At 35.8% G+C, this 144,179-nt stretch overlaps 1 long non-coding RNA gene across 1 annotated transcript; it reads left to right on the forward strand.

The window, feature by feature from the left end:
- The first annotated feature begins 5,616 nt into the window (after positions 1-5,616).
- On the forward strand, positions 5,617-119,928 carry LOC125124348 (uncharacterized). Its single transcript, XR_007134280.1, has 3 exons — positions 5,617-5,698; positions 81,911-81,979; positions 119,810-119,928. It is a non-coding gene; the product is annotated as an uncharacterized LOC125124348 (long non-coding RNA).
- The last annotated feature ends 24,251 nt before the right edge of the window (positions 119,929-144,179 follow it).

The following is a 144,179-nucleotide window of genomic DNA, read 5'->3' on the forward strand; positions in this document are numbered from 1 at the left end:
GCTTACATTACAGCCATCTCAAAGCAAAACTGAGCCAAGAGGTAGGAAATGATGGACTACTGATCATGTTATTTGAGGCTCTGGGTCCACCTGTGTCTGAAACTAACATTTTCTCTGAAATTTTCAGTTATAGAAAATAGCAAATTAATACCTCTCCCTTTTTTTATTTGCTTTAGTTTTTTTCTTTGACTTTCTTTACATTGCAAGCAAAACATACTGACTGCCACAGAAGTGACTTGTGGGAATATACACATTCCAGTAATTAATTCTTTACTTATCTATTTGTCACAGGTACATAAAATGCAATAAAATTTTCCTCTAGCTCATTCCCTTTCTTATCCACAAACTCCCTAGCACCATGAATACTGATTACATATTTAATAACCATAATATAAATTATACTTGAATAAAAATAATTACTTTCTTCAGATTGAATACTAACAATCATGTCCTCTTAAACCAGTGTAGTTAGCTTATTATCCTAGTTACCTGTAGCCTCTTTATTATTGAAACTGGTATTATTCTTTCATGCTCAGTTTATGGTTCACCTCTTAATTCATGGTGTAACTGTGGCTAGAATATTTTATTCCCTCTTATCTCTCTTTTTTTTAACAACTGAGTTTCTGTTTTTGCTGTGTTTTTTTTTAACTTCCCTTTCCTTTCTCATATATCTGCCATATTCCTCAATAATAACCCTTAACTTACCCCTTTGTCACAGTTGCTCCTTTGCTGATGCCCTTTCTCCTTTTTCTTTTTCCCTGCACTAATTTTAAAGCATCTTCCAGGAGATATGTGTATGGAAGGGGTTTTGTGGACTAGGTATATTTGAATTTCTGAGTATGGTGTATTAGCACATAGTAGACATTCAGAAACTGTTTATTGAAATGATAATAACTTAACCTTATTAAAATAACATTCTAGGGTTCTAAGAAAATTAATGCTCATTCAAAGCTGCTTGATTTATGCCCAGAGAGCAGATTAAACAAGGAGAGAGCAAATTTATTAATCTTACCTTCAACATATAGTTAATTTTGATGATGCCGCCTAATCACTTGCTGCTACTTAGAAGGTAGTCACAGACATGTCTTTTCTTTTTAGTGAGGTTAGATCTTTTTACAAATGCTCTGAGAGCTGAACAGAGAGACTGCAAATGGTGGTAAGGAATTGTCTATCTTTCAGTACAAGTTCCTTTTGTGAAGTATTTGAGACTCTTGGGAGATTATTTAGGAATAAAAAGGCAGCCATACCTTTACATTATAATATTCCTGTTCTCTATTTCAGATCCTCTCCCATGGTCATTGACTGAGTTCTGTCTTACAGAGCCTAAGGAGACCTCTAATGGCCTAGCTTCTTATTTCTTAGTCAATATTCAGTCTACCTGCACTTGAATCCTAAGTTAGGTTAGAATTTTCATCATTCATCTCTATACATTCGTAATACCTAGATTGCTTTGTACCTTAAGTGTATAGTTAGATCTGCTGTGTCTGGTTCAACCTCTGGCCAATATTTCCTTTTGTATGCTCTCAGGGTATTGAATATCTATAGAGGTGTTGATTTGATTTCCTGTGGCCTCTAACTTACTTTTTAAAAACTGAAGTAGAGTTAATTTACAATGTTGTGTTAATTTCAAGTGTAAAGGTGACTTAGTTATACATACATATATAAAAAATTTTTCAGATTCTTTCCCATTATAGCTTATTACAAGATATTGAGTTTAGTTCCCTGTACTATACAGTAGGTCTTTGTTGCCTATCTACTTTATATATAGTACTGTGTGTATGTTAATCCCAAACTCCTAATTTATCCCCATTTCACCCCCCCTTTGGTAACCATAAGTTTGTTTTCTATTTCTTTGGGTCTCTTTCTGATTTGTAAATAAGTTCATCTGTACCATTTTTAAAAGATTTTACATGCAAGTGATATCTTATGGTATTTATCTTCCTCTGTGACTTACTTTACTTAGTATAATAATCTATAGGTCTGTTTTGCTGTAAATGCTGTCATTTCATTCTTTTTTATGGTTGTGTAAGAATTCATTGTATAAATGTACCACATCTTTATCCATTCCTCTGCTGATGGACGTTTAGGTTGCTTCCATGTTTTGGCTGTTGTAAATAGTGCTGCTGTGAACATTGGGGTGCATGTGTCTTTTTGAATTAGAATTTTCTCCAGATGTATGCCTAGAAGTGGGATTAAAGGATCATATGGTAACTCTAGTTTTTTTAAGGAGCCTCCATTCTAATTGCTTTTTAGCTCACTGTGAGTACCAAGACTTGTTATATGTTTCAATTTCATGGTAATAGTTTTTCTCAATTCCTATTGCTTCAATCTTTTAATCTCATTTTTAATTGATTGAATTTTCTCAGATAATCTTACCCTCTCTTTCACAAAAAGGATAGAGGCCACCACTTTAGTCACAGCTTCGCCCATCTACCCTCTTTGCTTTCACAAGTACCATTTGTTGATATTCATCTTTCTTCCTTTCTTTTCCTGTTTGAGAAAAATGTGCTGTGTTTTCTTTTTAGGACTAGTGACAAACCATTTGCTCATTCATTCTCTTCTTGACCTACAGCATCTTCAGTCTTTCCACCTCCAAACTTTTCTTCCCTATGACCACAAATGTACAAATATACAAGGGTCTTGCATCCTTTCACAATTGACAAAGTTTTGGATTTATAATTTACAACCATTGCCTCTTCATAATTATGTATGCTAAGCTATTGTTTATTTAGCTCTGTTATCTTGAGTCTGCTGAAACTCTTTCCTTAATTCATGATAGGATCCTAACTGCCAAATCCAGCAAGTTTTTCTTCACTTTTGCTCTCTGAACATTTGGATTCGTTTGCTTTCTTGTCATTAAAATTCTTTCTCCCTTTGCTACAGCATCCTGAGAAAATCATTTTTTCTTCACACTACACTCTTCCTTCAACTCCCCATTCTCATGCCTACTTTATTTTTACCCTACATTTGCTTGGGGACCTTATATACTGCTGGGAGAGTCATCTTTTAAAATATACTACATTATTATGGCACTGTGATGCTTGAAAACTGGAGTAAGGTCTAAACATTATGATCAAGACTGGCAATCAGTGGTAGCAATCTTGGCCTGGCCTACCTCCCCCACCTACCTTAGCTTACCTAACCCTATCCCAACAGGGATCCTGTGCTCCCGCCAATTAATTTGCTCACTTTGCTCAAATAGTTCCCATGGTTAGAATTCCTTTTAATCACCTAAAATTTCTATAACTGGGGAAAGATGCTCTTAGAAGCTACCACAAAAATTTTATGAAAATTTCCAAGCATCTCTGATGAACAGAAATATTAAATCATTCCTGCTTGTTTTGAAAAATTTCCTTCATTTAAAGGGGGGAAGATAATATTCATTAACTTTCAGATGAGATGTGGCCAGTCTGCGCTATTGAATATTTAAAGTGTGTCAGAACTGAGCTAGGCTTAGGGATTCCTTTAATGAAAAAGCAGTCAGTCTGCTCCAGAGCATCTCACAGTTAGGATAAGCATTAGAGCATCAAGCATCTGAAAGCTTTAACCAATTTGGATAGGTTACTTTAAAAAATAATTAAAATACTCCTACTCATGGGTGCTAAGTAGATATTTTATTAGTATTCTTAAAATTATGGCAAGCTCTTTTTTTTTTTAACCAAAAGCAGTGACACTTTTGGCTAAACATGTGACATGTAATTATTTTCCATGATGTATTGCTTCTTATCCAGTTCTAGAATATGGAAAAATCCAGGTTTGTGAGTTTATAATTACTTTATGACTTACTAGCTTACTAAATCAAAATCATATCCATTCCTATTTGAAGGTTTTTTGATAAGAGAATCATATATGCTATAGAAAAAATATGCTAGGAGATCCCGTCGTGGCACAGTGGTTAAGGAGTCCGACTAGGAACCACGAGGTTGCGGGTTCGGTCCCTGCCCTTGCTCAGTGGGTTAACCATCCGGTGTTGCCCTGAGCTGTAGTGTAGGTTACAGACGCGGCTCGGATCCCGCGTTGCTGTGGCTCTGGCGAAGGTTGGCGGCTACAGCTCTGATTAGACCCCTAGCCTGGGAACCTCCATATGCCACGGGAGTGGCCAAAAAATAGCAAAAAGACAAAAAAAAAAAAGAAAAAATAATGTTAGATATGTATTTATTACCTGATGGAAGTACAAACGTAGGATCCTTCGAATGAAGTATTTTTACCTAATACACAGTTAATCTATTTCTTTAAGTATTAGTTTCAGTTGTTATGGTAGGATAAATATGTAATATTACATCAGGACATCATATCCACAGTGAAACAGGAACTCTCACGGTGTGTGTGCCAGACATTGGGCATTAGTTATAAATGCCAGAGTTTTCATACCTCAGTTTAAAATGTGTATATACTGACATTTATGGGTCTCCATGTATTGTATAGTTTACAACCATCACAAAAATAACTGCAGTGAGTAGCAAGACAAATTTAATTTTTTTATTTTAAAATTCAGTTATACTTCTTTGTGAAGAATCATTATTAATTTATCTGGTGAATTCAAATGATTTAAAATGCTGTTTTGATACAATCATATTTTATATACTGCAAATTAACTGTCCTAAATTTTCTCGCATTCTTTATATGAAAAAATGAAAATATCTATTTTATGTATTATATTTTAAATATATATGTGTTTATAATTTTCTTTCTTTTACATTACTCTTTAACAATTGTCAAGGTTAGTTTTAAATGAACTATGTCTGCCTCCAGAATAGTTTAAAAATCTTGGTGTATTTTATAACACTATTTTGAAACATTTTCCATACTGACTCAGAAATGAACAGTGGTTGAAGGGTTACATTATAGATCCTAAAGAATCTAAAATACAGGTTCTTCTTATTTCATACAATTTTGAGAGTGCTGTGTACCAATGTACAGGTCACAAAGCTTCCTCATGGTTTACCCCTTACCTAGTGAGCATATTTGTGGGGGTAATGAGGGCATATCTACCACAAAAATCTTCCACTAGTATCCATTCTAAGATTGTGAAGAATTATCATTGTGGTTGGATTTGGAACACATGTGAACTTTGTGGCCTTTATCAAAAGTCTAAAGTTTCAGTAGTTATGCATTCTTTATCATTCTGTGGTCCTCTGGGGTGTATATTTGACTTCAAAGATAGTTTGGCACAGGAGCGAGGCAAAGAAAACCTTTATGTACCACAGTAGTGACTCTTTCCCAAGTGGCTCTGACTCACTAGAAATCTGATTGCCTTCCTTGCATCCTATGTAAATGCTTTTTTAAATTTTTAACTGAGAGTCATTCTCCCTCGATACAGAACTGCTTTGGACAACAAGGCCTCTGATCTGAACCCAAATGTCATTTCTTATATGTTTAGGGATCTAATGAGGCATTGATAGTATGTCTGAAAAATCCCTAAAGGAAAATATCTTTGAAATTACTATTTCTCCTGATAGGAACATTATGTAAATGCGTGGTTGAAAAGGCTGGTCCAGTCTTTGAAATGCCTAAATGTATAGTATATGGAGGGGAGATAAGAAAATGGTTTTCAAGAACAATGAATTGTTCATTGTGCACCTAACCAACTCCTACAAATAGCTAACCTTCTCTATTCTATTCACAGAAATGCCATCCTCTGCCTAGGACCAGCTGAACACACAGGGCTAATAGGCTGCTAACCTTCTCTACTTGTCTGGTATGTTTGCACAGCTCTACTATCAATTGGCTACATTCTTACCACAGTGTATTCCCAAACCAGTTATGTCAGTTATTATTATTATTATTTAATTTGCTTGATAATATATGAGTTAATGTAGTGTGAGTGTGAAAAGAGAGTTGTTTCCATGTAACTAATTAGAATTCTCCGGAAAGTCTTGATAAAGGTGATTTGCTAAACATACCATGTTTGCTGTCAAATTAGGTGTGAGCAAGCCAAATATAAACAACTGGAGTAAAATGTAGAGTTTTTTTTGCTGGCATTTAAAAATTCTTACTTAAAAAACAGTAGGAATATTATAATTTAGTTGTATAGCTAGTGAAAAGTAGGAAAATGGGGAATTAAAATCAGATTCTTATTTTAAGACCTTGTTCTACATCAAAAAATTAGATAATTACTGTGTTTTGTTTGTCACAAAAAGTGAAACATTTAAGATAGTATGTATGTTTTCCTTAATTTCCTTTTTCAGTTACCTGACCAATCCTGTTCTAGGTAATTAATGTAAGACTCTCTCTACTGTAAATGCTTTGTTCCAAGTATCTCTTATGCTGCTGCTTTAACCTTGGAATCCTCAAATCTCCACAGTAGATGGATATATATAGATCCTTCTGACTGGAGCTTCTACTACCTTCCCAGCATCATCCCCCATCTTTTCCCCAGATACTGAAGTTATAGCCACATCTCACTTTGGACTACTTACTCATCATGTTGTAGACTTTTTGCTTCTGATCACAATAGGATTCAGTCAGCCTTCCACCCACCTAATCCATCTGTTTTGTCCATTAGCCAAGTATGTCTCCAATATTCCAGATCATATTTTCACCTACTCCGTAAAATCATCCAAGCTGGGAATTCCTTTAGTCTTACTCCTATAAGAGTTAAGTACTTGGTGGATCTCCTGAGGGTTTGATCCCTGGCCCAGCACAGTGGGTTAAGGATCTGGAGTTGTCACAGCTTCAGCTTAGGTCGAGACTGAGGCGTGGATCTGATCCCTGCCTGGGAGCTCCATGCCTCAATTTATGAGGCAGCCAAAAATTGAAAAAAAAAAAAAAAAAGAGTAAGTACTTAGTTTTAGCACTTATCACTCACATTGCAAGATGATTTTTTTTATGCAGCATTTGTCTCAACCGGAGTCTAAGCCCATTAAAGGGGAAAGAAACATTGTATTGATTGTTTCTGTATCCCCAAATCCTAGCAAATGCTAGGTATTTGGTAATGTGTATAGAATGAAGCAGCAAAGAGATCGAATTTGTATCAAATTGAACTAGCAACTAAAATCTTCAGAGAATAAGGCCTCCCTCAGAAGCTAGTGAACTTCTTGGTCTTTCCACCTTTAATTACTTTCTCTCTTTTTTTCCTTTTACTATAAAATTTATCTTCTCAACTTCTATACTTCTCATTAATCTTAAACCTGCTGTATTTCAATTTTGACCCCACAAATTTATGGGAGATTTTTAAGAAGATGGTAAACAACTACTGATAGGGAATTCCAGAAGGAATTAAACTATCAGATGGTAGGTTTGACCAGATTAAATTTAAGGTTTCTTCTTGTTCTGGTATTCTGTGAGTTATCTTTCAGCAGGTATTAGTTCCCTCACAAATTATGGTGCCCTTCACATTCCACCATATGGGCTGTCACTATTCTACTTGGTAAGCATGACTCTCTTATAGAGGCCTGTTTCATCATCTAATTAGTAATAAACAAGAGCAAGAGGGTGAAGTACCACTTAGCATCCTACTACCTCATAACAAATACGCAGCCAATTGGATGGGCTCTGCAGAACTGGAAGTTGGCTGTGCAGATGGCAGGGCGTGTTCATATGTTTGCACATAGTACTTTGTCATCTGAGATTAGCAGAATGATAAAATCAAAATGAGACAGAGAGAGAGAGAGAAAAACAAAATGTAATAGGTTAACCATCTATAAAGTGAAATAAGAATGCCCTAAAAACTTAATAAAAACCCCATTTGAAGGTATGTGGTCCAGAAGCACAGTTATATCTGTTAACCCAACAAAATTACATTTCATTCCAAGTCCTTATCTAACAAAGCTACATATATCAGACACTTAAAATGACTCATGTTATTAGCACCAGCTATTGGATGAAGAAGCCAACCATCTTCCTTAAGCTTAGCCATTAGCTGTGTCTATAATTTGTAGTTAGATATGACTAATTCAATGTCCTTGAATTAGTGAAACATTCTGGTAAATAAAATTAATTGATGAAATTTAGATATATAATTTAATACATCCAAAAATGAGTCACATGGAAGGCAAAAATTAATCCATATTCATACCAAAATTACCCATTGGCTCATTGACATCAGGGAGCAAAATAATTCTGGGATCGAGAGGAATTCAGGTTAGAGACAAGGGAATTTTACTGCTACACAATTACCTTGTGGCCCGAAGAGGCCAGTGTCTTGCCCTAGGCAATCCTGTCACTCTCAAGTATTCCAAAGCCCTAAACAATTCACTCATTTCTCTTCCAAAATTGTATGCATAGATGATAATCCAGGGGAACTGGGGAGCTCCAGATGCCCTATTATTAATATCTGGCATACAATATTTCATTCATAAAGTAATGACTTTGATTCCTTGGACCCTCAGCAAAAACTAAAACAAATGTGACTACACTTTTTAATAAGTGACAAATCTCTCCTTCCTCCCTTTTGGTATTCACTATGATGTCATTAATCAGTGCTGAAATCCTGATAATAAATCTTGATGTTCCCACGAATGCAAAAATGCATTATTCCTCTCTTGTCCAGTATTCTGATGCAACATTCTTTGTTAGAAACAACTGGAAGGGTCTAGGAGAAACATTTATTGTAAATTCAGATATTCAACTTTTCACTTTTGAAACCATTATGATTATCTTGGGATCTCATTAAGAACTATGAAGATTTTGTCTATTGTTCCTGGAAGGAAAATAAAATTCCTTCATTTTGATTTTGAACCTGTAGTCTAGGAATTTTTGATTTTTCAATCTATATATTATGAATATACATATTTGCCAATTCTAGACTCCACTGCAGATGATGGACAGAAAAAGAGAGAAACAATCATGTATATTTGATCTGTCTCCTAAAGAGAACATTATCCATCTGTTCTTAATAAACTGTAATCAGCCCTATTTATTTTTGACTTTTTTTCTAAAAGAAACTGACAAAGATAAAATAAAAGATGCATTTAGGATTTGAGAAAAATAGCTTCCTCATTATGAATCTCTACTAGATCAAATTTCTACCATGTCATAGATCACATAATGAAAGCAGTATCAACAGATTAAAATAATACTTGCACAATCTGCAATCAAAATGGGTACAGTTGGCATTTGATGTCTGACACTCATATTTTGCAAATGTATTTTTTAAAATCAAAGTAATAGTGATATCTACTTGCTAAAAAAATTTAAATGCATTTATAAAATTAAGTTTAGAATGAGTTTTCTCCTGTACCATATCCCAGATCTTGTTTCTGGAGGAACTACATTCAATTCTTTGAGGTGTTTTATTCCTGATATTCACCTCATGTTTCTAAATTAAATGAGTTCATATGCGTATGCTCTTTTTCTTTTAATATTGTCCCAGTAAACTTAAATTGTAATATTTGATTAAGCTAATGTTCAGTCTTTATATAAATGATTATATGAATACTGTATACTAATTTGTCAAGGATCATACTCATACATCTGCTTACCTTTCCATTAATGTAGATTTTTTTGGTTTTCCTGAAGTTGAAAATTGCCTCACTTTTAAAATTTTCTAATTATCAATAATTTCTTACAAGCACTTCCATGAAACTGTGGAAGGTACTCTTGGTACCTCTTTCTACATGGTAAAACATATCACATAATCTTATTGCTTGCTTGCTCCTTCCTTCCTTCCTTCCCAAAAGACATCTTACTTGGAGCCCTCCCAGTCTCACTGTATGTACAAAGTGACTTATGCTGCGCACACCTGGGTGTATGTTTATGCAGACTATGACCACTCCAACTACTCCAACCAGGTTGTATGTTGCAGTAACCCTAAACTCCTTTGTACATCTCATTACTTGTTTCACATCGTTCTTCAGGCCTGATGCACAATTTGTCCTCAGTCTTCTCTTTACCAATATTGTGAATATTCCCTTTATCTCTGTTTGTTTCCTGTTTACTCAATTTTAGGCTTTCCTTATTCTTGGTTATCTACATCATTTTAGTGGATATTTTAGGGAATCATGCAAAGAATGTAAAGCTTGCACATTTAACAGTATTTTCATTCTATTCTTAGACTTGCTTGATAGTTTGATTGGTTATAAAATGATAGTTTGGGATATTTTCCTCGGACTTCTGTAGCACTTCTTCCGGTTGATGCTGAGAATCCCAGTGCTATGATGTATCTTGATTCTTTGCACATATTTGCCTTGCTCAGTGGGTCAAGAATCTGGCATTGCTGTGAGCTGTGGTGTAGGTCGCAGACGTGGCTCGGATCTGCGTTGCTGTGGCTCTGGCGTAGGCCGGGCAGCAACAGCTCTGGTTGGACCCCTAGCCTGGGAACTTCTATGTGCTGAGGGTGTGGCCCAAAAAAGAAAAAAAATCTTTCTGAAGATAGACTCAATCAGGTCTTCTAAACTTTCTGATAAAACTTATATTTTAGCTATTCTGTTTTAACATTTCCATGTGCTTTTTCTTTTTTGTATACTCCATTAAAAAAAATGCACTTTTTTTTTGTTTTGAGGATGAAATAGCTTCTTTTATCTTTCAGATAATGTTTTTTATCTAATTATATTTTCTCTGTTTTTGCCAAGTTCCTTTAATATGCTGTCTCTTTTGCATGTTGAAGGCTCTTTTCAAATCTCTTTTGGTTCTTGGCAACCTTTCAAATTTAGGCATTAACACTAAAAAATTGATGGGAAATGTTAGGGTGTGTGTGTGTGTGTGTGTGTGTGTGTGTGTGTGGGTGTGCTTGTGTGTGTGTGCATGCGTGAGGAGTAGGTGTTATTTATATAAAGTGGGTCTAACAGAGATCCAGAAGATTCATTCTGGGCCCTCCGAATGTCTTGTCAGCCTTTTCTCTGATAATTTTCTCCAGAAATCTATTCACTCTACTGCTAGAGGATCTGGCTGCTGGCATAATGAGAGTGTAAGTGGGGGAAAGGGCTGAAAACCCTCATTATTCAGTAAATAGAAATTGACATTATTCTTCTCAACCCTGCCTCCCCCATGTTTTTAATCTTCTCTGATTAATTTCTTTAAAGACTGAAGCTCTCCATCTCTTCCCAGAGGAGTAGTTGCCTGGTTGTCTAAAGTAGGGGGTCCAGGCCTGAGGACACAGATTGTCTGGGGGGAGGGTTGTTCTGATATATACTTCTGCTTTTAGCCCACCACTCATCAAATTCTCCACTTGGAGAGGCTTTCCTAAGGTCATCCAGAATTCTTCTGCATAAGCTGGATTTATCTAACAGTGTGCCCCACTACATATGCTGACATTTTAGTTTTCTCCAGACTTTTAACTCTGTTACAACTCATTCACTTCCTTTCCATATCCTAACATTTGTTGACATATAAAGCCCACTGTTGTTTCCTCATTTTATATTCCTTGTGGTTTAAAACTCTTTATTATTTTAACATCATTTTTGTAAGGAAGTAAGCATAAATACATGTGTAAAATCTACCATTTTGAACAGGAAATTCTCCACACTTGATCTTAGCCAAAAGGCTGAGAAGCGATAGGAAATTCTCTAATAGAATGTTATGTATCAAAGAAATTGCCCTATTGAAAATATCTGTATGTTTATATACAGAGAATGTTCACTGCCCGAAAAATCCTATGTGCCTCATCTATTCATCCTTCCCCATCCAAACTCCTGGCAACCACTGATCTTTTTACTGTTTCTTTTTCTGTATTATATATTTGGAATCATACAGTTTTGTAACCCTAAAAACTGGATTCTTTCACTTGGTAATATGTATTTGACCCTCCTCAAGTCTTTATGTGGCTTGATAGCTCATTTCTTTTTAGCACTAAGTAGTTATCCATTGTCTGGATGTACACATTTTGTTTATCCATTCACCTAATGAAGGACTCATGGTTGCTTGCATATTTGACAGTTATGAGTAAAGCTGCTATAAACATTTGGTTTCTTTTTTTCATTTAAAATGATTTTTATTTTTTCCATTATAGCTGATTTTCAGTGTTCTGTCAATTTTCTACTGTACAGCAAGGTGACCCAGTTACACATACATGTATAAATTCTTTTTTCCACATTATCATGCTCCATAAGTGACTAGACATTGTTTCTGGTGCTGTACAGCAGAATCTCATTGCTTATCCATTCCAAAGGCAATACTTTACATCTATTAACCCCAAATTCCCAATCCATCCCACATTTGCATTCATGTTTTAGTATGGATGTAAGTTTTCAACTCTTTTGGAGAGATACTAAGGAGTATGACTCCTGGATTAAATAGTAAGTGTGTGATTAGTTTTGTAAGAAATTGCCAAATTGTCTTCCAAAGTGGCTGTGCCATTTTGCATTCTCACTAACAATGTATGAGAGTTTCTCCATATCCTCACCAGCATTTGGTGGTGTCATTATTCCAAAAGGGCACCATTGTATGGGGAAGGAGGTCAGAGAGAGTAAGACAAATGTTGAATTTCATGATAACCTAGCTGAGTGATAGATTTGTAGTCAAAATTAATTTTATGTAGAATGTGAAGAAACTTGATAATCTTTATGCATCTGGTATTATGGACTGTATTAGTGTTCTATTGCTGCTATAACAAATGACCAGAAAATTGGTGGCTAAAATCAATACAAATCTATTATTTACACTCATGAGGGAAGAAGTCCTAACATCAAGGTGTCAGCAGGGTTGCACTCCTCTGGAGGCTCCAGGGGAGAATCTGTTTCCTTGACTTTTTAGCTTCGAACGGTGGCCTGCATTCCTTGCTTCCTAGACCGTTTCTTCATCTTTAGAGCTAGCAGGGTAGTATCATTAAATTTCTCTCCCTTAGTGCCCCCTTCTATTTCTATCCCTTTTTCTCTAATCTTCAATATATTGTCACATCTCCTTTTCTGAGTTTTTTGTTTCTCTCCTTCCCTTATTAAAAACCCTTGTGACTACATTGTGTGCACCTGGATAATGCTGAATAATCTCCCCAACTCAAGATCCTTGACTTGATCGTATTTTGAAAATCCCTTTCATAATGCAAGGTAACATAGTCACAATTTTGGAGGATTAAGATGTGAATATCAATAGGGAAGGCACTATTCTGCCTACCAAATGGACTGAAGATTTTCACACAAATGTAATTTGGATCAGAACAACATAATTTTAAATCTAGGGGGAAAAGGTAAAAAACAAACAAACAACATGAGTTTATAGCTCATAGCTGAAATGTATTATTACTTTTTATTATAAAGTAGTCCCATATTCATTGTGGTCAATCCAATCAGCAGGAAAAAAGTATGTATATAGTAGGAAGTAAAATTTAACTTAAAATACCAAGGCCTGGAGTTCCCGTCATGGCGCAGTGGTTAACGAATCCGACTAGGAACCATGAGGTTGCGGGTTCGGTCCCTGCCCTTGCTCAGTGGGTTAAGGATCCGGCGTTGCCATGAGCTGTGGTGTAGGTTGCAGACGCGGCTCGGATCCTGCGTTGCTGTGGCTCTGGCGTAGGCCGGTGGCTACAGCTCCGATTGGACCCCTAGCCTGGGAACCTCCATGTGCCGCTGGAGCAGCCCAAAGAAATAGCAAAAAAAAAAAAAAAAAAAAAAAAAAAAACAAAAAAACCAAGGCCTGTGACAATCTCTATTAAAACGTAGTGCTTTTAATTCCACATCCTTGTCTTTCAAAGAGGAATGTCAATCTGTGAACACAGTAATGAAGTCTGATGCATGCTTCAGTCATATTGGTAGAACATATATCTTTTTGATAGAGATCTGGATAGGGAAAGATTGACTTTAGGTCAAATTCTGTATGTATGCTATTCTAAATAATTGGTTATTTCTTTTTTATTTACTCATTTTGAATATGATATATTAATCTCAATCCCTCTACTTGTTGCTTATCTTAGTTCAAGGAGAGACTATTATCTAGATCATTTGACTGAATCTTAATTGCTTCTAACATAAGTCTTCTTAGTATTCATATCATGTTATTATTCTGTTGTAAACTTTAGATTTTATTCCACAGAAAAGTCTTTTTGGAATTGGAATTGAAATTGCATTACATTTAATGAGTGATTTGAAGGAAAATTTATTACTTAAACATGTATATATCTAGTATAAATGTAGAGTCTTCTTCTCATTAAATAATTGAGTTTTCAAGATTCAGTAAAACATAAAACAATCAACCAAATGAAAAAATGAGCCAATGCAACTAGAGTGTGTTCTTTGAAAGATTAGTAAAATAACTGTAATTGTGGCAAGACAAAAAACCCTTTTTTTTAATAAAATGTTTTCAATAAATAATAGATATAAGTAAAGATGCAATACAATGAAGCTTTGTATATCAAAAATTAACATGAGCAGTTCCCATCATGGCTCCATGGAAATGACTAGTATCCATAAGGACACAGGTTCTATCCCTGGCCTCGCTCAGTGGGTTGAGGATCTAGCATTGCTGTGTGCTGTGGTGCAAGCCTATAGCTGCAGTTCTGATTCAGTCCCTGGCCTGGGAACCTCCATATCCCCTGGGTGCAGTGCTTAAAAAAAAAAGACAAAGATAAAAACTAACATGAAATGTAAGGTTTTCTAGATATTGATGAATTTATATAACATTATATGAATATGTAGTCAATATAAATATATAATCAATGAATTGGTAGTAGAAATCAAACACCTGAAAAAGATGCGAGCCCAAACATTTTTATAAATAATTTTATTTAGAAGCTCAAAGAACAGTAAATTTCATCTTAAATTATTCCTGCTATTGACATGCAGTTTTATGCAGTTAATACCAGGAGTGCAAGAATTGATCCAGTATATCTTTGTGATTTCCTATACAGAGTACGATATAACAAATGGATAATTTAATCAATGTAGGAAACTATTTGATAAAATACAACATTTGTTCATGATAACAATTTAGCAGATTAGGAATAGAAAGTGTGAATTAAAGACATTTAAAGTACAACAAATTAATTAATAAAAGAAAAAATAAACAGATTCATGGTTATAGGGGACAAACTAGTGGTTACCAGTGAGAGAAGGAAAATGGGGAGGGGCAAAATAAGGCTGGGGGGAAAAAGGAGTTATTGTGGGATTGTTTAAAATCATGGGTATGAAACTTTTGAAAACTGTAAAGCACTGTATAATTTTGTGTCTTTCATTTGATTTTTGAAAAATTAATATAATTAGTGGTAAGTAGTACAGTGTTACTTTGGGGACATGAAGGCAACCCCTTTATTTCTTCCTAGTTTTGAAAAAAAATGGTAAGTTGACACAAGAGGCAGAAGGAATAAAATATAGTAGCTTTATTACTGGCAGAGTTTCTTAGAGAACATATTTGTATATGCAGTCGCATTGGCTTTCTAATTTTTTCCTTCTGTATTAACCTTTCTGCCTAAATGGGGACCATCCTCTCCTTGTCTCAATTTGAGTATCACATAGATGAGCATAGAACCCAGGATTGCAAAATAAAAGTGGTTTCGAGGAAGAGTATTCCAGAGGTAGTTGATTAGAGCAAACTCAGTTCCTTCTAAATTCATCAGTTTGATAAAGTAGTGACAGTAACCACATAGTGTTGTAAACCTGAAATCTATGGAAATGTGAGGGGTGAAAGATAAAGCTATCCCTTTATTAAGCTCAGGGATAAGATAGTCATTACCACATTACACCCGCTATTCAGTACTTTTATTGGAGAACCTGACAGTGCACTAAGTGATCTAAAATAAATGAAATTTAGTTTAAGGAACTGAAAAAAAATGACAAAGGTCTTTTCTTATGTGTGGATAATATAACCATTTAAATGCAAAATCAGGAAAAATATATAAGATGTCAGAAACATTAAGAGAATTCCCCAAAGCTGCTGGGTATAATATCAACATTTGAAAAAAATGCAAGAAAGTTATAAAAAGGCATAAAAAGAAACTTGGAAAATGGAGAAATGTATTATGTTTATTGATTAGATTGTGAATTTTACGAAGGTGACAATTTTCCTTCAAATCACTCTTGTACATTCAGTGCAGTTCCAATTATAATACAAAAATAATTTTTGTAGCAATTTTACCAACTGATTTTAAAATTCATGTGAAAGAGTAATGGTCCAATAGTTCAATAAAAAATAAAATAATATGAAGATTGGTGGATAAAACAGACTAAGAGCTCAGAAGCAAATTCATTCTTCAATGTTAACTTGATGTATTTGATGTACCGTATGGGAGGAACGGCAGATTATTCAATAAATGTTGTTAATGCAGTTGCCTTTCATGTGAAAAAGAAACAGTATAACCCTCTACAAAAATAAATTATGGAAGTTATAGTGTAGGAGAAAATGTCCCAATAAAAATGTAGAAAGGAGAGACCCCGGCCATGATGACTAAGCAAAGTCCAGCCAACTGTCCCAACCACCCCTCCCCCACACATCTGCTTCTGTAAATTTGTTTCCCATCTACTACCTTGCCTGACGTCACTCCGGTCCAACTAGCCAAGCATGGACCCGGAAGACGTAGCCCATAAAAGCCTTGTGAAACCCTTCTTCCAAGCTCAGACTCTGGAGATCGATCTCCTCTGAGCCCGCCGGCGTAATAAACCTGAGTTCTCCAACTCTCTGAGTGCTCGCTTGGTTTCTCGCCGGGTAAAAGAGCTGATCCACTGCAGCCACAGAGCTGCCAGAGCTGGTACACTACAGCCACGGGGCTGTCACCAGAGCTGATACGCTGCAGTGCAGGGCTGCTGGGTATCTGCCGTAACACAAGAACTAATGGAAAACATAAAATTTTAAAGCAATTAGACTGCAGAAGCATATTTTTATACTATTTTGTATGAAAATATTTCTTAAGACATTAAAAACATCAAGCATAAAGGGAAATATTGGTAAATATGTCTATTTCAAAGTGTTAATATTATAAGAATTCTTTTAAACATTTGACAAAATATTATAACCAAAGTTTTATGGATTTCACTGGGCCCCTTGAATCACTTGAAAATTATGCAGAATTGCAACTTTGGGTTTTCAGACATCATGTAGAATTTTGTGTCTGAAAAATAGGTTCATGGCCTCCCAAAATTAATTATAATCTGTGCTAAACTATACACAGACATACTCAGGTGAGCAAGAAAGAGGGCTTTAATCTATTCTCCAAATTCTAACATTTTTGGCACTTGGCTTTTCTGCTGGCTTTTGGCTTTCAAACCGAATGTATTTACCCCACTCTCTTCTTACGCAGAATTGGATTGATTTTTTAAAAACTGTATCTATGTTTTAGTTCACCCAAACTATTCATATCATTTAAAACCATAATTTGAGTCAAGTTTTCTAAAATGTTAAGAATCATAAATCACACTCTCTTTGAGAATGTCTCTCCTCTCACCTTTACCCCTCACATCCTCACAGATACATGCTATTATTACCTACAGGTTTGTTGTCTGACACTCAGATTTTATATTCCAAATACTTTTTAGGTTTGCTTTATGCAGAGAGTCAGGGAACTAATACATGAAACAAAAGCTTATAAAAATCTAGTCAAGGAGTTCTGGCTGTGGCTCAGGTGGTTAAGAACCCGACATAGTATCCTCAAAGGTGGGGCTTCGATCCCTGGCCTCACTCAGTAGGTTAAGGATCTGTCATTGCCACGAGCTGCGGTGTAGGTCTCAGATTGGGCTTGGATCCAGGGTTGCTGTGGCTGTGGCATGAAAAGCTGTTTTGTCAAGGAATGAAGGCAGCCTATTAAAAACTAGAAAAGGAAAGGAAATGATTCTCCCCTAGAGCCTCTTAAAGGAATGCAGCCCTGTCAGTGTCTTGGTTTTAGCTCAGTGAGACCCTTTTTGGACTTCTAACCTTCAGAACTTAAAGATAATAAATTTGTATTGTTTTACAACATTACGCTTCTGGTAAGTTTCTTCAGCAACAATAGGAAACCAATACAGACGTGTACAATTCATGTAACACAAAGGATTTTCAATTATTAGGCTAAAGTTTCCCTCTTCTAAGATTGTGTGTTGGTTTGGTATTTTACTTTTTAGCCACAATTTTGTCGGGGCTTATGGTATGTGAGTACTTTGCTAATAAATGCTTTACATATTTCACTTCTTTTCCCCAGCCAATCAGGTCACTTATTATTATACTCTCCTCATGGATGAAGAAATTGAGCTTCAGTAAGATCGATTAATTTGCCCATCTTTGAAAAGTGAAATATATCTAATTGAATTTAAAAGTTCTGAGTATTGTATTATACTTCATTCTCATTAGTACAAATAGCTTATGTGTGATATGCACATAGTTAAGACAGGTTTTTTAGGGGAAAGGGATGAAATACTCTCAAGGTTAAAGAAGATAAACAGAGAACTCTGCGTTAAAAGTTTGTCTATATCATTTGTAATTATTACCTGGGTAGACATTTTAAAGAGATATTTTACATGTTTCTTGGTGTGCTAGTACTAAAAGAGAGAGATTTTACATGGGTTCAAAGTTGTGACTTTTCTTGCTTCATGGTAATATTGGCATTTTGTTATACATTTAAAAGGAAATTTTGATATTAATTCAAGTTGTGATCTTAACTTGTGTTGGTTCTACTTTTGGTCCTAATAAAAATATGAGTCATGACCATGACCCTGCTACTTTGCTAGAAGAGATTGATGAATGATCTAAGCAATTCACTGTAGTAGCCATCATATTGGCCCAAATGAAGCAAAACATGTTTTTGCCCAACCTTAATTATACTATCAGGGCTTGCAAATGGAACAAAAAAAAAGGTGGGAGAATCTGCTTCACTAGTTAATTATAAAACTCTGATACTATTTTTTCACTTTGTGTTATGCCTATCAAGTTTATTTTAAAACAATCAAGAACCATGAATAGAATGTATTCTGTTTTATTCTTTGCTTTATCTCCTATTTGAGTATAATCCCTTTGAATACCGGTGATATGTCTCATCAACTCTTCATTCCCAAATAGAGAACATAGTAGATCCATAATTTATGATAAATAAGTGTATGAAGTGTTGCCCCAAACAGACTGCCAGATATTTCTCCAGCAAAGATGCATTTATTCAGGATTAGTGGAGAATTTCAATTCAGGGTCTGCAGCCATGGCAGGGGAAGGAGAACTTCAATGAAGCTTTAATGAAGGGGAAAAGGAAGCTGGAAGGGCTTTTCAGTGGCTGACATGTTGCCAGGAAAGGAGAGGAGTCTTTCGTCTTCCATTTGGGCCCTGCTGTTGTTACAAGACATAAGGGCTCCTCCTTTCTGAGTTCCTGACTCTATTTAATTAAATAATCTATATATTAAATTTTTATGGCAGTCATCAGGCAAAGTTTAAGTTACAATTGATATGTCAGAAAATGTTTAGATTCTGAGAGAAAAATAAAAAGAATTGCTCAAAGATAAGAAAGGCAGTTAACTTGCTCAGACATCTATTTGTAATTTTTCTTTCCTCTTTTTAAAATGAATATTATAATATTTTATTTCTTTCTTGTATTAAAAGTGATGTTTTGCATTTGATAGGTGATGTCTCTCGATAGAGTAGATATATCTTTCAGTGGAATAGAGTAGATTACAAGAGCCTTTGTTTTCAAATTGTGTAGCCCAAATGTGTTTTTTTTTTTTTCCTTTAAATAACAGAGAATCTGACCCATTTGGCTTGAAGCAAACTGGCTCAGCTACAAAAAAGTCCTAGTGTACAGCTGAATTTGTACTCAGAAATCATTAGAATTCTAGTTTCTCCCATATCTTAGTTCTGCTTTCTACTTTTGTTGGCTTTTATTCCTCTAAGAGCATCAAATTGATATGATCACCAAGTCAGTTTCAGGGAATAGTTTGCTTTCTAGATTTGAGATCTGCTGCTATAACTGGTTTAATGTGGATCTTGTTCCCTACTCAAACCAACCTATTGGTGAAAATATTTTTTTTTAATAGTGGTTTTTATTTTTTCCATTATAGCTGGTTTACAGTGTTTTGTCAATTTTCTACTGTACAGCAGGGTGACCCTGTCACATGTACATGTAGACATTATTTTTTCTCACATTATCATGCTCCAAAAAAGTAACTAGATATAGTTCCCAGTGCTATACAGCAGGATCTCATTGCTTATCCATTCCAAAGGCAATACTTTGCATCTATTAACCCCAAATTCCCAGTCCATCCTATTCCCCCCTTCCCCCCTAGGAAACCACAAGTATATTCTCCATGTCCGTGATTTTCTTTTCTATGGAAGCATTCATTTGTGCCCTATATTATAGTCCAGATATAAGTGATATCATATGGTATTTGTCTTTCTCTTTCTGACTTACTTCACTCAGCATGAGAGTCTCTAGTTCCATCCATGTTGCTGCAAGTGGCATTACTTTGTTCTTTTGGATGGCTGAGTAGTATTCCATTGTGTATATATACCACATCTTCTTAATCCATTCATCTGTTGATGGACATTTAGGTTGTTTCCATGTCTTGGCTATTGTGAATAGGGCTGCAATGAACATGTGGGTGCATGTGTCTTTTTCAAGGGAAGTTTTGTCCGGATATATGCCCAAGAGTGGGATTGCTGGGTCATATGGTGGTCCTATATATAGTTTTCTGAGGTACCTCCATACTGTTTTCCATAGTGGTTGTACCAATTGACATTCCCACCAACAGTGCAGGAGGATTCCCTTTTCTGTACACCCTCTCTAGCATTTGTTATTTGTGGACTTGTTAATGATGGCCATTCTGACTGGTCTGAGGTGGTACCTCACAGTAGTTTTGGTTTGCATTTCTCTAATCATCGATGATATGGAGCATTTTTTTTATGTGCTTATTGGCCATCTATATGTCTTCTTTGGAGAAATGTCTATTCAGGTCTTTTGCCCATTTTTCCATTGGGTTATTGGCTTTTTTGCTGTTGAGTTGTATAAGTTGTTTGTATATTTTAGAGATTAAGCCCTTGTCAGGTGCATCATTTGAAACTATTTTCCCCCATTCTGTAAGCTGTATTTTTTTTTAATGGCTATTGGTGAAATTTTAAGTGGAAAATTCCTAGTGGAGAATGTTAAGTTTAAGTTGTGCATTTCATTTGTGGGGATAGATTCAGCCTCACTAGATCCATATTGAGTAAGAATGGGGATGTTGTTATCACAGGAAACAGGGGTAAGTGATAGACTGCAGAACCAGCAAATAATTTCAAATTCTCATTTTTCTTGACTTGACTTTATAACCAAAATGTAAGGAAAACAATCATGATTTATTTGGAGAAATGGCACTGGGCACTCTCTTTGTCAGTTTGAGATGAGTTGAGTTTAGTGTTTCATTTGAGGATTATGGAAGTGACTTGACCTTTGTAAGAATAAAAGTAACACTACTGACATCAGCTCAAATGAAACTGGTTCTCTAGAATCAAGTAAAAACTTGCTGAACAGTGCCCATTCCAAAGGCAGCTTACCTTGAAAGATGACACACAGAAGAATTAAAGTAGCTGTTAATTTCAGATTCTTCCTAGTTTTTGTTACAGGAAAGAATTTAATTAACTTCAGTTTAAGTAGATAGCAGAAGAGAACATCTGTTTTCTTTATCTGGAGGGACTTAAAATCAAAGTTTGGAGCCATTAAAATAGAAGGGTTGGGAATTCTGACCGAACTTTATATAGCAGATGAACAAATGCAAGACTATTACTTTTCCAAAGCTACCTAGATGACTAGCTTGAGGTTTTTTGGACTGGCTTAATGGCTGAGTAGGTTTGTTATTAATCAGGTAAAACCGTAAATATGTTCAGATTTATGTATAAGTGCCATGTCATTTGAAACTATGAGTAACCTTCTTAGAGAGAAAAATATATGAGGAAGTCAAATTTAGAAACTTAGGTGACCAAATCTATTTACTCACTGAAGTGGACTTTTTTTTTTTTTTTACCTCACCTGTGACATACTGGAGTTCCTGGGCCAGGGATCAAACCAAGCCACAACTGTAACTTATGCCACAGCTGTGACAAGGCTGGATCCTTAACCTATTGTGCCAGGCCGGGGATTGAACCCACACTTCCACAGAGACAATGCGTGATCCTTAACTCATGGTACCACAGTGGGAACTCCTGAAGTGAACTTTTAATCAGTTTCTGTTAAATGACAGTGTAATTGGAATCCAAGGAGGTAGATCTCATTTACCACTCATCCTACTAATTAAAGTCAAATGAGTAAGACTCATGCACTGCTTTTGGCACTCTGATGTATATAACTCTGTGGTTTGATTTCTAATCCAGAGAACTTGTTGATGTGGCTATATGATGTGCTGAGAGTTCAGTTAGCTAAAAGAAAAATGGTACACAATGTATAAGACACTCCTCTGAAATCCAGTTCAATGAAAGATAGTGTTTAAGGCTTCCTGAATGAATTATAGCCTGGTAAGATACTGCTATAAAAGCGGCAAAACCATTAGCATAGACAGTAGAGATGCTAAGTTGGAATGCTTTTATATGCCAATTTAATGTTTGTGATTATGCTGCACAGATTCAGTCCTTCATGAACCTATTTCTATGGCAACAGGGAGATGTTGAAAGCCCATAGCATATAACTAAGACTTTTGAAAATTCTGACTAGTTTAAAGAATATGTTATCTTCTTTTAATGCACAAATTTTGAGAAATTGAATATTACTGAATAACACATGAAGCAGAAGATCTGACATCATATAGTTAAGCCTGCTGAAAGCCTTATTTGATAGCTTATTAAATGCAGCTGGTATATTTAAAAGTACAACTAGAATGGAAAAAAAAAGAGTTGTGTCTATAAGATGCTTTAGTTCAAGTAAGCCTTTAACACTTTGGTGATAGTAAGGAAATGCAGCCAATCTTCCCGCTGGAATTTACTTTTAGGATTCTCTTACAGTTTTCAAATGGGATATTGTGAGATGCAGCACAGAAATTTTAATAACAAATAAAGGAAAGATAACCCATGGAAACTTTTAATAATGTGATAGCTTTGTAAGTGCTTTCTTCAGAAATTAACTTTGGGAACTTTGACATTTATTTTCTTATAACAAGGGTGAATCGATTATTGAATGGTTGAAAGCGTACAAGGCATATTGATCTGTTCATGCATAGCCACTTTTTCCCAGAAGGCACCTTGCTGCCTGCAACATATTTTAAAATAGAATTACACTTCATTAAATTACAATGACCTGAAACAATGGTCAACAAAAATGAAATTGCCTTGATTCATCATGGTTTGGAACATTTCCATGGACCCTCAGTGGCTCACCTTTCCTGGCGGAAGTCAACCTGAAGAATATACGTGGATGACTTCTTCAGTGTCTAGAATTTAACTGATCAAAACCCCAAATTTTGTACCTATGACTGAAACTTAAATATGACTAAAGTTTTATATCGTAATAGCAAATAGTTTTAAGGAATTTTTATTAAACAATATATAATAATCAAATTGCTGCTATTTTTTGGTAACAATCTCTCATCTACTGCTGCAAGAGATTAGAGTTTAAGGATGCTAGAAAGATGTGCCTAATAAGAGCCAAATATAGTTTCAAATTTAAAGTCATGAGCTTCTGAAGAATATACTTTTTCAATCAAAATTTTTGTTTTGTTTTGGCCATGCCCCAGGCATGTGGAAGTTACCAGGCCAAGGATCGAACTCATGTCACAGCAGCAACCCAAGCCACCACAGTGACAATGCTGGATTCTTAACCTACTGCACCACAAGGAAACTCCTGCCTTCTTTTTTTTTTAATGGTAGAGAAAGTGTATAGATAATCACCTTAAAATGATGTTAATGGAAGTATCTAGATTAGATGATTGTAGGAGAGTAGTAAGAGGTATTATGTAGACATATTAACATTTTCCCAGAAGTTACATATTGTAAGTCATTCTTGACCATTGAAAAGAAAGAATATAAATGCCATGTTACTCTCTTCCCGTCCGTATACTACTATTACATGATTTAACCTATATTTATACTTTGTAATCTATCTCGTAATTTCTACTCTCTTCATCTGTTTTGTGATACATGGACAGTTGGTATATCTAGGGCCAAGGTTATGATGAAAATTTGGGGTGGGTTCAAGGCTTTCATTTAGATGTCTTGTAACTCCAGACTACCAGGCCTCACCATTATACACTTTTAGGCTTGGAGGGTTTGTTATTGATAGAAAGATCATGTAATCTCTTCATTTCTCTGAGAAATTAAGGACAGGTCACAGCAGCTCCTGTGATAAAGTGTTAGGACCATAAAGTCAATCATTAGTTTTGAATTTTCTTTCCTTTTAGGCATCATGAAGTGTCACTGCTGTTTACACTTCCAATACCACATTTAATTGTAGGTCTTTTGACTTTCTAAAGTTCCATTTCTTGCCAAATGTCTTTATTCTGGTGTGACCTGACTCTTTTATATCAAATTGAACTATTGTGACTCTGGAACTTCAGCAACTTACAATTTAGTTAATCTCTTGGGGCTCTGGCTGGATGGCTACCAGCTTTGAGTTCCTTGATGCCATGCTAGTGCCAGTACTATCCAGACATGGTCTCAGTGTTTGTCTCTGTATCCATACTGTTTCTTTACACTCAGAATGATCCTCACTTTCCTCTGGAGTGTCCATAATACTAGCCTGATGGTCATCCTATGTAGATCAGCAACCTCTCTCACCACTGCCTCCAGCGTTCCCTACTGTGTTACTTTGCTTTGATTTCCTCCACAGCACTTCTCACCTAACTTACTATGTACCTAGAGATGTATTTATTTTTGTGCATTTCCTTTTGTGAGTTCCTTTAGAGCAGAGGCTTTGTTTATTGCAGTTTCTTCAGTACTTAGAACATCACTTGATCTAAGTGCTAGGTAAATTTGACTGAATGACTGACTAAATACATAAAGGGTAGAGCTTTGAGGTTTAAGAGCCTTCTTCACAGCCTCGTCTCTACTCCTAGGGATATTTATTGACAATGAAATTGCCCTTGATTATGATTCATGGGTCTTTGAGGCAGATATAAAAATGAAAGACCAAAGTCCATTCTTGTGATTTATAAACATGTTACAGTTATTTTAGCTGAAATGTTTCATGTTTCTGCCTCTTTTCCCCTTATGATAATTTAGCTCTGTCTAAATAGATATTGCCTATTTTCCAAATAAGCAAGAAAAAGTAGAAGATAAAAATGGTTTTTAAGGAGAAAGACATCCTTTTGAAGAGTAATGTTAGGTAACAAAAGTGAGTAGGAGTAATAGGTTTTCTTTATTCCTGATGCTGGGCTAAGCTATTCACTTCCATTGTTCAACAGTACAGCTATTGTTTAGCTGCTAGATATCAGTGGGTTAATACCTTGATAATGGAGTATTTGGAAGACTTAGCAATTTTTTCACTATAAGTCCCAGGGGAAACTAGCTCCTGGTGATGGGTCCCTTTCAGACTTTCTGTTGAGGAAATAAATAATACGACCACTTATTAGAAAGAACTATTGCCGCAAAAGGGAAATCATTGCTCAATCAGGGGGAATTTAAGGATGAGAATTTAAAATGCAACAAGTAATGTCAGCTCTTTAGGAATAATTGGTCAGATGGAACATTTGGGCTCACTTGAATGATTTTTAGATTATGAGATATGATTTCATCTCAAAAAGTTAAATATTGCAAACTCCTGTGAATTTTAAAGTCTAGTAAATAATCAAAAAAAATAAAAAATAAAAAATTAAGAGAGAGAGAGAGGCAGAGAGAGAGCAAAACTTAGCTGGTTAGAGTATAAAGAGATGTTGAAAATGAAAGTTCACTTAGGGATATAAGCAGATGTGGCATTCCAGAAAATATCTGGACTTGATCCTTTCTTCTTCTGTGTTGTTCATCATTTCCTTCCAGAAATTGTGCTGCTTCTCTGCTTGGAATTCTTCCCTCTCTGATTTTCTTATTCAACTCTTACCCATAAGAAAATCCTCAGATTTTCTTCTCCAGGAATCATTCTTTGTCAGAAATATACTGAGAAATTTCTTCTATAAGTAGTAGAAGTAGTTATCTCATTCCTCAACAGGATTTTAAGTAACTAGGGAGTACCATCTCTTCTTCCTTTGTTTTTTCTTCCTTCTCCTTTTTCTTTTTCTTTTTCTTCTTCTTCCTCTATTTCATTTGTCTGCTAACCCAGTGATAGAGTTCCATATGTTTTCTATTTTAAGGTGCTTAATATAGTTTGGGGAACATGTGGTACAGTTGTAAGGTTTGGAGTCAGACAAACTTGGCTTTTCATTAATTTTCTGCCACCTAGTAGTTCTTTGACCTTTGCCTAGTTTCTTCTTTTTATTTTTCAGTGACTGCTTAAAAATGATAAATCTTTTAGTGTCATTGTTAAAGTTGATAACATATACAACCTGTCATATAGAATGTACTCAGCCATGTACTATCTCTTCTTGTCATCTTTATTTTACTCTTGACTTTGTGATAACCTTAAGTATTTGTTTGAGTCTTGTAAACAAGTATGGAGATTATAAATAAGAATTTTCTGTCTGATCAGTGTAGTGCTTTCTAGAGGTATTTGGGAAAGTAGAAAGAAAAAAAGAAACATGCAGTCAAATAAATGGCCAGTTGGCGGATATTAAATATTTTTCTTTCCCATTTCCTAACATTTCTTTTCCCCTCCCTTCTTCCCTTCCTTCTATCTTTCCTTTATTCTTTCCTGCCTTCTTTCAAAAGTATAACACTTATAATCCAGAGCTAAAGCAATTAAAAAGCCTTAATGTAATAGCTTATAAAGTGGGTACGGGTATACAAGTATAATTCTTAGACCAAAATTTGATATCTCAGACCAAAAATTGTATTTCATGACTTCGGTCCTACTTTTATTCTGACAAACAGCAGTCAGTATGCACATAAAACATTAATTTGATTGAGAATTCCCTTGCAGCACATCAGGTTAAGAATCCAGTGTTGTCACTGTAGTGGCTCAGGTCACTGCTATGGCCTGGGTTTGATCCTTGGCCTGGCAACTACCTCAGGCTGTGGGCATGGCCAAAACAAAAGAAAGTATTTCGAGTGAAAACGTATATTCTGCAGAAACTCATGACTGTAAATTTGAAACTATATTTGGCTTTTATTAGACACATCTTTCTAACATCTCAAATTTTTATCTAATTCTACTGGTTCAGCTTGACATTTCTTTCTTACATTTCCCACTGATGATTTACGTTTCTGATAATGTACAATATTAAATTTAATTTTTCTAAACTGAATCTTATTTTATTTCTTGCCCATATTTCTTTTCACTTAGGTCCATTTGTCTAGTGTCTCTGTCCTTACCGGAATTTGTAATACCACCAAATTTATCATGAACTGAAAATTTTATAATATTTCTTCCAAACCATTACTGATAATGTTAAATGAGACAGATTCATTTCCATTCCTTTAATTGCTTCCTAGTGGGTTCTATTTTCATGATTATTTCCTTTTCTTCTGATAGCCCTCGAAATGGTTTTTATTCCATATTATAATATTTTATGGAGGCTGATTTAAATTAATTTTTGAATAAACTTGCATGATACACAAACAAAATGTTACCAGAATTACAATGTACTATGTCTGTGATACTCCCTTACTTTTATTTAAACCAAAATTAAAATATGAAGAAATTGTAGTTTTCCCTTATAATGAACCAGTATTGCTTTGTCATTTTAATTATTTTTTACCCTCTTGCTTTTCATTTGATTATTACAGAATTGAAAAGTTGTGTGCACTAGAAAGTATGGATAGGATTAGCCTGGCTATTTGCCTTATTTCAGTCTTGAGGAATATGTTAAATGCTATGTTTCTCAGGAAAAATTTATTTGGTTGACTTATAATAATTACTTTACTGTAAGAGAGAAAACCCTACTCTTTTTTTTTTTTTTTTTTAAGTCTGCACCCATAGCATATTGAAGTTCCCAGGCCAGGAATTAAATCCAAGACTCAGCTTTAGCAACAGTGGATCCTTTAATCTACTGTACCAGGCTTGAATTGCACCTCTGCAGCCACTCAAGCTGCTGCTGTTAGATTCTTAACCTACTGTACCATGGCAGGAACTCTAGCCCTATATTTTTGGGACCCTAAAATAACCTTGGGTAGTTTACAAACTGTGTTTCTAATTACTGAACTTCTTCTAACTTTAATTATAATACTTATTTCTAAACTTTTCTCATATTCCTGTTAACAGATTTGTCTTTACTACTGATCCCATGACCTAATTTTTCTCTCTGGTTTATTTTCATTAGGAAGAAAATGCATTTCAAAATATCTAATGACAAATAAAATTTTAAAAATATTTCCAGCATTAAAATTTTATTGTACCTGCTTCACCTCTTTTGGGCCAACCATTTGGGATAATTTTACCTAAAGCTAGCTCCTTTTAATGAATTTCTTATTTGGTACTTAAAAATAATAATTCTTAAACTGGCATCCTTCCCTCTGACTTAATGTATATACTTAAGAGTAATTGTAAAATCTCAAATTAAAGTATTTAGGGCGTCTGCTTCCTATATCAACAAGCTAATGGAAAAGAAAATATTTGAAAGGGGCATACCCAAGATTGATTTGAATATAATGATGGTCACCAACCTTAGTCTTACTCTATCATTTTAATTGCTATATGGTGGATTTTAATTATAGTTTTCCCTTGACATTATTGGTTTTTTTTAAATTTGACTTCTTTTGGTACCAATTTAAGTAAATGTTTTCTAAGTAAAGCATTTTCTAAGTAAAGCATTTTTAGGATATTGTGATCTATAATAATATAAACAATTCAATCACAGACTTATTTATAATCAGAGACTACTTTGAATTTCTCACTTCCTTAGTGTAAATGGTTACTTACCTATATTTAATAAAACTTCTATTTCCATTGCGGAGATCTGGTCTTATTCAGAATTTAATTTTTTTTTTCATGTTTTGACTGCCGCTCAGCATATGGAGTTTCCAGGCCAAGGATCAGATTCAGCCGCAGTCACTACCTAAGCTGCAGCTATAGCAACTCCAGATCCTTAACCAACTGTGCTGGCTGGGGATGGAACCAGCAACTCAGTACTCCCAAGATACTCACTGATCTCATTATGCAGCAGTGGGAACTGCAGAATTTAAAAATTAAATGAAGTTTTCTTTAATGCTTCTAGCCTCCATTTAAATCATTCTTTTGAATATTTAACAACTTAGTAACCAGGTACTAGGGGTGTTCATTTCTTGTATCCAGTAAGATCTGGCAGATTCTAGATGGTTTCAAAGTTTTCCTTTCTGTAAGAATAAATCTTTCCTGTACTATCTTCCTTTGGTTACATGAACCTAGCTACAATAGATTTTGTGAAATTGTGTGATCTAATTTATGTTAACATGTAAACTAGCCAGAATATTTTAAGTACTCTCCAAATAATTCTTCCTGTGTCCTACCAATAGGGAGAATTTCAGAAAGCATGACCTAAAGGTAGAAGAGGTAAATTTGGTTATATCGATGTATATAATGTCTCCCACATCATGATACATCTTTTCTGCCTATTTTTCCCACAAGTAAAATGAGTTCTATTGTTGAATTCAGTGTTAGGATCTCATCTGGGTTAACTGAACCTGATCATGTTTATCTCATGAGGTTTTAATTGGTTTAATATAAATATGATGCATTATGCATTCACTCCAAAATTAGTGATAATCTGTGGAGTAAAATATAGTTATTGATTGTATGTATCCCATTGCAACATACTCAAAACTCAATAACTATTTTTAAAAATTTAAAATTTAATATATTTTGAATGGGGAATCACTTACATGGCTCAAACTTTCAAAGACTGTAAAATGAGAGCAGTGAAAATTACCCTTAAACCAGTGTTTCTCAGCCACCTAATTTTTCTCCAAACAGGCAACCAAAGTTATCCCTTTCTTTGTATCCTTGCAGAAATATTACATGCCAATATAGATAAGCACATGAATACACACATCCTTATTTATTTTTTAAAAAGCAAAGGGTAGACTATTATAGTCATATGTATCAGAGATCATTTTTTAATATTAGTACAAAAAGATCTTGGTTTTCCTTTTACTGTGGATGCAGTGTATAAATATATCATGATTTATTTAACTAGTCCCCTATTAATAGATATTTAGTTTTTTTCTGAGACATACTAATGAAAACAATCCTTTGTTAATAATCCTGTATGTAAGTTAGTTTCACTCATCTGAGTTGAAATACGTAGCTGTTGGATCAATATTTGATGTAATAATATTTGTTATCTTGCCTTATTTAATTTAGGTAAGTTCAGTTTTCTACTTACTAAATCAAATTTATAAGCATTTCTAATTTAAAAACTTTTGTTACAAAAAAAATGGAATTTATACTTTTTCTGAACTAACTTTTGAAGAATGAAGTGTTAAATTGTTGATTTAGTTAAATTTACCAATAAGGAAAACCCATTTGATTTTTATTTGATTTTACAAATTAAACTAGTGTAGCATGAAAAAATTAGAAGACAAGAGATTTCCAGGACAGTTTTCTGTAGTAAACCAAAAGAATGAAAAGGAGAAAAAAGCTTTTCTTCTTCTTAGTTCTAAATCTAATAACAGTAAGTATGAATCTGGATATGGCAAAAGTTTTTGGTTTTCTTGCTTCCCAGGCTTGGTGTTAACTATGAGAAAAAAAAAAAAAAGCAGGAACTCATTTGGGGTTGATTTCATTATGGATATATGGACAGAATCACAACATTTCTCTTCCTATAATCACATTTTCACCTCCTCATGTGGTGCACACCTGTGCCTTGTTGGCAGTTGTACTCAATGGGAAGTCACACATCACATAGTTCCAGTAAGGGAGGAAATTAATTTTTTTTTTCTTTTTTTGCAATATGTGTCCTTTCAGATGACACTGGGTGTTTCTTACTGAAGATCTGCAAACTAAATAAATAGAAAGTCAGAAGAGAAACTTTAAAAACCAGAATTCAGTGGAAAAAGTGTCTGTGTGCCATGGTTAATGGAATCATAATGACTTTAGTAAATGCTCATGTCTCAGTTTATTTAAAATTTAATGGCAATTCAAGGAAGAAAGCTTTACAATAAAATTATGTATACCAGCTCCCCACTTTGCATGAATTTTCAGGCTGGCTCAGCTGAACAATAGGATGTTGCAGGGTATTCATTTGCCATATGAGTTCAACATTGTTTCCCCCACCCCACCTCCTGCCTAGTCTACACTGGAAATGTTTTGCAGCTGTATGAGTTTCCCATTGTAAGATTTTTCTGAACTTCTCTAAAGTAAGTTTTATCATGGGTACTTGAAACAGTTACTTTCCCCAGTATTTTTCAGTTTCCTTAAGGGTTTAATATTTTTCTCATTTTGTCTTAACAATGTTTATTAGTTACTTTAAAGCTATCACTCCTATTTATGACCTTCTCTTATATATTTTACTATATTGACTATCATTTGCTTGAAGGTATTCTGCTACCTCTTTAATTCAACTAATATTTGCATATAAGGGGAAATTACTGCATTTATGTATTAATTTGTCAAGTTGGAGTATTTCACAGGCAGATGAGAGATATGCTTATAGCAAAAACAAGAGAAATCATTGAAAATTTTATTTGAAGTCATGGATGTTTCACTATTAAACATAAAAGTGGTCGCAGTTAGGAAAACTTATGTTATTCTTATGCTATGACCTAGTGTTTTTTAATTTTTTAATTTTTTATTTTTTGTCTATTTAGGGCCATACACACAGCATATGGAGGTTCCCAGGCTAGGGGTCGAATTGGAGCTATAACCCCCAGCCTACACCACAGCCACAGCAGCTGGCCAGGGATGGAAGCTGCATCCTCATGGATACTAGTCAGATTCATTTCTGCTGAGCTGTGATGGGAACCCCCTTTTTTTAAAATTAAATTTTATTTTATTTTTGCTTTTTAAGGCTGCACCTGCAGCATATGGAAGTTCCTAGGCTAGGGGTCGAATCAGAGCTGCAGCTGCTGGCCTACACCACAGCTACAGCAACGCAGGTTCCAAGCCACATGTGCAACCTATACCACAGCTCACAGCAATGCCAGATCCTTAATCTACTGAGTGAGGCCAGGGATCGATCCAGATCCTCATGGATACTGGTGGAGTTCATTACCGCTGAGCTGCATGAGAACTCCTGTTTTTATTTAGAATGATATCTGAAGGGGACCATAAAGTTCCTTCTGACTTGTAGGATCTTTTATAATTTTAATCTGTTCTTGCTCCTGCATTTTTCCAACCATTTTTTTTCTCTTCTTCCCAAATTCCTAGATATTATAAAAGAGAAAAGCTATTTTTGCTTTCAGTGTCTGCCTTACCTACTTCCCCTTTTATGGAATGCTGTTGTGTCAAGGCAGCAGAAGGAATCATTGTTCTGAAATCTTGATCTGTTTCATGGATTAGCAAATGATGGTCATGAGCCACATCCAGTTCTCACCTGTTTTTGTTTGGCTTGCCTGCAAAGAGGGGTTTTATACTCTTTTATGATAGAAAAAATTAAAAATGAGTAGGACTTCATGACAAATAAAAATTATATGGAGTTTGGAGACTTCTATTTCCAGGAGGCAGGAGTAGATGTACTTTTTAATGTTCCTCCTGCCCTGAAAAATAGAATGAAAAAGGCAGACCAACTAAGGTCCTTGGTACCCAAGAAATAACACTCCGATGGGTTCCTTCAGTTTTACTTTTGGAGTTCCCATTGTGGCTAAGCAGGTTAAGAACCCAATATAATGTCTGTGAGCATGTGGATTGGATACCTGGCCTGGGTCAGTGGGTTAAGGATCTGGTGTTGCTGCAAGCTGTGGCATAGGTTGCAAATGCAGCTCAGATCCAGTGTTGCTGTGGTTGTGGTATAGGCCGGCAACTGCAGTTCCAATTCAGCCCCTTTTCTGGGAACTTTCCTATGCCACAGTGTGGCTGTAAAAAAGAAAAAAAAATGAAAATAACATCAACAACAAGCCTGACATCTCTAGCCAAAACATCAGGAAAGGGGAGGCCTAGCAAGAAAGAATAGTTTTAGACAATAACTAGTATACTCCAGACAAACATACAGAAAAAAAAATAGTCCAACTTCTAATCTTGCGGGCAAAGACCAAGTAGGGAACTCTCAGAGGCTGTAATAAGGCACCCTAACCTTCCTGCTTGAGTGGTGTCAGAGAAGACTGAGTAGGGAGCCAGGACTTTGATCCCTGCCTGTAAGTGGTGGGTAACCACTTCCATCCCCCTACTATCTGTGGAGACTCTATGGGAATCCTAGACCCCTATTCCATGGTGATAAGGTATCCCTCCTCCCTGCAGGGGTGGTGTCAGAGGAGGCTTAGTGAATATTTGGGACTTTCACCAGTAGCCAGGTGTAACAAGGCCATCCCTCACCAATCCATGGTGTCCCATGCACTCCCACTCCTCTCAGTCAGGGTAGTATTAGTAGAGGCCTAGTGGAGAGCCAGAAATCCCATCCTTGTCAGCAGTATCCAGAAGGCTCTCCAGCCCTTAAGCGGAGTTCTTAAGGACATCAAGTGGAGAACTTGTACTTCTTCTTTCACCTTACGTAATGAGGTGGTATACCCCACTTCATTTGCTAGAGCTGTGTCTAGAAAAAGCCAGCTAAGAATAGAGAGTTAAAATAACATTCAGAATCTCAGAATGTCCTATTGAAATTGTCTAGTTTCCAAAATGTGAATTAAAAAAAAAACCAAAACAATCAATAGATGCCATCTTCCAGATGACAAAATTTTAGAATTATCTGACAAAGATATTAAAGGAGTCATCATAAAGATGCTTTGGGCAATTACAAACAGAGTTGAAACAACTGGAATATAGAAAGTCTCATCATTGAAGCAGAAATTCTCAGCCAAGAAGTGGAAGATATAAAGAAGAACTAAATGGACTAAGTGGACTGTTTTTAGGACTAAGCAGCAGAATAACTGATATAAAAAAAACTTGGTGGGAGGAGTTCTGGTTGTGGCTTAGTAGGTTAAGAATCTAACATAGTGTCCCTGAAGATGTGGGTTGCATAATTGGCCTTGCTCAGTGGGTAGGATCCAGTAATGGCTGTTGTGTAGATTGTAGATGAGGCTTGAATCTGGCACTGGTGTGGCTGTGGTGTAGGCTCCACCTGCTGTTCCAATTGACCCCTAGCCCAGGAACTTCCATATGCCACAGGCATGGCCCTAAAAAGAAAAAACAACAAAAAAAAACTCAATGGGAGAATTCTAACAGCAGAACAGAAGGGTCATTGGAGTTCCTTCAGAAGGAGAGGAGAAAGAGGGTGGGCCTGGAAAAATAGTCAAGCAGATAATGACTAAATGCTTCCTATTTTAAAGATGATAAAAGTCAATCAAGAAGTTTTTTAAGGGAATGCCCATTGTGGCACAGCAGAAACAAATTCCACTTATATCCATGAGGATGTGGGTTTGATCCCTGGCCTCACTCATTGGGTCAAGAATCTGGCTTTGCTGTGAGCTGTGGTGTAGGTTGCAGATGAGACTTGGACCTAGCATTGCTGTGGCTGTGGTTTAGGCTGGCAACTATGGCTCTAATTCAGCCCCTAGCCCAGGAACTTCCATATGCCACAGGTGTGGCCCTTAAAGAAAAAAAAAGTTTTTAAAAACCCCAACCCCTCCAGAATCTATGCTGTCATGCTGTAGTCAAACCTTTGAAAATTAAAGAAAAAAAAAAAAAACTTGAAAGCAGTGAGAAAAAGGCGAATAGGAACAAACAATTCAAATGAAAATGTGTTTCTTATCAGAAACCTTAGGGGCCTGAAGGGTATAGCACACATTTTTCAAAATCTAAAAGAAAAGGGATTTCAATCTAGAATTCATTATCTGAGGGAAAATATTCTTGAGAAAGAAGGGGAAATCACACATTTTTGGATGAAAGAAAATTAGGATAATTTTTCTCAGCAGACCTGCTCCGAAAGACTGGCTAAAACTATATAGAAAACAAATGATAAAAGAAGGAAATCTTGGAAACTCAAAAAGGAATAAACAACATAACAAGAGCAAAATTATGGGTGAATACTGTAAATTTTCCTTCTCCTTTCAAGGTTTCTAAATGATCTTTATGGTTAAAGCTAAGATTATAGCATTGCCTGGTTCAGTTCTATCAGGCAATGCTATAATGTTCAGGTATGAACAAGAAATATTTAAAGCAATTATATTATAAACTAGGGAAAGTAAAGGGATGAAAAGGGAGACAATGTTCCCACATTTTACACAAACTGATAAAATGTTAACACCAGTTGACTGTGATTAGTTATTTATATATAATGTAATACGTGTAACTATTAAAAAAAAACTATAGGAGTTCCTGTTGTGGCTCAGTGGTTAACGAATCTGACTAGGAACCATGAGGTCAGGGGTTCGATCCCTGGCCTCGCTCAGTGGGTTAAGGATCTGGCGTTGCTGTGAGCTGTGGTGTAGGTGGCAGATGTAGCTCCGATCCTGCGTTGCTGTGGCTCTGGCGTAGGCCTGTGGCTACAGCTCCGATTCAACCCCAAGCCTGGGAACCTCCATATGCCATGGGCATGACCCAAGAAATGGCAAAAAGACAAAAAACAAAAACAAAAACAAAAACAAAACAAAACAAAAAACTACAAAGAGCATAGTGAAAAACACTAGAAAAATCAAAGTAGAATTCTAAAAGACTGTTCAAGTTACCCATAGTAATATAGACAAAAGGATGAAAGCAGAAACCAAAAATTAAAATGTCAGACTTAAGCTCTTCCACAGAAATAATTACAATAAATGTGCATGATCTCAATAAACCAATTAAAAGACAGAGACTTGCACAGTAGATTAAAAAAAAATGAGCCTGCTTTTATTTTGTTTATAAAAATTCACTTCAAATATAACAAAAAAGTTTGGTTAATATTTATAGATTATGCATACAATACTATATTAATAGCTGATATATTATAATCCTAAGTGTTTGAACCAAAAACTGAGCTACAAAGTGTGAAACAAAAACTGATTTAACTTAAGGAAGAAATAGACAAATCCATGATTTTAATTGGAGACTTCAGCATCCTTGTATTAGTTTCCCAAAGATTCCATAACAAAATATCACAGGCTTAGTAGCTTAAATCAGTAGAAATTTGTTGTCTTTCAGTTCTGGAATCGAGAAGTCTGAAATCAAATTGTTGGTAGAACTGTTTTCTTCTGGAAGCTCTAAAGAAGAATGTGTTTTCTGGTTTTCATCTAGCTTCCGGTGGTTGCCATAAATTCTTGGCATTCCTAAACTTATAGACACTTCATCCTTTGCTCTTATTTACACATAGCCTTCTGCTCTGTCTCTCAAATCCCTCTGTGCCTTTCTCTAATAAGGACACCTATCATTGAATTTAGGACCCATCCTGAATTCAGGATGATCTCAAGATCCTTAACTTAATTGCATCTTCAAAGACACTTCCTTTGTTTTTAAAAATAAAGTCACATTTTCCACTTCTGGGTGAAGATATCTTTTTTGAGGCCGTGATTTAACATATTACAACTCTTATAATCAGCAACTGTCAGCAGCAACTGACCAATGAAATAAAAAATTATCAAGAATGAAATAACAACAGCATCAACCAATAAGATATAATTAACATTTTTGGAGCATAACATCAAACAACAGCAGAATACACATTCCTTTCAAATATCCGTGGAATATATACCAAGATAGACCATTTTCTGATTATAAAACAAACCTCAACAAATTTAGAAGGATTTAAATTATACAAAATTTATTCTTTTAAACATCTAACACTATTCTTTAAACATTTGGAAACATATACTGTTTTAAACAACATACTTCTAGATAATTTATAGGCCAAGCAAATAGTCTCAAGGGAAATTTAAAAAAACATTGAATTAAATAACTATTAAAAATAACCAACAAATTTGTGAAACACACTTAAAGCAGCTCTGAGAACATTTGTAACACTAAATGCTTAAATTAGATAAGCAGAAAATCTCAAATCAGTAATCTAAGAACTCAGGTCAAGTACCTAGATTAAGAAGACCAATTAAACCCAAAGCATGAAGAAAAAAATAATAAAGAGCAGAAATCAAGAAAACTGAAAACAGAAAAACACTGGAGAATATCAATGAAACAAAGAGCTACCTCTTTTGAATTCTGTGGTGCAGTGCGTTAAAGATCCAGCCTTATCACTGCAGTGACTTGGGTTGCTGCTGTGGTGCAGGTTCAGTTCCTGGCCTGGTAACTTCCACATATCAGAGGTGTGGCCAAACCCTTCCCCCAAAAAAGCTAGCTCTTTGAGAAGATAGATAAAATTGACAGATCTCTAGCAAGACTGACAAAAGAAAAAGAGATTAAGACAAAACATTACCACTATCAGGCATAAAATAGGTGCTGTCACTCTAGACACTCCAGATGTCAAAAAGATAATGAAGGAATACTAAGATTGCGTATGTAAGAATTTGACAGTTTAGATGATTTAAATTCCTCAAAAAGCACAAACTTCCTCAACTCACCCAATATTAAATAGAACATTTGAATAGCCCTATAAATATAAAGAAAATTAAAAATTTAACTTAAAAACCTCTGAAATAGAATACCCAGGCCCAGTGTTTTCATTGGAGAATACTACCAAAAATTTAAAAAGTTAATGCCATTTTTTATGCAGTGTCTTTCAGAAAACAGAAGAGGAAGAACATCTCCTAACTCAATTCATAACACTAGTAGTACTTGAATACCAAAATCAAAGAGAGTTAAAAAGGAAAAATAAAAAAAGAAAAATATAGAATAACTTTCATACCAAGGAATACCACTGAGCAGTAAAAAAGAACAAGTGTGATACAGGCAGCAATTTGGATGAATATCCATAAAATTATGCTGAATAAAAAGAGCCAGGACCAAAAGTTGTATAATTCCCTTTATATAACACTCTTTTCTTTTTTTTTTATGAGATTTGCAGTGTTTCTTTCAGGTTCTCTCTTTATTTGTTTGTTTGTTTGCCACAAGGGCAGTATGTGGGAATTCCTGGACCAGGGATTGAACCTATGCTGCACAGCAGCAACTAGAGCCACAACAATGAGAATGCAGGAGCCTCAACCCACTAGGCCATCAGAGAACTCCCTTTTGATATAACATTCTTAAAGTTATATCAAACTTTAAGAAAAGTGGGTGTGGCTGTAAAAGGACAACAGGAGAGTTCTTTGTAGTGTGGAATTACTCTGTATCTTGACTATATCATATCATTATTAATAGTCTCACTGTTATATTATGCTGGAGTTTCGTAAGATATTAATTGGGGAAATAGGGCTTATAAAATCTCCTAAAAATGTCTAACTATCTGAATATCTGTTCTTCCAGTTTTCCTAGAGCAAGAGTGCCTCACTCCTGATCTCTCCTCAGGGGGTGGTGCAGGTCAAAGCTGCAGTGGCTCATAATTTAATCCATGTAGAGGCGAGTGGCAAGTGCCAATCTCCAGTTCACAATGGTAACAATATAATGGACTCACATGTTACACTGAGTTACTTTCTAAAGTAAAAGGTAGAGTAATACTCTCATGTAATCACTATGTCACTGCCAATCTCCAGTTCACAATGGTAACAATATAATGGACTCACATGTTACACTGAGTTACTTTCTAAAGTAAAAGGTAGAGTAATACTCTCATGCAATCACTATGTCACTTTGTTTCATAGCAGAAAATGGCAAAACATTGTCAACTACACTGTAATAAAAAATAATCTCATATATTCAATGTTATACTTGAAAATAGCTCATCACTTATAAAACACTTTACATACAATTTTTTAAATTTAATCCTTTTTATTTTTTTCCATTATAGCTGGTTCACAGCGTTTTGTCCTTTTTCTACTGTACGGAAGGGTGACATGGTCACACATCCTCATATACATTCCTTTTTCTCACATTATCATGCTCCATCATAAGTGACTAGATATAGTTTCCAGTGCTATAAAGCAGGATCTCATTGCTTATCCATTCCAAAGGCAATAGTCTGCATCTGTTAACACCAAATTCGTAGTCCATCCCACTCCCACCCCCTCCCACTTGGCAACCACAAGTCTGTTCTCCATGTCCATGATTTTTTTTTTCCTGTGGAAAGGTTCATTTGTGCCTTATATTAGATTTCACATATAAGTGATATCACATGCTATCTTTCTCTTTCTGACTTACTTCACTTAGCATGAGAGTCTCTAGTTCCATCCATGTTGCTGCAAGTGGCATTACTTTGTTCTTTTGGATGGCTGAGTAGTATTCCATTGTGTATATATACCACATCTTCTTAATCCATTCATCTGTTGATGGACATTTAGGTTGTTTCCATGTCTTGGCTATTGTGAATAGGGCTGCAATGAACATGTGGGTGCATGTGTCTTTTTCAAGGGAAGTTTTGTCCGGATATATGCCCAAGAGTGGGATTGCTGGGTCATATGGTGGTCCTATATATAGTTTTCTGAGGTACCTCCATACTGTTTTCCATAGTGGTTGTACCAATTGACATTCCCACCAACAGTGCAGGAGGATTCCCTTTTCTGTACACCCTCTCTAGCATTTGTTATTTGTGGACTTGTTAATGATGGCCATTGGTACCTCACAGTAGTTTTGGTTTGCATTTCTCTAATCATCGATGATATGGAGCATTTTTTTTTATGTGCTTGTTGGCCGTCTATATGTCTTCTTTGGAGAAATGTCTATTCAGGTCTTTTGCCCATTTTTCCATTGGGTTATTGGCTTTTTTGCTGTTGAGTTGTATAAGTTGTTTGTATATTTTAGAGATTAAGCCTTTGTCAGGTGCATCATTTGAAACTATTTTCTCCCATCCTATAAGTTGTCTTTTTGTGTTTTTTAAAAAAAATTTTTTTATGGTTTCCTTTGCTTTGCAAAAGCTTGTCAGTTTGATTAGGTCCCATTGGTTTATTTTTGCTTTCATTTCTGTTGCCTTGGGAGACGGACCTGAGAAAACATTTGTAAGTTTGATATCAGAGAATGCTTTGCCTATGTTCTCTTCCAGGAGTTTGATGGTGTGCCTTACATTTAAGTCTTTAAGTGATTTTGAGTTTATTTTGGTGCATGGTGTGAGGGTGTGTTCCAGTTTCATTGACTTAAATGAGATTGTCCAGGTTCCCAGCACCACTTGCTGAAAGACTGTCTTTTTTTCCCAGTTTATATTTGCTTCCTTTGTGGAAGATTAATTGACTGTGGGTTTCTGGGTTTATTTCTGGGTTCTCTATTTTGTTCCATTGGTCTGTATGTCTGATTTGGTACCAGTACCACACTGTGTTGATTACTGTGGCTCTGTATTATTGCCTGAAGTTTGGGAGAATTATGTCTCCTGGTTGGTTTTTGTTCCTCAGGATTGCTTTGGCAAGTATGGGTCTTTCGTGGTTCCATATAAATTTTTGGATTGTTCCTTCTAGTTCTGTGAAATATGTCGTGGGTAACTTGATAAGGATTGTATTGAATCTGTAGATTGTTTTGGGTAGTATGGCCATTTTTACAGTATTAATTTTTCCAACCCAGGAGCATGGAATATCTTTCCATTTCTTTGTATCCTCTTTAATTTCCTTGATGAATGTTTTATAGTTCTCAGCATATAAGTCTTTTACCTCCTTGGTAAGGTTTATTCCCAGGTATTTGATTTTTAGGGGTCAATTTTAAAAGGTATTTTTGTACTCTTAGGTATATATCCAAGAGGCTCAAAACCATAAATTCACACAAAAATTTGTACACTAACATTCATTGCAGCATTATTCATAATAGCCAAGAAAGTGAAAACAACCCAATGCCACTTAATAAATTAATGGATAAACAAATATGGTATATTCCCACAATGGATTGTTTCTCAAAAATAAAACAATAATAAAAGTACTGATTCATGTTACAACATGGATGAAGCTTGAATACATTATGCTATGTGAAAAAGGCCAGACCCAACAGGTCACATATTATATACTTTTATTCATATGAGATATCCCGACTAGGCAAATGCACAAAGAAAGTAGATGAGCAGTAGTGAGAAAATGGGAGAAGTTATGAGTGATTGCTAACAGCTACGAGATATTTTGCAGCAAAGTGATGGAAAAAAAGCTTTCAGCTTTTCTCCATTGAGTGTTATATTTGCCATGGGTTTGTTGTAAATGGCTTTTATTATGCTAAGGCATCTTCCCTCTATAGCCACTATGGTTTTTATCATGAATGGATGTTGGACTTTGTCAAATACTTTCTCTGCATCTATTGAGATAATCATGTGGTTTTTGACTTTTCTTTTGCTAATGTGGTGTATGACGTTGCTTGATTTGTGTATGTTGTACCATCTTTGTGAACCTAGGATGAAACCCACTTGGTCGTGGTGTATGATCTTTTTTATATGTTGTTGGATTCAGTTGGCTAAAATTTTCTTGATAATTTTTGCTTCTCTGTTTATCAAAGATATTGGCCTGCAGTTTTCATTTTTGCTGTTATCTTTTTCTGGTTTTGGTCTTAGGGTGATGGTGGCTTCATAGAATATCTTTGGGAGTGTTCGTTTTCTTCAACTTTTGGAAAAGTTTAAGAAGGATAGGTATAAGTTCTTTGTATGTTTCATAGAATTCGTCTGTGAAGCCATCTAGTTCTGGAATTTTATTTGTAGGCAGTGTTTTTATGACATATTCAATTTCATTTCTAGTGATCAGTCTGTTCAGCTATCTGTTTCTTCCTGATTCAGTTTTGGCAGGCTGTAAGTCTCTAGAAAGTTGTCCATTTCTTCTAGGTTGTCAAATTTGTTGGCATATAATTGTTTGTAGTATTCTCTAATCATTTTTTGGTATTCCTGCAGTATCCATGGCGATGTCTCCTTTTTCATTTCTTATTTTGTTTATTTGGGTTTTTTCTCACCTCTTCTTGGTGAGTCTGGCCAAAGGTTTGTCAATTTTGTTTGCCTTTTCAAAGAACCAGCTCTTGGTTTTATTGATTTTTTTCTATTGTTTTTTGAATCTCTATTTTATTGATTTCCTCTCTGATCTTTAAGATTTCCTTCCTTCTGTTGACTTGACATTTTGTTCTTTTTATAATTCATTTAGGTGGTGGGTTAAGTTGTCAATTTCAGATTTTTCTTCATTTTTGGGGAAGACCTATATTGCTGTGAATTTCTCTCTGAGCACTGCTTTTGCTGCATCTCATAGATTTGGAATGGTTGTATCTTCATTATCATTTGTCTTGAGGTATTTTTTAATTTCCTTCTTGATTTCCTCATTGACCCACTGGTTTTTTAGTAGCATGTTTTTCAGTCTCCATGTAGTTAGTTTTTTCTCATTTCTTTTCCTGTGATTGATTTATACTTTCATGCTATTGTGGTCAGAAAAGATACTTGAAATAATTTCTATACTCTTAAATATGTTGAAGTTAGATTTGTGCCCCAGTATGTGATCTATCCTTGAGAATGTTCCAAGTGCACTTGAGAAGAATGTATATTGTGATTTTTTTTTGCATGTAATGTCCTGAAGATGTCGATTAAGTCTAACTTTTCTATTGTGTCATTTAGGATCTCTCTTGCCTTAGTGATTTTCTGTCCAGGGGATCTGTCCATTGATGTGAGTGGGGTGTTAAATTTACCTGCTATGATTGTATTCCCATCAGTTTCTCATTTTATGTCTGTTAGTGTTTTTTAGGTATCTGGGTGCTTCTATATTAACAACTGTAATATCATCTTCTTGCATGGATCCTTTTACCATTAAATAGTATCCTTCTTTGTCTTTCTTTATGGCCTTCATTTTAAAGTCTATTTTGTCTGATATGAGTATTGCAACTCCTGCTTTCCTGTCTTGTCCATTGGCATCAAATATCTTTTCCCATCCCCTCACTATCAATCTATATGTGTCCTTTGACATTTAAAGTAATTATTGATAAATATGTATTTATTGCCATTTTAAACTTTTTTTTCTATTTGATTCTACTTTTCTCTTCCTTTCTTCCTTTCTTTTTTTGGTTGGATGATTTCTATTTATTTTATGCTTGTGTACTTTTCTTTTTAGTTTTTGTGAATGTAATGTTTGCTTTTGATTTGTGATTGCCCTGTTTTTTAAGTATGTTAACCCCTTCCTGTATCTGCTTGCTTTAGCCTGATAGTCATATAGGCTCAAATACATTATTTAAAAAAAAAAAAAAAGGAGTCTATATTTTTTTTCTTACTTTCCTTCCCCACAATCTATGATTTTGAAGTTCTTTTTTAACATCTTCATGTTTGTCCTTTTGCTGTTCCTTGTTCTTTTCATCAGTTTTACAGTAGCTTTTTTTTTTTTTTTTTTTTTTTCCCTCTGTTAGATCTGTATCCTGGCTTATTTAAGTGATTGCTTTCCAATTGTGGTTTCCTCCATCCTATTTCTTCTTACTTCTTTTTTTATTTAGCGAAGCCCTTTTGAGTATTTCTTTTAGAATGGGTTTAGTATTGCTGTACTCTTTTAGCTTTTGTTTGTTGGAGAAATTCTTTATTTCCCCTTTTATTTTCAATGATATTTTTGCTATCTTGCTAGATAAAGCGTTCTAGGTTGCAAATTTTTTCCTTTAAGAATTTGAATATATCTTTCCACTCTCTTCTGGCCTATAGTGTTTCTGTAGAGAAATTAGCTGATAGCCTTATGGGGGTTCTCTTATAATTAATGCTTTGTTTTTCTCTTGCTGTCTTTAGTATTCTCTCCTTGTCTCTAACTTTTGCCATTTTTATTATCATATGTCTTGGTGTGGTCCTATTCGGATTCAACTTGTTTGGGGCCCTCCATGCTTCCTGTATCTTGATATCAGTTTCCTTTACATTTGGAAAGTTTTCAGCCATAATTTCTTCAAATATATTTTCAATCCCGTTTTCTGTTTCTTCTCCTTCTGGAATTCCTATTATGCATAGGTTGCCCTGATTTATATTATCCCATAGATCTCCTATATTTCTTTCATGTTTTTTTTCATTTGGTTTTCTGTTTGCTGTCCTGATTGGGTGTCAGTTATTCTATCTTCCAAGTCACTGATTCGTTCCTCTGCATTATTTATTCTGCTCTTTATTTCTCTTAGCTCAGTTTGCATCTCTGCAAATGAATTTTATAATTTTTCCACATTCCTCCTTATATTTTCTAGTTCATTTCTAAAGGAATCTGCATTATTGTTCATATTCCACTCTTAATTCCATGATATGAAGCCTTAATTCCTTCAATATTTTCACTACCTCCCTTTTTAACTCAGTGTCTGTCAGACTGCAGAGTTCTGTTTCATTGTTTGCTGCTTCAGGGGAATTCTTCTGTTCTTTTAACTGGGAATGGTTGTGAACTTCTTCAACTTGCTAATGTTTTTCTCTTTGTATGAGTTTATTGAAGGCAAACTGTAGTCTTGAAGGGCTACTTCTATGCAAGAGCATCCCTTTGATTTTTGTGGGTAGTTCCTATTTATTTTGGCATGGGAGTTTGGATATTTGTTGTCACTTTCTTCAGTGTGATTAGGCTGTTATCCCCAGGGTGCTGAGTGTTTCCAGGGAGAAGGAGGCAATGGGTAGGGCCACTAGTTGGGCTTTTAACTGCAGCAAGGACCTGCAGGAAGGTGGCACAGGCTACTCTGTTGCAGGCCCCTGGGAAGTGGTAATGAGCCTTAGGCAGATTTAGAAGGTTCTCAGAGCATTTGGCAGTGGCAGCAGCAGGGTAGTGAGTTCCCAGGGGAGTGAGAGCAACAACAGGTAGTGTTTGATCACAGTCCTCTCCTCTGAGGTGATTGGGGCTGCATGTGGTGCCTGTTTAGGGACCTCTAGTGTTGTTGGGCCACACCCACCTCTGGAGTTAGAGATAACTGCAGTCCTTTGCCCCTGCCACTGTAGTCCATGCAAGAAGCACCCCATCCCACTTAGCCCTCACAGGAGGTGCTGCTAAGGCTGCTCCTAGTTGTAGGTTCCCAGAAAGGGAATGATCAATCCTTTGGGAACTTCCAAGAGCATTTGGCAGTGGCAGCAGCAGGACAGTTGGTGTTCCCCGGTGAATGAGAGCAACAAAAGGTGGTGTTCTGTCACAGTGTCCTTCTCTGTGGTGCCCTCTGAGGTGATTGGGGCTGCAAGTGGTTCCTATTCAGGGACCCCTAGTGAAAGTGGGCCATGGCCACCTCTGGAGTCAGAGATAACTGCTGTGGTTTGCCCCCATCACATGTAGACCATGTAAGAAGCACCTTATCCCCCTTAGGCCACACAGGAGGTGCTGTACCAGCTGTTCCTGCTAGCAGGGTCTTGGGAAGTGACAGTGATCAAGCATCTGGGCACTGCCCAGAGCATTTGGCAGTGGCAGCAGCAGGGCAGGTGTGTTCCCGGGAGAGTGAGAGCAACAACGGTTGGTGCCCAGTTACAGTGCCCTCTTTTTTCTGCTGACCTGTGAAGTGACTGGAGCAATAGGTGGAGCCAGTCAGGCCGCCAGCAGTGGCAGGCACGCCTCCCTCTGGCCTCCAAGACTACCGCGATCCATCCCTGCTGCCTGTAGTTCATGTAAGAGGCACCACATTGCACTTAGCCCCCCACTGCCCTTAGCCAACACAAGAAGTTCCCAGCCACCCGTATAAGAAGCACCCAGTCTCCCGTAGCTTGAGATAGTGGCTTCTCTCCACCCATAGCCTGTACTAGAGTTGCTCTTCCCTGCGTGTGTGCAGGGAGATTCCTATGGTGGTCTGCCCTTCCTCCTCTCACCCTCCCCAACAATGGTGCCTTGCTTCTCCTGTGGGCCCAGCCCTCCTCCTGCATTCCCTCTGCTGTGGCGTTCCACTCCCCTGCTCGTAGCACACTGCTACCTTGCCCATGCCACATGGCTCCTTAGACCCTTAGGCTGTCCCCACACAGCTGGCCCTAGTCCTCTACCTGGAACTGACCTCCGGAGACTGAGTCTCAGCACCCAGCCCCTTCCCAAGCGTCTCAGACTGTGTTGTCTGGGAAGGTGGTGAGAAGATCTGTGCGGCTCTCACTCTGCTCTGCTGTCCTCAGTCCAGCGGCTGCTCTTTTCTCAGCAACTTTGAGGTCTCTCCGTCTCAGCTGATCTCCCTGTCTGTTAGGTGCTTTCCAGGGTGTGAGTTCCTTTTCTCTTTCACAGCTCCCTCTCAGGAATGCTAGTACCATCCTGATTCTTTTTCTCTCTCTTTCTTCATTTGTTCTACCCAGTTATGTCAAATGTTTCTTGCCCTCTCTGGAGGTTTAATTTCTTCTGCCAGGGTTTAGTAGATGTTCTGTGCGAATCGTTTTACATGTAGGTGTGGTTTTTTTGATGTTTTTATGAGAGAAAATGAATGCGACATCTTACTCCTCCTTCTTCTTGATCCTTCCCTCCCAATTTTGTATATATATAGTTGGACAGTGTTTCTTATACACTAACATTTAATAATCACTAAACTGGTATAGATAAAAGGATTAAAAGATTCAGCCTGTAAACAAATGCCTGGGCATTCAGTCATTTTATTTTTTTAAATGACTGTTAATCCCTGGTGAAAAATGGGTAGTTAGAGAATTACTAAATTTTTGTTCACTTAAAGGATTTTCTCCATATTAAGTCTTTTTAATGATGTGCTTATGCTTATAGATTGCCTTTACTGTGAGTATTCAGTTGAATAGTGGAATAGCTACATTTTTAAGGGGTTAAGGGAGAGGAGGTTTGAGGGGAATATGTTCTGAACTAAATCTAATTGCAGCTTCAGTGTTGTAACACTGTTGGGCAAAGTAAATAAAATACGTAGGTGAATCATCCATTATCACACCTGACACAAGGTAAACTCTCAGATGGTAACTATTTTTTTTTAATTGTTTTTGTTGTCATTGTAGAAGTAATTTGATTATCACAAATCTCCTTGAACAAGTTTATGTTTATAGCCTCATTCAGGCTTGAATTCTCTGATCTTAAGCATTTTAAATGTATAACACATAATCTAGTTTATTACTTTCCACTTTTCAGAGTATCCTAAAAAAGAAAAAAAAATTCCTGGTTTGTAAGTCAGGAAGGACCTCATGAAAGGGGAGTGTTTGACAGGGACCCTTGAAGAACTAGTGATTTTTTGAATCACAGAGTGATTTTGGCAGGTACCTTTTGTTGAATATGCAGCAGCTATTCCTCTCTTCACTCTAACCCTTCCTCACTTCTTTGCTGGCAGAATCCTGACTCCCAGACCAGGAGCTCACTTTCCCAACTTTCCTTGCAGTTAGGCATAGACATGTGATATAGTCTTGGACAATGAGGTGTTGAGTGGCTTCCTAGATCTTTCCTTCCTGATTATCAGAAAGGATGAAGAGAGGGGGAGAAGAAGAGTAAGAGGGAGCGAGAAACAAATTTTCCCCATGAGCATAAAAATAGTAGAAAATATTTATATAATTCTGTTTGCCAGGTACTATTTTAGTTTTTCATGTTAGAATATTAAGTCCTCACTTTATATATATTAAGTTATTAAATCCTAGATCCTACTTTTATCTCTGTTATACATGAAAAACTAAAGCTCAGAGAACTTATACACATTCTGAAGGTCACAGAACAGTAGATTTTGAACTCAGTCTAATTCCAATAGCTGTAGTCTTGATATTATGCTGTATAATTGCATAATTACCAAGAGAGTAGCTGATTGATCTGAAAGAAGGAAAACATTATCTTCTTGAATTTTTTTGTGATAGAAAATTAACCAGAACGTGGCATAGAGTTCTTCTGTATTTGTAGAATTTTTTTTAAATGTTGTAATATTTAAGGCCTTTGCTGTTTAACTTAGTGTTAGGTGGATTTTCTCTTACTTTCAAGTGGTAAAAGATAATCTCAGGATTCTTTAGGTGGTACTTGTGGTGGTGTTGGAGTTAGAAATGAACATTTCAGGCAGGAGAATTGCATCAAATTCAAGAATGGATAGGATTTAGAGGGTAGCTGTTAACCTCCATTTGCTGGACCAGAGTCCTTGTAATAGAGTTGTAGACAGTGAATTCTGAGATATGGAGAGGCCTAAGGTAACAACGTCTCATTCCAATTTTCACTAATTTCAGGCAGCATTGGAAGTTTCACTTTAAGATCATTGGATTTGAGAGAGGTAAACTTAGAACATTCCTTTAAGAAAAACAACCAGGTAATGTAGTAGGTCTCTCTTCTAGGTGTATGGACAAAGTGACAATTACATTTCATAAATATAGATAGAAAGAAATTTGTATGACATCTGTAATTAAAGAATTATCTGTGGCCTTGAAGTCTAGTTATAGCTTTGTAAAGTTCTAAGAAAAAAAACTATGTCAGGAATATGTCCTGCTCACTATGTGTGCATGGAGGTGTTTGATTTCTCACTATTGTATCTTTAATCTATTGTAAAATGTTTTAGAGCAGAGTTACTTCCATTAAGGCCCTCAAATTCTTTTTCTGAGAAACTATGTACTATACTGCTTCATAGTTCCCCTGTCTAATGAATTACTACAGCAAATATTTTAAATTAAACCTATGCTTTACTTCAGTGCAGCTGTTTTGCTGGGATTGAAGGACAGAGCACATGTATCATCAAGATTGGCTATTTTTTTTAACCTTGCCTCACTTCTCCAAAACATGTTTTAATGCCAGAGATAGTATAGAATAATGGGAGTGGGGGAGTAGGAGATTTGATTTAAATAGAACTGATTCCAAATCCGGCTCTAACTTTTCTATTATGAGTCCCAATCAATAAGTGGAGGTAATTATTAGGATGTTTTGGAAAATATATTTATTATCTAAAACATTAGGTAGAATTATTTGGATAAAAGGAATTAAGAGTCATTTTGAGGCAGTTTAAATCTTATTTTCTACTGTGGTTCAACATCAAATGTTTCCTTCCTTTGGAACTCATTGTAGTTTGTTTCTTTAAAATTCCTGGAGCTCCCTTGTGGTGCAATGAAATAGGCAGTGTCTTGGGAGTGCTGGGATGCAGGTTGGATCCACAGCCTGGCACAGTGGGTTAGGGATCTGTCATTGCAGCAGCTGCAGCTTAGTTCATGGCTATGACTTGGAGCTGATCCCTAGCATGGCAGCTCCATGTGCCATGGGGTTGGCTAATAATAATAATAATAATAAATTTAGAAATAGGGAGTTCCCATCGTGGCTTGGTGGTAATGAACCTGACTAGTAACATGAGGATGCAGTTTAAATCCCTGGCCTTGCTTAGTGGGTTAAGGATCCAGTGTTGCTGTGAGCTGTGTTGTAGGTCCCAAATATGGCTCAGATCTGGGGTTGATGTGGCTGTGGCTTAGGCTGGCAGCTACAGCTCTGATTCATCGCCTAGCCTGAGAACTTCTATATGCTGGAGGGTGCAGTCCTAAAATGCAAATAAATAAATAAATAAATAAAATTCTTATATTACATTTATTTGAAGAAATTTTAATATATAATTTTTATTTATAAAAAATAACTTTTTTGCTGTACTTGTCTCCTGCCTGTTTATGTTATCAACAACATAGTCACTTTCAAATGGTAGCAAAATGGAAAACCAAATTAAACATGGAGAGCATTCATTTTGTTCCATTTACACTGATTAGTTCTTTGAAAAGCAAAGATTTTATCATAGGTTTTCAAGTAAATTCTTACTAAATTTGAATTTCTGTCTACAGATTGATAATATCAAATTTCCAATTTGTTTTGAATAAAGTAATCATGACATTTAATAGTGACCAACCTGCAAGAGGATAATAAAGAAAACAGGCAGTTGATCAAATGAAAATCAATCACTGAGTCAAGTATAAATCTAATTTACTGTAATATTGACCTTCGATTTGATTTTCATGGGCATCTTTATGTCTGGAAATTCCAAATGTATCTACTGAAGGCAGATACTTTAATGGTTCTAATTTAGGGATATTCTGAGCATGAATGTTCAGCAACTAGTGAAACCCACAGGGAAAGTTATGAAATAAATAAATAAATGTAAATGTACCCAGGAAAATTTTTCTCAGTAATATACTATTTTCATAGGACTGCTAAGTTCTAAAAAGAGCAACAAGACTAAGATAATCTTTGGATATTTAAAGTATTATGTCATAATTTTCTGCTAAATAAATGTCGATTTAATTTTTACATTGGGTATCTAAAATTGGTTTCACCATGTGTCATTTCGAGCTGAATTTATCCCATGGAGGTTTAAGTAAATTGTTGGTAAATCTAGTGTTAGTGCAGTAGTGATAATGGAAAGAAAATTATAAAAACTCATACATTTCAAACTTACATAAATTATGTGGCACAGATATATTGTGGCACAGATAACTAAAATTTATCTATTTTCTGGATAGAGAGTTTTTCATTTCTGTATCTTCCCTTAAATGTCTGAAAGGATAGTAAATACAGTATTAACATATAAAGGTCTCTGAAAAGCATTTTTTATTTTATTTTTTTCTCACATGATTTTCTTATTGAAGTACAGTTTATTTACAATGTTGTATTAATTTCAGGTGTACAGCAAAGTAATTCAGTTATGTACATGTATTATATAACATAATATTATAGATTGTTTAAAAATATTGAATATAGTCCCTGTGCTTCACAGTAGGTCCTTGTTGCTTATCTATTTTATGTATAGTGTTGTGTATCTGTTAATCCCAAACTCCTAATTTATCCCTCCATTTCCCTCTTTTTGGTAATCATAAGTTTGTTTTCTATGTCTGTCATCTATTTCTGTTTTATAAATCAGTTCATTTGTACTATTTTTTTTATATTCCACTTGTAAGTGATATCATTTGACATTCATCTTTGGCTATCTGACTTATTTTACTTACTGTGATAATCTCTAGATCAATTCATGTTGCTGATTCATGTTGCTGCAAATAACATTGTTTCATTCCTTTTATGGTTGAGTAATATTCCATTGTGTATGTATGTGTTTGTCTGTGTGTATGTGTATACCACATCATCTTTATCCATTCATCTGTCAATGGACTTTTAGTTTGCTTCCCTATCTTGGTTGTTGTAAATAGTACTGCTGTGAACATTGGGTTGCGTGTATCTTTTTGACTTTGAGTTTTCATCTTTTTCAGATATAGAAAAGTTTTCATCTTTTTCAGGAGTAGAAATGCTGGATCATATGATAACTCTATTTTAGTTTTTTAGGGAACCTCCATACTATTCTCCATAGTGGCTGTATCAATTTATATTCCTACCAATGGTGTAGGAAGATTCCCTTTTTTCTACCCTCTCTTCAGAAGTTATTTTTTATTTATTTATTTATTTATTTATTTATTTATTTATTTATTTATTTATTTTTGGTCCCACTCATGGCATATGGAAGTTCCTGCACTAGGGATCAAATCTGAGCCAAAGCTGCAAACTTTGACACACCTTCAGCAATGCCACGTCCTTAACCCACTGCACCACAGCAAGAACTCCACATCTGTAGACTTTTTGATGATGGCCATTCTGACCAGTGGGAGATAATTTGCACTGTAGTTTTGATTTACATTTCTTTAATAATTAGTGATGTTTAGCATCTTTTCATGAGTCTTTTGGCCATCTGTCTTTTTTTTTGCAGAAATGTCCATCTAGATCTTCTGCCAAGTTTTTGGTTGTTTATTTTTTGATATTGAAGTGTATGAGCTGTTTCTGTATTTTAGAAATTAAGCCCTTGTCAGTAGCATTATTTGCACATATTTTCTCCCAGCTGGTAGGTTGTCTTTTTTTGTTGTTGATGATTTACTTTGCTGTGCAAAAGTTTAATTAGGTCCCATTTATTTTTGTTTTATTTCCATTACTTTAGGAGATGAATAAAAAAAAAAGGTTGTTACAGTAATGTCAAAGAGTATTCTGTTTATGTTTTTCTCTAGGAATTTTATACTATCCATCCTTACATTTAGGTCTTTAATTCATTTTGAGTGTATTTTTGGTATATGGTATTATAAAATGTTCTAATTTCATTCTTTTACATGTAGCTGCCCAGTTTTCTCAGCACCACCTATTGAAGAGACTGTCTTTTCTCCATTGTATATTCTTGCCTCCTTTGTTGTAGATTAGTTGACCATAAGGTGTGTGGGTTTATTTCTGGGCTTTGTATCCTGTTCCATTGATCTATATTTCTTTTTTTGTGCAATTATTGTACAGTTTTGAAGACTGTAGCTTTGTGGTATAGTCTGAAGTCAGGGAGCAAGATTCCTCCAGCTGCTTTCCTTTCTCAAGATTTTCTTGGCTATTCTGCATCTTTGTGTTTCTATACAAATTTTAAAATTATTTTTTCTAGTTCTATGAAAAATGCCATCGGTAATTTGATAGAGATTGCACTGAATCTGTAGATTGTTGTGAGTAGTATGGTCATTTTAGCAATATTGATTCTTCCAATTCAAGAAGAACATCTTTCTCTCTGATTTTGTCATCTTCAGTTTCTTTCATCAGCATCTAGTAATTTTCAAAGTTCATGTCTTTTGCCTCCTTAGGTAGGTGAAATACTTGTGTATTTTATTCTTTTTGATATGATGATAAATGGGATTATTTTCCTAATTTCTCTTTCTCTGCTTTCATTGTTAGTACATAGAAATGCAGAAGATTTCTGTATATTAATTTTGTATCCTTAAACTTTACTGAACTCATTGATAAGCTCTAGTAGTTTTCTGGTGGTGTCTTTAGTCTTTTCTATCTATAGTATCATGTCATCTGCAAACAGTGACAGTTTTACATCTTCCTTTTCAATTTGTATTCTTTTTATTTCTTTTTCTTCCCTAACTCCATGGGCTAGGACTTCCAAAACTCTGTTTAATAAAAGTGGCATGAGTGGACATCCTTGTCTTATTCCTGATCTTGTGGGAAATCTTTCATCTTTATACTGTTGAGAATGATGTTAGCTGTATGTTTGTCATATATGGCATTTATTATGTTGAAATAGGTTCCTTCTATGCCCACTTTCTGGAGGGTTTTTTTTTTAATCAGAAATGGGTGTTGGATTTTGTTGAAAACTTTTTCTGCATCTATTGAGATAATCATATGGTTTTTATTCTTCAGTTTGTTAGCGTGGTGTATCACATTGATTGATTTACAGATACTGAAAAATTCTTGAGTCTTTTGGATAAATCCCACTTGATCATGGTGTATGGTCTTTTTGATGTATTGTTGGATTCATTTTGTTAGTATTTTGTTGAGGATTTTTGCATCAATGTTAATCAATGTTATTGGCCTGTAATATTCTTTCAATGTGAAGTCTTTGTCTGGTTTTGGTGTCAGTGTGATGGTGGCCTCATAGAATGTATTTAGAGGAAGAAAGTATTCCTTCCTTTAAAGTTTTTTGTAACAATTTCAGAAGGACAGATGTTAACTTATCTCTCAATGTTTGGTAGAATCTTCCTGTGAAGCCATCTGATTCTGGACTTTTGTTTGTTGGGAGTTGTTAAATTACTGATTCAATTTCAGTACTGATAATTGGTCTCTTCATATTTTCTGTTTCCTCCTGGTCCAATCTTAGGAGAGTGTACCTTTGTAAGAATTTGTCTGTTTCTTCTAGGTTGTCCTATTTATTGGTGTATAGTTGCTTGTAGTAGCCTCTTATGATCCTTTGTATTTCCATAATGTTGGTAGTACCTTCTCTTTTTTCACTTCTGATATTATTGTTTTGGCCCATCTTCTTTTTTTCTCTATGACTTTAACTGAGGGTTTATCAATTTTGTTGATCTTTTCAAAGAACTAGCTTTTAGTTTCATTGATCTTTTCTATTGTTTTTTAGTCTCTGTTTCATTTATTTCTGCTCTGGTCCTCATGATTTCTTTCTTTTTACTAACTTTGGGTTTTGTTTGTTGATCTTTCTCTAGCTTAGGTATAAGTAAGGTTATCTACTTGAGCTTTTTCTTATTTTCTGAATAAGGTTGTATTGCTATAAGCTTCCCTCTTAGAACCACTTTTGTTGCAGTTTTGGATTTTCATGTTTTTGTTTTCACTTGTCTCTGGGTATTTTTTTTATTTCCTCTTTAATGAAAGCATTTTAAATTCAGCAAGTAACAGGGTTTGAAAGAGATTGTTTGATCCTACTTATTTCACAGAAGCAGAGACTGAGTCCTTGAAGTGACTTATGTTGAATCACAACAATGCAAGGTGTTATAAAGATTGTACAGTCAAACCAGATAAGCAGTCACTGTCATCAGATTATTTACTTGTGAACATCAGTTATAAGGAGAAACTTGAAATCAATGATCTTTTCAAATATAGTTGACATAGAAAAGAGAAGAAATGAGAAGATAAAGACAGGGGAAAATTGGCAAATAAGCATGTGAATAGATACTCCACATCATATGTCATCAGAAAATGCAAATTAAAACAACAATGACATACCACTATGATATTAGGATGCCCCAAATTTGGAAACACTAATGATACCAAATACTGGAAAAGATGTGGGACAACAGAAACTCTCATTAATTGCTGATGATGTGATGATCCATCAATTGCATTTTTTGACATTTCCCCAAAAGAACTGAAAACTTACATCTATCCTAAAACATACACAGAAATATGTATGGCAACTTAATTCATAATTTCCAAAACACACAAGCAACCATGAGCCCTTCAGTAGGTGAATGGATAAACAAATTCTGGTACAATGGAATGTTATTTAGCACTAAAAAATAGTGAACTATCAGCCATGAAAAGACATGGAGGAATCTTAAATGAATATTACTAAGTGAAAAAAATCTCAACAGGCTATATACTGTATGACTCCAATTACATGACATTCTGGAAAAGACAAAACTATGGAGACAGTGAAACCCAGGTTGCCAGGGGCTTGTGGGTACATGAGTAGCATGGAGGAAGGGGGGATGAATAGACAGAACACAGAGAATTTTTAGGGCAGTGAAAATACTCTGTATGCTGCTATACTAATCGATATATGTCATTACACATTTGTTCAAACTCATACAGTGTACAATAACAAGAGTGAGTCCTAAGGTAAACTATAGACTTTTAGTTATTATGATGTATCAGTGTAGGTTCATCAGTTTTAACAAATGTACCTCTCCTTTGGGGAGCAGAGACCATATGCGAAACCATCTCTTCTTCATTTTTGTTGTAAACCTAAAACTACTTTAAAATATGGTCCTTTAAAAAAATATGAAGATAGAAAAGTTTGAGAGAGATTGTTGAGGTTGTTAATCTGTTGGGGTTGTCAGTGGGGGAGAGATTGAATTCACTTCTGCTAAAACAAAAATGGAAGAGTTTTTAAGCATTGGGGTATATTAGTGGAAAAGTACTGGAGGATATTGGTAAAGTGATTAGATCATCCCTGTTTGAAAATGTTACTTATCAGAATTCAATTTCTGCCTTCCCACAAAAACTTGGAGATAAGGTACTATCTTTCTTGATTATTACATAGCAAAAGGGTAGGTCCTAGAGGAAAACATTCTTGGATTGCAGGAGGCTCAGAGAAGATTTATTTTTCAAAGGGATGGAGGAAGAACTTACTATTGCAAGCTTTCTAAAGTAAACACCCTAAGAAAAGGGAAATCGGACTTATGGTCAGGAAGACCCCTATGTATTGACCCTATTTAGTCAAGTTGAGGGGAACATTAAGGTTGTCTTGGCCTGATTCCACTCCTTTATAAATAACTTTTTGTCCATGTTCACACATGACTTTTACAATTGTCTGACTGTGTCATGTAATACTCATAAAGTGGTGTCGCCACCATTTTGTAATGAAGAATGAGATGCTTCGGGACTTAGGTGTTTACCCAGAGTCTCACAATGAGGACTTGAAGGGAGTTGCATTTAAGTTTTTGATTCTTAGTCTAATATTTAATCTCCAAATAACAACTAATATTTGGGTAATATTTATCAGTTTCTGTAGCACTTTCATGTAGATTTTGAAATTTGCACTTTACACTGCGGCAGAGGTAGATAGGTTGTAATTATCTTCAATTACAAATTATACAGTTGAAATTCTGAGAAATTAAATAATTTCAAATAATGAAATTGGAAGCCAGAACCCCTGATGCCAATAACTAATTAATTGAACACATATTTTGATAAATACCTAATATACATTCAAGTTCTGTGTCAAGTGCTAGGGATTCAAGAGGAAGCAAGTTCTCTGACCTCATGGCATTTGTGTCCTAATGAGATAACACAGAATGAAAAAAAGAAACATGAGAATGAGGGAGTTCCTGTTGTGGCTCAGCAGAAATGACTCTGACTAGTATTTATGAGGACGTAGGTTTGATTCCTGGCCTTGCTAGGTGGGTTAAGGATCTGGCATTGCTGTGAGCTGTGGTATAGATTGCAAATGTGGCTTGGATCTGGCATTGCTGTTGCTCTGGTGTAGGCCAGCAGCTGTAGCTCTGATTTGACCCCTAGCCTGGGAACCTCCAATGCCTCGGGTGTGGCCCTAAAAAAGACAAAAACAAACAAACAAACATGAGAATGAGATAATGACAGAGAGCAGTGAGGACACCTAGAGAAAGCATAACCTGTCAAAATGGGTGGTTTTTGCTTCTTTGGCTGAGATGTTTGGAAAAAGCTGCTGTTAGGACTGGACATTTGATCTGAGAACTGGCATGATAATATTCCTAATAGAGGGGACAGAAATTATACAAACCTAGAAGCGGGGTGGGGGTAATTATTGAAACATGTAGTATGTGTCAGACATACTACCAAGTCATTTATGAAGATGAACTCATATTAATCCTCACTGCACCCTTTTGAAGTAGCTGTGGTTTTGTTCCTAAGTTATAAATGAAGGAACTTTCTTTCATTGCACAGAGAGAAGTTAAGTAAGTTAGCTAACATCACACAACTGAGAAGTAGGAGAGCCAGCATGAGATTTATACTTAAGCAGAGCGTATTCTTAGCGCACAACATGTTGGCTGCTAGAGGTGCTTTTTTGCCAAAAGCCTTCTTTCAGTTTCAAGGTTTGTAGGATTCCCTGGCAAAATAACTACTCTGCATTTAGTTAAATAAGAATTAGAGAGTTTATTGAATTAACAAAAGACTACAGTATAGTAATTAAGAAAGAATAATAAAAGATAGAGATTTATACATCTCTGAATTGAGGAAGCAGCTACATCCATATCCAGGCAGGCCTGAGAAGTCACATGAACAGCCATCTTTTTATTTTTATTTTTTTTATTTTCCCACTGTACAGCAAGGGGGTCAGGTTATCCTTACATGTATACATTACAATTACATTTTTTCCCCCCACCCTTTCTTCTGTTGCAACATGAGTATCTAGACAAAGTTCTCAATGCTATTCAGCAGGATCTCCTTGTAAATCTATTCTAAGTTGTGTCTGATAAGCCCAAGCTCCCGATCCCTCCCACTCCCTCCCCCTCCCCCTCCCATCAGGCAGCCACAAGTCTCTTCTCCAAGTCCATGATTTTCTTTTCTGAGGAGATGTTCATTTGTGCTGGATATTAGATTCCAGTTATGAGTGATATCATATGGTATTTGTCTTTGTCTTTCTGGCTCATTTCACTCAGTATGAGATTCTCTAGCTCCATCCATGTTGCTGCAAATGGCATTATGTCCTTCTTTTTTATGGCTGAGTAGTATTCCATTGTGTATATATACCACCTCGTCCGAATCCAATCCTCTGTCGATGGACATTTGGGTTGTTTCCATGTCTTGGCTATTGTGAATAGTGCTGCAATGAACATGCGGGTGCACGTGTCTCTTTTAAGTAGAGTTTTGTCAGGATAGATGCCCAAGAGTGGGATTGCGGGGTCATATGGAAGTTCTATGTATAGATTTCTAAGGTATCTCCAAACTGTTCTCCATAGTGGCTTGAACAGCCATCTTGAGTCCCAGTCAGGAAATGGTATCCCGAGTGGTGCATCCACCCCATGGATAAGCCTTCAGTTTGATACTTGAAGGAGTCCAGTTTTTAGCACTAGACCAAAGGCTGGTAACAGTCAGCCTATATGTAAATCTGCAGCTCTGGTTATTGTTAGAAATGCCTTGGTCTTAACAGGTAAGTCTTAGAAGGTTCTTGATCCCTGGGAGCTAACCAGGCCCTCAAGGCTCAAAGAAGCTTCCACCTTACTCCCTATCTAATCTAATGAATTACAACTTGTAATGTTTGTTGGTGCCACCCTTGCAGGCCTGTATGTGGTTCAACAGTTTGGCACATAGCCCACTTTAGGGTCACTGAGCAATTAGAGAGAGGCGTAGTGTCACCTCTGAAGGCTGAACATGACTACTTTACTAGTTTCCCCAACAGGTGCAGGAGGAAGGCTGGTGTAGCCAAAGCAGAATGAGAAAGTAGGATTGGAGTTCCCGTCGTGGCGCAGTGGTTAACGAATCTGACTAGGAACCATGAGGTTGCGGGTTCGGTCCCTGCCCTTGCTCAGTGGGTTAAGGATCCGGCATTGCCGTGAGCTGTGCTGTAGGTTGCAGACGTGGCTTGGATCCTGCGTTGCTGTGGCTCTCCGATTGGACCCCTAGCCTGGGAACCTCCATATGCCGCGGGAGCGGCCCAAAAAATAGCAAAAAGACAAAAAAAAAAAGAAAAAGAAAGTAGGATTACATTCATCCTCTCTTATCTTCAGTTTTGCTTCCTGTGGTTTCAATTACCTATAGTCAACCTTGGTCAGAAAAATAGTAAATGAAAATTGCAGAAATAATTCTTAAGTTTTAAATTTAGAGAGGTTCTAAGTAATGTGATGAAATCTTGCATTGTCCCATTCTGTCCCACTGGGGCTGTGAATCATTCCTTTGTTCATTGCGTCCATGCCTTATACGCTACCTGCCTGTAAGTATTGGAAAAAAAACATGGCGTATATACATATACATATTTGTGTATACACACACACACACACACACAGGGTTTGGTACTACTTGCAGTTTCAGGCATCTGTTGGGAGTCTCAAACATACACTCCATGGATAAGGGGGGCTACTGTATAGATAAAGCTGATGTCAAAGAGGGGCATTAGAGTCAGACCACTCAAGGCTTGAGAACCATTACAGGGAGCTGAGTTTTTTCTCTACAAACTATGGGAATTCACTAGAATATTTTCATCTGGGAAGTTGTAAGATCTGACTTACCTGTAACACATTGATTTTTTTTCCTCCTAATGTTTGCTATTCATAATCATGAACTGCTTCTGAGGCCAGCTACTATCAGCCTTCTACTTGTGACATAGATAAAGGGGGTGGGCGATGTGGTTAGGAAGAGCTGGGGCTGAAGCTATACCAGTCATTGTTGAATAGAAATACTTGAAACATTGGGGGATTGATACAGCATCAATATTGACAGATGTCTGTGCCCTGCCAACTTGCAGAGCTATGTGGTATGTAAACATTACAGTTGCCCTGCTATTCAAAGTTGTTGGCATTTCGCCCTGCAAATGTATTCCTTTTTGAAGAGCTCATGTTTATTAATAGCATATAAGGCAGTATATCAAGGCCAAAGTATAATTGAAAACCACCAACATCCTGCACAGGAGATTCAGGAGGAAAGTCCACAGTCTTTCTTGATTCAGAGGGCATGGAGCTTAGCTCCCTATTTGACATGTATTTGGGAAAGATTGTGATGAATATATTGAAAGTTAATGGGAATTAAAAAATAAATAATATCTCTGTCCACAGTCTTAGAATGAAGTTTTAAAAATATTTTTTCAGCAGTTTCGTAATATATTTTATAATTCCTTTAATGTCTTGAAAATAAGTGAACTTGCACAGAGATTTAGTGACTTCCAAGTGAAGCAAATTAGTTGATGAAAGGAGATCATACAAGAACATCTTTCCTGATGGGAAAGGCTGAGATGAATAAAGACCCTTAAAATGAAAACACTAAAAAGATTAAGCCAGTTGAGTTCCAATCAGCATACTTTTCTGTGGGCAGAAGAGTATTTTCAGCCATGTTCAATGAGGTGTGTTTTTTTGTTTTGTTTTGTTTTTGTTTAAATAATATCTGCATGTTGAAGTAACTATGATACTCTTACAATAAGGGAAGAAAAGCTAATGGCACTTCTCTCCCTCATTATTTGCAGTACTTCCTTGAGTACAGTTGGTGGTCTTATTATAGGCAGAAGGGCCCATTCAGCATATCCAGGTTAGGTATTTCCTACTTATAAAGTAACATCTGGGAAAGATTGAAGATCTTTGAGAGCTCTGAGTGTCATAGAATTAAGCTCACATGAGTGCCAGCGTGAACACATTTATTTTCCTGGGCATAAACATTCTTTTCCTTTTCTCCTAGGACTTTGATAGAATACTTTTCAAGAACACCTGGGTGGGTTCTGACCGTACTTCACAAACCCTGCTTCTACGTTGTCTCAGAATCTCCAGTTTGCCAGACATATGCAGTTGTTCTTGTTTTATTGTTGACTTAAATGTGAAATGTTCCCCCTGACATTTGTTTGTGAGAGTAGCTTTGCAGAATTATTAAGCAGAGAAGGTGATTCCATGTCAGTTAAAGTTCAGCAACATTTTAATTATTTTAGATCTTTTCCTAGTCAGGTAGCTCTTGAAACTTTTGCCTAGGAATCTTCTGTGCAGAAATCTTGGGCATTTAATCTGCCCTGGGAGTTCTTGGTGCTCAAGTATATTCATTTGAGCCTGTTTCTCTTTGGTGTGATTTTATGTTTATAAGTTGTTTTATCCATTTGTAATAAGGCACAGGGCAGTTACTAAGTAGGAAGGGAGAATATTTCATGGGGAAACAGACATATGATAGCACTATTTTGTTTCCTTGTAGCACTGGGAGAAACTGCCATCATTTGGAAGCGTTTTATGCATTGGTGAAGATCTTCAATACCAATTGTAATTTACCATGTTAATTTCTTAATGTTTTTTTAGCAATTACAAATGCTTGAGGCTTAGCTTAGCATGCACTTCTAGGCTTTTAAAATTAGATCTGTATATACAAGTCCAAAGTGTTGATGGAAATTTTATGAATTGTTTTAAGATTTAGGAGAAAGAAAGAGCAGGAAGCATTTTATCCTTTTATTTGGTAGTCATTTTTATGAAGATTGAGATGAATACAAGGGAGATGTTTACTCTATTGATAGGATAGTTTGAATATTTTAAAACCTCTTTGTAATACTGGTTTTTTGGTATTACTCTACTGTAAGTGTTAGAGCATAACATTTTCATTATTCAGGGTTAAAATAAATTTCATGAAATAAGAAAAAGGTTAAGATTTTATGTTGTTTTAAATGGAGTGTATGTATTTCCCACTTAATTTTCTATGCTGGTAATTTAGTTACTAAGAAGTCCATAAATTCTCCTTTTATAAACTGGAAAATTGTAGGATGATTTACTGAGGACAATACATGTGGAATAACATCTAAAGGTTTTATAATCTCTACTTTTCAGTGAAAAATGCAGTTTAACATCTTTTACCTGGATATTTTTACTTTTTATATCAATAAGACAAGTCTCATCTTATTTCCACTCTCATTATCTTTCTCTGGAGTTTATTCAGAGCCTCCCTGACTTATCTCTTCACCTTTGTTCTCATACACTGCCACCTAGCTCACTGGTTGATCTCTTAAGTTTCTGATGAACCTCTGTACTATTTTCCACAGTAGCTATACTAGTTTGCATTCCCACCAGCGGTGTAATTAAATCCCCCTTTCTGCACATTCTTGCCAACATTTATCTCTTGCCTTTATCATAATAGCTATCCCAAAAGGTGTAAGATTATCATCTTATTATCTCATGATGGCTTTAACTTGTGTTTCCTTGATGATTAATGATGTTGTGCACTTTTTCATGTACTTGTTGCCATTTGTATGTCTTCTTTGGAAAAATGTCTATTCAGGTCATTTGCCATTTTATTAATTTGGTTATTTGCTTCTTTGCTATTGGCTTGTGGTAGCTCCTTGTATGTTTTGGGTATTAACCTCTTATTAGATTGGTTTGCAGGTAATTCTCCCAATACATAGGTTGCCTTTTCATTTTGTTGATGGTTTCCTTTGCTGAACAGAAGCTTTTTAGTTTGATTTTGTCCAACTTATTTATTTTTGCTTTTGTTGACTCTGATTCTGGCATCAAATTAAAAAAAAAAATCTTCAAGACCAATGCCCAAGAGGCTAACCTCTATGTTTTCTTCTAAGAGTTTTATGGTTTCAGGTCTTACATTCAAATATTTAATCTATTTTGAGTTGATTTTTATGTGTAGTATAAGGGGTTCAGTTCCATTCTTCCATGTGTGATAATCCACTTTTCCCAACATCATATTTTTAAAGAGGCTATCATCTCCTCATTGTATATTCGTGGATTCTTTGTCATAAATTAATTGACCATACGTATGTGGGTTTGTTTCTGAGTTCTGTATTCTCTTCCATTGGTCTACGTGTCTGTTTAATGCCAGTACCATAGTTTTGATTACTATAGCTTTGTAATATAGTTTGAAGTCAGGATTTCATATAGTGTGATTTCTTCAGCTTTCTTCTTCTGTCTCAAGATTGCTTTGACTCTTCAGGGTCCTTTATGGTTCCTTACGAATTTTAGGATTGTGTAGTCTCTGTCTGTGAAAAGTATCATTAGGATTTTGATAGGAGTTCCATTGAATCTGTAGATATTTTACATAGTATGGATATTTCAATAATATTAATTATTTTAATCCATGAGCATGGACTGCCTTTCCATTTATGTGTGTCTATTTTATTTCTGTCATCAATATATTTTACTTTTCAGTGTATAGATCTTTAACTTTCTTGGTTTACTCTTTTTGATGCTAAAGGATATGGGATTGTTTTCTTAATTTCTCTTTCTGAAAGAGAAATTGTTTTTCCTATTCCCTGAATTCCTTTTAAGAATTTTTGTGCTTAATAGATCCTTAAAAATATGAACAACACAAACAAATCCCAAAATACCACTGTTACTATGATAATGGTGGCAAGTATGTACAAATAGCAAAATTTTTCACATTTAATTGGATGTCAGCCTTTAATTTTTATTGGAAGTTAGGTACTGAGCATATTTTTCATTTAAAAATTACTCTTTCTCTCTGTGTAGAGATTTTTCATTGAGGGTGAACAATTTCCTCTGACAATCCCCTGAAATTACTAATTTCTCTTGCTTGGACTTTGACTCTCAAGGACATAGAGGTAAGAAATGAAGAATAAGAGAGACACATATAGTTTGTTATTTGTTTATCCTTTGCCAGTATTAGAAATGATGTGTATGTATTTGAGTGGTGTGGGAATGAGGGTGTTCCAAGAGAAGTGCACAAAGGACAGATCTTTGGAACTGGGAAATTTGGGAAAATTTTATTCTTCATTTGAGCTAATGACAGCTCAAAGTATTTAATAGCCAGTATATCATTTATGTGTTTGTTTGGATATGAAGTTCTCTTATTTCATTAAAAAAAATCTAATCTGATATGGATGATTTATACCATTCCTAAAAGACAGTAGAAATGACGGCAAGAAGTCATATTCATTAAATGGAACATTTTCTACAAGTTTATTCATTATTTCTTGTATGTGAGTCTTTCAGTTACTATTGTTGTATAACAAACCATCTCAAAACTTAATATTACAGAATATCATTTATTATGTTCATAGATTCTGTAGGGTTGTCTCTGTTCCACAGTATCTATTGCCTCAGCTGAAAGACTTGAAACTGGGGCTGGAATTTTTTGAAGGTTTTTCTGGGCATCTCCCTCTGTCTCTGTAGTCTCTCTATGTGAACTTGCCAGATTGATGGTAAGACTTCAGGGTAGCTGGAGATCTTACAAACTGGCAGAGTGCTCCCAAGGCTCATGCCCAGAAAGAGAGAAAAAAGCCAGCGAAAGCTCGATTTGTCTTTCATGACCTAGTCTCAGAAGTCATACTGCATCTCTTCTTGTGTTGTTTGTCAAGGTAATCACAGTGTTCTACTCAATTTCACTGGGAGGGGAAATAGAGTACACCTCTTGGTGGAAGAGTGGCAAGGAACTGCGAGAGCATGTGGGACCATAAATCTTACTATGGCCATTTTTAGAAAACAGTGCAGTGCATGTCTTGAAATTTCAACTTAAACTATAGTTTAGGATTATAAAATTTATAATACTTAGAATTATAGTACTTAGATTTGGCTTGGGAGTCTAAATATATTTCAGATACTGCTATTTTAGCTTTATTGTTATTTTTTGGGATGAGGTGGAATTTTTTTAGTTTTTCTTGGTAAGTTGCCCCAGCATTGCTCACATGCTTGAATGCAAAAAACCAAAATTAAATGGGGCATATTTAAATAAGTATATGCTCCTGCAATAATTTCCCCAGAAGTAATGACTGTTTTGAAATAATTAGAATTTCAAATTGTGTTAAAATTGGTTTCATTTTGCTGACCTGCTTCAGCAGATGCTAACCAAGCTTAGGAGGACTATTCTAATTTCAGGACACAATATCCAGAAATGATATGAACATGGAGTACTTTGTGACCTTCATAGATGGAATTATGCCCTTTCTAGCAAAGGCTTTTATTTATAAAATATATTCTACTTCCAGGAGACCTGACTCATTAGTGCATGTCCCCTTTCCATGTTGTTCCTGACGGCCAAAGCATCATTATTGAGAACCTACTTTGTTCAGGGCACACTTTTTTCCTAATTGCTTTGCATAGAGATGAGTGCTTTTTCAAGGTTGAAGGCTTTGGATGAGATAAAGGCAGCTATTGAGCTAATCAGAGCATATGTGGGAGGGTAAAGGGGTCAGTGATTTTCTAAGAACAGAACCTTTTCTCTTTACCTTTTTCTCTTTTCAAATACAGATCTATTCTACAAACTGTAACATTTGCTTATTGCTGTTTTCTTTATTCCCCTCTGCACATTCATTTTCTCTTTCACGTGCACACACATACACATACATTAATTTTAAGAAAGAATAAAATCAATGCTCTCATGACATGGGCCGTCTTTTAGAAAAGATTCTTTTGCATTGTTATGAATATTGGAATCAGTTGGTATATTTCTATTAACCCACTCTAAATTTGTACTTTACAAAACTGAAAGCAGAGAATACATACTTTGGTTTGCAACTTTATTTTCTAGAATAGTCATGCTTCTAGAATATGTCATAATTTAACCTTTAAGGATAATGATAGATCACTTTTTTAAACAGACTTTACTGGTAGATCGATAGCTTAAGCCTGTATTTTGTGCCATTTTATTATCTACTATAGTTTGTTTTTGTGCATTTTGATTTTACTCATTATATTTTTGCCTGGAGATAATTCATGAAAAGGTGCCAATCAGAAAAGTAGGGTACATACTGTATAGTTCTTTATGTATTTATTTTTTAGATAGATTTAAAGAGCTAAAGTGCTAATGGACATTAACTTCTTGCCTCAATAATCAATATTTTGGTCCTTGTCCTCAGGTCGAAGAGAAGTACTGGCGATATAGCTTCATGAATTGCAGGTCTTAGTGTTAACATTAGTTGGAGTGCAGAAACTCAAATTAGGTAATTTATGATGCATTTTTCTTACCCTCACTCATCTTTCTTTCAGTGGCCCAGAAACACCTATAATAATGAGGTTTCTGTAAGGTACAGGGGGTAATATTAATTGCCAACATTCTGTGGTTTCTCTAATGATCCAGCTAACCATGGGTGTTTCTAGTAATACAAAAGAAAAAAATAGGAAAGAAGTATAATGCAAGAATGAATAAAAGGAACTATGTTTACATATGAGGCAAGAGAGCAAAAATTAGATTACCCATATGGAAGCCATTCTTGTCTGATTTGTTAAATAATATAATTTGGTCTTACAAAACAAAATTTCAGCCAAAGGAAATAACATGGGCATATGGACCAAATTGAATCAAGATCATAGAGTTACATTTTAATTTTTTTGCAATTTGCTATTTCTCTTAGTGTTTATTTCCTTTCAGAATCTATGGCTCTGAAGACATAGGCATTTTTTTCTCTGAAAGTTTTGAAATGTTTTTCTGAAGTTTAGGCTATGTCAAACCTTTGGTTGTTTATTAGGAACTGTAGGTGGCTTAACAACATTTCATATTCAATAGCTGTGTTAATATCAACGGTATTTAATATCTACTCTGAACTAAAAAATACTGCCATATATATATCTATATAGAAAACAGATCATTTTAATTTTATTATATGGATAGTAAAACTTTGATTTACAAAATTTGCCTAGTTTTGTATTTTTTAATTGACAGACTCCAAGCCACATCTTCTTAAAAGTCTGTTTTTTTCCTTACTATTTGGTCAGTTCTGTTGGTCAGAATTAAATCATAAAATTTAGAATGATAGTTTTTGTTTTGGCTTTATGCTTAACAAGAGATAAAATTATTTGTAAATCTGTCCAAATTTTATGAAGTTCCATTGTCAGTAGAAAAAGGCTTGGGCTTGTGTCAGAATATTTGAAGTTGCTCAGTGCTATTATGGTTGTCCTTTGGTTCAATATTATTATCCCTATTAGAAAATATCACCTCGATGTATTACTTCATTGGCTAGTCTATAGTGAAAAAATAGAAATAAAATAAGAATAAAATACAGATCAGAAGCTTATGATATAAGCAAAAAAAAAAAAAGAAAAAAGGAACTTAATTGTTGCTTTAACGTTAATAGCAAACAGGTGTAGCCTTTACTAATCTTATTTGCATATAACACTGTTTACCCACTCTCACCACTCAATTGTCAAATTTCCACTTGACATTGAAGACCTAGTTCAAATGTAACCTTGTTTCCAAGGTTTCTCCTTATACCTTTCCTCCTTACCTAAATGAAGCACTAATCTATTTTCTGTTGTCCTCTAACGCTTTGCTTGGCCATTATAGCACAGTTATAAGTTATAGTTGATTAATTATGAGATATTTACAAAAGTCTCATATGTATCTTTTAAGAATATCGCTAGTGTCTTCCAACAGGGGGAAAAACTGGTTTACCACTTAATTCTTAACATCTCAAAAAGAAAAAATACAAGTGAACAAAAATAAACATTACTAGTTTTGTGACTTCCTTCTTATCCTCATATACTCTTAGTCATGTTTCTGTTGGTGTGGAAAGAGCAAATATCTTACTGGCATTTTTAACATGTGCTTTGTACACCAGCAGAAGAATATTTTAGAGAAAAATTGTTACTTGAAATTTTGAAAAATGATACAAGTAGTTATGGGAACAATTCATCTCTAGATAATTCCACATACAAAATTCTTAATTATTTTGAGTTATGTATGTATGGGAGTGAAGGTGGAAGTGAGGTTTGGGAATGAGACCTTTTAGGTTTCCAAAAATATTAACTATTCCCTGATTTCCATTTGTGGATTTACAGATTTCCATTTAGTTTAGTTTACAGTCATACTTCTCACTTTACCTATTAGATTTTCAGTATTGGTTTACTTCCTCTACCCCATGAACAAAATAAATCCTTCTGTTACTTTATTCACTGATTCCATGTTCTAGGATACTGTATTTCCATATGTTAGTATTTACAGATGGCTTTGTTCAGTACCAGCATTCAGGGCAGTTTGATATAGTTGGGTTGTCTAGCATAGACCTGAAGTGGCCCTGTGGCTGAAGCAGACATACAGAACGACCTGACACACAACTTATGGATATTCTTACAGAGAAGCAAGTCCTTTAGGGGTGCATGCTGTGCCCCTTAGTATAGGGGCTGGGCTTGTTATTTAAATCTTGGTATACAATAGCCCACACAGCAATTACTCTTCTAAAAGTATTGATTATTTAATTTGATCCTTGTATTTCTGAGAAAGACTGACAAATATTTCTATTTTCTGTAAAATTTTTTTAGTTATAGTTTTAATGGGGAAAATACCTTAAATAATTCAATTTGAGATATACAAAAAATTAAGTGAATAGGAACAGAGCTTGAAAGGAAAGTGGAGAGCTACTATATTGGGTCTTGTTCTCTTAGAAGTTGACAGACTGCTTATGTGTGTGAGAGAGGAATGTGTTAGGGTCCCATGGTGCTTATTAAGGCTTTCAAAGTAACAACCTATCTTCAATGGGCACTGAGTGCTTGGAGTGGATAGATGGCTAATGCTTAGATTCAAATGCTACTCCTGCCTGAAGGCCCTATTTTTTGAAATACTGAAATAGCTTGTAAATTCACTGAATGCAAGGAAACAAAAGTGACTGTTATTCGCCAATTAAATTTTTTCCTCCCAGTGCAGAAATCAATCCTGTACTTTAGTCAGTGGGGGAGATAAAACTCTAGGATAGCCACCAGCTGTGGTGGCAGAAGAGAAGGCAATGAGAGTTTAGATGCAGGGGCCACGCTTGGCTAAAACAGGGGAGGAAAATCGACTCAAATTGGTGTTGGGTGTTCACTCAAGGACATGTATCCTATGTCCTTGTCATAAGCTGATAGAATCAAAATAGACCTCATGGGGAAAAGGGCTGACTTGAAAAATCATTTCAAGCAGGTTGGTTGCCTCCTAGAGATGTGAAAGAGCATTCTGTTGTCACATCCCAAGGGTGGACAGAATGCCAAACTCAGTTCCTACATTGCTTGCAGTGACTATTACAGAAAAGTCCAAGAGATGATTGTTGGAGTAATGAAACAGGCATTTTATGGGTGAATGGGGACCGGGTGACTGGGAGCACTGTGAACTAAATTCAAAGTGCATTACAACGAATAGTCAAGGCAGTGAATGTAACTGAGTGAGATTAAATTGGAAAACTTTCAGGAGCAATGACTAAGACATCACATTGCCCACAATGCTAGAAGAGAACACAAATGTAAATTAATTGAGCAAATGTGGGCCAGAACATCTATATTTCAAAAATGGTATTTATGGACAATTACATCTTTTATGGGTGCTTATCAGTGGTGGCGGTAGAAAGAATTCTTTCCCTGTTCATTAGTTTAAAAAGCAAACCAGGAGTTTTGTAATAGTGAATTGATTCTAGAATTGCTCCCACATCCAGCTCCCCTTTTCTCATGGATCACTGCCTTAGGGAAACAGGAACTATAATTTATCCCTGCTGTGGAATGTGGTGGCTCTAGGTCCTTCACCATAACTGAGCAATCTCTGATGGTCTTGTCATAGTCTCAGTTTGCTTTCCCATGGATTGGTAGGTCTTTCTGGGTCAGCAATAGAAAAAAAGCAATCCCAGAAATTCCTCCTTTGAAAATGGTATTCTTAGGATAATCCAATGTTTTCACTATTTTACATCAAAGGCCATTGCAAGAATAGCTCACAGGATTGCAGCCTTGAAGAAGCATAGGGCTAAAGCTTCAGAGGCCCCCAGCTTACCTTGTGTTCTTTTTTGTAAGTCTCTGAATAAGCCATACACAGGGAACATCACAGTGGTAACTGTAGCTTAGTGATCACAATTTCCTACTTTGTATTTTTGAAAAGTTTTACTTCTCAAAGGACATAGATCAGTAAGACCTTTAGATCAGACTTGGACAGAGTTTTTGAAACTTCGCTTAACCACAGAAATTTAAAGTTGTCTATGACTGTGGCATGCATTATCCCAAAATGAATTATTTCACATGTTGTGTTTTGGAGGGGAAAAATAATTTTATCTCTACCCTTTTAGGTTCTTGGCCGAGACACCCACCTCCCATAATAAAAGACAAATTAACAAGATAAAAATAAACAAATGTTTAATAACATGTATACCTTCTTATAGAAATGGCCCATGTTACCACTATAAATATCATCTCTAGCTAAAAACAGAAGATGTGGGGTGCCGGGGAATAGGCAGTAGAAACTGGAAGCCAGTTATGAGCGATTACTGGAGAAAGCATAATACACAAGATTATGGGGTTATTTATACAGATTGAAGTTGCTTTCTCCATTGAAGTTTCTAGAGATTTATTCATTCTCCTCTTCCTGGTAAGGAGAGGTAGGAACCATTATAGCTAGAGATTTTCCTTATAAATGCAACTTTTTTTTACAAAAGGGTATCCTCTCTTATCAAATTCAGGTTTAGCTGATAGGGATGGTGCAGTAAAAAGAAAAATGGATGTCCATGAGTATATGATAATGAATGAGGAGCTCAGAGTTTCTGTTCTGGCTCAGCATGTTAAGGGCCCAGTGTCGTCTCTGTAAGAATGCAGAGGATCCTTGGCCTCACTCAGTAGGTTATGGATCTGGCTTTGCTGCAAGTTGTGGTGCAGGTTGCAGATGTGGCTTGGATCCTGTGCTGCTGTGGTTGTGGTGTAGGCCCAGCTGCAGCTCTGATTCGACTGCTGGCCCAGGAACTTCCATATGCTACAGGTATAGCTGTTAAAAAAAAAAAAAAAAGAGAGAGAGAATGAGGAGCTTGCTAGGACCTTTATCAGAGAATAGTAAAAGAACTAAGTGGATATTGTTGAGTGTATCATAATAGGAAGAACTAGTGGAACTGGAACTGTTACTGAACTCAGGTTCAATACTGGAGAGACGAGTTTTGGTTAGAAAGGAAAGTTTGCTTTATTCAGGTGGCTGACAACCTGTGGAGAAGGTGGACTCATGTCCAAGAACCATCTCTGAAGATTCTGTTCAACATGAACATTTCTAAAATGAGAGAGTGAAGTTAATCATTTGGAGAGAGGGTCATTGTCTTTTGTTTTCTTCCACTGTGTACAGACTTTCTTCTGATTGGTTGATGGTGAAGTACCAGGGTGGTGTTTTGGCCATCCTGCTCAGCCTAAAGTTACCCTCCTCCACCTTGGTGGTGCTGGTGGAGTTCTTATTTCCTACAGAAGAACTCAAAGATAATTGTTATGTGTATCCCATGAGGAGGAACTGCTAATCACTGCACTATTGTTTCTTGATTGCTCCTCCTTTGTTTCTGTACTTCCTTCTCTTCCCTGATACTAACTGTTTGAATATGCCCTTTGGAATTCAACGAAGGTCAAGGAGGCTAAATGGAACCTACTTCCTACTAACAGGAAATGGGGGACATGAAAGGGATTTGTACCCAGGAAGGTCCCACTGCGTCCTGCTCAGTTTCGCTTCTCCTCAATTTTCAGAACTTCTTCTGTGTCTGCTGTTTCTTAAAAATAATAAGCCTAAAATGATCCTAATGCCAAAGAGGCATATTTTGGGGTGACTAATTCTGCTTCCTTTCATATGTGTCCAGGAACAACTAAAATGTACATGCACACACACACACACACACACACACACACACATGCTTAAGAGAACATTTATTTATGAAGATATTTTTGGTGACCACATTTTCAGTGTATACAGGTGGTAAAGTCACAGTTAGGTTTTATTCTCTGAGGCGGGGTAAGGAGACCTATGATGTCTCATTACGCATTAGGGAGAAATTAGTTTATGACATAAGGTAGCCACTTATGAGCAAGTACTTGAGTGAATAGGAGACAAGAGACAATGCGTTGATGAAAGAAAGATGAGGGGATAGTAACTGGAGTGTGTAGCTTAAGGGTAGTGCTTATATGACCTGAGAGATGATATCACGGAAGTTGGGAATAAAATTCAGGAGACTCAACTCTGAAAAATTATTTTTAGCCTTAAATAATCTCCTTTGCTGTTAGTCATTGTTAGGAAGGAAGGAATTTTCCTTTACCTTTGTAGGTTCTTCTGGCTGTTCTTTGAATTATATTAACATGAGACAGATTAACAGAGGAAAATCAAACAAAATTTTTAACAGAAAAACTGTATATCCTTGACTTCTGAGCAATGCAGGGGATAGAGACACTGACCCTCTGAGAAGTTGAAAATCCCCATATAAATTTACAGTCCACCCACCTTCAGATTCATAGTTCCACATGTGAGGATTAAAACAACAGTGGACTGTGTAGTTCTTTAGTATGTATTTATTGAAAAAATCCACCTCTAAGTAGACTTACACAGTTCATTTACATCATCTATCTTTAATATTGAAGGGGAGTAGAATTTTCTATCCCAAAATAAGTCTCTTCAGAATAGGGATTATCTTGAGCTCATTATTTTTAAGAAACTGCATACACAAGGAAAGTTCTGAAAACTGAGTGGAGGTTATCTTTTGTAAGAGAAATTTTCATTTGTAAGAAAATCTCTGTTTACAAGGGTGTCTCCCTAGTTGTAACAGGAGGAGAAGGATAGACAGACAAACCTCTGGAAACTGTTATCAATGGAAAAGGCCGATAACTTAAATCCGCATAACAACCATATCCTTGTTTACTGTCCTTTTCTTCCCTTCCTTCCTTCCTTCCTTCCTGCCTGCCTGCCTGCCTGCCTGCTTTTTGTCTTTTTAGGGCACCATCCATATGGAACTTCCCAGGGTAGAGGTCAGATTGGAGCTGTAGCTGCTGGTCTATGCCATAGCTCACCCTGCAGCTCCCAGCAACACCGGATCCTTAACCCCCTGAGTGAGGCCAGGGATTGAACCCACATCCTCATGGATACTATTTGGGTTTGTTACTGCTGAGCTACAATGGGAACTCCTACTGTATTTTGCTTTTTAGCCTCGTATGGCAGTTTCCCCCACCTCACAATATCTCTTTTGTCTTTAGTGGGAGATAGTATTTAAGGTTCTAGCCATTTGAAGGATTTACTCAGTTTTTCCTAGGTATCTCTGATGTATATAGGAGGTCTATGTATTATTAAACATCTGTTTTTCTCATGTTAACCTTTTATTACAAAGGGTTTTCAACCAAGAGTCTGGAAGGGTAGAGGAAAAATTACTTTTCCTCTCCATCAATATTTTTTTCGCTCATTATATCTGAAATTCAAAGCCTTTCCTTCCCTTCCTCCCTTCTTTTCTCCCTTCCTCCCTTCCTTCCTCCCATCCTTTCTTTCATCACCACATTGATTTGCTTTCCTTACTTAGCTTAAAAACAGAATAATAACCTAAACGACATCATCAATAAAAGTAATCCCTTTTGTTTACATTTTTTACTGCCCTTCATTTTGCTTATTTGTTGCCCCTGTAAGTGTTCCTCTGAAAAAATGTTTGTGCACAGGAGGTATGTAAATATGAAATGGGTCACATCAGGAATTCACATAGTTGAGTATAATGATCATGTGTTTCTGAGGTCTGGCTTGTTTCTTACACTTCTAAGCATAATGGTGTTACTGGAAAACTGGTTTGCCTCTTGGTGGGTATAGAGCCAAAAGACACAATCAAGCCAAAAAGTAGAAGAGGAAGGATTTGTTACTGGCAGCAAGTAAGGAGAACACAGGGGTCTTGCCTAAAGCAGTGCCTCCCCAAAACACAAAATCGGAAATTTTAAGCTAAGGGTACATGCATATTCATGAAGGGGCTTGAGCAAAGCAGAATTCAGCATAGAATTGGGGCAAGGGTTGATAGAGTCCAGGCTCTAGTTAAAGTCACAAGAGTCAGAGAAGTTCAACATCATCATTTCTTAAGTTCCAGTCGATCTGGTGGCTGAGCTATCCGGAGAGTTTAAATTCTTCAAGAATGTGCTTCAGGCTAATCTTTACCTTTGAAACAGAATTGGGAGTCTTTACAACTGATTTATTATCTTTGCTATTGTCAAATTGTCTCCTTGGTCTGCTAATAGCAGTTTGTTTTTACCTTCTTTTGTTCCCTTAAAATCGTTAGCTACTAGGCTGATTCTTCTTCAAGGGCAAACATTGTGGCCAGGTTTAGATCTCAGAATGGCTTGGGCCTAAAATGGCTTCTTTTATGTTAAGAAAGTAATGTCTGGTTCTCTTCCTCTGGGGACCACCTACTCTATCTGCTTACAATGGCAAAAAACAAAAACTCGTGATTTTGTTCTTTTCCTTGGACATGAAAAGCCCTGTTTTAATGACACAGGTTTGATGTCTTAAATCATTCAAGATTACTAAATGTGACAACATTTTTCAAAATTTATTTTGCTTTTTAATTAATTTCCATTTTTTTGACATGCAGGCTGTTAAAACTTTTATACGCATGTACAAATGCATACTCATAGATGTATTTCCTTTCTGAGTTATTTACTACTTTTTAAGTTCCTGCCCTTTCTGAAATCAATTATATAAGTATTTTTCTGATATGCTTTTTTAAAGTCAAATTCATCTGACATTTGTATTACAGTATGCTATGTAGTGTCAACATGATGTTTTTTAATAATCAGTTTTTTCTCATCTTCTCTTGAATAATTTATCCCTTTCTTATAGGTCTCCATATTCCTTTACATCATATATTAAATGTTTTTGTATAAAGGTCTGTTTTTTACCTGCCAATATCACATTATCTTACAATGTAGATATGTAATTATAAGGGAACAACATTTGCTCCTCCAAAACATGTCTCTGGCATATTATTTATTTTAGTTGATTATTTTCTAGGAAATAGCAGGTGTTGGGGAAACTCTGAAAACCAAGTAGGAGTTACTGTTGGTGAAACTTGGCCTCTGTGCACCAACACTGAACTGAATCTCAGAGACAGAGCTTTGTGTGGAGGAAGATAGCCCTACTGCTTTGTCTGGCAAAGGAACACAGCAGGCTAATGCCCTCCATAACTATGTTGTCCCAACCTGGGTGGTTGGGTGAGTCAGAGTTTTGTATCAATGGTTTAAGGGTGAAATTCCTGATAAAGATCAAGGTATGTGCAGGGCCTCTCTCCCTCTAATCTGGCCTCAGGGGATCTCCTTTTTAAGGCTCTGTGTTATTCACCTCCTGCTTCTCAACAAGGAATTGGAGATGGAGAGCATTAGAGATGCAGGCAGGCTCTCTAGGTGGGAGCTCAGCATTGGGATCCAAGCAGCTGGTCAGAGCCAAAGGGAACCCCCTTAAAGCAATAGCATCACAAGTTGGGGTGCTTTAAGGGGGCATTATTCCATCTGCCTCCACTGAAAGGAAAGAACAACCGCCGCAGGTTGCCTTGGAGACCGCAACTGAGTTGAATCAAGTTCACAGAAACAGAAGTGTGTAGCAGATTTATTTACGCCCAGAGAGAGAATGGCTGCCCGGGAATAGGGATTGGCCTCACTTTACAATTGACTTTTTCTTATATCCACATGCTGCAGACCTGAGTGGGGATCTGATTCTCCCACCCCAAACCTGCTGATTTCTCCTGTTCAGGCCCCCTTCACACTTGGTAAGGCCTGGATGTTGATGGATCTCTGTATGGGGGCGTGTTTGGACCCTCCAATTGGTTTAGTGTAGGATGCCTTATTTGTATGGGGAACAGGGTATACAGAGGTGGGGTGAGGAGTGGGCCACATACCTTTCCTAATAGGGAGTAGGAAGGAGCAGGCCAAGTTGCTTAAGGTGGGGGAAGGAGCATTATAATGAGGGAGGTGGGATGATGATCAGATGATAAGGGTCTGGTAATTCTTGTCTTGACCAGGGGCTTTGTGTTTAACCTCCTTGAAGGGAACTTGAAATCTAACATCCTGATGAGCTCCTGGGGTTCTGGAGGTCATCAAACTGTGACCTTCTCTCTGGAATGAAGAATGCCTCATCAAGTATTTAACATCTTCCTTTTGTTGAGGGTTTCAGTTCTGCAGAAAAGCTCAGAGATTTTATGTGTATTCCTTGAGGGAGAATCAAAGACCCTACCTCAAAGCTACACTGTTGTTTCTTGGCTGCTCCTCCCTTGTCTCTGTATCTCCTCCCTTTCCCGATTAGTGACTATTCCAATCTGTTCTTTTCAATTCAGGGAAGATCATGGAGGTTGAACCTATTGGCTACAACAGGAAAGAGGGGGCAAAGAAAGGCTTCCTTGCCCAGGAGCCCCACTGGGTCCTGTTTCATTACCCTTTTGTAAGGTACATTTACATTTATAAGAGAAATTTCCATTTGTAACGGTGTCTCCCTCTTTGAAGTAGGAAGAGGAGGCTGGCCAAATCTCTAAAAAGTGGAGAAGGCTTTGACTGCCTTCACAGTCACCCTGTTGACTATACTTTTCTGGGTAACTTCCTATAACTAACTCTGTCCACCCTCAGCATCCTCTTGTCTTTAGCTGAGGGTAGTATTTAAGGTGCGGTCTTTAGTCCTTTTAGCGAGTTACTCAGTTTTCTTGGTTCTCTCCTACGTATATATTATTAAATTTTTATTTGATTTTCTCCTCTTAATCTGTGTCATGACAGTTTAATTCTTAGATAAGCCAGAAAAATCTAGTGGAGGAGAATTTCTTCCTCCCTAAGAGTAGTAACTAGTTTGTGTCATGCACTTTTATTACTTTTTTTCTTATAAGGGTACCCTACTCAATTTGATTATTAATTATAATTAATTTAATGCTACATTTTTAGAGTGCTCTCAATATAGAATTATGCCAGTGAAGATATTGTTTCCTCCTTTCTTTTTTTTTAAACTTCTTTTTTTAAAAATTAAAGTATAGTTGATTTATAATGTTTCATTTACTACTGTACAGCAAAGTGACCCAGTCACACACATATGTAAATTCTCTTTCTTGTATTATCTTCCATCGTGGTCTATCTCAAGAGACTGGACATAGTTCCCTGTGCTATATATAGTAGGACCTCATTGCTTATCCATTCTAAAGGTAATAGTTTGCATCTACTAACCCCAAACTCCCAGTCCATTTCACTCCCTCTCTGCTTCCTGTTTCCTCCTTTCTAATTGCTATATTTTTCTTCCTATTTCACAACTTTGTGTATTAGAACATTTAGAAAAGTGTTAAATAATATTGGGAAAGCAGTATTCTAACCTCATTACTAAAACCTTTAGAATTTAATTGCTAAAAACACTATTTTAAGATACAAAGTGGTGAATTACTCATGTCATAAAATATGTATCAGGAATAAGTATTGAACATTATCACATGTTCTTTTGGAGTCTATTGAGATTGCCAAAAGTGTTCCTTATTTGAGCACATTGTGATTAAAAGAGTTTTCCTATGATTATAAAATCTTTGTATTCCTAAATTAAAACCAACTTGATCATGATAGCTGTATTGTTGATACTGTTGAGTTTCATGTGCTTACATTTTTTTAAACTATTTTTAGGGCCTCACCTGCAACACATGGAAGCTCCCAGGCTAGGGGTCGAATCTGAGTTGCAGCTGCAGGCCTACGCCACACATACTGCAACACCAGATTTGAGCTGTATCTGCGACCTACACCACAGCTCATGGCAATGCTAGATCCTTAACCTACTGTGTAGAGCCAGGGATCAAATCCTGGTCCTCATGTATACTAGTCAGGTTCATTACCACTGAGCCACAATGGGAACTCATTTGCTTACATCTTATTTAGAAATATTCATATCTATATTCAAAAGTAACTTTCCTCTAAAACTATTTTTATGTGTCAAATGTGTAATATTAACTAAATGGAAGCTAAATATTAAAACAGAACTGTAAGTGGATATAGAACAGCAGAACATTTTCAGATTCTCCTTGTGCCATTCTCTCCTGGGCATCTGACCATGCTTTTCTCTAGGCAGTATAGTTTTGAAAAGCCACACATTTGCATAATGGCTTTCCTGTTGTTCCTTTCTTCTTTGAGTTGTACCAAACTAATTACTTTAGAAAGCTCCCCCCCCCACCACCAAATTCCTCCTGCTGGTAACATTAAGGTAAATAAGGCTCTTCAAAGTTAGTATCAGGGACTTGATACTCTTGGTATATATCCTGGTACATCAAAGAGCAAGGCCAAAACATAACAGCAAAACTTCTCCTCCCATCATCACTTTGGTTAATATCTATTCTGATTAGAAAGGGATTGAAAGGGAACCAAGTAAAAGGCAATATTGCTTCTAATAAAGTCTTAAGGAAAGGTGTTCCTTCACAGTTGGGTTTGGAATAAGGACACTGATCTTTATAAGAAAGTTATATCATTCCATCAGTATACTCTCCTAAGATCCTTCCATTCCAAAATTGCACTTTTCTGCATTTTTAAAATGATGTTTATATCAATTATCTGTTCCTTGCAAATGTGAAAGAAGTTTCTGGTAGAACTTTGTTTTGAGATTGATGGGGTTCAGTGGCTAAGCCACTCCAAGATATGCCGCTCTGGCGTGTTGATCATTTACAAATGACAACAAGCAGGGCCCAAAAGACTTAGGAAGAACCTTTGAACTTCAGCCTTGCTGCCTCAAAGAATTTAAGATACAAATTCTGTTCCAGGAATTCCCATTATGGCTCAGCAAATTAAGAACCTGACATAGTCTCTATGAGGATGAGGATTCGATCCCTGGTTTTTCTCAGTGGATTAAGTAAGCATCCAGTGTTAATCAGAAACTGCAGCGCAGATTGCAGATGTGGCTTAGATCCTGTGTTGCTGTGGCTGCGGTGTAGACCTGCAGCCCAATTCAAGCCCTAGCCCAGGAACTTCCATAAGCCACAGGTACAGTTGTAAAAAAAAAAAGAAAAATCAAGCCTATTCCAGGAAGGAGCTGTCACCTTAGATAACTGTAGCAAAGTATGAACTAGGTGTGGTAACCTTGTAAGGCCCATTTGATCAAAGTCCTCTCTTGTGTCCTATTGTCTCTAGATGGCCCAACAAACATTTGTTTACCAAACGTAAACTATTTTCATCTTCCCATGAATTACTTTACTTCCCTCTGAAGTCTTCTTTTTAGTCCTTCTTTTCCTTAGTCCAGAAGAATAAATATACCTCATCTTGCCTCACTTGGAGTTATTCCTCATGTATCCAAAATTAAGTTTTTTCTCTTGTTAATCTTCCTTATGTCATTTTAATTGCCAGCCAAAAGAGCTAAGAGGGGAAATTCCCTTCTCCTATGAGACATTTTGTGATTTTTTTCCCCCACAATTCTTTTTTTTTTTTGATTTCTTCATGTTTTCTCCTTCTACTTGAACTAAACATAACTATCTCCCCAGAAAGGAATACATCTCATTGATGCTTCAGATTATCATTATAGAATTGTACATACATAATTAAAAATCCTCTCCATTTTTGCTTGTATAAGTCCTTTGACAGTTAGTCATTAATTTGGTAAATTATTTCAGGTGGATCCCCCTGGGCTGTGTTTTCACTCTGAAGGTTTTGTTAAGATTTTTCCATTAATTTCTAATTACAACAGTAGAATTAAGTTTCCTTTTATGAGCTTTCTTGTGCTATATATGGCGGTTATAATTTTGACACCCTTATTATCTCACTTGGATTTCTGTCTGGGTGCTGTGTGGGTACGTATCTTTTCTTCATTCAGAGTTCTAAATTTGCCCTTGGCAGTGAGCTGTCTCTATTTTATGACATGCTGATCTATGAGCTATGTCTCTCCTTTGTCTGTTGTTATAAACAAACCTGAGGTGACTCGAAGTATTTCTCTAGTGAATCAGTAGTCTGCTTAACATTCTACAGTTTCAAGCATGACAGTGTAAGAGACTCATAAATACTCTAGTTGTCTCGCCTCATTCCTGACTTTCAGGAAATCATACTTAACTTTCATATCTTTACTTTGAAATGAAAACTTGGAGGTCTTCTGAGAAGCCTGAAAACAATGTCACTGAAAGATAGGGGAAATCTTTGTATTAGCTAGTTATGGGAGTGAAGCATGCCTGGTTGTTTTCTACTCTTTTGGCATCCTTTGTGTTGGCCATCATTGGATGTGAGATTTAATTCTCTCTGTCTCCCCATAGCATAAACTAAATGATTAGGAATCAGTGATTCCCATGAATGACAGGACAAAGATGTCATCTAGAAGTGAGAACATTTTTTTTTTTTTTTAGTGTAATGATTGATTATAGCTACCTGTATTCCTCTGCCTGTTTTCCCTTATAACTAAAGGCATGGATCCACCAAGTGATTCATCTCTGTTCTAATAGTGTTTTTCTTTCAATTGGTGATTAAAACCTTACTGATTGCTTCCGCTTGAATTTAATTATATTTTCTCTCAAAGTTGATCTATTTAAATTAACCATACCCATTTTTATAATGTTTTATCAGTAGCCTTAATCACTAGCTGAAATAACATTTATTTGTGTGTTAATTTATTTATTCTACTAAAATATAAGCTGTATGTGTCTGTCTTACTCTGCTTTATCTCTGTTGCCTAGAAGTACCAGGCATTCAGGACTAAATCTTTCCAAATTTTCCAATATATTTGCCCTTTTTTGTTGGTAGGTATTAATAGTTGAACAGTCTCACTTATATATATGTTAAAGTTTAAGCTACCTTAAATCTTTTAAAAAATATGGTAGAGTACCAGTAAATAATAAATTAAAAACCAACCAGTATAATTACTTGCTTCAAATTTTTTCTTAATTTATGTTGTTACTTTAAAAAAATATATCAAAAGAGAGAGGAAATAGATACATGAGCATGTGAAATGGTATAATTTTGAAGTGCAAAATGACGGTATGTAACAGTATAAAACGCACATACTTTTTAACATAGTGATGTCAATGTCATCAATGTTAGAAATTCGTATAGAGTCATGTCAGTACACAAAGATTTTTATAAATGAATATTTATTTCAGTTTAGTCTTAGTAACAAAATAAAACAAACAAAACACCCCCCTCAAATCTGAAACAAAAATCTAATGACCAAGAATCATTAGAAAGTGAAACTGATGATGAGATATCATGTAATACTATGAACTTATTTAAAAGGTTTTTATTTTCATATAGGCATAACAATAATTAAAAATGATAATAGCAACACCAAAGTAGCTAGATTTTGTATTCTTAAATTATTAAGAATTAGTTTGTTAGAAACATAAGCCAATTAAAAAGATAATAGTGTGATAAATTGACTCTGAGTGAGTATATCACAGAACTGTGAACATTCTCAAGGTGAGGATCTAAGAAAGTGTCTAGTGTAGTGGATAAAAGCATGATTTAGGGACTGGAAACAGGATTGATTTTTTAGTTATGACCTTTGATTGCTATGTGATTTAGAATTGTTGCTTAAATTCTCTGAGCCCTACTTTTCTAACCTGTAAATTGGATTTAATAGGAATAGTTGGTATGCTTTGAGGATTTATTATGTGTGTAGATACTTTTTCTTATTTAAACCCCTGACCCCATAAGGAAAGCAATATTCTTTCCATCTTACAGATGAAAAAACTGAGGCCCAGGCAACTTAAGTAATTTGTTCAAATGAAATAGTGTTAGCCTTGACATTCCAACCCCAGTAGACTGACCCTAAATCCTAGCCACTAAAGATGCACTTCATATTGCTCCCTGTCCATATTAATAGCTTGTTTTGCTAGAAAAATGAATAGTGTATGTGACTGTGATAGCAGAATGCCTGACATGTAGTAAGGTCTCATTACATATAGTAATTATTTTCTTATCCAATGGATCATCATACTATATTCTGAGAGAGATAGAGTAGAGAACTGAACAGCCAAGCCTTTGTTTACTATATTGGACTTTGGCTTCAGATACAATTTATATGGTTGCAAATATAAAGTTGTAGGAAACAGTGATTTACATGTTACAATTGGAGAAAAAAAAAAAAAAAAGATTCCCAGGCAGGTGAATTTTCTTCCCATCCTAACCAGCTAGTGAAAGGAAGAATTTTTCCTTCTTTCCTTCCTGTCTCCTTCCCTCCCGCCTTCTCTTCTTCCTTCTTCTTTCCTTTCTTCCTTCCCTTCCCTCATTCTCTCCTCTCCCTCCCTCCTTCCTTCCTTTTTTTTCTTCCTCATCTCTTTCCCTCCCTTCTATCTCCCTTTCTTTTCAGTATGTATGGGTGTTGGGCTGATATAGACCTGCAAAAAGGGTATATGCTTCCTTTAGTATTAAAATTTTAAAGCTTAAATTTATGAAGTTTTATTGAACCTGCTGCAAGTTTGGTGAACCAGTAAAAAATAACATGATTTGGAACTTGGTCACAGACAGCTGTAGGTGGGGATGTGAGGGTGGAAAAAAGTCACTTGTATGGCTGCTAAGTAGAGGACTGTACACCTACAATAAGAGTGGGTGACCAACTGGGATAGAATCCTGGTACTCAGGAGAGGAAGATAAACCAAATTCGTAGAATTCCTGCTCTGGCACAGAGGGTTAAGAATCCAACTGCACTGGTTCAGGTTGCTCCAGAGGTACAGGTTTGATCCCTGGCCTGGGGCAGTGGGTTAAAGGATCCAGTATTGCTATCGCTGTGGCATGGGTCACAGTTGTGGCTCAGATTCAGTTCCTAGCTCAGGAACTTCCATATGCTGTGGGTGTGGCCATAAAACAAAACGAAACAAAGACAAAAAACAAGACCAAATCCCTAAGTAGAAATACACAATTTAGAGACTATTATTTATTCATGGTAAACTTAGAGTTGATGGTTGCATGTGAGGTGGCAGTGTGCCACTTATATCCTTTGGCAGAGATGTCTGTACAAATAGGACAGGTCATAAGTCATAAGGATGGAAAGTCATAAGTAGGGGGAAGTGGTTTGATAACAGTCCTACACTAATATAAGCTTTCATGTAAAAAGCAACTCTGAGAACTCATTCTTTTTTTTTTTTTTTTTTTTAAATTTTGCCCAGTGGCAGAGATGAATGGCTTCCAGAATGCTTTAAAAATGCTCTAAGAATTCTCCAGCATGACGGACAGTGGTAAGCCTAGAATGTGGGGAGGGCAGTGAAGTGACTATCCTACAGTAGTGTTGGATAGTAACAATGAAACGTTGCTTCTTGGTTCTTGTGAACCAGATGGGTAAATAGGTGCAGAGTTTGTGCGATGGTATAATAAACCTAAATGATGCTTTTATTTCAGTTATGGTCCTGTAAATTTTCAAAACCTTGGTATATTATTACTTTGCTTGCAGTTTTCTCCAGGTGAACATTGGCATGGGATCTTTCATTTTTCCTTTTTGGTAATGTTAATATTAGTTAGCTTAGATATGTATTTTCAGCAAGATTAACTTTTTTTTTTGAAACAAAAACAGGTTTTAATGAAAATTATTACCATTTACTGAAACCCTCTTTGATCCAGATATTCTAATTTACACTTACAGCTCATTTAATCCTTAAAAGAATTAGGGTTGACCCTTGAACAACATGGGTTTGAACTATGTGAGTTCATTTATAGGTGGTTTTGTTCTTTTTCAATAAATATGTACTATAATACTATACCATCTGTGGTTGATTGAATTTGTGGCTGCAGAACTTCAATAAGGGTGGGGCAGGTTATACTTAAAAAGTTATACTTGGATTTTCAAGTCTGTGGGGGCCAGTGCTTCTAACCCCTGCATTGTTCAAGGGTCAACCATATATGTAATTTTATCATTGATTCTCACATGAAATAAAGTTAATTAATTTAATTATTTAGTTATTAAATAATTAAATTTTGGTGGAGTTTAAAAAAATACTTCCTCATAATCACAGTTATTAAGTGGTATAATTGGTGTTTGAATCCAAGGATTTTTTTAACCTGCAATTGGTTACACATATTTATTTATTTTTATTTTTTTGTTTTTTAAAGTTTTATTAAAGTATAGTTGATTTACAGTATTATGATAATTTCTGCTCTACAGCATAGTGATTCATTTTTACATATACTTAGATCCATTCTTTTTCAGATTTTTTTCCAATAGGTTATCACAGAATATTAGACAGAATTCCCCATGCTATATAGGAGATCCCCATTGGCCAGTTGTTCCATACCACAGTGTGCATGACAATCCCAAACCTTCAGTCCATCACTGCCCGACCTGTCCCCTTTGGTAACCATAAGTTTGTTTTCAAAGTCTGAGTCTGTTTCTCTTCTGCAAATGAGTTCATTTGTACCCTTTCTTAGATAAGTGGTGTCATATGATGTTTGTCTTTCACTGTCTGAAAAACTTCACTTATTGAGAAATTCTAAATATGTCCATGTTGCTGAAAATAGCATTATTTTATTTTTTTATGGCTGAGTAATAATCTATTATAAGTATGTAAGCATCATCTTTGTTCATTTCTCTGTTAATGTACATTAAGTTACTTCCATATATTGGCTGTTGTAAATAGTGCTGCAGTGAACATTGGAGTGCATGTGTCTTTTTGAATTTGATTTTCTCCCCATAGATGACCGGGAGTGGGATTGTTGGATCATATGGTAGTTCTATTTTTTAATTTTTTGAAGAACCTCCATACTGTTTTCCATAATTGTACCAATTTACATTCCCACCAACAGTGTAAAGAGGGTTCCCTTTTCTCCAAACCTGTTTGTAGACCTTTTTTTTTTTTTTTTGTGGTCTTTTTAGGGCCACACCTGCAGCATATGGAAGTTCCTAGGCTTGGGGTTGAACATGAGCTACAGCCATTGGCCTATACGACAGACACAGCAATGTTAGATCTGAACTGCATCTGTGACCTACACCACAGCTTGCAGCAATGCCAGATCCTTAACTCCCTGAGCAAGGCCGGGGATCAAATCTGCATCCTTATGGATACTAGTTGTGTTCCTAACCCACTGAGTCACAAAAGGAACTCCTGTAGACTTTTTTGATAGTGGCCCCATTCTGCCTGGTATAAGTTGGTATCACATAGTAGTTTTGATTTGCATTTCTTTAATAATTAGTGATGTTGAGTATCTTTTTATATATATTTTTGGCCATCTGTATGTCTTCTTTGGAGAAATGTCTATTTAGAGCTTCCCATTTTTTTGATTGAGTTGTTTGTTTTTTTTGATATTGAGCTGCTTGAGTTGTTTGTATATTTTGGAGATTAATCCCTTGTCAGCACTGCATTTGCACATAATTTCCTCCATTCTGTGGACCATCTTTTCACTTTATGATTTCATTGCTGTGTAAAAACTTAAGTAAGTTAAATTAGATCCCATTTGTTTATTTTTGTTTTTATTGTCATTATGCTAGGTGTTGAATCTAAAAGATATTGCTGTGGTTTATGTCAGAGAGTGTTCTGCCTATGTTTTCCTCTTAGATTTTTATATTATCTGGTCTTATATTTAGGTTTTTAATCCATTTTGAGTATGTTATTAGAAAGTGTTGTAATTTCAATTTTTTTTTATTTACGTGTAGTGAATAAGTTTTCACAGCACCACTTATTAAAGAGACTGTCTTTTCTTCATTGTATATTCTTGCCTCCTTTGTCATAGATTAGTTGACCATAGGTGCATGGGATTATGGGCTTTCTATCCTGTCTCATTGACCTATATGTCTGTTTTTGTGCCAGTATCATACTGTTTTGATGATTGTAGTTTTGTAATATATTCTGAGGTTAGGGAAGCTGATTCCTCCAGTTCCATTTTTTCTTTCTCAGGATTGCTTTGGCTCTTTTGGGTATTTTGTGTTTCTATATAACTTAAAAATTTGCTTTACAGTTCTGTGTAAAATGCCATTGGTAATTTGATAGACATTGCGTTAGATCTATAGATTGCCTCAGGTAGTATAGTCATTTTGACAATATTGATTCTTCTACACCAATAGTATGGTATCTTTTCATCTGTTTGTGTCATCTTTGCTTTCTTTTATCAGGGTCTTATAGTTTTCAGAGTACAGGTCTTTGTCTCTCTCTCTCTCTCTCTTTTTTTTTTTATTTTGCTTTTTAGTGTGGCATATGGAAGTTCCCAGGCTAGGGGTTGAATCGGAGCTACAGCTACTTGCCAATACCACAGCCACAGCAATGCCAGATCCAAACTGTGTCTGTGACCTACACCATAGCTCATGTCAATGCTGTATCCTTAACCCATGGAGCAGGGTCAGGGATCAAACTCAAGTCCTCATGGATACCATTCGTGTTTGTTACCACTGAGCCACAAAGGGAACTCCCCTTTGTGTCTTTAGGTAGATTTATTTCTAGGTCTTTTATTCTTTTGGATGTGATGGTAAATGGGGTTGTTTCCCTAATTTCTCATTCTGATCTTTCATTGTTGGTATATAGAAATGCAATCAATTTCTCTGTATTAATTTTGTATCCTGCAACTTTATCAATTAATTGATGAGCTCTAGTTGTTTTCTGATAGCATCTTTAGGATTTTCTATGTATAGTATTGTGTCATCTGCAGTAATAGTTTTATTTCTTCCTTTTCAATTTGGATTCCTTTTATTTATTTTTCTTCTCTGATTGTCTTGTCTAGGTTTCCAAAACTCTGTTGAATAAAAGTGCTGAGAGTGAACATCCTTGTTTTGTTCCTGATCTTAGAGAAAATTCTTTCAGCTTTTCACCATTGATAATGATGTTAGCTGTGGACTTGTCATATATGGCCTTCCTTACATTGAGGTAGAGTCCCTCTATGCCCACTTTCTAGAAGGCTTTTATCAGAAATGGGCGTTGGATTTTTTCAAAAGCTTTTTCTGCATCTCTGAGATGATCATATTGTTTTTATTCTTTAGTTTGTTAATGTGGACCTTTGGTTGTTGGGAGTTTTTAAATTACTGATTCAATTTCAATACTTGTAATTGGTCTGTTCATATTTTCTATTTCTTCCTGATTCAGTCTTTGGAGTTTGCACCTTTGTAAGAATGTGTACATTTCTTCTAGGTTGTCCAATTTATTGTTGTATAGTTGCTTGTAGTAGCCTCTTATGATCCTTTGTATTTCTCTGGTGTTGGTAGTACCCTCTCTTCTTTCTTTTTTGCTTTTATTTTTATGGCACTATCTCTTAATGAGTTTGGCTGAGGGTTTATCAATTTTATTCATCTTTTCAAAGAACCAGCTTTTAGGAGTTCCTGTCATGGAGCAACTGAAATGAATCTGACTAGGAACCATGAGGTTGCATGTTCAATCCCTGGCATTGCTCCATGGGTTAAGGATCCAGTGTTGCCATCAGCCATGGTATAGGTTACAGACACAGCTTGGATCCTGCATGGCTGTGGCTGTGGTATAGGCTGGCAGCTGTAGCTCCAATTGGACCCCTAGCCTAGGAACCTCTATATGCCATGGGTGCAGCCCTAAACAGCAAAAAAAAAAAAAAAAAAAAAATGAGCTTTTAGTTTCATTGATCATTTCTGTTTTTTTTTTTAAATCTGTTTCTTTTATTTCTGCATTGATCTTCATGATTTCTTTCCTCCTACTAACTTCAGGTTTTGATTGTTTTTCTTTCTCTAGTTGGCTATTATCTGTTTAAATATTTTTTCTGGCTCTTTCTCTATCTCTTCTCCTGGCACCCCTGTATTGCAAGTTTTGGCACATTTACTGTTGTCAAATATTTCTCTTAGACTGTCTTCCTTTCTTTTCATTTTTAAATTTCTGTTCCACACCATTGATTTCCACCAGTCTGTCTTTAACCTCGTATTATTGTTCTTCTGTGTCCTATACTTTCCTCTTTTTTCCTTCTGTTGAATTTTTCACTTCGGTGATTGTGTTGTGCATTATGCTTGTTTGTCCTTTAAACCTTCTATTTCTTCGTTAAATATTCCATGTAATGTCTTGCTCTTTGCCTCTAGGGTTCCTCCCCACCCCGAGATCTTATATAGGTCCCTGCTATCATTCCTTTAAAGTCTTTTTCATGTAGTTTACTTATCTCCATTTCACTAAGCTATTTTTCTGGGGTTTTTGTCTTTTCATTTTCCCTTTCTTTTCATTTTGTCTTTATTTTTTATTTTAATTTTGTCTAGCTTGCTGTGTGTTCTCCTTTTGGCAGACTACAAGGTTTTAGTCTATTTTGCTTCTGGTGTCTACCCCCTTGTGGGTGAAGTTGATACAGGAATTTGTGGCAGGCTTCCTGATAGGAGAGACTGGTGTTTCCCACTGGTGGGTAGAGTTGAGTCTCATCCCTCTGGTGGGTGGGGCTTTGTCTCTCAGTGTGATTAGGGGCAACTGTGAGGGTAGGAGGACTTTAGGCAGTCTGTTTGCTGATGGGTGGGCTTTTGTTCTCACCTGGTTTGTTGTTTGGCCTGGGCTTATCAGCCTGGATAGGTGGGTCAGATTTTTCTACATGGTAGCCTCCAAGGGAGCTCACACTAATGATTTTTTCCTGGGACCTCTGCCTCCAATGTTCTGCCCCACAATGAGCCATAGCCACCCCCTGCTTTCTCAAGAGACCTTCCAAATCTTTCATGTATATCTGACCCAGTTTCTCATAGATTCCCTGCTTTACCTGGGACCCAGTGTACATGAAACCATGTGTGGATGAAACCAAGAGTAGAGTCTCTGTTTTTCCCAGTTCTTCAGAGCTCCTACCCTCTTGTCCTGCTGTCCTTCAACACCAGATTCTCCTGGGGCTCCTCCTCTCAGTGACAGGACTTCAAGACTGGGGAACCTGATGTCAGGTTCAGAACTCTCACTCCTGTGGGAGAGCTTTTGCAATATAGTTATTTTCCAGTATGTATGTGTTGCCCACACAGCAGGTATAAGATTATTTATATCATGAAAGTAGCAAAGTAGCCCCTACCATCTTGGTCTGGCTTCTTCTTTGTCTTTGGGTTTAGGATATCTTTTTTTTTTTTTTTTTTTTTTAGCTTTCAGTCTATTCTACTGATTGTTGTTCAGCAGTTAGTTTTAATTTTGGTGTTTTCGTGAGAGGAGGTAAGCTCAAATCCTTCTACTCCACCACTTTGTCTCTTAATCTTTGTTAACTCAATTACGTATTTTTTCTATATCTTTATAGGATTCATTTTGAGTTTTTATGGTATATTTTGTTTGTCATGAAATCATTGTCAAAACATTACCAAACTTCCAACCCAATTCTTACTAAAACAAACCAACAAACAGAACAAAACCACCAATAAAAACCAGTGTTTGTTTTAACAGAAAAAGTTTAAAAATACCTAATTTGTAATTGACTATTTTAATGTAACTTAGAACACTGATTAACTTAGTCTGTGGGCTGTTACTCAGGTATTCAAATTAAATCTTTCCAAACACCAGGATAAAATAAAATCTTGCATACGTACATTAGAACTTACCTTATTGCAAACTGCATTTCTGTAGAACTTTTGTTTTAATTCAGAAAAGCAGAATAATTTGCTGAGCTGATAATGCAAAGGCCTGCCACACATATTTTTCTTAATGAATTAATTTTTGAGTTGTATAAGGATATATTAAAACTTACAGTATACTTTTTAGTTTTTAAAAATTGAAATAACACAAACATAATTTTTAAATATTACAATATTCAGTCTTTTCTAACTAATGGGATGTTATTGGAATTTTGCATCTTGCTCTTTTGTTGACGAGAATTTCTAATTGAAGAGGATGACAAAGTCTCCATTACCCAGGTAGGACTGAATATTCTTTCTAAATAAAACATCTGTCCTCGAGGGTTTAAGAGTCCAAAGGTTTAAAGGTATTTTACCTGATGAAAAGCCTAAAGTAATTAAAGCGAAAGCTATGCATATGAAGCAGGATGGTTTCTGTTAAAAATAAAACTAATATATTAAACAATTAGTAAATGAGAATAGAATCCTCTCCCAAATTAAATGTTTACCTAAATTTTAGTGTCAACCATGTTGACATCATGAAGGACTGTCAAGAGAGCTGACATTCTTAGAAGACATAACATCACCTGTAACCTTTAAAGAAAGCTGCTTTGTGAAAGCCCTAAAGGCAAGTGGTCAGACTGGCATTTGTATAGTGTGGTAGGATATGTTAAAAAGCAACACAGAACCCTTTCAAGCAATTTTTATGTCATGGACAGTGAGACTTTTGGAAAGAACTCTACAAGTAGTGATTTGTCACCACTTATGTAAAGTGGAATCATTTCAGACAGTTTTTTTTTTTTCCCTAGATCAAAAAGTGCTATACCCAAAGTGAATAATAAATCAAATTGGAATCTTTTCGTCTTGATATATACATCTCTGAGGATATTATTTTTAAAGCTAACATTTATTTCTTCATTCTCTGTAGAACTAAAGTCCAATTTTATAACTTTGCAAATTTTTTCAATCACATTCTATGGCGTAACAATTACATGTGCAACATATTTGTAATAAAACTGTCAACGATGGTTCAATTCAAAATGTATCATGGGAAAGTCAGAGTTCTGAAGTGGGAAAAGTCTGGTACTTTTCTTTGAGAATCAATGAAGGTAGGCCCTCAGGACACTTAAGAATCAAGTAGCAATTTCTCCCAGATCAGGGAAGTTTGGAATCCAACTTTTTATATGTATAAACCAAAATTTGAAGGTAGTTCTAAACTGTTGTTTCCACCTTTTAGAGCCAATATTAGTGTGAAACTTCTTTTCTGAACTCTTGTCTACCCTGAAAAAAGTTTAAGTTACTGTATGTTGAAGAAATAGCAATATTTAACCCTAAATCAACAGTGTATTTATCTTCAATGGTCCTTTTGAGATCACTGTGACTTTTACTGTTATTTTTTGTGTGTGTTTGTGAAATACAAAAATGAGGTTATCTATCTCTCCACCCTCTAAAATATCTCTGAAAGATTTATAAGTCCTCTATTTTTTATATACTTTATCTTTCTGAATATAGGCTGTAATTATTTCCTGAGGCTATCCTCTTGAGTTTATACATCAGATATTTAACCTTGTTGGGGCCTAGGGAAGCCCACCCCAAAATATTTCTCAATACATGTTAATTATTTTGAATCAAAATTACTCAAGAAAACAGCTGGTGCAAGAGGAACACTTTTGAAACCAGAAAATAAATCTATGAGAGATGCTTTGTCTGTACCAGGTAGGACCCTCTTATGGCCAGAGAGTGGGCATTTGGGCTGAGAAGCCTATATGAACAAATACTGTTACTTTTAAAAATTTATTACCCAAAGTCCAAACTCTGTTTAGATTCTTCACCAATTATTAATTATTTTCATTTTAATGCCTAAGTTTTTTGTCCTGTCAGTTGCTCATAAATTTATTTTCTCTGTCTAAAAATCTAAAAACTGCTTTGGCCACATCTTATCTCCTGTTTCTATGAGATCTTTGTGTGCATTAAATTTTGCATAAAAATTAAAATTTTTTTATCTTCTATTTGTCTTGTGTCAGTTTTATTATTAGTCTAGCTACAAACTCAAGATGGGTAGAGGGAAATTTTCCCTTCCTTGATAACCTTATTGCCCAAGTTTTCAGTTTTGTTTACAGGATTCACAGTTTCAGTTATTCACAATTAAGTGTTTGATCATCTGTAGTGTTCATCTTGTTTAATACTTTTATCCCAACAATAGTTTATAATTAAGATTGAGGAGATATTGCCTCTGAGGTTTTGATATTCTCATTGTCAGTATTTTGTTATCAGAGGAAAGCAGCCTGAAATTACTGATGACCATTTTTATTTAAAACAGCAAAATATTTTACTTGGATATTGATAAGTTTCAAACATTATGAAGCATTTTGGACGTAATAACTTAGGAATACATTTATCACTAGGGTTGAAATCATAGCTTACTGAACATTCTTGGGTGAAAGTTTATTGTTTGAATGGTGTATCTTAAAACAAGCTTCTTTTTGTAATTTTTCACATTTGCCTTCTCCTAATTACATTTTAATTCCCAGTGGGTAGAGATCTTATTTTGTGCATGTTTGAATTTTTATGTAGTAGGCATTGCCAAAGTAAAACTCTACTTTTTATGTAGTAGGCATTGCCAAAGTAAAACTCTACTTTTCTAATAATTTAGATGATTTACTAAATCATGATGGTGGGTATTTTGGTAGGGTATTTGGAATTGCAGAGCTTAAATGTCAGGATATTATGAGATTAATTCTAATGACCTCATGCCTTCTAAAGCAGCCAGGTGGTGGTAACCTTATATAACAATTTCCCTAAGTGAACAATCTGTCCATGGGGAATAAGTTTAATTACTGATTCTTTTTTGCCTCTTTGATCATTATAAACCTCTGAATTATATACAATGTAATATGAAGATATGTTATCTGGGAAATTTTTAAGATTTATCTTTAAAGAATTGAACTTCCCAATATGTGATTCTTTAGGTTATCTTCTTATGTCGGAAATAAGACCATTAGCAATATATTAATACTGAAAAATAAGTTGAAGAAATTTTATTTTGAAATCTTTTAGGAATATTATAATTTCTTATATGTGAAAATTATGAAAAATGTGTTTTCTATTTATGGCTAAAGTTTTAGTGAAGTAAATTTATTTACTACTGTTAAGTCTATAATCTTAAGTGATTCAGTTAAATGTATACATGTATATTGTACATATATGTTATTTTTCAAATTATTTCCCCTTATACTAGGAAATTCTTTATGCTCTTAAGTTGGAACAATGCAGGATGTCATTTCATTCTTAGGTAATGGTGATACAAATCTGATTTTTTTAGTTTTCTTGGCAGAAGAAAAAAAAATTGTTCTAAAATCTAAATGTTATGAAGTTGCTTTTCTAAGATAAAATTGTATAACAATGAATATACTTTACTTGAGATATTTCAGACAGTGCCTTTTTCCCTACAAGTTAGTTACAGACATGCACACACACACACACACACACACAGTCTTATTGATGTATTGAAGTGTGTATTGATCCTATGGCAAACTTTTAATTCACTAAGTTACTTGATTTTTGAAGTTCATTATGACTAATCTGTGTGAAAGAGAGTGAGTTTTTCCTGACTCACAGATAGCAGAATCAACCTTTTTTTTGTGGGGAATATGGAAATAAAATATAAAATTTAGTGAGAACCAAGTAGCCTGACCTGCTTTGGTATTGTCTATTCTAATTTTATTTATTTATTTTTGCTTTATAGGGATGGACCTGAGGCATATGGATGTTCTCAGGCTAGGGGTAGAATTGGAGCTGCAGCTGCTAGCCTAAGCCACAGCCATAGCAATACCAGATCTGAGCTGTATCTGCAACCTACATCACAGCGTGCTTATGCCACAGCTGGACCCTCTGAGTGAGGTTAGGGATCCAACCCACATCCTCATGGATACTAGTAGGCTTCGTTACTGCTAAGCCACAATGGGAACTCCTGATGTTTTCTATTCTGGATCCCAGTCTTTTGAACTTTAAACTTTTGATCTGACCACTATTTCTGATATATCTGTAAATACTTCATGCATTTTTTTGCTGCATTTCAATAATTCTAACTATTAATAATGGTGCTGTTTTCCTCCAAAAGAAAGGGACCTAGCCAAAATCAATTTGTTTGGTCAACACAATGGTTTGTTAGAAAATAAATATTCCTAGTTCCTAGGTTTTTTCAGACTTAAAAAAAGACGTTTGTATTTCATATTTCTCTTTTAGTTATTTAATTTTATCTGTGTTCTTTTCAATACTAAATGTTATGGTACTGAAATATAAAATACACTACAAGCTGACTATTTGGAAACATGTATTAGAAAAACAGTAAATGCAAATATTGTATATGAAAAAAAATAACCTGAAAAATGTAACTTGTGTATGTAAATGTTCATTCATGTATATGTGTATACAGGTTATAATAGAAACTGATTCTGGATAAGTAAGAGGAATTATGGGTATTAGGTATAGACTTTTGCTTATCTGTATTTTTTTTTTTTTTTTTTTTTTTGCTTTCTAATGCTGCACCCATGGAATATGGAAGTTCCCAGGCTAGGGGTCCAATTGGAGCTAGAGCTGCCTTGCTTTTTAGGGCCAAACCCATGGCATATGGAGGTACCCAGGCCAGGAGGTCTAATCGGAGCTGTAGCTGCTGGCCTACGCCAGAGCCACAGCAATGCCAGATCCTTAACCTACTGAGCGAGATCAGGGATCGAACCCACAACCTCATGGTTCCTAGGCAGATTTGTTTCCTCTGTGCCATGATGGGAACTCCGTCAATGCTGGATCCTTAACCCATTGAGCAAGGCCAGGGGTTGAACTCGCATCCTCCTGGATACTAGCTGGGTTGGTACCCCACTGAGCCACAATGGGAACTCCTGTATTTCTTGATTTCTCTTGAAGAGGCCTGCCTTGCTCTCCAAAAGTGAACTCTGCATCCATTTCTCATGTCTCAGGCAAAAGAAGTTCTAATTCTAGATTTTTTAAGATGCTTTAATGAGAGATGAAAGACAGAACTGGGTCTAAGAAGGAGACTGAAAATACCATGAGAAAAATACCATTGGGCAAGTTACATGAATGTGAGCATGTGTTTGTACATGTCCATGTGCACACACATACAGAGTTCTCTTTTCTCAGATAATGTCATGATCACATATTAAAAACAGTGCTTTGAGAAAAATGCTTGGCTAATAATACTCAAATGCTCTATAAATATTCACAATGTTCTGCAAGCTGGATGCTGATCCATTCTGCCTAGTAGTTTATTCCCCCTGTGACTCCTTTTCAGGAAGGAAAAAGATACTTGACTGATCAGACAGGATCAGCCTAATGCAGGTGCCAGTAAGGGATGCATAAAAGAATGTTGCTTTGAGAGTAAAGTCATACCTCATTTCAATTTCATTTTTTTTTTGTCTTTTTAGGGCCGCACATGTGCCATATCGAGGTTCCTAGGAAAGGAGTCATATTGGAGCTGTAATTCTGGCCTACACCACAGCCACAGCAACGCCAGATCCTAGCGACATCTTTGGCCTACACTATAGCTCACAGCAATGCCAGATCCTTAGCCAACTGAGCGAGGCCAGGGATCAAACCTGCATCTTCATGGATACTAGTCAGATACATTTCTGCTGAGCCACAACGGGAACTACTCATAATATTTTTAAGCATTGTATAATTGTGGTTAGTGTATGGCGTTATATTTATAGTTATAAAGTATTATATTTATATGTAAATTTCAGACTCAATACTTAGTGAGACTGTGGCTGATGTAAGACTTCAACATTTTAGAAAGCTTATGTGTGTGCATGGAACAGCCATATGTAAGAGATGAGCTTCTAAAGACCTAGCATAATTAAAAATTGTAATAATTCAAGAGAATTTTCTTAGAATAAATATAAACAGTGGATGCCTCCTTCAGTAGTGCAAAATATTCAAGTTTCTAGCATATTTTAAGTTATTTTTCTTTTCTCAGAATGTTCTCTAAGATATTTATAATGATCTCTCTTATGTTAACATTATGGAGAATCACAGTGGTTTTGTCACTCCACAGAGTGATTTGAAAAAGGAAAAGATTGGCTTTTTTTGTTTGTTTGTTTTTTTAGGGCTGCGCTTGAGGCATATGGAAGTTCTCAGGCCAGGGGTCAAATCAGAACTGGCCTACACCACAGCCACAGCATCTGCAAACTATACCACAGTTCACGGCAGCACCTGAGCAAGGCCAGGGATTGAACCCACATCCTCATGGATACTAGTTGGCGTTATTACCACTGTACTACCACTGGAACTCCTGAACAAGGAAAGTTATAATCAAGAATCATTAAGTATGACAGGGGATTTTAGTTTCTAGGGGTTGGCTAATAGTAGAAAATTCTAGAAAATATAGGATCATTTGATATAAAGAGAAGCCCTTTCCCTTAGGAATGAGATGAAGCACCTAAGGAAGACTTGCCTCTCCAACGCTGAGATGCAGGTCTTGAAAAATATAGTATAGCTGTAGCTCACTAGATGGCAGATAAATCATTGTGTTGCACCTCTAGTGGAATTTTCTAGCAATCTGCCCTTTAGAACTTGTCAGAAATCTATCTCTGAGGGTGCTGGGGAAATCTCTCACCATGAGGTCCTCAGTTACAAAACTGCATGAGGCAGATGACTGAGGAGGCTTCTATTCCTGGAAGCAGCTACTACCATACATGTACATGCCAGGAACTAGGTGCTATGGAAGCTCCTGTGCTGGTGTGCAACTATGTGGTCCTGGAAAAGCTGACTGTGCTGTAGGAACCTGCCTAGTAGTACGCTGAGACCAAGGAGGAAAGCCCTTTTTTTCATGCAGTGTCCTTCTTGCACCTTCTTGACAAAGCTTAACATTATGCCACCTAGCAATGGAAAAAATACTTAAAAGGTCTTTTTGCTTTTTATTGAGCAGGCAGTGAAGGATGTATTTGAAGGCAGTAGGCAATATGTATATGAAAGGCATAGACTTTATGTCAGTGTTTTATTGCCTCAAAATTTTACAACCAGATTATTGATTTCAGGATTCTCCTCTCCTCCAGGAGTAACTGCCATTATGGCCAGTTAATCACTTGAAAAATAAAGAGTTATATTCTAAGTCACAATGATGGTGAACATTAATATGATGGCATACTATATACCCCAAATCATATAAAAAACATAAAAATATGTTGCCAAATAATAGGAGTATTTACCAATTCAAGTGAATTTAAAATTCAGCCAACTCATCATCATCTTAGAACTTAAGCAATTCTTGATGAGTTTAATTTTTTGATATTCACATTATTTTCAGTTTTGCATAAAATGAGATTTATAAATATATTTTTATCACATTATTTCAAATTTCCTAGGTCAATTTCATATAAACTGTTATCTCACTAAGTATATCCTCATTGCTTTGTTAAAACTATTATTTTATTTTTTTGCTCTAGGGAGAAGGGACAGAGTATAGTAATGATCAATCTAAACCTATTGCCACTATAAGGTAAAAAAATTTGTTCAGTCTTCCCAGTGATGACTCAGTCATTTTCCAGCATCCTAAAATTGTCATTCATTCAACCTGTGTTTCACTCACTCTCATGGTTAAAATTATATTTGGGGGGTGTTTACAGTTCTTAAGTGATTTTACTTTTCAGAATTTCATTCTATTTTTAGAGAATAGTAGTTTGGCATTTTGGTCCTAGAGTCCAGCATTTACAGCCAAACTTCAAATCTGATTTAGTCACTCTGTGAAATATGCATGCCATTTAATCCTTCTCTGTATCTTCTCAACCTCAATAATTTTAATCATTTTCACTGATTGTACTGAAACCAATATCATTCTTTTTAAAATACCTTTACACCTAGAAACAGTAGGCTTAGGTAGTATTTTATAAGCATTTTTCTTCAAGTTACATTTTCCTTCTGTAAAACCAGTGCTAATACTACAAGGAGAAAAGCATTTTCCAAGATGAGTACTCAATCGACATTCCTGGTTTATGAAAGACAATGATTTCATGTAAGAGACTGCCAGGTATGCCTTTGGGCTTTATATTAATTTGTGAAACATTCCTTTCATTATGTTTCCTGTTCAAAAATTATACACATTTGAATCAAAGCCCAATGACAGTGTCTAGTAACTGGAAAAATATTTATTTCTCCTTGGAAATCTTACCTGCTTAATTACCCAATCTTTTGGGAACACAGCCAAAGCCTGGAGTGAATCTTTTGTTGTAGGAAGAAAAGAGAGAAATAATTTGGTACTGAGGGGAAACAACTCCCTTAGAGCTCTTGTGGACCATTTTGTCATGTTTCGAGTTACCTTGCAAGGCTGCCTTTGTCATTTTGCTTTGTCATTAGATTTCACATCATATGATAACCCCAAGGTAAATAACTCTGTCCTTTTTCCACCTTTCTTTTTTCTTTTGCTCCCTCATATTCATGTCCAACCTTCCTCTGGCTTGTTCATATTCTGGGAGTAATGGTGTGAAGTTAATATAAGACAGTTAACTCTCAATTACTCAGGGGCTAATTATCCAGTCTATTGATTGCACAGTCCAGCCTCTGCTTTTCCTGTCTTTAAAGGATAGTTGACTGCCCATTAGCACTTAACCCAAAAGAGAGTATGGGGTGGAGAGGTAAAGTGATAAAATTCTAATCTATCTATTTTGCAGATTATTAGCACTGGTTAAGAGCTCAGATGAATGGCAAAAATGTGGTTTGGGGACACCTGTATTTAATTTAGCCTTGCTTTTCCTTGTAATCTCTTACCATGGATAATTGAGTTGGCTTCATTACCTTATGTTCACATAGTTAACTCTCAGAAGTTGGGCTTTTATTGCTTTGGAGCAATGGCTTAATGGGTACCTAAGGCATTTGAGGGAGGTAGGGTAAGCTATATAAATTTCATTTTTTAAAAAAGGAAACTGAGACAAAGTATTCAGACTGAAGAAGGGCACTTGGTGGGATCATGGGCCAGAGTGATTTTTTACTTTTCAGTCTGAGTTCACAGATGCATAGACATGGTAGAAACCACTTAATGATAATTATTTGTAACCAGTGGTTCCCTCCAGTGGTCTATGAGTCTAGTAAAATACATCCATGAGAAAGTTATGGTTTCAAAGATGGCTCAAGATGTTTCTCAGTTGTGCTACTTATGGGCGATTGAGCTTGATATGTATTTCACTTAGCTAAATGTATGAACTATAGTAAGCACTCAATAAAGAGTCAGTTTAATTCAAATTGTAGTAATAATAGTTGTTGTGGCAGTGGTCCTATAAGAGCTATTTTTAATATTTCAAGAAGAATAAATGAAATCATGTATTTACCATTGGCAAGACCATTAAGTTATTAATTAATGCAGGCTTATATAGTAATTTAATCTCAAATACAGTTTATGAGGTTGTCTCTAGTGCAGTTCCCTGATTTTATAGCTGCATAAACACAGGCTCAAAGAGCACAACTATTTTCCCAAGTTTATCCGACAAGTTAGGGACAGAGATGCCAATGGAATAAAGATGTGGGGCCAGTGGTTTCTAACTCAGTCTTTTTTACTCTATTGTACTAATGTTAGATCATCAATGACTTGATTCCTATAATCAACAAGTGACCTCCATTTACCTTTTCCTCACTGTCCTGCTCTGTCTGTGGTACCTGTGTTCTTAATTTCCTGATTGGAAATGGGATAAAAGAATAACTGTTATGAACTAGGAGGGAGAAAAAAGTGAAGGCAGCAAATACTTAGGTGTTAATAGTCTAGAAAAATGCAATAGAATAGTGGTGGAAATAATGTGTGACTTCTAAGGAAAGTCTTTTTAAGAAAGATATGCCCTTTCCATGTTCTTTCTTTTTCTACTGACTAGGTTCTGAGTACTGTGAAGGCCTAGAGGGTATAAGACCTACAAATTAGATGGATCCTGGGTCTCTGAATTACTACATGGAAGAAAGCTGCTCTCTGCACAGGAATATTGGCATTGAATTGCAAAAGCTAATGGCATTTGGGGATATGCTAGTATGACTCCAAATAATATTTATACTATTTTTCTCAATAAATTTAATAAGGTGTTAATTTCTGAACAATAATACATATGCACATAGATGTTATTTTTTTATAAAAAAGAAAATTGTTTGGCATAAATATTTATTTTGAAGAGGCCTCTTGTAGTTATTTGATAAAGCACTCATATTAATACTATCAGTAATGCTGAAATATAAATTTGCGTTCTTGCTAAATAATATTTTGTAATGGCAAACAAATTACATTTCAAGTTATTTGGACTAAAAAACAATAGGAGCAGAGCATGCAGAAGATCACATACTAAGTATGCAAGAATGCATTAAGTCAAACAAAGCAGGGGTAATCTAGCATACATTTTGTAAGTATAATACCTTTTATTCTACTCATCAAAAGGCCATCAATGTTATGGAATTTATGAGTTTCTGTAACTAGCATTTCTTTTTCACAGTGAAATCAAATTTGTAGTTTCTTTTCTGTTTATCACTTCACTAATGCTTAAAATTATGTTAATGTTCACAGTTCCGCCTAATACCACTCGCTATCTAATCATCATGTTTTCACGCTCAGCAATGTGAACACATTTTAAAAGAAAAATCCTACATTTGACCTTCACCATACCCCAAATCCGAATGTATTTGTCTACCATGCTTTGGCTAAAGCCTATTGCCATAGCTTTATGCTCTTCTCTTCTTGCTATTCTCATTTATTCTCTGCTATGCTGCTTTTCATCTCAGAGATTCTTTTAAGAACATAACCAGGGGCTCCTTCCCCAGAAGTTCCAGTTCTAGAGGATGGAGGTTTAGAACTGACTTAAAGAAGCAGAGACTCTGTATCAAGAACAATGAGGGAGTTCCCATTGTGGCTCAGTGGAAATGAATCTGACTAGTATCCATGAGGATGGAGGTTCAGTCCCTCACCTCGCTCAGTGGGTTATGGATCCAGTGTTGCCCTGAGCTGTGGTGTAGGTCACAGATGCAGCTCGGATCTTGCTATATGGCTGTGGCATAGGCCAGTGGCTACAGCTCCAGTTCAAACCCTAGCCTGGGAATTGCATATGCTGCGGGTAAGGCCCTAAAAAGACCAAAAAACCACCACCACCACCACCACCAACAACAACAACAAAGAGCTGATAGGTGCTCCTGTTGGGGCAGTAGTGAGATCATCATGCTAGATTGGGAGTGACAAACCAGTTCTTAGCAGGGCTTCCAGAAACCTTGGGTATAAAAGTGAGCAATTGTCAGTCACTCTACCCAGTAATGTTGCACACAACATAATCTGAGACAGGGCTTTACTTTCTCTCAGAATCAGTTGCTGCATGCCTCTCACAGTGGGCAGCAATCTGTCTTTAAGGCTACAGGGAACAGAACAACCCTGTGTCAGAGCTGAACTTAGTAAAGTATCAGAATCATTGATGGTTGAGTTTACATGATTTTCACCAAGGTTACTTCAGAACCTAAATTCTGAGTAGAATGTAGGAATTAGAGTCCACTAGGATTAAAAGAAACAGATGATGCTAGTGTGTTGTTTCCTTAGGTCCAGAGTCCCTAGTGGGAAATGCTTTTTTTCTCCCTCCCTTCTTCCTTCTCACCTTCCACTCCTTCCTGCCTTTTCTTTTCTTTTTAAATGTAAGCAGCTGCATAAGTTTGTGGAAACTTGACAGTAAGTGTGTGAGCCTTCCTGATGGTGACTACTTCTATACACAGTTTGCTTCCATTTTCTCTGATACAGCTGAATCCACTTGGTTTCAGAACTGATTCTGAGAGGAGGCTGGTACAATTTTTTTGGCAAAACAAAAAGGTCTACTTGACCTTCTTCCAAAAATTCATCTTGTTCCCCCTCTCAGCTTTATCTTTGTTCCTTGAACAGTATCTTTTACCTTTCCCTGCTTCTAACTGGTAGTGTTTTTTGTTGTTGTTGTTTTTTGTTGTTTTGTTTTTTTCTGTTTTTCTTTTTCAGCCATGCCCACAGCATATGGAAATTCCTGGGCCAGGGATTGAATCTGAGCTGGAGCTGTGACTTACTCCACAGCTGCAGCAATGCTAGATCCTTAACCCACTGTGCCTGGTTGGGTATCGAACCTACACCTCCTCAGAGACAAGTTGGATCATTAACGCACTGCTCCATAGTGGAAACTCCCTGAGGGTGTTTTTTATACCTCACAAACAGAAGTTTAGATTAAAATGTAAATATCTCAGGGAAAGTCAATTCTTTAAATTAGAACCATTTGTGTTTTTGGAATTAAAAATTACCATCAGTCTTACACCTGAAACAAAGAGGAAAGAGAGTCTGAGGTATGTGTGTATATATGTGTGGGGGTGGGGTGGGGTTTTGGAATCCTGGGAGAATTCACAACTGAAGAGGATGAGAGACCATAGAAAGAAAATGGGCTTAGATTTCCAACTTCATCTTTTTGCCTAGTGCCAGTTCTGTTTCTCTTCAGCTATGTGGATGCAAATAAAAAAGAGAGGCAGTGAAAATATGCTTTTGGCACAATCTACATTTCCATATTCCTTTGCAATGTGGTTCTCTATCAAGTTACAGGTCTAATGAGAAATTGCCTCTGAAACTATGGAATACGTACCAGTGTTTGGAATTATCTTGCTGAAAATGCAGGAAGAATACAAGCAGTGGACTGAATGTTGCAAATCAAGTGATCCAAGTTTTTTGTTGTGGATGGAGGAGGAAATCATATTCCATTCCTGCTGACAGAACTCTAGCTCAGAAATAATTATTGACAACATCTCTTTTCTCTATCAAATACAATCAATTATATATATTTATATATATATATGTATATATATATTTTTTAGTGTAAATGCCATAATAAACTTGGTTTGTGAGGAAAGAACAGAGATGAATGAAGCTTGGCGTTCTCTGGCTTATACTCAGAGAATAGCTATTCATTGTGTTTTATTCTCTTGTTACAAAGTAACATATACAAGTTTATCTTTTAAAATTACTGGGGAAATGACAATGAATTGCAAAAGATAGTACAAGAATAGGAAGGGAGGAGAGAAGAAAGAGGATGCATTCTTTTTTATTAATTAATTGAAATTTCTTATTTCCCCATAGGGAGCAAACTAAAATAAATTGTTTTTCCTTAACATGAACTTTTATTAATGATTCAGTGTATTTTATAATAATTCAGTGTCATCTCTTTACACTTTTAATCATCAATGCAAGTTCTGGTGGTTTTGCTAAACAATCTGAATCTGTTATCATTGGGCTAAGGCATTGGAGACATGGTTTTGCTCTGCCTGGAGCTCTAACAAACCTCCCTTCCCTAGTTTTCCATCAAAGGATTAAAAGCAATCAGTGGCTTTTTTGTTGTTATCAAGAAGAATGTGTAATGAAAAATGACTGTTCTGGAAGCAACAATTAATATATTCAATGCTTTATTCAATTAGACCTACTGTTTCCTGAGGGCCACACATGGTGTTCAGTAACACTATAAAATTAACATCTAAGGCATGAAAGACCCCCAAGTAATCCTTTCCGCAACAACAAAAACAAGAAAAAAATTAGCAAAGAAGTGAAATGTGAACCAAGGAAATCCCTAAGTTTGAGGGTAATGTGTTAGGAGATGTTTCCAGTTTCAAAGCATACCAGGTAGGCAAAGTACAAAATTGCATAGGTGGTACACCATCCAAACTGAACTTTAGCACCCTACTTATTTTTTTCCCTCTAAAATGCAATACAAAATGGACTCATTTTGTTATAGTCTTTAAATAATTATTAGGCTTAATTGTCACAGTTCATAGAAATTTTAAAATTAGCAAGTGGTGCTTATCTCTCTGCTGTGCTCCGTGTTAATAAAACATGCTGCTCCATAAACACATTTTACATCATATTTGTCCATGATTATTTCATTGTTTTTCCAAGTACAGATGCCAAGAGACAAAGTGTTGCCGAATTCCTGTAATTACTAGCATTTCCCTCCATTTGGGGCCATGAAGTATGTAGTCAATCTCTATTGTCTTCTGCCTTCCTTTTGAATCTGTCCCCAGTGCAGGAATGTCAAAAACACCATTTAGCTACACAGCCTGCTCAATTTAAAAAAAGGAAAATCACATTCAAGCTACTAATTAAGAAAAGAAGAGAAGTGAGCTGTGAATAAAAAGAATTGCCTTCTAAAAAGGCTTTAAAGAGAAACTTGCAACTCTGATGCATTCAGAAAAGGAATGATTCTTAGTTATCAAAGCTAAATTCTAATATAGCAGTTAGAGGCAAGATTCAACTAACTCCTTAATACTTTAAAAGCAGCCAAGTGAATGAGAATTTAGGTAATGTCCATTTCTTTTCTATTTTCAAAGGGGAGTTTAATTTTTTTTTTTCAGTTATCAGATGCTTTTTTTTCTAGAAGCTGCTTCCATCTGTTTAAGACCATTTTGACAGTTTTGTTAAGTGTGCATTCCCTTGAAAAAATATATGAATGTCCTTTTATGCACAGATATTTGGCAAAGTTGTCAATAGAGTTGTCTCTGTGGTAGAATAATTCTTCCAAATGATTTATTTCAACTCATCTTCAGAACTGTTTAGAATAAACTATGTTTGAGCACCAAAGACACAGGGTAAATGATTTATACAAGTGGGTAAATAACAAACAGTGAAAAATTCTTCCATTTAATGTTACAGTATAAAACTGTTCCTGCAAGAAGGTGGTTAAAAATGCCAAGGGTAGATATAAGAATAGAATCTAAGTAGGCTCATTAACCATATCCACTTTGAGAACAGGAAATACATCATATGTTACTCTCTCAAAATTAATTTCTCATTACTTTAATACTCCATATATTGATTGATCAAGAATTTGAAAAGATCTATGCATTCAGCCATGCTTTACTGATTTTGGTCTAACTGGGTAGCCTGTGCCAGAAGACTACAATTATACTAAACTCTTTGGACCATCTTATGCTTCTTTATGTTCCCCATGATGCTTTGAACATGGTAGTCTAGATAGCTGCCCTCTTTCCATTGTTAGTCTCCCAGAAATAAGAACTAACAGTGGTTCTTATTAAAATCTATCAATGGTTCACCAGGTTTCCCAGTTTTTCTGTCTTAGGACCTAGTTCTCGGGGTATTTGCATAACTAGGCCACTAGATGCTGCTAGTATTCTTTTCATTTCTCAGTATTATGCAAAGAAGACTTCTTTTCCAGGGTGAAAGTCATCAGACATTGAAGTCTGTCTGGAATTGGAGCCTTTTGTCTTCCATCCTTAGGCTTGGTTGCTTTCTTTGAACTATTCCTTATCTTGGGCAGGAGGAATTTGAGAAGGTTCAATATCTGAAACTTAGAATCAAATGACCTTATAGGGTATTACAGCAAAACCTAGTCCTTACTCTAATTCTGTGTTTCATCCATGCCTGCATTTCTGCCTTGGACCTTATGCAGTGCTCCTGAAGAATTGGATTCTTGGAGATTTCATTTTCGTTTTTTCCTTCACTCTCCAAAAGGAGAGTGAAGGAAAAAACTTCTCAACTTGATTTTGATAACTGAATCCTTGCCACCTTCTGACAAAATTCTCTGCCTTCCAGTTGCTGATAATCATCTGAATATTCTGGTGGTTAAAATATATATTCTATGCACATATTCAAATGGAAAGGGCAATATGGCTGCTCTTTGGTAACCAGACCAATACAAGGGTTTCATGTGTTAATTGGCTGCCTGCAAGATTGACCTTTACTTTTCTTTAACCACTCCTTACCCTATTCTCTCCACCAACCTATTTAATAGAAAAAAAGATGAAGATAACGTTCTTTGATATAAGGGTTTGTTCTTTGCATGAGGCTATAGAAGTAGCCCCATTTCCTAAGAGTAAAACTTGGGGTCTTATTTGAGTGAGTCATATTTCCTAAAAATTAAAACTTTAATATGTGGCTTATAATGAGATACTATTTTCTAAAATAGTAACATTTTGAGATTATTTTAATTATTTTTGTTTTTGAAATGTCAAAGGGAAATTTAAATAAAGGAAACTTCACAACTTAAGTTATCCATGCTATCTTATGATATTTCTGTTTTAAAAATATCTGGAGGGAGTTCCCACCGTGGCCCAGCGGAAACGAATCCGACTAGGAACCATGAGGTTGCGGGTTCCACCCCTGGCCTTGCTCAGTGGGTTAAGGATCCAGCGTTGCTGTGAGCTGTGGTGTAGGTTACAGACACGGCTCAGGTCTGGCGTTGCTGTGGCTCTGGTGTAGGCTGGTGGCTATAGCTCCGATTCAACCCCTAGCCTGGGAACCTCCATATACCGTGAGTGTGGCCCTAAATGGACAAGAAAAAATAAAAATAAAAAATAAAAATATCTGGGTCTTTTAATTATGTACAGGTACTCTACTAAACCTTTTATAAGTAGTATCTCTTTTAAGCTACATATCTTTACTAGGTAGGCAGAAGTATTTATTGCATTTTTTTTTTTTTTGCTATTTTGGAGCCAAACCCACAGCATATGGAGGTTCCCAGGCTAGTGGTCAAACTGGAGCTGTAGCCACTGGCTTATGTCACAGCCACAGCAATTCAGGATCCAAACTGCATCTGTGACCTACACCACAGCTCATAGCAACACCGGATCCTTAACCCACTGAGCGGGGTCAGTGATCAAACCTGCATCCCCATGGATTCTGGTTGGGTTCTGTAACTACTGAGCCACAAAGGGAGCTCCTTTATTGCATTTTTCAGAAGAGAAAAATAAAAAAAGAGGTTGCCTAACTTGCCCAATGCCTTACAGTTGGTAAGTAGTCAGGTGTGAATTCAAATGCAGGTTTGATCTTAGAGTTCAGTGTGCTATTACAGTATACATCCCGCTATCTTATTAATCAGATTTGTTTGGAAGAATTAGAATAGGTAATATCCTAATTATTAAATGTATTTAAACACGTTTCTGTAAAAAATTATAAAAAATGACCTTTGTCGAATTATTTGTTTTAAATATGTATTTACTCTTTTCATGTTGGGTCAGGCCGTTACACTGTCTTGTCTCACACATTTTCATTGGAACTACATGGTATGAAACGTTGGTGAAGTTCCTAAGCAAAAATCTTTCCTTAAAGGAAGGTTAGTATTATGTTGGCAGAGTTATTTATTTATTTATTTATTTATTTATTTATTTATTTATTTTCTCATGGATTTCTGAGTTCCTCAGGAGTCTGAATTTCCTATAAATAAGTGATGGAGCTTCTATCAGACAGATTATCCACCTTTTACTTGTGATGCTTCCTGTCTGTCTTTCAGGGGAAATTCATGAATCCATTTTGTTCAATGTGGTCTCTCAAGGACAAGTTTGATATGGAAAACATTGAAAAAATGATTAGTGTAGTAATATTTCTGGGTTTTTAAAATGTCTCCCCTGTAATAATTGGGTTGTATCTAGAATTTGCAAAGAGAAGGTTTTTCCCTTAATTCTGACAATAAAAGTTATTCTTATCTAGTTTAGTTAAGAGGGAACATAATTCAGATTTTTATAGCTTAAAAAATAGTGACAACTTTGAAATGTACTGCATAGCTCTGTAGTAGCTCCATAGGCTATGAAGAGGATAGGGATATATCCTCCTACAACAAATACTGAGCTTTCTTGGGAGAAAATGAATTGTCTAATATCATTGGCTGGAGAAAGATGACTCAGATGGGGATCTGGCTCTCAAGAAATTTTTTTTTAGTAAAATAGACAAAACATACATAGAATATGAGGCCAAAAAAAGCTAGGTTCTATGATAGATAACATACTATGGTGTCAAAGAAAGTATATTTTCCACCTGAGATGATTTTGCAAATTAAGAAAGGGTTATTGGCCATACTTTCAATAAATATTTAAAATGCATACATCTTAATTACAGGTAAGCTTAACAGAGAGAAAATATTGTACACAGCATGCACTATTATATAGGTTTTAGAGACTATGATGATGTATTCACTTGCTTTTCAGTGTTTCTGTCAGATTTGGTGAAATCTGAGCCTAGTTTCTTCTTTGTATTAATTGATGTAACTTGAATGTCCACAGCAGATCTCAAGTAAGAACTGGACTCTATGTCTTAGACCTAATGTTAACTAATCATAGTAACACTGTTAATGATTTTTGTGTCTGTTACTTTGTTTCTAAATGTGGGATACAGTTGTTCCTCAATATCTCAGAGAGAAAATTGTGACACCTTTTGAGTAAAAGTTAAGATGAGTAATAGTTCACATGGAAAAAAAAGTCCATTAAAAATTGTTAAGGAAATGGTGGGAGGGAAATAAGAGAAGTAAAGTGCTTAAAACAAAGGGATGGTATAGACAGAGAAAGAGGTCAGAATAAAAGCTGTCCTCAGAAGAATTAAAGAGGAAAGTGAAAGCTTAGAGTTTCTTAGAAGTGGAGTACAAATCCTATCTTTCAATTGAGAATCAATCAGGACATAACCATTAAGATATCTGAAATTCCTACATGGGTATTATATTTTAAAGCCTTGATTATGAAGTCATGAGGATGACCTTGGGGTTTTCAGTGATTCAAATACCAAATGTAAAAACTATAGGTTTAGTCAAAATTACATGAATTATTTCTTCCAAATTGATACCTGGAAAAAATTTTAAAGCACCAATTACCTTAAGGACTATTTTTAAGCAAAGAAAGAAAGGAAGGAAGGAATTTATACCTATTTATAAATTAAATCATTTCTAGACATCTTTCAATTGTTATAAAGATATTAAACTTTTTAAAGTTATCTCAATTTAAAAATTGTTGGATTTCAAGTCCACAAGACCTGACTACCACAGATGGTAAGACTATTCCATTTAAAAAGAAAAAGGCTAATCAGTTTATATATTGAGACAAAGTATTTTAAAAAGAAGTAATACATACTTTAGAAAGAAGCTGGTCACAATATAACAAAAGTTCTGTCAGAGAATTCCTTAACAGTAGGTGCAAAACCATCTTGTAAAGAAGCAAATAAGAAACTTTCCTTGTGTTGACAAAAACGTGATAAGAGGAGGGAATATTTGGTTTCTAATTGTTACTACCTAGCTGTATAATCATGAAGTCTCACATCTCTTTGAGCCATCTCTAAGGGGGAAGAGCAAGAGGATCATTAACTTTAACTATTTGGTTAGAAAACTTTATACAAAAGAATGTCTTCCAAATGTAGGTGAGACAGGTTGTAAATATAGAAGTGCTATTAAAGTTCACTATTACTTTTTTTTATAAAGAATTTTATTTTATTTTATTTTATTATTATTAAAGTATAGTTGATTTAGTGTTCAGTCAAGTTCTGTTATACAACAAAGTGACCCAGTCACACACCTTTCCTTGTGCTGTACAGTAGGATTCATTGCCCATCTGTTCCAAATATAACAAACAGTTTGCATCCCCCAAATCCCCAAAATGCCCATCCATCCTACTCCTGTCCCACCCCAGAACCCCGGGTCTGCTTTTCTTGGCCATGATCTCTTTCTGAGGTGTTTTTTTTTTTTTTTTGGTTTGTTTGTTTTTTATTTTTTAGAAGGATCATCTGTTCCATATTTTAGATTCCACAAATAAGTGATATTGTATGGTATTTGTCTTTTTCTTTCTGGCTTACTTAGTATGAGAATCTCTAGATCCATCCATGTTGCTGCAAATGGTATTAGTTTGTCTTTTTTTTATGGCTAAGTATATTGTATCTATGTACCACATTTTATGTATGTACCACATCTTCTTAATCCATTCATCTGTCATTGGACATTTAGGCATTACCTTTTTATTTAATTAATTAATTTATTTATTCTTGTCTTTGTCTTTTTAGGGCCACAGCCACAGCAAATGGAGGTTCCCAGGCTAGGGGTTGAATCGGAGCTGTAGCCTCCGGCCTACACCACAGCCACAGCAAAGCAGGATCCAAGCCCTGTCTGCAACCTGCACCACAGTTCACGGCAACAACGGATCCTTAACCCACTGGGCAAGGCCAGGGATCGAACCCACATCCTTATGGGTCCTAGTCGGGTTCATTAACCACTGAGCCATGATGGGAACTCTGGGTGTTATCTTTTTAAAAACAGCTTTGTTAGGAGTTCCCATTGTGGCTCAGCATAATGAACCCAACTAGGATCCATGAGGATTTGGGTGTGATCCGTGGCCTTGCTGAATGGGTTAATAGTTTATATTCTAGAGCTGTGCTTTAGGTTGCAGCTGTAGCTCTGATTTGACCCTTAGCCTGGGAACTCCCTTATGATGAGGGTGTGGCCCTAAAAAGCAAAAATAAATAATAAAAAATTAAAACGTCTTTGTTAAAATATAATCCACATATCATGCAATTCACCCATTTAAATTATACAATTTGATATTTTTCATATAATCATAGACTTATGCAGTCATCCATACAATTGATTTTAGAAAACTACCCATTTTCTAGTAACCCTTCTCTTCATTACCATCCCTGGGTGACCATGTTAGCTATTTTTATTTTTATTTTTGCTTATTTTGGACATTTCATATAAATAGAATCCTGCAATATATGGTCTTTTGTGACTGGCTTCTTTCACCTAGCAAAATTTTTTTCAATGTTCATCCATGTTGTAGAATGAATCAGTACTTTACTCCTTTCTGTACATATATGCTACATTTTGTTTATTCATTCATCAGTTGATGGATATTTGAGTAGTTTCTACTTTTTGGCTAAATATGAATAATGCTTCTATGAACATTCCTGTCCAACTTTTTTTGTGTTAAATATGTTATTATTTTCATAATCACTTTTTTTAGATTTTTATTTCTATTATAGTTGAGTTAACATGGTTCTGTCAATTTCTGCTCTATAGCAAAGTGACCCAGTCATACATATATGTATATACATTCTTTTTCTCACATTATCCTCCATCATGTTCCATCACAAGTAAATAGATATAGTTCCCTGTGCTATGTAGCATGATCTTACTGCTTATCCATTCCAAATTCAATAGTTTGCATCTATTAACATGTGACTAGCCTAAGGTGACTATACAAATTAAAAAGTATGGCAAAGACAATAACAAACTTTTCCACAGAAAAGAAAATCATAGACATGGAGAACAGACTTGTGGTTGCAAAGGGGGAGGAAGGGGGATGGACTGGGAATTTGGAGTTAATAGATGCAAACTATTGCCTTTGGAATGGATAAACAATGAGATCCTGCTGTATAGCACTGAGAACTATATCTAGTCACTTATGATGGAACATGATAATGTGAGAAAAACAATGTATACATGTATGGGTGGCTGGGTCACCTTGCTGTATAGTAGAAAGTTGACAAAACACTGTAAATCAGCTATAATGGAAAAAATAAAAAGCATTATAAAAGAAAGACAATAAGGATTATAAACAGTATTTTAGGAGTATCCTGTTTACTACATTGACCTTGAGGAACATAATTTTTCCAGAAGAAAATTTATAAAGACATGAAATAGTTATAAATATGGGAGCTTTTTGAGCTACTCAGATGAAAGGCTGGATATTAATCTAAGTTTTTTGATATTCATTATTGTGACTCTGGACTGGAAGATGATGTTGAAATTGAATTCTATCATGGAGAAGATAATATAATTAAAAAGTGTTTAGGCATAAAGTCAAGCTTCTGTTTATGATTTCAGAAAATCTGGATTTTTCATACCTTAATAGTTTATATTCTAGAGGTCATATTATTGTACATCTGACATTGTGTCTTTTAGAGAAATTTGCTGGGCACAATACCAGGTAAATTTTCAACATATAGTACACCCCTTTGGAGTGAATTAACTGGTAGCAGAAAACTGTGGGTGTGTATTTTCTTGGTACTGAGTGCTTAGTGAAAAGATACACGATAGTGATGAACATAAATAAAATTTATTAAGAAAAATAGCTGTACTCTTTTTAGATGTGGTAAACATATGATAGAAAATGTAAAAAAGACATGATTTATATAACTAAAAAAAGTGCTTAATAAATGTGTTAATAAATTTCTGACTTTTAAAGTCAACTAAACAAATAAATGAGCATTTTCATTCCGATATATATATCAACAACAAAAAAAAAAAACCAATTTGAATTTAAAACTAAATGCTATCATTCTTAAAAATCTCTGAAATAAGTTTCTTATAACTTCATTTAGGAAAACAAATATTAGTCTTACCTTTACATACTTCTTGTGTATCTAAGCTTTGGTCCCAGATAATAATAATCACACAAAATTCACAAGCTTGCTGAGAAGAGCTTCCTGGAGAAGTTCTAAAAAACCAATAAGCACATTTGTAGAACTGTGGTTAGGATATAAAGCAAAACTCTGAAAGGTACTTTGTTCAAGTCAAATTTGAAAGGTCTAAACATGTTCTATATAAAAGGACTGGATTTAGGAGTTCCCATCGTGGCTCGGTGGTTAACGAATTCGACTAGGAGCCATGGGGTTGCGGGTTCGGTCCCTGGCCTTGCTCAGTGGGTTGGGGATCTGGAGTTGCCATGAGCTGTGGTGTGGGTTGTGGAGGAGGCTCAGATCCCACGTTGTTGTGGCTCTGGCGTAGGCCAGCGGCTACGGCTCTGATTGGACCCCTAGCCTGAGAACCTCCATATGCCGCGGGAGCGGCCCTAGAAAAGGCAAAAAGACAAAAAGACAAAAAAAAAAAAAAGCTGGATTTAATCTAACTTTTATAGTTTTTAAGCATGAGGTAGTTGGTCATTGGTCTTCCCTTGACAACTGTTCTCAGGTATAGAAACCATTTAGGTAATAATGATTAAGCTTCTTAACAGTTCATTTTCCTTAATTTTTTTGTGGAGGAAGGGAACTTGTTTGAAGCAAAATGGTAAGGAATGCATGGCATGATACAATTTGATGGATTTTAGAGCATTTATAGAAGATATATGTCTAATAAAAATAATAAATAGGAATTTGCATACTGGTTTCTTTTATTGAGTAAAGCATAAAATCTTATTTTTTTAATTTTCTGTTCTTCATTTTGATTGCTTGATTATGTGGGTTTATATTCTAGTGGTATAACTAACTTCTTCCATATATATCAGTACAATGATAATCATATCATAGCTGTAATTTCTACTTTGTGTTTGCTGTGGGTTGGGCACTGTTCTAAGTACTTTCAAATATATTACCATGGTGCTTTTTTTTTTTTTTTTTTTTTAGGGCAGAATATGCAGCATATGGAAGTTCCCAGGCTAGGGGTCAAATCAGAGCCACAGCTGCCCGCCTACTCTGCAGCCATAGCAACACAGCATCCAAGCCACATCCATGACCACACACCACAGATCATGGCAATGCTGGATCCTTAACCCACTGAGAGAGGCCAGGGATTGAATCTGCATCCTCATGGATACTAAGTTGGGTTCGTTATGGCTGAGCTACAATGGGAACTCTGACAATGCTTATCATTAAAACAAATTATAATATAAGGGAGATCGATTTTTCTCATATAAGGAAGTAAAGGTGCAGGAAATTAAGTAATTTGCTCAATGTCACCATACAATAACTATGAGAAGTGGAATTTGAATTTGGGCAACCTTTCAGAGTCAAATTATTAAAAATGTGTACATGTATTTGGTTTTGTATATGATAATATTATAAACAGTTACAAGTTTTTTGTGGATGAAGGTGGATGATGTAAGAAGAACTAGCCCTAAATAATAGATTCGCTTGCCACATTTGTGTGTTTGTGTGTAATACAACTTTCCCTTAAGATTATTTGCCCATTTAAAAAATAACAAAGTAGGAATTCCCATCGTGGCTCAGTGGTTAACGAAACCGACTAGGAACCATGACGTTGCTGGTTTGATCCCTGGCCTTGCTCAGTGGGTTAAGATCTGGCATTGCCATGAGCTGTGGTGTAGGTCGCAGATGTGGCTCGGAAACTGCACTGCTGTGGCTCTGGGGTAGGCCGGCAGCTATAGCTCTGATTAGACCCCTAGCCCAGGAACCTCCATATGCTGCGGGTACGGCCCTAGAGAAGACAGATAAATAAATAAATAAATAAATAAATAAAATAAAGTAGTAGGATCAGCTGTAAAATAGTTAATCTGATTTTAACCTGAGACAGAGGAAATCACTGAACAAAAAAATACGTCATTCCATTCAGGCCTTGCTAACTCCAAAGGTGGATCTGAGAATATTCCCAGTCCTGTTCTTCACATGACACTTCCCTCTAGGAATTAAATACAACATTCTTTAAATCTGACAAATCTAAATCTAAGTCTATAGCTATGTTGTCCAAATCTTCTAGAAAAATAATAACCTTCATGGAGTTCCCATCGTGGCTCAGTGGTTAACAAATCTGACTAGGAACCATGAGGTTTCAGGTTCGATTCCTGACCTTGCTCAGTGGGTTAAGAATCCGGCGTTGCCGTGAGCTGTGGTGTAGGTTGCAGACGCAGCTTGGATCCTGAGTTGCTGTCTCTGGTGTAGGCTGGTGGCTAGAGCTCCGATGCAACCCCTAGCCTGGGAATCTCCATATGCTGCAGAAGCATCCCTAGAAATGGCAAAAAGACAAAATAAATAAATAAATAATAACCTTTAAAGGAGAGAGAAAAAAAGATGTATTATTTTAAAAAATAGGTATCATGGTATTTTAAATATAGTATAGGAGTTCCCTCATAGCTCAGCACGTTAAGGATCCAGCATTGTCAAGGCTGTGGCTCTGGTTATAGCTGTGGCGAGGGTTTGATCCTTGGCCCAGGAACTTCCACATGCCACAGGTGCAGCTAAATAAATAAATAAATAAATGTAGCATAAAATATAATGTCAACATTTTTGAAGAAATAAGACCAAAATAAGTCAGGCCAAGATAATTTGCTAAATCCTCCATAGTGCTTTGGTATCAATGTCCTTTAAGTAAATTTTTTTCATAACAACTCTTCTGAAGAAAATATCTTGCATTACTTCAATGTGTGGCCTAAAATTAAATATCATCCCTTCTTGTATGAATTTGCTTTTAAATTAATAGAAGGCATTTAGTTTTGTTCATGTGAACTTTGTAAATGAAGCCTTATTATCGTTATGTTTTGTTACTGTTCTATATTTGAAATTCCATTTCCATTTTATTTTCTTCTGTGTCAGAATGCAGTGCCTTTATCAGTGACAAGAAGAACATGGCAAAGTGTTATATTATATTGTTTGCTACTGTGTTGGCCTGTCTGATCGTGCTGGTTAATGAGGGCCCTTTAGGTAACTGAGGACTCCTAACAATAAGGTTCGGTGATTATATAAATTCAACAGAGTTGGTATCAAACTATGATTATAATATGGTGCTATTTTTTTTTTACCCTACAAGTCATTTCCCTTTCTGCTTATGAAAAAAAAAAAATGACTTTGTTGTGGTGTGATAGACTACTGAGTATTGACATCTTTTTTTAAAAAAGCCTACTTTATAATAGGAAGATACTCAGCTATGACAAAACAACAATGAAGAGGAAATGAGAAAACAGTTTGATTTAGTCACCTGCCAATATATCTATTTAGGAACATTTCAAAAGAACTTTTCCCCCCCTTTTTTGGCTACATCCACAGCATATGGAAGTTCGTGGTCCAGGGATCAAATCCAGGCTGGAGCTGCAACCTAAGTCACAGCTGCAACAATGGCAGATCCTTAACACACTGCACTGGGCCAGGGATCAAACTGATGTCTCCATAGAGACAAACCGGATCAATAACCCACTGCACCACAGTGGGAACTTCAAGATAACTTTTTAAAATTCAGGTATTAGGGTATAATTACTGAATTTACACACACGCACACACACACACACACATATATGAATATCCATATATATATGTATATACTCATATATATAGACACATCTGTGTATAAAATGAAATGAGTGAATATTTACACTAGAACAGTGAGTGAAGCACTTCTAGAAAGCTGAGGATAGTTTTCTCAATTGTGATTTAGGATTTAGGGATGGTGTATAAGAAACATTTTTCTGTGAGACTGAGTTTATCAATAAGGGATGTCTCAAGGAATCTTGGTCAAGGCGTTTAATTATGCCAACTGAGACTTCACCAGTGTGCTGAGAGAGTGCAGCCATTTTGCAGTACATTGCCATGAGGGGCGTTATCAGATCTCTCAGCAATATCCATACCATGGAAGCAGTGTATATTTGACCAATTATAAACATATTTTGTCAAAAATGACTGGAATATAACATCTTAAGGCAAAGAAATTAGGACTTTAAATAGTGTTTGGATAATTCTGGAAAAATGTAACTTATCAAATGCAGTTATATAGCTGCTGTAACAATTATTTTATCTGTATTTTATTCTCTCTCTCTCATATGCTTTGAATACTCTGGTCTTTCACACAGCAGACAGCTGAGTTGCAAGAATTTTGTCAAAAGCACTTTGAATATGATTCTGACATCTTTGGTGGCCAGAATCTTTTTTGGCCTTTTCAGAAGGCAAGTGAATAGCACAGAGAGTTAAGGGGAGAGGAAACCTTTTAGGAAGCTGTAATTTGCCAGTCACAAACACAAATGAACATTACTTGGCAAAACTAAGAAAATAGAATGTAAGGAAATATTTGAATTTGATTCTAATCTTATATAAGCCAGATTACATGCTTTTTAAGGATGGGAAGATCCATAGATTTTCATTTCATCTGAATAACAAATATCAATTAGGAATACTTTATGAATAGTACATATGAATATCTAGGGTGTACAATGTTAGGAAGAAAGGTGTCTGTAGAGGTAGCTGGCAGGTGTTTCTGGTATAGAAGCTACCTAAAACAGGCTGTTGAAAAATATTATTCTTTTATAACTACATCTTTAATAGAAATTCAAGAAGTATTTGGATAACTTCCCAACGTATAAGTTATGTAGCAAAGCTTAGATGTGGTAAAAATATTATGGGTTAGAAAGTCTTTATGTCTTTAAAAGGAGAGATGTTCAATTGCATTGTTAAAGGAACTGTACTTATTTGAATTAACAGCTTCTGACTTTTGCTTGGGGTTTTTTCCAGATGTCAATGGAAAGGATAAACATAATCCTCAATTATTCTCCCTGCATCTGCCAAGCACTCAGGCCAAGTCCAGGTGAAAAGTACGGAGAGTAGAGGGGAAAAGGAACCCTGCAAACCCTTCCCCATTCGTTCAAAGCAGAATTAATGCCATGTTAATTGAAATGGTTTCTTTTTTTGAGTATTTCTTGAAAATCCAGGCACTAGGAAATGTCTCTTATGATTTAGTTGAAAATGGATTTTAAAAATACTTTCAATGGTATTATTATTGATCTCTTGAAACTAATAGCTAAGTACACTGCCCTAAAAACAAACATAACAAAACCTTGGTCTTCTCCACTGAAATTTTAGAACACAGTGATGATCAAGCATCAGGATTCTTTAATCACTCTTCAGAGTACAGTGAAGGAGCAAATTTCAGGAGCAAGAGTAATATCTTTTGAACAGTATAGTACCTGATAACAGTATGATAATGTAACATTGACCAAGCACCCAACTTGCACTGGCATCAATTTCCATTTGTAAAACAGAGGTGTAATGTCCTTTCTAGCAGGTATCTTAACCACCTAAAAGGACCATATCTTAGAAAGTTCAGTCTTACTCTAAAAATCTGATGCAAAAGCTCCTCTAAGAAGTGAAAGGATGAATTTCTCTGGCTCATTTTTCTTTTTTATTGCTCAACCTGAAGAATATTCTCTTTTTACTTTCCTTCCCTCCCTTCATTCCTCTTCCATGTCCTTCCTTAGTATCCTCCTTTTGTTTCTCTTTGCTCCCTCCCTCTCTTGCTTCCTTTTTACCTTTATATATATATATATATATATATATATATATATATAGTCTCAGATGCTTTTACCTTTATATATATATATATAGTCTCAGATGCTTATTAAAATCAATAAAAACTACTACAACATCTGCTCGAGTTAAGATGCTTATTGGATTTCTTAAAGTTTCAGAGGTATTCTGGCTTCAGATGATAGTTGATCAGAACACCCCGAGTAGCTAAGTTCTTGCTATTTCTATACTTTCATTCTGCAGTGTGATTCTCTTAATTGAGACTTTCCCTTTCCTTTAAAGATTTCTTCCTTTTTGATAGCTTTCCTGGGAGATCAGGAAAAACTTTTTCCTTGAAGCTCATCTTTTTTCATAGCCAAAATTGAACCTGATCCAAGTCTGAAGTCATTGTTTAGCCAAGTAGATGGAATTTCTGATATGCTTAAGCCAAGGAATTTCTATTTGGGCTCAATACCACCCCAACTGCATGGCCTAAAATGGTAGACATGTGATTTACTAAAAGGAATATGCATGCTATACTCAGTATCTAGGTGATTTCACTTAGTCCTGGGACTTTAATAAAACACTAGTGACTATATTTTTATATAATGTAAAATAATCAATTATGTTTATGTATCTATATATCCATATCTTCCTCTGTATCTCCAGTGTGAGATACACCTCTTCGTCCCCCACCTTTTTTGTGCATACAATTTCCTACTCAACAGTTCTACTTTGATGTCTAATAGGCTCTTACAACTTAACATTTCTCAAATTAAACTCTTGATTTCCATCCCTTGGCCACCATTTTCCTCTTCTATTCTTTCCTGTGAGTGAAAATTTATCCAGTTACTCAGCACAAAAATTTTGGAGTCATTCTTCTTTTTTTTAATTAAAAGATTTTTAAAATTATTTTTTACATTATAGTTGGTTTACACTGTTCTGTCAATTTTCTACTGTACAGCAAGTTGACCCAGTCACACATACATGTATACATTCTTTTTCTCACATTATCCTCCGTAATAAGTGACTAGATATAGTTTCCAGTGCTATACAGCAGGACAAAATAATGCCATTTGCAGCAATATGGATGGAAGTATAGACTCTCTTACTAAGTTAAGTCAGAAAGAGAAAGACAAATACCATATGATATCACCTATATCTGGAATCTAATATGTGGCACAAATGAACATTTCTACAGAAAAGAAACTCATGGACTTGGAAAACAGACTGTGGTTGCCAAGGGAGAGGGAGTGGGATGGACTGGAAATCTGGGCTTAATAGATGCAAACTATTGCATTTGGAATGGATAAGCTATGGAGTCATTCTTTTTTTTTTTTTTTTTTATTATTGCTTTTTACATCTGCACCCATGGCATATGCAGGTTCCCAGGCTAGGGGTTGTATCAGAGCTATAGCTGCTGGCCTATGCCACAGCCACAGCAACATGGGATCTGAGCCGTGTCTGCAACCAATACTGCAGCTCACGGCAATGCTGGATCTTTAACCCACTGAGTGTGGCCAGGAATGGAACCTACAACCTCATGGTTCCTAGTCAGATTCGTTTCTGCTGAGCCATGACAGGAACTCCTTTATTTTATTTTATTTTTTTGGAGTCATTCTTGGTAGTCTTTGCTCACACTTCAAATCTGTTTGGCTCCATATTCACTGTGTATCCTGTATCCCTTTCCTTCCACTGCCACTACTACTCTCATGAAGCTATCATCACCTCTTTTGTGATAATCTACTGACTCTTCTTGGGGCTTCAGTTCTCCTCCCCTTACTCTATTCTACTCACTATAAATAGTGATGTTTTAAAAACATTTAGTTAGATTTGGTAAGAAACCCTAGTGATGTCCCATCACCTTGAGAATAAATTCCAGATTTTTTAATATGACATAAAAGGCCCTTCATAATTCGACCCTTGAATCTCTCACCACCTTCATTGTTTTCTCATTTATCATCTCTGCTCCAATCATATGCCTTCCTGGCAGTTCCTCAAAAGCAATAAGCACATTTACTCTTTTGAGTCCCATCACTTGCTCTTTCTTCTGCCTGAAATGCTATTCCCTGAGGTCTTGTCATAGCTCAGCTTAATTCTTCATTTTCTCCCCATGGGTTGCAACTCAAATTTTGTCTTCTCAAAGAAAACTTGCCTGACCACTTTCCCTGCATTGCCATCTAAAATTGCCTCCTCTCCCCTCACTTTTCACTATCCTCTTACCCATATATATCCTATATCCTATCCCATCCTATCCTGTCAGCATTTATTACACATGCATGCAACCTCCATGAATGCCGGAACTTTGTTTCATTATCTTCTGTACCCACAGTATGTAGAATGCTCATTGGAACATAATGAGTTCTCAATAAATACATGATGAATAAAAGTCTGTAAAGGCTTTTTTTTTTTTTTTTTTAATTGTATGCCTGAACCAATGGCATATGGAAGTTCCCTGGGCCAGGGATTGAATCTGAGCAATGCTGGATCCTTGAACCCATGGTGCCACCTTGGGAACTCCTGTAATGGCAGTTTTTAAACTAAATTCTAGTGTGGGATGAAATTTGAAATAGCAGTGCCTGAAAATTATTTTCTAACATTTATTTTCCTGATATGGATATTTTATTTTTTATTTTTAGGTCTGTACCTGCAGCACATGAAGGTTCCCAGACTAGGGGTTGACTCGAATTGGAGCTGCAGCTGCAGTCCTACACCACAGCCGCAGCAATGCCAGATGTGAGCTGCACCTTCAACCTTCACTGCAGCTTGCAGCAATGCCAGGAATCAAACCTGAATCTTCATGGACACTAGTTGGATTCTTAACACACTAAGCCACAGTGGGAACTCCCTGATATAAGTATTTTAACTAAAAGTATTGTCACCCATTCTGAGTGCTGCTATTAATTCCTCCTTTTCTCATTTTTTCTTTTTTTCTTTTCTGTTTCTGTGTGTGTGTGACTTGCCTTTAGCTCTTTTTCTATGTTGGGTGCAATAAGAGCCATCAATAAGTAGAAGAAAAAAAAGCTTATATATTTGGGAGATTATTTGCAATCATTAATTAGTCATCTGTTTTTCTGTTAAAGGTGAATACTTTTTCTTCTTTTGGTGAAGTAATATTTCCTGAGCAGAGCTAGAGTCTGCCTAAGTTGTAGATCGTGAAGTCCTGGAGTTCACACTCATGTTAATATACAATTTTTTCTAGAGACCTGTGTTTTTATATAAGATATATTGAGATAATGCATTATATACCTCAGTTATGTCACCTTTCCTATTTGCAATGATGTTAGACATGACGAGTCTGTGAGGCTTGTCACGTGCCTTTGAAACAGAAATACATGGGTGGATGAGCATTTTTAAAAGACTTTATTATACCTTATTTATTTATTTGTTATAATTTATCAGAACTTTATTGAGCCTCCTATGTTGAAACTTGATAAAGGATAATTAACTGCAAGCAAAGTCTAGATTTGGGGATCCTTTCATCTACTATTAGAATAAGAACTTGTGTGCACACCACTAATTACATAGATTCCAAAGCAAGGTTCAAACATAACATTATTTCTTTCAAGCCTGGTTATGTGAAATTATCTTATTATATAAACAAATAAGTATATGATTTAGGAAGAAAAGTTGTATATCATATTTTTCTTCTTATTTGGGGAACACAATCTTTTAGAATGATTAAAATTTATTAAAATAAATAATATTTTGTTTGATGAACTTGTATTATTTTTTCCCACTCTCAAGAGGTTAGAGTAGTTGGATTTGGATGAAAAAAAATGGAAATAAGTTTTTCTGGAGTTCTTCCAAATCCTTCAAGTTAAAATATGCAAGGCTTATTTAAACTGCCTTTTGTATTTATATCCCAATATGTAGTACAGAGGGAAGACCATATGAAGACACAATAAGGTGCCCATCTGCAAGCCAAGGAGAGAGACTGCAGAAGAAACCAAACCTTCTGACATCTTGATCTTGGACTTCTATCTTCCAAAAATGTGAGAAAATAAATTTCCATTATTTAGTTGTCTAAGTCTGTAATATTTGGTAGCCCTGGCAAACTCATACTATTATCACTGAATAATTTTGTCTGTTATTGAATATCACATAAGTGAAATAATACTCCTTTGTATTTGGCTTCATTTACTCAATATAAACTGTTAAGTTTCATCTATGTTGTGCATATTTGTAAAATAGCCATTTTTACAGTTGAGTACTATTTCACTGCGTGTATAAACCACAATTTATTTATCCATTCTCTTGTGATAGATGTTTAGAATTATTTTTTCTAGTTTTGGAAAATTATAAATAAAGGCACAATGAATGGTTACATCTATTTTTTCTCATGAACATATGTTTGTATATCTATACTGTAAGTATGTAGAATCATGCATACATCTTTATGGGATCAATTTTAAGTTGAAAAACTGATGAAATATTTACCCTGGATGATACCAGTTACTGTCAAGAATATAGAGTAGTAGAAATCCTCACATACAATTAATAAAAGTGTAAATTTTTTCAACCACTTTGGAAATATATTTGTTATTAGGAATGAAATTTGACTATTTAAAAGCCATATGACCTAGCATTCTAGTCTTAGATATACACTCAATAAATATATGCTTGCTTATGCACCAAAAGAGATACATACATACATATATATATAAATGTTTATAGAAATAGTATTTATAATAATAAAAACTGAAAACAGACCAAATGTCATAAGTAAAAACAATAAAGTGTTGTATATTTGTACATTGGCACATTCAATGAAAATAAATGAACTACAGCACAGCAGCATATAATGATATGGATGAATCTAACAAACAAAATTAGGTGAAATGAACACAAATAAATAATAATGATTAAGACTATTAAAGAACATGCAAAATGAACTACAGTGTTAACAGGTAAATGATTCTTTTTTGCATTAATTTTAATGCTGCAAAAAAAAATACTTAAAAACTTGGTACCCTAAAATAACAGACATTTATTATCTCACAGTGTCTGTGAGTCTAGAGTTCTGGAGCAGGAAGATCCTGGTTCAGCGTCTTGTATGAATTGTTGGCCTAAATGGCCAGAGCTTCAGTCATCTGAAGACTTGACTGGGGCTGGTAAATACACTTTGAAATGGATAACTCACATGAATTTGTTAAAAACCCTTCATTCCTCACTGGCTTTGCCTAAAGGTCTTCATTCCTCCACAGTAACCGGAGCCACTGCAGTCAGATTATTAACTCATTGTGCCATGGCAGGAACCCTGGGCTCTACCTTTTAAAGGTAGGATTATCAAAGAATTCACAGACATATTTTTAAAATGTAATATACCTGTGGAGAAAAGGAAGAAAGTAGTTACTGGAAGGGAACATGGTGTGAGTGACTTGTAGGATCCTCTATTTCTGAACTGATTATTGCTTACATTAGTGTGTTTCCTTTGTAACAATTCCCTGTGCTCTGTACTTTTGTGAATTTTTCTGTATGTCTGTTATATTACCATAAAAGTTAAGATGCTTACTGCTAGTTTTGATCATCTATCACTAAAACAATTAGCCATTTGAAAAGATATTTTAACAAAAGATACACAGGATAAAAAATATTAAGTGTAAACAGGCTAATTAATCATGTAGATGTACCGTTTCTGTTCTAGCAAATGTTGCACAATAAGTTAATATGTCCTAGGTTCACCAGAATACAAAATATCTTGGCATAAATTATCACAGTATATGATGGTTCAGGGCACCTCTAGTTCTTAGAATTCATGAAGGCAGTTAGTTTTTTTCCCAGCTCAATTATAGCTAGGTAGAAGATTGAATAATTTTCCTTAAAACTGTGGCTATTCCAGCTTCATGATGTATCTACTTGCCTAAGATTCCTCAGGAGAAGGACAAATCCTCTAGAGAATGTGAGTTCTGTGGCCCTAGAGGCACTATTTGGTACTGAAAAGTTGTGGCATTATCTCACATGTTGGAGATGCAGATGCATCTTGCATTTATTAAAGAATTGCATTCTTTGTTGCTTTTGACTCTTTGTTAAATGCTGCTATGAAAAAGGAGGATATAAGTAAGGCACTCTCTTGGATGCAGAATATATGGGAAGGTGCATCTCAACCAATTAACTGACCGTTTTGAAAGTTAGACCCCTCAATCCTACAGAAACAGGGCTAACACACATATTTTTAAGGATATCCGCTGCATTTTTAAACCTCTGAAATTGCTTTCATGATGAATTCTGGTTCTACTGATATGTGACATTAAAAAAGTGACAGGGGACACTTGAGTATTATTGCACAGTATACTTTGGAGAGGTCCCATTTTCTATATGTAAAAGCCACCAGGTTCACTCTTTATATAATTCTGAACTGAAATGAAAATTAATATATGGTAATCAGAATTCACCTCTTGAGAATACTCATCTTGAGAATACCACTTTCATCCAAGTGTTCATTAGCAAAGGCAATAAATCTAATATTCTCTCCCAAATAATCATGCATTAAAAAACTGTTCCTGAACCAGGATAGAAATGTGTGTCATCTGAATTAACTAAAGAACAATTTTAAAGAAACTTAAAGATTAATTTTAAACAGGTGCTATGATTTGATTAACTTTTTTTTTACTTGCCACAAAATGAGAGCCATCACTCTTTGTCAGTCAAGGCTCATACACTTCATTTAGAATTTTTGACATTTGTAGATATACGTAGAGCCTATGAATAAGAGCAGGATATTTAGGCACCTCTTTTGGCAGAGTTCTGAAGAATGGGGTTATACACACTAATAATGTGATTATCAAAATTGTTTCTGATGATGTATAGAATTGAAAAATGGGTCTTACTCTACCTAAGGGAAATGGAAATAGATGGAAAGATGTACAGCAGTTAAAAAGATCAGGATACTGAAAGAGCAGTTATCACTATTAGAGTAAATTTGGTCTGGAATATTTGAAGATGAGCCTGAGCACTTGGTTGTAATCATTACCCTGAGGAAACCTACAAATGATTTCCCTTGGAAGTAGGCTAAGGAAGATAATTCCAAAAGGACCTTCTTGATTACAGTTAATGAGCTTTCAGCCTGTAATGATGTCCACGCACATGGAATGAACAAATTTCTGAGTTAGACTTCTGAATTCAGTGGGTTCTGAGGATTTTCTTAGGTAAAAATGGTCCTTTGTTTGTGTGTCTTAACAGTGGAAGTCCATATGTGAAGGTCCATTTGTGTGGGGAAATTAGAAGACACACATACGGTCTATTTAGGGAATGCAAATTCTCACTTTCATGCACATTTGGTTATTTGCATAGGTGTCCATGAGATTAGATATTATCCAATAGAAATGGCATAGTATTTGTTATTTCATTTTCATTTTATAGTTTTGTACCAGGTTTGTGTCCCTTCATGTGTAGCACTCATGACTCAGAAACAACTCCATTTTTAAACCTCTATTTGTGAGTATGTTTGTGTTCATGGGCTTCTATTTTAAGACTGTAAAGATTAATCCTATTCAACTGAATGGTGTTATTTAAGTTTGTGTGGGATAGCCTAGGTCAGAGAACTATATTTGGTGAATGCCATGGTAATGAAAGACAGAGGAGAGGAGGGCTTTGGAATGGGACAGCTTGGTTTTGAATCCTTTTTATACTAATTACTAGCTGTTTGGCTTTAGTCCCTAGTTTCTTTTCTCTGAAATGTGAATAATGGTGATAATGGCACAGATCTCATAAAATATTTTTAAGATTAAATGAAATAAAGCATGAAAAGCACCTATGCATTACTTGAAATACACTAAACCATGAATAACCAGCAGACATTATTGTAATTCTTTCTAGATCAGTGAACTTTATGAAAGGGGTGGTGGTGGTGGTAGAACTGACTTCTATTATATTTCCAACCCAACCAGCTGCCTCACCATTATGTGCTGTGAGCCACAAGAGTGAAGAGATTATAGATGGCCTGGAACAAGCCACTCCCTCTGCCTGAGAAATAATTTACAGTGAATTTTGAGGCTCAGTCTTCACAATTCATTATACTCTATCATTTTAATAGACAGAATTAGAAGACCGTAAGAGGAATGGCACATTAAGGCTTCAAAATTTGGTATTCCAGGACAGTTTGGAAGAATTTATTCAGGGTAGACATACATGCAGAATTGGAGAATCAAAATGAAGCACAGAGTTATTTAGAGAACATTTACCATTCCAAAAGGCAATCTGAGTAATTCATAGTAAATAGTGGCAGACTTATAAGACATCATCATCAATAAACATTTATAAGTATCCACCAGGGCCAAGACCATACCTGGCACTAGAAATTACTGAATGATTGCTTACCTCTAAGTTTCATTTTGGTTCTGGAGACAAGGTCATGCATTGATGCATAAGGGAGTATTCATAGTGGGAAATGATCACAGTAAGATTTTATCATGACTACTGAAAAGTATGCCATACATAGTTTCAATTTTTGTTGGAGGAACTGAAAATACATGTTCAAATATGTTATATTTATCAACACGGCTTTATTTAATGTATTAGTTGTTCTAATGAAATATTTTAAAAGACTTGAAAATAGTACTTTTTTGATGCTTTTTCTTTTATCATCTTATGCTGTTCAATTTTGTGATAGCTTTACAACCACATTCCCCCTCTCTCTTTCTCTCTCTCTCTCTCACACACACTCACACACACACACACACACACACACACACACCCCATAGAGAATTTTTGCAGAAAAATGTTTAAAGATTCAAACTTTATTTCAAGCTACAGCAGCCTGCTTTAGAGCAGACAGATTGGATACTAATGAGTTCTCCATTTGCACCAAGACTCTAAACTTTCTTGCCAGTGGACTTGATGTAATAATTCATGTTAGCATGGAAAGAACAGATTAAGAATGGAAAGTGTGGACTCACTCATATATTATGCTTGGCTCATTAGGAACATTAGCGTACCTTATTAGGTAACTCTACATATTTCAACATTGAATGCTATGCAAACAACATTAAAATTACCTTTTATTTTCAGAAAGGAGCTCTTAATTACTACATGGTTATGTCTGTCTTTAATAAAACTTCTCATTTTTCCTTTTGTAGAAGAGAAACCAACAGAGTAATACCCTTGGTTGGGGGAGGGAAGGGGGAATTCACTCTTCAGATTTCGTAGCTACTTTAGGGGGATTCATTATGTTCAGATGCAGATTCTGATTCATTAGGTTTGGGGAGGGACCTGGAAAAGTTGCATTTCTGACAACTCCCAGTTGTTGCTTTTGTATGTAGTTCATGCCCCATGTTTTCAGTAGCAAAACCTAAGCTAACACATTGGCATGACTTCTTTTCTGATGGAAATACCTTAAATCTAGGAGAAAATATGCCTTAGTTATTATTGAGATTTAGTTGCTTTGAGTCCCGGAACTGTAAAGACATTCTAATCTTCTTTTATGAACCTATGATGGCAAATTTTATATTCCAGGATGCCTCTTGTTTTATGTGAAAGTTCGTTCAGATTCCCAACCTATATCATAGTGAAGCCACATTTCTGTTTTTGTTATAAATTTATGAAGATGGCTTATTAGAAGAGGAGCATCATTCTGGAAATAAAATCTGAAATGTTTTATTTCTTTTCCTTTCAAAGTTATCATCAAAGGCTGTTTTCAATTTTGGATCTTACAACCTATTATCTTATTTTAGTGCCTCATTTATTATGTATTGGGTTAAAATTTTGAAGGAATATCAGATACAGCTTGCTTTTTATATACCTGCTTTTTCTTTACATCCTGGAACTAGTTTGAGAAGTGGAAGCATATTGCCCATTGAAAGAAGTACAGGAATAATCTAAAGGGAATAGAGTCAAATTCTTGTCTTCTGAACTCTTGGTTAGACTTTTAAAAATCTATTGCAGAGTCAACAGTCTGAAAGCCAAAGCTCTTTTGAGTTGGAATGGGTAGAATTTTATTCACAGAGAATAGTTGTATTTTGTTTTGTTTGAATTCCAAAAAGTGGGCTCTGAATATCAAGAGCAAAACCTGGAGGAGTCAGGGCACAGAGTTTATACAATAATCCACTCTATGAATGACATAAAAGCATTGTGCCCACTCATATGGAGCCAGCTTTGATCAGTGGTTGAGTAAAGAAGATCAGAGGGGTTGTAATTAGAACTTAGAGGCTGCCTAGATTCATGATCTGGGTGGTAGGAGTTGGGAGTGGGACTGGAGAGTATATAAAACACAGATATGTTCAGGAGAAGGTGGGAAAAGAAGAGACACATGCTCTGCCTTACAGAATACAGTTTGGTGTGATTGCAAACTTCTTTAGGAACACCTGGACCTAGTGTGTTGTCGGAGAGAGAGCAGCAAAGGTTGAGAGGAATACCTCTGACACTCAGCCTGATGGATTCTCTTAAAATCCTGTCCTCTTAAACTGGAGTAGGAGATCTTACAGCCTGGGTCAGGGTGAGGAGTAGATACATGTTTGGACTCAGTAAAAGTAGGGTTGAGGCTATCAGCAAAAATATTAACATGTTATGAAGGAGACTAGATGAGATGAGTTTACATTCAATGTGGAGAGTAAGGAGTTCTGGGCAAGATGTCCAAGGATACAAACAGCCCTTGAAAACATAGATTACCTCCAATAAGAAAGGAAAGGGAAGTTAGGTGGGCATTGGAGTAGTGGAAGAATCCTAGGGAGTGACAGCAATTGACTGAGTTGTACCAAATAGAGATCAAGGTTTAAAGTAAAAGTGACTTGCTTAACTTGAATTGCAAAGACCGAATTATCCTTTTATCTTGGGAATAGAGGAATTGAGGCTTATGAGGTAAATTAAGTTTAACAATGTAATAATAAAGTTACAATTTATCAACCTGAGTTCTGTGCCTATGTCAATTTTTAATCTCTAGAGTAAGATGATTGATGATAATAATAATGCCAGCCCTGCTTACTTCAACTTTAAATAGTAGGAAAAAATTCCTATAGAAATTTTAGAGTATGTATTAACTTCAGGGATAATTAAGTCATGTCATTCCCCTTCTTATAATCTTTGAACAGCTTTTCTTGTTCTCAGAATAAAGCCCTAAACCCTTCATAGGGCCTGAGAGACCCACCATGTCTTGCTTCCTGCCAGCTCTGCAACCCCATCTTGTTCTGTTTGCCTCCTAGCTATCTTTGTTCCAACCAGATATTCTTTTTGGTTTCTTAAACTTGACCTGTACCTTCCCACCTCAAGGCATTTTCTGATGATATTCTCTCTGCTTGAAAGGCTCTCCCTTCCAAACCATAGGTCGCACTTCCGTGCCAAATGCTCCCATATTACTCTTTTCTGCTTTTTTATAGTATTTATCACAATTGAAGTAGAATTTTGTTGTCATGTAGATAATGTCTGTCTTCCTTCATAGGCACTAGGCTTCAGTGGTTGGGAGACCATTTCTGTCTTATTTGCTGATGTAGCCCCACTGTATAGCATAGGTCTGATATGTTGTACTCATTAATACTCAGGGAACATGCAAAGTGAATGAATGAATGGTATGATCTGATACTCTCATTTTATTTAAGAATATGTAGGGTCTGATTACACTGAGTTTTGCAGTTGCTTAACTATAATCAAAGGTGTTTTAATATACCTTGGGGAGAGGGAAGGAAGAAAAATTCAAAGATACTAAAAGCATATTCAAGAATATCAGCTAGTTTAAGAAATCATTAATTACTTTATCCACTAGTGGCCCCAGCCTTTTTCATATGTATAATATTCATTTGTGAAATCTGTTCTTAAAAAGAATCATTGGTTGCACTTTAATTGTATCTCAGATAAAACATTATGGTTAGAATGTCACACTATTATATTTATTAAAGGCAAACTGGTCTCTTTGGCTAACTGATTAGGTTTTCTCATTTTCCCAAAGATGAATACACCAGATTAACAATCTGCCTCCATAGGTGTTTTCCTCCATATTAACCAGAAAGTCATTTGAGATTTTGAAAAGATGTTAGCTATACCTATAACAGTGAAGCAGTAAAGACCAATGATATAGCCAAAAATGTCACTAGATAAATGAGTCCCAGCTTGTATTCTCTTATACAAGATTACACAATTTTAAATTGCACTAAATTGGTACTAATTTGGCAATCTTGTCTTTGATATGCTTCGCGTCTTTAAATTCTAGACTGTAGACTTGAGGGGCATTCACACCAGGTTTGAATGAAATGTATTTACAGCACAGTGGGAGAAAAGTTTCATTTTATTCCTGGTTTTTGCTATGCTTAGTGTGGAAGCTGTGGAACCAAACAAAACCTTATCAATATTTAGCATCTCTTCTTTAAAACTACAAGCTTTAGAAAAAATAATTCAATATCAAGGTAAATAACCATAGCTCTGACTGCCCAAGTATATTTTAAACACTGAGGGAAGGGAATATTTCTCCTAAGAAAACTATGTGAATGTCAGACAACTATTTTTTTCTGTAAGACCTTATAAATAATAACTAATATTGTGCTAGGACAATAGAGGATTTTCTCAGTCTCCTCTGGGTGCCAGATAGAATAGTGGCTGTTAGCTCGCATTTATGACAAAGTATTATTTTTTGCCTAAAACAGATGGATTTTGAATTGACATTTTGACATCACAGTAAAATACATACTGTCTTTTCAAACACTTCTCTTGGATACATCAGGAAAGCAACTATTAAGTGAAATGTATGACAGCAGGACTTCATTCTACTTTTCTTATTTGAGTGTTTGTTTGAATTGGCCATAGATAGGTTCCTAAGGATTTGAACTGTGTCAGAAATGATTTGATTTAAGTCAAACGAGCACAGTCACACCTTGTCACCACTTCCTAAATGACTTTTTTTCTGGGGGGGGCACCTTCATGGACAAAATGTAATAAGTTCAGAAATCTTTCCTGGGCATTGTTTCATTTGCAAGATATATTTAAAAATGGAAAATGACAGAAATATTTACCAAATATAGATATTAAAAAATAATTTCTACTGCCATAAATGTGAATGTGGAAGTGTTTAAAGACAAATCCTATGTGATAGCTTGAAAACAGCATACATGTATTGTCAAATAGAGATATTACCAGAATAATTCTGTATCTGGGTATCTGTAAATATAGACTTAGAGAAATGTTGTGATTATGGAAATATTTACTCAGGGAAATTATCACAGTAAGGATTTTATTGTAACTGTTTGTAAGACATTGGTTATTGCATTTTATTAGGTAGAGTTAATTATGTACAGGGGAATATTCAATTCTATTTTATTTTATTACTTATTTTTTCTTTTTAGGGCTACACTTGTGGCATATGGAATTTCCTAGGCTGGGGGTTGAATTGGAGCCATAGCTGCCAGCCTACACCACAGCCACAGCAATGTGGGATCTGAGCTCTGTCTGTGACTTACAGCACAGCTCCTGGCAATGCTGGATCCTTAACCAGTGAGTGAGGCCAGGGAATAAACTCCCATTCTCATGGACACTAGTCGGACTTGTTTCTGCTGTATCACAATGGGAACTCCCTCTATTTTATTTTTGATGTGCTGATTATCCTAGTTTTCACACATTTGAAAGGTTAGATTTGTTTTTTGGGCCACTTAATATGTTTATTCACTTAGATTTATTTTCCATTCATATATGAGATTGTTTCCAGTATAAAGCTATACTTTGAGCATTTTGACAACTCATTTGAAGACATTCCTTTGGGTCATGCCAGCCTTATACACACTTACCACCTGCCCATATGAGCCATTTTTAAAGCTATGGATAGTTGTACCTTTTCTTTCAATTCTTCTGTAATAATTTTTAGTTATTTTCATGAAAGCCGTCAGTCCTTATTCAATTTTATCTATCAAAAAGACTCAAAAGGCACTACATTCTATTTACATGTCAAATCCTTCCTTCTGGCTTTGAATTATTAGCAGCGTGCTTTGCTTCTTCAACATAAACTTAAGACTGTAGAGCAGTACTGTTTTGTTGAGGCTATACATGTCTTTATCGGCAAAAATATTGTTGCTATCAATATCAATGTTGCAGATATTTAGTTGTGTTTTTTTCTTTAATTTGTAAAGCTGTTTAAAATTATATTTAATTTATGTTAACTTTATCCTTTAAAAATTATGTTTCTAAATCTTGGTTTTTTTTTTTTTTTGTCTGTCTTTTTAGAGCTGCACCCGTGACATATGGAGGTCCAGTTGGAGCCGTAGCCACCGGCCTACACCACAGCCACAGCAATGCGGGATCCAAGCTGCATCTGCACCGCAGCTCATGGCAATGCCGAATCCTTAATCCACTGACTGAGGCAAGGGATCGAACCTGCATCCTCATGGATGCTAATCAGGTTCATTAACCACTGAGCTGCAATGGGAACTCCTAAATCTTGTGATTAATACTTTAGTAAAAGTGCTTCAAGGTCCCTTTTCCTTTACATGAAACCAGCTCAGAAAAGTAATAAAGTCAGAGCTTTGATTCTCTTCTTAGATTTATCTTTATTTGAATGATCCGGCTTTCTCTTTAGTGATGACAGTGAATCACTTAAAAATGAATATGCCAGGGTAAATATATATTCCAGAAAGTTTGGGTATTTTAAAATTGCCTAATCATATAATTTTGACCTCAAATTCATATCAACCTTATAATTTAGTGAAAAGGATGATATTGTCAAGCAATTATTTTGAATTCCTAAAATATGCCAGGTACAAGCACTGTGTCATTTCAGTCATAGAGATGGGGACACTGATGCCCAGCAAGATAGGATAACTTGCCTATTGTTAAACCTCTGAAAATGACAGTGTGGATGTCAAATTTGGTTCTTTCCAATTGAAAGGTGAGGATCCACTGAATTATTGGATTAGTTTCTTTCATGTTTGCTTTTCCTACCTATAATGCTGAAGAGGTTCTTTCAAACTCTTAGATTGTGAACCCAGGGTTTTCTTCCTCTTCAGTTGCATTTTATATGATTTAATAGAAGAAATAGTTTAGTTGAAACTGAAAATTTAAAAGACTCAACATTCATGAATTTTAAAATTCAAGCACTACCCTCATACTAAGAAACTGTCTCTTAATAATCCATGGTATTTGGAGATAGCAATTAGAGAACTTCTAGTTCTCAAGTTTCAGTCATATTTTACATAGTTATTGCTATTTTAAATATCTTAACTAACAACTTAACTGTTCGGTGTATTTCTACCACTTGAAAGGAATAATTGTGAACAGCTGTCTCTTGAGATCCTGGTTACTTTTCTCTTTTTCTTAGGGAGCCATTTTATGATACTGGCTTGAGTTTGTTCTGAATTTCAGATGATTGACAATTAAATAATAATTAATATTTATAGGATTTCCACTAAGTAGATAGCAAAGATAGTGAAAAAGGAATGTATGTCAAGAGATTTGCTAATATATACACAGGTTAATCAGACCCTGACTGGTTATCACAAGATGATAGAAGTCAATGAGTATGAACAGTAAAATAGTCTTCTTTTGACTGAGGATAATGAAGTCTAAAGGAATAATTAGTTGATATCAGAGCCAAGGTACAAACCTGTTTCTTCACAGAGCTGATCAGGGAGGGGGCCATGGTTTGAACTCAGGATGTTGGAATCCATATCCTATCCTTCTATGTAGCCCAAGGGATTTGGATGGCCCCAGGTAGGCCACAGGGGAGGCCTGGTCATACTCATCCTTCCACAGGGCTCTGTCTGGGTCTTTTAGGCAGAGGTTGGATAAGAGTTGTCCCTTGGGAATGATCTTACATGGTGTCCCTGTAGTTGTACGATAAGCAGCCTAGGCACATATCACTCCTCCCCAACCCTATCCAGTAGTTTGTGCTGCTTCTGTGAAACTACTGGCTGGGGCTGCCAGTCCAAGACTATTGTGCATGCTTGCTGAAGCTCTATTCAGACAGGTCCAAGTTTCTCCTCCACACTGAGTCCCTTTCCTCTACCAGGGGTTAGCCTACGTCCCTACATGGTCCATGCCATTCCAGGTCAGGCACCAGGCTCATAGCTTCTCCTATTCTGTAGGCTCACATAAGGCAGAGATTGTATGAATTCCTAAAATCCCAGGCTCCTCTTCCCAGGGTACCCCCATATGCCATGGGTGCCTCCCTGAAAAGACAAAAGACAAGACAAACAAACAAAAAAATGTATGAATGGAAATCAACCACCTTATTTCCCAGAAGCTAAAGGTTTATCATTGGTTAGTTTGGTCTGACTTGGTTTGGCTTTGAGTTTTGCTTTATTTTATTTTTTTTAAAAAGGCTAACATTTTCAAATGCTAATAATTTTTGAATATAAGAGAATGTGATATATGCATTCATATATACTATTGAAATTTTATATACTAGAAAAGTTAAAGTATTAGTGCCTCTAATGCCTCTATGCATTTTGCATACTTTGACTTTCTCTACCTACTCTAACCATCTAATTCCAATCATCTTTAAGCTCAAACATCTTTTCCTCAGCCAGGTGACCTGTCCACACAAAGCCAGGCACTCTCCCATCTGTAACCCTACTATATGTGGTAACCAGACAGTGATATTTTTTGCATTAGTTTAAACTTGTTGTTGAGGCCAGACATTCCACTTTCAAGGGTATCAACTGCAAAGATGCAATAAAAGTCCATGGAGAAATTGTTTAAGGTCTTGATATACTTCCTACCCAGACTAAGTGAGGGATTAGAATCTGTTTTTTCAAAAGTTCTTATTTGAGCCAAATGCTTATATACAGTTAAGAGTAACTGCACTAAACTGTAAACTCTTCAATGGCAAAGTGCTTTTCTTATTCATTTGCTTACAGCTTGTTAATTCAAACACATGGCAGGCACAGAGCAATGTTTATAGAAACATGAAATGTAATCATAAATATCAGTGACCATGATGAAGACAGAAATACATAGAGAAATACATATTGAGCTGGAAGATCAGTCAGGATTGGATTAACAATGCATGGAGGCCTGAATAGACCTGATCTTTAAATAAGGCTTGACTAAAGAGACAAGAATAGTGGGAGGATCATCAGCACAAATGCTTGAGTATTCAGGTGTAAATCTACAATAACAAAGAGAAAGTTTCTTTTTCCTGCAGAGGGGATCACAGCTTCTAGTTAAGTCATTTCTAATGCTACAACATTAACTGAAACTTCTCATTAATAAAGAACTCAGTTGCACTTAAATATTTTCAGGTGGTTGTGAGAATATCTTCATGAAATTTTTAAAATAGATCTGATTTTATTACTGGTCATTTTTTTCTTATTATTATAGAGTCTCCTTTCTCTTTCCTCTGTAAAACCACATAATTCTGTCTTTAAAATAGTTTCTTTAGACCAAGCATTCTGAATACTATAAAGAAATGCTTTATTCCATGTTATTCAAATAAATATATTTTAGGCATGCAGGAAGCATCTGGTTTTTTGAGAAATGAGTCACTATCTGAACTAAAATATAAGAAAATGTCCCTGCACCAAGGGACATTCATGATGAATAAAGCACAGGCTAGTGCTACAGCATCACTGCTGCCTGTGGACATTTTCCCTTCCTTTCAGCTACCATTATTCATACATAGAACTATTCCTTCTCTCCTAATGTTCTCTTCCTTTTATGAGAAGGAAATTGTGGGATTTCACCAGGTAATAGAAATTCAAGTGTTTGGAGTCTATTTCCATATATAATACTAATAACATTTTAATTTGGTGGTAAAAAGCTAGCACTGTGAAGGCATAGACATTGTGGTAATCACTTCTGTTTCCCCCAACTTCTGGGACAATTTCTGGCCTAGAACAATAGGCACATTACAAATATTTATTTGTTAACTAAATCAATGAATTAATGACCTTAGATACAATCTTCTATAGAGTAAATAGAGTGAGGTGAAGTAAATGTAGGTTAGTCTCCCTGTGCTATAAAGCACATTCTTTTTTTCACACAAAAACCTAGACTTCAGAGACTCCACAGTAGTATATCTCTGCAAGCTCAAAAGTTGCAGTCAACCATAATGGAAAGACTATCAGTTGACACTCTTCTCATCCCTCCAAATCCTGTGTTAAGAGTGCCCTTGAAAATAATCCAGAGTGAAAGAGGGTGCAGAGAGTTGTGAAGTTTCTACCCAGTACACCATGAAAAACTTTGGAAATGAGGAAAAATCATAAGACCATCCAGAAATGGAAAGACTACATTTTATTGAAATATGGGATTTGTTTTCCTGAAGACCCAGAAATCTGAAAATTTATATTTCAAATTAATCATAACTTAGAAAATAAATCTCATGACTGATAATATAGAATCTCTAATGTGGTACCTTTTAAAATTTTTGTTGGCTACAAGATTATTAACAGAGAAATACACCTAGACTTGCCTCTCATACAGAGGCCTCCATGCCTTTAATGTTGCTATTAATACCTAGGGAAATTCAGAGCCTCATACTCATTCTCTCTCATTGTTTGTACCTGATGTCAGCTGAGTCAGAATGATTTGTTTAAAATATGTAATTCAGTAGGCACCTTAAGAAGTAACGTGGAATGTATAAACCTGGCCTGCCTAATTTCAAGTGAAATACAAGAAAGAAATGCATATTAATGTAAGATGACTATAAATCAAAAGCTATTTCATTTTCTAAGCTAATGTAAAAGCCAAACTTGTTTGAAACCATAACTCAGCTGTCATAATCTCTTAGATATACCACTGACCTTCCTTAGAAGTTTCTGTCACATAGAAGTGAATGGATCAAGAGGAGCAACATTAAATCACACAGCATTATTGAGAGCCAGGTACTTGAAAGGAATTTAGCTCACTTGAGCAAGTCCTTACCACAAGTCCCATTTTCCTTGATACAGATTCCTTGTGCTATACGTGTACATACATTGACATAAAATGCATTCACTGTGTAGACTCTACAAAGAGATTCATTGTGTATTCCATGACTGTGCTTACAGATTTTTCAATCAATATTGAACTTGATGCTCCAGTGTTTTCAAGAAACAGCTGAAAGATTTTGTGTTGTAATTCCTGAAGCCACATTGTCTGATTAACTTAAGAATGTGTATTTTCTCTTGGTATTTTACATTTATTATTAATAAATAGCAGTAGCTAACATGATTGCTTGACTGCCTACTACTCTAAAATGAATTATTCTATTAAAAAAATGTGACTTTCAATGTTAAGCCTGAGGTAGGAAATGGGCTCAAATCTAAAATCATGTTATTCACCAATGTAGGGATTTGTACTAAGAATTACAAAATATATGTTTTTGAAATAAGGATTAAAAGACAATTGGCTTTTGGAACTTATAGGACTTTTAAACTGGAAGGAAATAAATGATGTTTATTAGGCTCCATTTGCAATTTGTTACTGGATTTTCAATGAAATGCTGTCATTGTTTCTCTCTACAGTGATTACTTTATCATTACCTCTGCCAAAAGTATGAAAATATTAAATTATTTCTTTAAAATCTTCTTTAACTATGTCAGAATTTCTTATGTTTGTGAATGGATGAGGATAAGATGTGAAGTACTGAGACCCCTGCTCAGAGCTTCAAAGAACTACTAGGAACTATGCTACAACAGGTAGATCTGTGTTCCACCCCCAAGACTTTCTCTTAATGAAAAGCTGCTCATCTCTATGAATTTTTGAGAGATAAGAAGAAAACCATTCCTTCAACAGTTGAAGAAAATTCTTTAAAGGTAAAACAATGTTTTCTATCCACAGGAGTAAGCAATTTAAGAATCATTTCTGTTACCTAATGCAGAGACTAAAGGTATGAAGTCCTTGATTCTATTTAAAACTCAAGTGATACTTCTCTGAGTGAATTACTCTGTATCTCAATTTTTTACTTGTGAAACTTAGAAGTTAGGTAATTAAATCTAAAAATGAACACGTTACATATAATAAGTGCTAAGTTTCTACAAAATAGTTATGTATTAAAGATGATTTTAAATTATTTGTATAATTAATGGATGAATGATTAGTAGGTATGTTTTATGTGTACGAATAGTATTTTTTAAAGAATGCATAGTCCCTTACTTCTTAAAAGTTATGATTGATATGGTAAAACCAAGTCTCCAATGGTTTTGTTCGTGTTTCCCGAGTTATTTACAAACTGACCACAGACAGTTTTCTAACAGCCTTACAGCCATCTCTCACCCTAACTGAACAGAAGCCTGCCGCAAAAGTCTGGATCACTTTTAAGGAATCTCAATAAAATCTGACATAGCTTCTTGAGAAAGTTAATTCTAAAAGATAGCTCCCTTTTCACATCCCCAACCTCAAGCTCTTTTAAACTATTATATAAAATTAGATCTGAATTAACAGAAAATAATTAATTATCATATAAAACCTGGAAATATTTCTTCTAGTTACTAAAATCAGTTAATTTAGTATCCCCCACCTCATGTTCCTGCCCTGAGCTTTCTAAGACCTCTATGGTACACTTTATTGCCTGGGATGAAAATAACACACTAGTGATTCCCTGACCCTAATCAGTTTCTCAGCTGCATGCCACCACTTCCCCATATATGAGGACTTCTTTCATATTTATTCTAAAGAAGAAAAAAAATTAAGCCATTCCTAAAGCAACTGCTGCAGAGAGCTGCCACTGAATTCCACCTTATAGCACTCATTCACAAAATTTGTGGGTAATTGTTTGAATTCTCTACTATTACAACTATGGTAAATTAGAGGCCAGCTACAAAATAAAAAGGGAAAATAAGCAAATATTTGTCTGATATCTTAAATTATTTCTCCTGAGAAAAATTATTTAGGAGGGGGTCACTTTAAAAATGGAAAGAGGCATTCCCATTGCGGCACAGTGGAAATGAATCCAACTGGGAAACATGAGGTAGTGGGTTCGATCCCTGGCCTCGCTCGGTGGGTTAAGGATCTGGCGTTGCTGTGAGCTGTAGTGTGGGGCGCAAACGCAGCTCAGATCTGGCATTGCTGTGGCTCTGGAGTAGGCCGGCAGCTGTAGCTCCGACTGGATCCCTAGCCTGGGAACCTCCATATGCCGCTATTGCGGCCCTAAAAAAGACAAATAAATAAATAAATAAATAAAAATGTAAAGAGAAATATTTAGAAAGAAGGAAAAATGGGAGGTGTTAGGAAAATACTTAGTATAACTTTTTTCAAGGGCATCCATAATCTATATAACTTATTTCAAGGGCATCTATGTAAGGCTACAAAAAGTGCAAGATATGTATCCTTTGCTTCTGGAAACTTCTTAATTACCAATCATCAAATCTTTTAAGGTTCTAGAGGCACCTCAGTAACTGAAGTCATGAGAGAGAAAATGACTTGTAAGATACAAAATGAAGTGCAAGAACTGTTACATTTCAATGAAAGGACTATATTCCTGGTAAGGAAGAGACTGGAATGAGTGAAGTGTAGGGAAGGTGACAGCAAAGATAAATCTTTCATGTTCTCATTGATGAATAAAGGAAACTTCTATCAGGAGCAACAGTAGCTGCAAAGACTATCTACTGATAGCATATTTTCTTTAACTGAGCATCTCATTCACTCTCATTATTTCAAAGGCTACATATATTTTGAGGGCCTCCCAAAAAAGTTGAATCTCTACATCAGATATTTCACCTGAACCCCATACATACATCTGTGAAATCTACTGGGCATCCCAAAGGGATGCCAAAAGGCAGCTCACACTTAGCAGGGCCATATACTAGTTTTATTTGTTTTACTGCTGGCCCATTCTTAATCATTTAGGCTATCAGTCAGTCATGAATTGTTTACCCAACATTTTTATTCAGTAGCCACTATGTGTTTGGTATTGTTCCAGAAACTGGGGATAGAGAAAAACTCTCAGAAATGTCTTACCACAAGGAGTTTATGTTCTAGTGAGTATGTATGAGGTAGAGAAAAATAAAATGTATCAGATAATGATAAATTCTAAAAACAAAGAGCAGGAAATGAGGAAGAGTTTTGGATAAAGAAGTCTGATCCACTTCCTGTGTTTTTTATCTCAGAATGTCACCAAGACACGCTAAACTGCCAATCCAAAAACAAAGGTTGATTTTCTATGTTGCAATTATTCTATACCCGTAATAACTCTGAAATTCATTCAATTATTTCCTTCCCACTGCCAATCTGACATTATCTTTTGCCAAAATAATTACAACAGCCCTCTAAAAGGTCTCCCTAGCTCCAGCCTTGCACAGCTTGAATCCATTTTTCATACCGCAGCTAGAGAGATCTACCAATGCATAATCATTAGGGCTGCTCAGGTTTCCTCTGGATAAAATACAAACAGGTTACTTTCCTCTCTCACCCCTTCTCCATCACCATCACTCTCTATGTCACATTGTACTTTCAAGCCATATACCGAACTACTGACAATTCCTGGACCTCTTCAAACTTTTCTTCTTTATACATGTTCTGTTTCCTTTCTCTAGAAATAGAGTACTTCTCATTCTCTCCCTTCCTCTCTCTTTTCTTCTTCCCTCTTTTATTTTCAATTGAATAAATTATACTAATTTTTCAGTTTAGACACCACTTTTTACAGGTAATCCTGAGACTCTAGAACTGATTCCTAGGTCTTCCTGTAGCTGATGCATATGAGAAACCTTATGATATTATACTGAAAACCCAATCACTTATATGATAGAATGATACTTTATGATATTACCTTATATTTTCTTCTCCCTCCCTGTAATTCAGATAGGTAGCTGGTGATGTAAATATTGCTTTAGGGAGAGATGCATCAGAATAGAAAGAAAAATCAGTCCATGAATCCTTCTGCTTCCAAAGGATAGAGAGGATTTATAGGTGTAGGCAAAATGACTAGATTTGCATCATGAAGGAAAATAGATTTCCTTCCTTCCACTTTTAGAAAGAACCTGTTCTGTCACAGGGGCAGGGAAGGGGAAGAGAACAAAGGTCTGTGGATCCAAGAGCAAAGAGGAATGAGGCTTGTCTCCCAGAGCAGGGTCTGGGGGGGAATAACTGCTTGGTACATTTCTGCAGATGGATCTCTAGGCAGTTTTCAAAGATGTCCTTACCCCAAAAGTAACACATGAGAAGTCAATTGTCTCTGGACCTGAAGCAGCCAGTGATATTCTGGAGCAGTGGGGACTGGGGAGTTCATGCCTTGGCAGCACATGGGAGTCCATATTTTTTGGTAGAGCTGGGTGGAAAGACCCTCAAAAGGACCAAAGATCAGTGCAGAAGACGTGTGCAGCTGTCTACTTTTACGCTTTATTAATAAGAACTGATTTTCTTCAGGTGTCAGTGTGCCCAGCCAAAAATACCTATGACTTCCAGTCTTCCTTGTAGCTCAGGGAGCTCAACAAGATGTAAGCCTAAGTCCTTAGAGGGACTTCCTGGGAAGCCCATGAAATGTACCAGCTCAGTTGGCACGCAAACTTTGCCTTTCCTCAATTTCTCGCCCATAAGTTAACTGGTGACATCAAAGACTGTCTTTGTCACTATATCAATTCCCAGCAAATTACATACTGTGCAGTGATCATTTAATAATTATAATTCAATTAGTTAAATAAATACATAGGGAAATCTTACTTTCTATAGATGTAAATGATTATTACTTTTGAACTATGAGTTCCTCAAAGCACCTAAAACAAAAGAACAGCTTTTAGGACACATATTTAAGAGTAAGGACCTATGTATTATCCATATTAGGTACATCAGATACACAGAGCCTGTCATTTTAAAATAATTACCTCTAGAGCATCAAAAATAATAAATGACATAAAAAAACTCACTCTGAGCCACCTTTTATTTCTAATAGTATGAGGACTTCCCCTTAGCCATCAGCATAATTATCCCCTGAAATTGTCTGTCCATGCTGGTTTTCCAATGAAAATTAGGTATTTGTCAGGATAGGCTAGTTTATGCAAGAGTAGTAAATAGCCTCAAGTCTCAGGGATTTACCACTAATAATATTTTTCTCTAGCTCATGCCAGGTCTACTGCCAGTTCAGGTGGTTCTCCAGAGGGGCTCTCCTCCCATGGCTGGCTCAGTATTCTAGGCCGCTTTAACCTTTGGCATCTTTATGTCAATGCATGCCTCCATGGTCACAATAGCAGAAAAACAGAGTTCTTAAGAATAGCTTATCAGCCCTCAGATGTTGTGACACATGTCACTGCTACCCACAATGCATCGCTATAACTAGTCACATAGGTTTGCTCTATCATAGGGCTATGAGGAGGTACACTCCTCCTATGCTTCCAAAAGGAGACAAAAATTAGACATGGCATAATCATTTACAGTCTCTGTCATACACAGGCAATTTTTGGAAGAAACATTCTCATATCCCTAAAGACAGAGGTTCTTAAACTTTGCAGCTTTAGGATCTCTCTAAATTCTTATAAACCACTGAGGGCTGTAATAGCTATTTTTGATGTTGATTTTATCTACCGACATTTAAAATTAAAGCTGAGAATTAAAAATATACTTATTAATTCATTTTAAGAGAAAAGTAATAAACCCATCATATGTTAACATAATATTTTAGTGGAAAAATAACATTTCCAAATAAAAAATAGAGGAATGCCACTGTTTTGTATTTTTGGAAGTCTCTTTAGTATCTTTACTAAAGAGAAGACAGCTACATTAATGTGTTTGCTTCTGCATTCAATTTGTTATCATATCACACTTTATGTAGTCTCAGGAAATGATTCATTGTATACCCATGAGAGAATAAAGGTAGTAAAGGCAAATAGCATTGTAGTACTATTACAAAAAGTTTGACCTCAGAGAACCCCTGAAAGGACACTTGGAGAAACACTGCCTTAAGCTGGCTAATGTGATTGCTCAACCGCGCTGTCAACTGTATAAAAGTAAAATGCTTGCTGCCTACAGTGTATTCTATTTTTCTTTACTTTTGCTCTGAAAACTTTTATTAGGTCAACTCATTGTGCTTTGACGGAAAAGTATTCAGTGCCTCAATCGGGATAAACTTGCCTGCTGTTTTTTTTCAGAAACAATCTGCGAAGAATGTTTCCATTTTCTTAAATAATAGTATTGTTTTCTTCTTGTGGTGTGCCTTTTCAACTTTCTCAGTGAATCCATCTGTCATTTTCTAATCAGCAGCTGGATAGGCACATTCGCTTTCACATCCTCTAAAATCCACTTCCTCTATCCATCAGGACCCTAAATTTCATAGTCTGAGGTGTCTTATCCTTAACAAACTCTCTCTTCCTACCTGTGGCATTTATTCTCTTGCCTTGCTTTTTGGATAGCTCTTTGATTTTAATCCTTTGTATCAGTAGGACTCATGGATTCTCTAAAACAGTGTGAAGATACTTCTTCCCAGTTTCTTTCTATTAAAGTATACAAATCAGCAAATTCATTGAATGCCTACTACACACAAAAGACTCCTAATACATACAAAAGAAACTACATTTGTTCAGATAACTATAGTTTAAGCTATAGACTCTCAGTCATGATTTTAAAGTTATCAAAACAAACAATATATTGGAGTAGAAAACAAGATATAAAAATTAGAGGACAAAAATAAGAATGTTCTGAGTCCTTTCCCCTCTTTTGAAACTCAGTTTCTGAATCTGTAAAATAGAACTAAAGAGAGAGGTGTCAGGGATCTGAAAATTCTTTTCTCAGTTGGTCAGGAAGTATACCCAGTACCATGCCTTCTTGGGCCTTCAGAAAGCTTTGGATCACAGGTGTCCTGTGGTTAACCCCCTTGGGGCTGTTGGGATCAAATCAGCATTCTTATGGATACTAGTCAGATTCATTAACCACTGAGCCATGATGGGAACTCCCATTCACACTTTTTAATATGTAAATAATATGCCCATTAAAATTATATTCTCCAACCTAAAATAGTCTTACTACATTTAGGAAACAACAGTCTAGTTTATATGTTCACTTCCTTCTAATCCTAATAGTTTGATTCTGTGTCTGTGTGTGGGTGTGTGTGGGGGTGTTTTGCTAACAGAATAAATAATATGATTTGCTCTATATAAGTATGTCTAAGATGATCCTGTATGAAAACCTCTTATCCTCACAGCAATTCCAGCTTGTGAGAATATGTTGCCATACTTCTTTGCAAAACTATTTTAGATACTCTAGTACTGAGCTGCTTGTTTGCTCTCCATTTAGACCTGTGGTAAGGAAGGAAAATGAAGACTGTCTGTCTGTAAAGGTATTTGCGATCCAGTACAGAACAGTACATTTTCCCCTAGAAGTTTGAAAATTAGATATTGTGGGAAGGAAGAGCACACGTTAACTGTTTAGGGTGACAGTTTTTTTTTCTGGCCCCCAAGTTAAATCTCAGAAGTAGACAATGTTTCAGCTTTCATATCATTTTTTGGAACTATATCTTTCTGATATTCAGGAGCATGCTGGATATTGTCCAGAATGAATTCCATGTTCTGTGTTGACTTGTCTTAATTATGAAATATTCATTATTAGAATATTGATAACCTCATGAAATAAAATTTGGACTAAAATCTTCTTGGTTACCTTCTAAGACATATGTCTCATATCTCTATATAACATGCTTTAGAAGTAGTATTAAAATATAGTCTTAGTTCATAAATAAAATCATTTAAATTTTTTTGGATTTATTTAAACTTGTTCATTGATTTTTCACTATATAAGCATATATTTATTAAGCAACACACAATAAGCATTGAAGATGCTCATATTTTATACTTTTCTTGCATTTAGATAATTATTAATTTAGGAAATGTAGAAGTTGCTGGAACTACTGAAGTGAAATTTAGACTTTTACTTAGTGTTAAGCATTGTTTCATTAGTCATCACATTAAGTTGAAACCATTTGAATCTCCTTTTGGTGGTGTATTTTTGCTCAGAACAGGTGGTGCTTTATGAATGCAGATATCTGAAACTTCTGGAACATTACATGTTATTAGGGTATATAATATTTATGATTGTCAGACTGAAACTATCAAATACAAATTTCTCTGAGGTATTCATGTAGTCAGGAATGATTTTCAGAATGTATATGCTAGTTTGAAGCATGTATTAAATAATTTCTGAGGTGATTCCTCTTCTTTTCATTGGGGCAGAACTGAACGACTATCTCCATTGTTATCCTCAATGGTGATTCACAAGATCTATAAATGTAAGCTTGATTTTGTGACTATAGAAAAAATAAATAGATTATTGGTCCCACTGGCATTCAGGCTCCTGCTAGTAAGCAAATATATTTATAAACACTAGCACTTGAAGGGAACACTTGTTCCAGATTTTCAGTGTGTCCTCTGCTATCTAGATATTGGGACATTTTAGTAATGTATACATTTTCTTATATGTTAATGGGTATATTTGCATTAAAGTGTAGCACTTATAATCATAAAAGCAGCAAGAACAATATATATAACAATAACAGCACCACCAACAATAATATATTTTTTGTTTCCTTCAAAATCAACAATTAGAAATTTGGCTTGAGGAGTTCCCATCATGGCTCAGTGGAAACAAATCTGACTAGCATACATGAGGATGCAGATTCTATCCCTGGCCTTGCTCAGTGGGTTAAGGATCTGGCATTGCAACCTGTGGTATAGGTTGCAGACACGACTTGGATCCTGCATTGCTGTGGTTATGGTGTAGGCCAGTGGTTACAACTCTGATTTGGCCCCTAGCCTGGGAGCTTCCATATGCTGTGGATGCAACCCCCCCAAAAAAAAATTTGACTTTGGCTTGAGATGGATAGTTTTTATAGTTTGCGCAATATCAATTTTTGTTTCTCAGTGCCCTGATTTTCTTTTGAACTCTGTCACTGTATGTAGTATGGAAGGTGGCCTTAATCATATTGTCTCTTTTTTTTTAACTTACTGAACCAGAAGGTGTCCCCATGGCTCAATACTCAGGTACAATTAAGGCGTACATGTGAAACTTAAGTTTATCCAAATAGAGTCTCTCTTCTAAAATTTTAAATCTCTAGTGGAATGAAACAGGATAGAAGAGATAGCTAGAGCGCAATTATTCCAGCAGTTTTTCCCTTTCCCTTTTGCTTTCAGAAAAGCAGTTCCAGTGGGTTCTTGCTTTGATTCTAGTCCTGGTTTTTCTAGAATTGGAACACGATCCATTTAGTAACAGCCTGCTATCCTTCTAATAAATTTATTTTTATTTAAGATATCTGGAATAGGTTTCTGTTGTTTGCAAACAAATAACTCTAATACACCGAAGTTAAGTTACATTGGTAAGTAACACCAGCAGCTTTAGCAAGGAAATTAATATGCCTTTCAAGCTGCTCATTGAGACCTTTGTTGGTGTCTGGAAACTATCAATTAGCTGCCACCTTTTTTGACTCTTTTTTAAACTTTGAAAATCC

This window comes from Phacochoerus africanus, chromosome 4 (assembly GCF_016906955.1).
Source record: "Phacochoerus africanus isolate WHEZ1 chromosome 4, ROS_Pafr_v1, whole genome shotgun sequence".
NCBI classification, from domain to species: Eukaryota; Metazoa; Chordata; class Mammalia; order Artiodactyla; family Suidae; genus Phacochoerus; species Phacochoerus africanus.